The 144,179-nt window shown below is 32.7% G+C and overlaps 1 protein-coding gene across 5 annotated transcripts; it reads left to right on the top strand.

Moving 5' to 3' along the window:
- Positions 1 to 3,316: 3,316 nt before the first annotated feature.
- LOC143239610 (uncharacterized) lies at positions 3,317 to 116,927 on the top strand. Of its 5 annotated transcripts, none has more exons than XM_076480879.1 (24): positions 3,317 to 3,471; positions 12,679 to 13,436; positions 52,898 to 53,471; positions 55,080 to 55,275; positions 58,552 to 58,605; positions 70,420 to 70,518; positions 71,401 to 71,546; positions 71,829 to 71,889; positions 72,401 to 72,499; positions 73,308 to 73,415; positions 74,354 to 74,488; positions 75,113 to 75,170; positions 77,921 to 78,004; positions 80,271 to 80,427; positions 81,491 to 81,656; positions 82,131 to 82,412; positions 85,189 to 85,433; positions 86,128 to 86,248; positions 87,256 to 87,308; positions 99,189 to 99,306; positions 100,047 to 100,194; positions 103,170 to 103,219; positions 107,109 to 107,221; positions 114,430 to 116,927. In XM_076480879.1, exons 2-24 carry the CDS (start codon positions 13,283 to 13,285, stop codon positions 114,647 to 114,649), a joined length of 3,441 nt encoding a protein of 1,146 aa, XP_076336994.1. In that variant the 5' UTR covers positions 3,317 to 3,471; positions 12,679 to 13,282; the 3' UTR covers positions 114,650 to 116,927. The 5 variants fall into 5 exon arrangements, with proteins under 5 accessions (XP_076336994.1, XP_076336995.1, XP_076336998.1 ...); XM_076480880.1 differs by having other exon boundaries at positions 52,901 to 53,471; XM_076480883.1 differs by lacking the exons at positions 3,317 to 3,471; positions 12,679 to 13,436 and adding an exon at positions 42,506 to 42,904 and having other exon boundaries at positions 52,901 to 53,471.
- Positions 116,928 to 144,179: the final 27,252 nt, after the last annotated feature.

A 144,179-nucleotide genomic window follows, 5' to 3' on the forward strand; every position in this document is an offset into this window, starting at 1 on the left:
TGAAATTATGGAATGAATTACATTTCTATAATAACAGGAGAAAATATAATTATAACAAGATTTTAATTTAAATAGGAATGTTGAACTAAAAATTAAACTAATTTTATTTATTTTTTAATGTTTTTAATATACTTAATTTATGCATGGAGTGAATTATGTGTTTGTACAAGAGTAACCTTTGAAGTCACGAAATCGGTTTAAGAAACGGATAACGAAAGAGCAAAAAAAAACGTGATACTCTAGTGTTTTGGTATATAATACAGGGTACGCTTTTGCTTGCTGTGTTATCGTACTTTCTACACCATGAATGTGTGTTTTCTTACGACAAAGTCGCATCATGCTATCTGCTGAGTCCACTAACGGGAACTGAACCACTGATTTTAGCGTTGTAAATCTCTAACTTATCGTTTTACCAACGAGGAACACAAGAGGAATGTAGCGTAGTTTGTAACTTGTAAGCTAAATTTGTAGATAAGTGTACGAGTTTATTATGTGACTAGTATTAACTTTAATTTTTAAATTTCGAATTAAGTGTTAGGAAATCAGATAATAAAATTCAACATGATTAAAAACATTAGCAAAAACTAACCAAGACTCAGTTACTAGGTGTGGGCAGCACTGCAGTAGTATAAGATGATAATGGTAAAGCCACCCAATACAGCAAATTTAACGGTTGCGCTGAAATAAACGTGATTTGATTACATGTTGCAGACATTTAGAAGTAATAAGGACAAGCTACAAATACTCCATTGATTTGTAAGTACAGCTTGTATTTACAATAAAATAAACCCGTAGTTGTAACTACATCACAATTTACCGTCCTATAAAATGCTCACTTGTCACTCAGTCCTCGACACGCCTTCTTATGGTATAGTGTGTATATTTTAATATATATTGTTATTAATTTAATAATTGTCATACAGGATATGTTAATACTTCTGTTTCATTAATTAAAAACACCTATTTTCTCATACTTACTATATTGTGAGTTCACAGTTTATTATATATCATAACTACTTATCTTCTATATTACAAGGTTCATCGAATATTCCATTTCATTTGTAAATTGTAATTCATTTAAATTGAATATATTAATTATTATTGTACATATAAGTTGTTCACACATATTCTTGAATTGATGAACCATAAATTTTAAGCATTTTGAGGAGTAGATGTATCACATTTTAATTTATAGACTATATTAATTTTAGTTACATACACTGACTTCTTTGTTGGGACCCCAAAATGTGTATATAGGATACTCCATTTAATTAAATATTCAGATTTTTTTTTTGTGCCGGGTAGTTGCTCCAGACCTGCAAATGTTAATATTTTGTGAGATCATGGTAGTTTGCAAAATAAATGATTAAATGAGACAGTGGTTTTGGTAATTGTTCAGAAACACCTGTGAGCAGAAGCAATTAGAAGGAATGTGTCTGTCACAAAAAAAAGTTATGACTACCAACTTCTAGTGACAGCTGAGAGAAAATACAATTATGTGGGCTTGTAAGATATCATAAATGTCATGCTTTGTCCAGCTGATCAACTTTTTCAGCCATTTCCAAAGGGATCAAGCAAAGGACATTTGGAAAGAACATACACATGTATGTATATAAATGGAAACAGCACTTCTAAAACAAGATGCAACTGTTAACAAAACTTTGATACAGTCTGCTGTGTTTTTATCTGTGGTATAGAAAAATCAACTAGAATTCTCAGCTCTATTCAGCCTTTAAAGTAGTTGCTACTTTGTATAAAACTAGTGAGACCTCTATTAGAGCACTTCATGTAGTTATAGTCCTGCTACAAAAGAATGGATATCAACATACTGAAAAGAGTTCACACATGAAATATTTTTACTGGCATTTATTTCATGAAATTTTTAAGCAACAAAAAGAGGTTTAAATCTTCAGCCTTATTTTCTGTGTTGCTTTAGTTTATTGCTTTGGCAAGAGTGAACTTAATGGGTTTGAATGGGCTTCTGTGGCCTTCATTTGTTTTAAGTTATACAATAAATATGTTTAAGTGTTTAATATATTAAGATTACATTTGAGTTATTTAATGAACTTAATAAATACATAAGAGACACTCATTTTATATATGTTTTATTATCAACTGTAAGGGTCTTTTCAGCATAGTTTTGCTTGGTAATGAATTTCTGTATTGAGACGTGACACACAAGACCTTTGGGAAATTTCGAAAACACCTTGAATACTAACAGGTTGCTCTCTATATGGTGAAGATGTGTGACCATTTATATAGGAAAGATACAGTTAACCCTTACATTACCAACTTGCTTTGATGTAATTTACCATCAAAAGGGTGCAAGTATAACATATTATTGAGTAATTTTAAAGTGTTATAAGTGTTAAAATTTCTAAAAATATACATCCTAAAATAATAAACATAATCCTTCTTTGAAAGTTGTATAAATGTATCTACATTTAGTATCTAGATTTTATTTTTGACTAACAATTACGTGAACATAAAGTTTATTTGATTAATGTATGCTAATTAATATTAATTCAAATAGTTTAGGTCAGAAGAAAAATTTTGGCAGCTCAGTTGACCCAATCTTCTGTTGTTTGTTTTTACTAAAACAAGAAAGAAAGGAAGATCTCTGTGAAGTGAACCATATTGACTGCATATATTGTGCTGATGTAGTAAATGTGGACTTTAATACAGTATTAATTAGAAATACTCTGTGATTACAAACAAATAATCATTGTTTAATGATTATTATTAATAAGCATTCATTAAATACAGTTACGTAGTTAATTCGTTGTTTTGTGTATGTGGTGAGAACTGCTACCTGAATTAGACATTTCTTTCATGTGAAGCTTATTTTGTAAACGGGTCAAACAAGATCGTTATTGTTGAAGTGGTATCTTCAAACATAGTTAAGCTATTCGGCTGAAAATGGAAGACCATGCTTGTTAGTAGCTAACTACCAAAATTTCCAAGCAAAAAGTAGGATAAGTAACGTGTCACTAATTCTCATTAATTCTGAAAGATGTCAGAACTTGGTTCAGTTGCTGAGTTTTTTTCTTTTTGAAGGAATGCTGAATTAGGCGTATCTTAAGATATAGTGATTTTGCTGTTTATGAACTTCATGTAAGTTGTACGGAAAGGAAGCTGATGTTATAAGACTGCAGCGTATTTCTTCGAGTTTGGTCAACAGTTTACGTTTTTACCGTCTAGAAGTGTACACATACACATGGTATACGTATAATACAGGTTTGAACTGTATTTTTATGCAGAACATGTTTTATGATCTCTTTCAAGGTGAACATCTTTCACTCCTGTATATAAAATGACTTCATGGGCTAGCTGGAGATGTTATATACGTTCTTCAAATGTCTTCTTCATTCTTACGCATACAACGTTCAGTTTCAAAGCGTTTCTGAAACTAGTATTCATCCAATTTGTCATTTCAGTTGATTAAAAACGAGTTCAAGACCCTTTTCACTAGTAAGTTATAACTTTCAGTGTTTGTAGAATTGTAGTTTTTTTCACTGATTGAGTGTAAGATACTGAAATGCTAAAAATGTGTAAGCACTAGCAAGCAACGTTTTTTCATTCTTGTAAAATAGCTTTTAAAAAAAAGATTCTTACGACTTATATTTAATTAAATCGACATTTACTTTGGAAAAGGAAATAAAAATTCTCTTTTAAATATTTGTTGTGCAGTCACTATTGTTATTGTGTGCACGATTCTAAATCTATACATATTTAACGATTTGACACTTTAAAAAAAATATATCCTGAGTTATAGACATGGATTATGAATGTTAGGTCTAGACTCTAGAGCATAACAATAACATAACAGGATTGTATAGTAGCATAGACATAACTTGTATAGGTTATGGTCATTTTTCACACTTACAAAAATATTCAACCATTGAGTAAGACTCATTTAATATATAAATATATCTAGGTAATATGTCATAAATTTTGTTTTTTGTGATTTTCTTTTTCTAATTATAAATAAGTTCAAAAACGTACTACTTGTTAGCATGCCTTGACCCCTGACTGTTAATCAGAGCATCTATGGTTTATGATCCGTAGCTTCGAAAAACGTGCTTCACACTTGGGAGGTCGTAGGTGCGCTATAAGAGTGACGGTCAAATCTTAGTATTCATTTAGCGTAGTAGGTACATAACTCAAATCATAGACCATTGGATTCACCGTCTATCAAACTGACGCAAGGCCCAAGTTTAGAAGGATTTTGAAATTGCTAATGGTTTTAAGAAAAGTACTAACTAGTGTTGTTTAAGTTAGAAACTACTTGCTATGATACCATCGACTTCTTATAACTTGAGATTTTTATATAAATAAATCTAAATAAAATTGAAATTGTGTTTATACTGTTGCAGTATTGCATCACGCGAATCGTAGAAAATAAACAAATTACATTAAAGAACGGCCCGGCATGGCTAGATGATTAAGGCGCTTCTCTCATAATCTGAGAGTTCAGAGTTCAAATCCCCGTCACACCAAACGTGTCTGCCCTTTCGGCCGAGGAGGGCGTTATAATGTGACGGTCAATCCCACTATTCGTTAGCAAAAGAGTAGCCTAAGAGTTGGCGGTGGGTGATGATGACTAGCTGCATCTCTCTAGTCTTACACTGCTAAATTAGGGACGGCTAGCGCAGATAACCCTCGTGTAGCTTTGCGCGAAGTTCACAAAACAAACATCAAAGGATTAATCTACATTGTAAACAAATTAGTATGAGTGGATCGTTATCCTTCAGTTATTGTTGTTTTAGGATAAATAAGGGAAACGCTAAAGAAAGTAATTAGTAATTACTTTGCAGTATACAACCTAAATATATTATATATTTACCGTAAAAACTGAACAAATTGAATTTAAATATTTCTAGCAGACGCGTCAGAAAATTTTGTCCGTTTTGTTTTCTGCTGGAATAAAGTATAATTAGTTGAAAAATGGTGAAATGAACATGTTTGCCTAATTTCTTTAAATAGTAACTTAACTCTTGAGTCAGTAAATTATTGTTGAGCAGCAGACCAGAGAACCTAAAAGTATTGCCCACCCAACGTTTTATAGTGAGTTTCAATATCTTTCAGAAATATTTATTAAGAATCAGCATAACCCCATCTAGACATTCTTGTGGGAATTAAAACATCCAAGATGGCTGCCGCAATATACAAGTGGCCATATCTTAGCTTGTATATCAGGTAGAATTATAATTTTAGTTTCAACTACTAGGTTTCTTTGTGGTCAAATAATTCACAGCTCACTTAACCCAACATCTAAAAGATTGTTTTTAGTTCAAGATGGCTTCCGTCAATGCAGAACTGGCTGTAACTTGTCTCTAATATCGACTGTTATAATGATTCTGGTGACTATGGCTAGGTTTAAGGAGTCAAGGGATACGACTTTCACTTTGCTTGAGTGACAGATCTAAGCACTATTACTTAATTAGTCCAGAATTCTAGAGGATGGATTTTACTAGCGTATAAACAGTAATGGCCCGACACGGCCAAGCGTGTTAAGGCTTGCGACTCGTAATCTGAGGGTCGCGGGTTCGCATCCCCTTCGCGCCAAACCTGCTCGCCCTTTCAGCCGTGGGGGCGTTATAATGTGACGGTCAATCCCATTATTCGTTGATAAAAGAGTATCCCAAGAGTTGGCGGTGGGTGGTAATGACTAGCTGCCTTCCCTTTGATCTTACACTGCTAAATTAGGGACGACTAGCGCAGATAGCCCTCGAGTAGCTTTGCGCGAAATTAAAAACAAACAATAAACAGTAATATTGTAACTTATAGAAAACGTATCAAAGCATTGATCAGATAAAAGACTGTATCCTTCTTAAAAGACCATTGATTGCTATTACATTAAGTTAGAAATTAAAAGGATGACTGACTGCTTCTTCAGGTATAGCATGCTTGATAAATAATTGATCTCGACCTTAATCGCTGTATCAGACGACAAGTCCGGATTCTGGTCCTTATTTTCAAGTGAAACCCCACTCTCAAAGCGAAACCTTCCAAAGAACTGAAAACATTTCGTTTCCAAGAATGTTGTATTTATTGTAGAGAAACATGTCATAGATCGAGATCCTTAATATCCTAGTCATTGACGTAAAACTGAAAGCTACGGTCCTGAGGAGAACATATTTAACAAGCCTATTTTGCCAATTCTTTCCAGGGTCCCACTAGTCATTTTACAATTACTTTTTAGGAAGAGTGTATATTTAGCCGTTGTACCCCAACCAATAAGTAGCCCTTTAAAAAGAAAATATAGCACAACTCGTCGGTTTGTGGTATGGATCTTACTCGAAGACTATCATGACCCACTGGTGGGTCATGTGGGGTCAACGTGTTAAAGATAATCAGGAAGATGAATGATCAAGTGCTACTATAGGCTTTTGCCAGAGATTTGTATGATGCTGATGTATTGTGTCACGAGGACTGTAAAAGCTACTTCTGTGCAAACAGCAGTTAAGGGAGGTTCCGCATTTAATATTGTAGTGGATGTCATGAAACATGATATTTATCTGAACCTCAATAAAGGCTTACAGTTTCTACCAGATATTTTTATGGAACCTTTCTTTCCCGTTGTAGTTTTATGTAAATGTCATCAGAATACTCTACCAAGACTCATTGGTATTATCATCAACAGGATTTGTCATCCTGTATCGTAGCACAGGATGTCGAAAATCTTGATCCTTCTCACAAGTTTCTTTATAGTAGCTTTCCCCTCTTTCCACAGTGACACGGCGGGATGTCAGCGGACTCACCCTTGGTGGGCAGAGCACAGATAGCCCATTGTGTAGCCTTATGCTTAATTCCTAACAAACAAAAATTCTCCACACTAAATACGACGTCATTCGAAACGAAATGAATAGTTCATTTGAATTCATGCAGAAACCAGACTTTGTCGTTTCAAATAGCGATTGATGTGTGAAACGAAGTGTTTGAGGGGACAGTTTCAATGGTACTTGATAGCCATACTGCTTCATCTGAGCTATTTTGAACTTCAAGATGTAAATCATTAGATCGAAGTTTACTACGACTGTATAACTTTGCACGTGTGAATTTAATCAGCAGAAACCACATGATTATTTTGAAATCCATACTTTAAGAAAAAGTCAACCATCATCGTAACTCAATGTTGCAGTACTCAATGATTCTTTGAAATGGTAGTCACGTTGTCCTTGAGGGTCAACAATGAAAATGAAAAATATTTCAGAATATTTCATATCAACCACAATATTTCTATTTATACACTAGTAAAAATCATGTGGTTAATTACTCTGGCATTATGTCAAATTTTAAAGGTAAAACTATCTTGCAGCTACTTATTCTGATGTTTTGTCTACTCATCCAGATAAAGCGAGCGTGTGAATATTTATTATTGTGTTGTATAGCTGTGATTTCAAAGTGAAGTTAACATGCATTTACTCTTCTGGATTGCCTGATCTTCGTAAGGGCAGGGTTGGGGCTAGCATATGGTTACGTATTCTGGTGTTACGTCGGTAATTCAGTATAGTGATGAAGTTCAACTTAACCGTTGGCAATAACAATTAAACATATTCAAAACGTATCTCAGACATATGTATATATAATTAATATTACTAAATAATAAAGTTGTTATCAAATCGAGAGATCTATCTGTTCAACCGTGAGAACTAATTACCCGAACGTTTCAAAGGACTTTTAACTTGTACAAAATCACGTGAACAAGCACGTAACAGTTCTATGAGTTGGCCCAATGCCAACTGATACCTAATCATGTAATTGTGATGTAATCTGTATCACGTGATGGAGTTACCTGATTATAAATTCTGAAAAAATGAAGTATTTTTCTGCCTTTTATGGAACCTACAGTGCCACACACCTATTCTATATATTAACTCTATTGATGGATCTATAATTCACAAGGTAAATGTTAAGTTACATAAGTAAATCTGTGGGATTACTATACTGATTACAACAGCACTATGGGTTGTTTTTCTAACACCAACTAGGCTTATGTATAGTGACATGTATGCTCCATAAATATTTATAATAATTTAGCCCTATAAGGTACTGTGTCAGCTAAGAGTTGTTTATGTTCTTATATGGTGTTGTTTATTTTACATCCATGTGCACGCACATTGTGTTAATATTTTAAACAATCTCGCATTCTATTCAGTTGAGGCCAAGACTCGTACAGTTTTAGGTATTAGTAGCTATGAGAATAGCTGAAAGATGTCGCTGTTATTCAAAGAAGCTTAATGCGCCTGCCTTAGAAAGCTGTAATAAAAAGTACTCGTGAATTCATATAAATATATATGGGGTTACAAGGAGTGGTAGACTACACCAAAACCTTGAAATTATTCAATGAATCATTAGTGAAATGTCTCTTTCCAGATTACTCAACGATAATTTAAAACAAAGACTAAATTATCTTATAATAATTTGTAATATAAATATTCTCCTCATTTATGAAACCAATTTTAGTCAGAAATATGGTGATTTGTTCTCGGATTTAAAACTCGCTGTTAATGGTGGCCCACATGGCCAGGTGGGTTAAGGCGTTCGACTCGTAATTCGAGGATCGCGGGTTCGAATCCCCGTCGCATCAAACATGTTCGCTCTTTCAGCCGTGGGGACGTTATAATATGACGGTCAATCCCAGTATTCGTTGGTAAAAGAGTAGCTCAAGAGTTGGCGGTGGGTGATGATGACTAGCTCCTTTCTCTCTAGTCTTACACTACTTAATTAGAGACGACTAGCGTAGATAGCCCTCGAGAAGCTTTGCGCGAAATTAAAAAAACAAACAAAAACTGTTAATATATTAACAGTCTCTTTATCAAATTGATATTTTCCAAACCAAAACCAGCAATCTATATGTGAAGGTATATGCGTCAAAGTTATTATGAGATAATGGTGTTTATTACGACTTTACTTATTTTCTATTTTTGCGTTCAGTAACAAAATATGTTTATCTCAGATCGATAAATTCACCTGAAAAAAATTACTGATATGAGCTTTTGTTGTTGTTAGGGCAAATTGGGCAGAGTTCATCGAGTACTGTTTTTGTTATTATCTTAACAGAAAGTGTATCGAAAGAAACCCGTCTATCTTACAAACTGAAAAGCGTTTCATTGATATACCTTGTTATTGACAGGTATGAATGAGTGGTTACAACTGATACTTGTACTTGCAGTGGTAGAAGTGTTTGGAGTTGATAACACTATGTAACACAAATTTTGTTCCTGGATTACTTTGTGTTATTTCTTAATTGCTTGTGTTGTATAAGTACAGAAAATGGCCATTATTCCCTTCAAGCTTTGCTTTTGTGACCTAGATAATGAAATTTAGAAATTAACCTATTTTCTATCTAAAAACGGGCAAATTTGCACATTTTCATTTACATAAGGTCTGAATAAAACAACATGAATCAAGATTTACATGAATTTATACTAAAGTTATACAAAAATGAACAAAAATATTTAGAAGTGAATAGTTTTTCGAGATTTGTGACTGTAATGTAAATCACTTTCACGTATCAGCCCCCAAATACAGTCTCCCATCATGTTTTCGTTATAAGCTTCTTGGTAGCGGCATTCAATGTCCAGTATATCTCAGTGGAAGCGCTCGCCTTGCTCCTCTGAGTATGCTCCCATGTTCTCCTTGAATTTATCGAGATGAGCGTCAAGGATATGGACTTTCAAATCACCCCATTTTGTCGTAGTTCTTCACCAGAGCCTCAACCAGTTCCACATAATTTTCGGCCTTGTGATTGCCCAAGAAGCCCCGAACCACTGCGACAGAGCTGCTCCAAGTTTTTTTTCCTTCCTACTGAGCTTCTTGGGGAATTTTGTACACTCCAGGGTCTTCTTTATTTGTGGTCCAACGAAGAAACCAACTTTGACCTTTGTCTCAGACAGCTTAGGGAAGAAGTCTCGAAGAAACTTGGGAGCTGCAGACTCTTTATCAGGAGTTGTGACAAATTGTGTCATAAGACCCAGTTTTATATGCAGTGGTGGGAACAACACTTTCTGGAGGTCCACTAGTGGCTCACACTTGACATTGTGCCTCCCCGCAAATAACTTGGTCAGTTGTGGCCAGTGCTTCCTGTTGTAGTGCGCTGCGGTGTTCCTGCTGTCCCAAAGGCAAAGATAACAGGGAAACTTAGTAAAGCCTCCTTGGATAGGTCTATGTGTTTACTTAGGCAGCTAGAACTAAACTGAAGTGGTGAGTAGTGAGCCCCTGTATATATATTACTATGGAAAGTTCTAGAAAATTCTAAAAGGTTGTTAAATTCTCGTAAGTTCTACAACATTCTAGAAAGTTCTTTGAAATTATTGTAAGTTCAAGAAATTCTCTATCAGCTACTCAGCATTGAATCTACCTGGAATGTTCTGGAAAATGGGTAAATTTGAAAATTTCATTACCCAGGTCACAAAAGCAAAGTTTGAAGAGAAAAATAGGTCTTTTCCATTTCCTTTAGGCATAAGCAATAGGGAAATAACACTTTCTGCCCAGGAACAAGAAAAAGTAAAAATTATGTGGCATAGTGTTATTAGACAAAAAACGTCAGACGCTTATAAGTGAATCGCTTTCATTCTCACTTCTCTTGTTCTGTATTTGAATTAGTTAGGTTTTGAATAATATATGCTATATACTTATTAAAAGCTTCCAGAATTTAAAGTGTTCGTTTCCTTGGTTGAATGTATCTTGGTATTGTGGGGGCGTTTGGTATATGGTTACTTATTCTCGTGTTTTGGATGCACTTCAAGGCAGAGTTAGCAAGAGATTACTCATTCTGGTGTCGTTTCTGTGCTTGAATGTGGAACTAAAATATGGTTACCTATTTTGGCATTGAGGCTGCGATTCAAGGTTTGGTTTGTTTTGAATTTCGCGCAAAGCTACACAAGGGTTATCTGCGCTGGCCGTTCCTAATTTAGCAGTGTAAGACTAGAGGGAAGGCATCATCACCCACTATCAATCCTGGACTACCCTTTTACCAACAAATAGTTCGATTCACCGTAACATTTTAACGCCTCCATGGCTGAAAGGGCGAGCATGTTTAGTGTAACGAGGATTCGACCCCGCGACCCTCGGATTGCGAGTCGAGTGCCTAAACCACCTGGCCATGCCGGGCCTACGATCCAAATTGGAACAGGCATATGGTCAGCATTTGTAAATTACAGGTAGCCATGTTTGAAAGCTAAGCTCTGTTTAAACTGAAAACACACTAAATATCCACGAGATTTTAAAGTAAACTCTTTGAACTAACTAATTGTAGTATTCTTGGATGAATGGTTGGATGTAGTATTATATACATTATTAACGTCCTCCATTGGTACACCAGTAAGTCTACGGATTTACAACGCTGAAATCAGAGGTTTGATTCCTCTCGGTGGAGTTAGCAGATAGCCTGATGTGGTTTTACTATAAGAAAAAAAAAAAACGCACACGTATTATTAACGAAGTTTTGTTTTCCTCGCGTCACTTTTAGCATCCATGTAATTTTGTGTCGAAATGACGATAAGAACGTTGGCATGGTAACCGTCTTTCTTTACCACTCAAATTTATCCGAAGGATAGCTAGTGTTTGGTGAGTTTTTCTTTCTTAAAGTTACGTGTTCTTTTGAGGTTAAAATAGTTTTTCTTATTGCACACGAGGCAGGACTTATTCACATTCTCGTCAATTGTAGATCTTAGTCAATTTAAGGACTAGATTAAAATGTTTTTTTAGTGCAGAACGAGACAATCTACTCGTTTTTGCACGTGATCTCAGAAGTGACTATTCATACCTATGATGAAACGTGATAATATTCGTATTGGTTACTTCGAATTTGGTCTTTTCTTTCGTCCAATTTATATTAACGCCCAAAAACTTCTATCAATATTTTGTATTTAGACGTTGGTGATATGGAAATGTATTTATATAACAGGCGTTTGCAAGTTTGTTTAGTTGACTGTGCTTAATCTCGTCGTTTATAGGTGTGGAGATTTTAATACTCTCGTCATAAGTGATCTTTGAACGCTGTTAGGTATTTGAAAAAGAAAAAAGTGTGTGGGTTTTCTTATAGCAAAGCCACATCGGGCTATCTGCTGAGCCCACCGAGGGGATTCGAACCCCTAATTGTAGCGTTGTAAATCCATAGACTTACCGCTGTACTAGCGAGGGGCGAAAAATAAAAAAGAAAAAGAAAAAAAGAAAAATCCTTAAATACTAAGAAATAAGAGATAAATACGATTAAATACTTCAGTAGTCTATAAAAAACAAACTTGTAAGGACTAAACAAAGACAGACGTGTACTGAAGTGGCTTTAGCTTTTAGATTCTATTCTAAGGTACTCTTAAAGTTTTTTTATTTTTATTTTATTTCCCTATCCATTTGCTCTTATTATTTATAAAAAAAATTTAGATTTTTAGTAACTCGTCCAGGAGCATTTAATACAAGCATGCTGTGCAACACAACAAGCATTAATTTTGTTTTAAGGTTAAAAACTTTTCAAATCATCAGTAATAATAATAAAAAACTTCATATAAAAAAATAAAATATCCACATACGACGAGCTCAACAGATTGATAACTGTTTTTATATAAATAGGCATTAAAATATGATTAAATATAATTATTATTATCTTATGTAACATATGCACTATTTTATCAGCCTTGTTTTATGTTTATTTATTTATATGAATGTTTACAGAAACAGGTACAATAGCAATGGAAAAACAGCAGACATCTACAAACTGAAATGGAAACCGTGTTTCTGCAGGGGATTTATAGTTAAGAGCAAGACGAAAAGTTTTATTCCAAAAACACCAACAAGATACCAAGTAGAAGTGGCTGTGACAAGCTGGTACATGACGTGAGCTAAAGTTTGGCATTGCTTCTGCTGCACCAACCCGATCTGAAGGATCATCGTCCTGATATCCTGAACAGAAACTTGATACCCTACTTCAGGATGTACATTCCATTCCCTATGGCTAGAACTGTCGGTGTTTCAACAAAGTTATCGATATATTAGCAAGACGTTAGGGCTTATTACCGATTTGAAGATCTATTTAAGCGCCTCCTCTGTAGAGTGATATTTAATGGTGTTTTCATTGATTTTTTATATTGCTGACAACTGCAGTGCGATATACGAAAACGTCGGCAACGTCACACGTGGATTGTATGATGTTTGTGACTGTTAGCTGTGTATTCTAGTATTTGTTTTTTAATATTTACATTTAGTGATTACCTGTACGGAAAAATACTAAGGTGTGTGTTTTTTTTTTAATTTTCGTATATCATGAACTTTGGTGGCCATGATTAGCCAAAAAACATCTGGAATTAAAGTACCCAGTAAGATAGGTAAACCCAGTTCTTTTCTTAGCAGACCAGTGATGGCAGCTGGACCGACAAAAGCGCCCTCGAACAACTCTCAACGCTACACCACTATAACAACTGAATTACAAATAGGTAAGATATTTTTAATTTACAGTAGATTTTTAGAATACTTTTCTTATATTATGGATACTGTTTGAATAAGCATCATTCGACCGTAATTTCGTTTCTTTTTCATTGACTTTATTCTTTACTCGCGGTGTGTTATTATATATTTGAATACTACCAAACGTGACCGAAAGATGTCGCAACTAGTCGGACTAACAACAGTATGTTGTTACAAAGCGTGAAAATTGTGAGACCTTGCGTTATGTGGATCAGGGATGTGGGAAGGATATTCATCTAGTAAATGAAGAATATTCTATGTATTATATATGTATAACCACATTATATACTCTGTAAACAAATGTTACATTAAGTGAAGTGCATGACACTGCACTGTATTCTGTAAGCTAATGAAAGAAAGGTGTAATAGTTTAGCATTTTAGTCATTAAACGTGAATAATACATATAAAGTATGAAGATTATACTCGAATAAATAAATATGAACTTGATATTTTTACTTAAAATAATGTAACTGTTAAAAAATCACTTAAAATTTGTTTATAAAATGAGCAGAAAATTAAATAACGCTTTCGAAAATATGGTAGTTGCTCATCTGCCATATAAAGGGCAATAATCAAATATCCTTATCATTTTAATATAAACTCCTCACAAAAAATTTAATATATTGGAATTTGTTCAAATTTTTAAGATATCAGTTTTTTGTAAATAGCATGCTTATTTCAGTAGATTGCACTAATCCTATCTTAAGATCTGCAAATCGGCGCACTAATGATTCGTTATGTGATAGGCCTTTGTAAGAAATTATTCAAATTCTGTAAAGTAAAAGGCTGGTTCTGATTGATTAGGAAGCATATTTAGCTAATGATGTTATTATGGGGTTTTTATTGATGTTGACGTTTCCAAAGATTGAGCAAGCTGTGAAGAAACCAGTTAACTGAAACAGAAGTTTTCAAAGCTGTTATACTATTACAAGAGGGCCACACCCAGACTGAGGTGGCACAGGTCATTGGTATTTCACAATATATAGTGTCAGTAGACTGTGGCACAGATAATAGGCCAAGGAAGGATATACCAGGAAGCGATTTCAGGTTGCAGAAGGGCTACAGGTAAAGTACACCCACTGATATCTGCAGAATGTAGTCCTTACAAACTACAACAGCAGCGATAAGATTCTCGGAAATGTACTTTACCAATCCAAGCAAGTTCTGTGTATCTTCAAGTGATCGACGTGTGAAGGTCTAAAGACGTAAGGGAAAGCGATATTCGGTCTGTAACATTGACCCCCCCCTTCATGATGTCTTTGAGATTGGCTCAATCATGGTATGGGGTATCATCTGTATGCAAGGGCGTACAAACATCTTTGTGATGGATGGAGGAACCCTAATAGCAAAACGGTAGGTGGATGGGATCCTCCTATTCATAGTTCTTTCTTTGGCTGTTGTTGTCAGAGATGAGTTCGTGCATCAGCAGAGTAACAACTGTCCTCACACTGCCAGGATCGAGCAGACGTTTTTTCTTCAAGATAAAGGAATAGAGGAACTTTACTAGCCTGCTAAGTCACCGGACCTAAATCTGATTGAACAGACTTGTTAGGAAAAGCAATTAGAGGCAGACAACTTGCTTTTACGACTATTCAGGAGCCCAGAGTTGCCCTCAACCAGGAGTAAACTGTGATGTCCCAGCAAGTCATCCAAAATATCTTCAATTGTATGGAAAAAGGTACAGAGAAGTCATAAACAATAGAGGACCTAAGAGCTACTAAAGTCTCGTTTGCTAAATTTATTTATCCTAACAAGTTGTTTTTCCTTTGATATTTGTACAACTAAACATCGGGAATTTTGATTTTTGTTGTTTGTAAATGAATTTTTCAATTGGTATTTTTACCTTTGCTGATTGTAATAAACAAGTTTCGTCAATATTTAACGCCTTCTTGTGTTTTTTTCTTTAAATTTTGAAGAAAATAACTCCAAAACATCATTATCTTTTAATTTTCTTGAGTTGTGTATTTTAAATTGTAAAGATTGATTTGGTTTATTTTTAATTTCGCACAAAGCTACATATGGGCTATCTGCTCTAGCCGTCCCTAATTTAGCAGTGTAAGACAAGAGGGAAGGCAACTAGTCATCACCATCCACCGCCAACTTTTGGGCTACTCTTTTACCAACAAATAGCGGGATTGACCATCACATATAACGCCCCCATGGCTGAAATGGCAAGCATGTTTTGTGTAACGGGGTTTCGAACCTACGACCCTCGGATTACAAGTCGAATGCCTTTACCACCTAGCCATGCCGGGCCTAAATTGTAAAGAACAGTCAAAATAAGTTAGCTGCTATTGCATTGTACTACACATAAGGTATGGAAATTCAACTTTGTTTTTAAGGTGCCCATTTGAGAGATAAGTACAAACGAGAAAGTATATATAAATGGTTGAACAATAATTAAACGTTTAATGGAAAATTTATCATTCCCTCTTTCTTCTTGATTGTCAGTTTTCCCCAAATTAACAAAACTGGCATTCTATATTACAGATGTTATAACCATTACTTATAAATGTTTCATAAAGAATAATGGTCACAAAGGATTCTTTTCAAATGTTAGTTTGCTAATCAAAAATTAATCATTTTGCATTTACCTACAATTCTTAAAATTATAGGATTTTAAAGACTTTGTTCTTTTCGAAAATCCGACACAGTTTTCTGAAGTAATGTGGAAAACCGTCTGGTAGCTTTTTTCAGTAAAATAGCCTTAAATCGTTTAATTTCCCCTAAGGAGATCCGAAGGCTGCTTGTTATAACCGTTCACATCACTTTACAGTCTACTGACTGATTGACAGACAGACAGCACAATCATAGCTTAACACAGCTTAACTTTGCGATTTGTACTGTCTTTACGTCAGTTAGACGTGCGCATGTCATGAATCATAACATGATCTTGGAACTTGAAAAGCGAGAAATAAAAACTATTGTTACTATTAATTATGATTTTATTTACTCTTGAAACAGATCACTTTCGAAGACCATGAACAAGTGCATCTAGTAACACATTTTTTACTAACATCAATTATGAAATTCATTTAAAGGATCCTTCCTTTCAATGTGACAGGAATGATTACTGAAAATAATAAGAAAAAGTTTAGTGTTCGTAACTTTATAAATACTAAAAATGTATCTAAATAGTTTATCATAGACATTTTCAAAAACCTTGACCTTTCTCCTTACAAGCAAGAGTGATAAGATTATCTGGTTCATTATAAATATTTTTAAGTCCAAATATTTAACAGAAACCCTAAAATTCCATCTGAATAACTAAATCAGTTACAAAAAAAACTTCCAGAAATAACATATAATTTCTTAAAGTCGAACCAAATTTATCATTCACTAAAGGACACGTTTTTAATTCACTAATAAGTAAAACGATAGCAAAACCTATCGTAGAAACCTGAAAATGTTTAGAACTTTTAACACACCACTTTTGTGGTTTGACTTATTTCTCTGGGTCAGAGATTGCATTCTATTGGAGAAGCGTAATATAAATATGAGTGACAATTTATTCTTACAAAAGGTATTTCAGAGTATAGGATCGGAATGGTGTTCTTAAGAAAACACAGTCGATATTTTGTGCAGTTATATGCTATACGATACGTTAGTGACAGAACAATAAACTTAAAACGCATTTGACGCATCTATATCGTGTAACAAGCAACTCCTTATAAGCGCGTCTTCATTAGCAAAATGGTGATCTTCGTTTCACATAGCTCGAAGCGGCGATTCCCTCCGCACGAGCGCTTATAATGTTACGGTCAATCACACTATTCGTTGGTAAAAGAGTAGCTCAAGAGTTGGCGGTGGGTGGTGATGACTAGCTGCCTTCCCTCTAGTCTTACACTGCTAAATTAGGGACGGCTAGCACAGATAGCCCTCGAGTAGCTTTGTGCGAAATTCAAAAAACAAACAAACAAACAATAAAGACCAGTACGATATTATTAAACGACGTGACACTGACACATATTTCGCGCACGCATGGTACCAGTGATATACTAGATATTTGTCTGTGTTCCTGCAATATGAATCGAAAATTCGTTAACTTCCTAGTAGGAAAAGATATCAACAGCAATCCTATTTGGAGCACCTGCAGTCTCCTTCCCCCGTCGTAATAACAAATCAATATAGAGAGAGAAATTCAATTGTGAGAAAGAAAACTGGCTCGAATACCAATCAATCTTAAATAACAAACTACCAAAAGAAATAGTAAAAACAGCCGCGAAATCATCAGACATAGATGTCTATTGTCAAACGATTTCAAAGAGCCTTATCACAGCAGCAAAACAAACAATACAGACACAACCAAAAACACCACATATATGGAAACCACACACTCAAATTGTTAATATGATAAAAGAATGACAAAAACTTTCAGACAATACATACACAACAGAAACCCCACTCTAAAAACCCAAGTAAATACCCTAAGGAATAAAATAAGAAACGAAATCAAAGAACTAAAACATGATAGCTTGGACCACTTCTGCTTCCAACTAAACGATAAAACAGATTCACAACAGTTTTGGACACACCTGAAGCAATTTACAAATACAGGAAACCTAAATAATAATTACTCACCTCTTGAAACGCAAAATACTACAGCATACACTAACTCAGACAAAGCAGAAATATTCAAAGAATAACTCAAAAACATTTTTAAGACACACCATGAACCAGGCATGAATGCACACTTTTCCAACGAAGTCAATAATTTTATCAAACAAAACTATGTACACTCCCAAATCCCCAGCAGACAATTTCCATTCATCGTCAAAACCAGATCGCACACCAAATCACACGATTAATCACAGTTACAGAACTAATAAAAGCAATAATCTCCGCAAAAAAAAGAAAAGCCCCAGAACCAGATGGAATACAAATCATATTACTCGGGGACTGTATGAACACTTAACAGCACTATTTAACCTCTCTTTAAACTCTGCACCTGTACTAATGTTCCAAAACGAAGGAATACTAGCAAATAAACCAAACAATTACTACCCTATCAGTCTGACAAACTGCATAGTGAAATTCCTGGAAAAAATAACTAGCAATAGACTATCAAATTATCTAGAATCTACCTCTAAATTACCAGAAACCCAAAATGGGTTTTGTAAATGTAGACAAACATTTGACCACCCTGATTAGGCTAACAGAATCAATTATTGATAACTTTCAACAAAAAACAATGCACCGTTGTATGTTTTCTCAACTTCGAAAAAGCATTCCACACAGTATGGCACAATGGTCCAACACGTATGTATGAAATGGACCTACCGCAAGGAATTATTAGCTGATTATCTAACTTTCTGGACAATAGAAAATGTCAAATAAATTTTAGGGGGAGCTATTCTGAATCATTTACTCCAAAGGTGGGCGTTCCCCAAAGAAGGGTGGTTAGCCCTATTCTTATCATCATGTATGTAAGCAATATGCCCTTAAAAGACCCAAATTATATATTTTTCTTCCAATTTGCGGACGATGTTGTGGTTTGGAAGAGTGTCCCACACCCCCACACCATCTGTAACAGCAACACACCTACAGCTTCACGTTAACAACGTAATAGAATAGTGGCAAAAATACACGTTCCTAAAAACCAACTAGTAGTATTCACAATACGTAAAAATCACCCACCAAGACGATAAATATAAATGGAACTCTTTTCCAAACCGAATCCTCTATAAAATTTTTAGGCCTAACCTACGATTCACAATTAACATGAGTGTAACATGTAAATAACTTATTAACAAAACTTTGTCAACGAATAAATTTTGCAAGAACTCTAACAGGCAAACATCACAGTATCACACCACACAGCATAATCAAAATATACCATACATACATACGACCGATAATTGAATATTCATGCCCCTTGTGCATCAATATAGCTCCGAAGCACCTAATAAAATGACAAGCAATATAAAAATCATTTTTAATAGTAGCCCAAAAAGTACCACGCAGCACATCGTCCAAATTCTTGCAAAATTATACCAGCATAAAAACTATCGCCGACAGACTTTTGCACAACTCCCTAAATGTCTACAATAAAAATAGGCATAAACATGATTTATTATGTGAACTAGACCGTTATTACATACATGATGTAAATAGACCTAAACACCTTTCAAAGAAATAAATAGTTAATCAGCCACCTATAATACTAGAACAAATTCCACAGTAGTTTTACACTGAGTTAACAACAGTGTTGGAGTCTTTAAGTTACTGTACTTAATTTGTGTCTAAAAGTCGTGAAAGTGTGATATACTATGGAACTGTTCGTGGACTGTAAGACTGTATAACCGACCACAGGAGAACTTCTATCTACACACGAATGTATCTATAAATAAAACATGAACATTGTCATGAGAAGAGTCGGGTAAGTGCGGTTTACTCTGGCCTTCACGTAGCATTTATCAAATGCATTCAACAGGAGCTGTGCACTAATTTACAAGAGGAAGGAGGAGGTCAATGAACCTGACCCTCTCGGGTCTTTAGACCTAAATCCCGATAAAAGATAAGAAGAAAGCAGTTTTTAACATCTACCTTAATTAGAAGCTAGGTACTAAATGACAGACAAGTATACAAATCTACAACATCAAGAAGACTCAACGAGAATGAAATATTTAGTTGTGTAGCAGTTGAAAAACATTTACTTCGATCTTCAAATATTGTCAAGATACTTAAATTTGTTAAAAAATACACAAACTGGAGTGTTGATGATTGGAAAAAGGTGTTATGAAGGATGATTCCCAGCTTTAAATATTTAGTTCAAAGCGTAGGTTGTATGTCTGGTGGAAGAAAGATAAAAAAAAATACTTATCTCAATGCATAGCACCTACACTGAGGTATGGGAAAGGCAGTGTGATGGTTTAAGAGCCTATTTCTGCTGAGGTAACAGGAGATATTTGCAAAATAGGTGGAATTTTGGATCAGTGCAAATACCATCAGATACTGATCCGTCACAGTAAACCCCTTGGTTTGCATATTATTAGTCAAAGACTCTACTATTAAGAAGATAATGAATGACCCCAAATGCTCATCCAACCTATGCAGAAAATACTTAGCTGAGAAAACCTGCTGGAGTCATTCAAATGATACAATAGCCCCGACAGAGTCTCGATCTCAACTCAGTTAAGCAAATCTGAGATTTGATAGATCAAAAACTTGACAAATTAAAAGTTACTTCCAAAGAAACTTGATGGGAGTGTATTAGAGATATTTGGAGTAAAATTCCAGAGGGAAGTTTGATTAAATATGTTGGAACAGTGCCTGAAACAATGTCTGTAATTATTAATACAAAAGGTAGACATTAAATATTAACTGTTTACTGAACTCAAACACTTCCACTGACTTTCTGTTGTACTAAACATGAAGATTAATAAAATTTTAAAGTTTGTATGTGTCAAAAACTTGTAGTTTAGGGTCAAACGTTTCAAATCGAAATTCCTTCCATGATTTTGCGGATTTTTGGACGTTGTGGTCATTTTATCATAGCAGATCAATATCATTGTTAAACCTAATAAGACGAAAATTGTTATAAATAAGAAGCTATTATAACAGTAAATTTTACAAATGGCTGAAAAATTAACTTAAGTTTGTTTTTATTTCTATATTCTGTAAATCTGTCGTATAAAAGTTTTCGTACTAAACCGTATTCATGTACTTAGTTTTAGGTAACATATTCTAACTCAGTCGAGAAGTATGTGTGACATTATATACGGTACTTTTGTTATCAACTTATTACGATGAGAAATAATTATATTATATAACATTAACATAAAGATCACCCAACTAGTTTCTGATTTCACAATAATATAAACATAACATATTAAAATATGATATACTTTATTGTTGATATCATGGTGTATATGTATAAGCTGTTAACAGTTTATGACCGTTTTCTATAATCCATATGTAAATAACTTAATAAACGTCAGATATATTAAGTATAAAGTTGCAGTGAGGATACTGATTGATTGCTGCTTGGTTCTATAGTTGTATTGTTAAACTTTCGTTATTCAGAATATCTGAAGACTTTTATTTGCAGCTTTAAATGCTGTTGCATATCTAATGAGCCTTAAGTTATCACGTTGTCACTATATCATAGTATTGAGAATGTAGCTGCGAGTTTAACTTTTAAAAAAGAACAACAAATAACACTTCACACCAAATTCAATATGAATTCTTTTTTAACTCAAACACAAAATACTCAAATTTCAAACACATTCTTATGAACAGTTGTTGGAAGGAAGGACGTTGGAATTTTCCACCTAACAGTAGCTTATGAAATGTATAGGTTAAACTGATAAGTCAGATACTTCTTATTTTGAATTTCTCATTAGAGGGAGAGCGGCCAGTAAACAGCACCGACAACCATATTAGCCCTGTTAGACACATAAAGAAACTGACTGTCATTTTTATAACTTGTCTTATGTAAGCAGTAAGTTGCAGACAAATCTACTGAACAAAGGAAAACCTGATATGTAATACAAGAAAATGCACTAACAATTTATTCCAGCTTTGTACATAAAACTTCTTTTGTACGTGAATTTTGTCCACTCATGCTCGATCGCAGATGCGAACAAGTCCTGGGCCAATATCCGATTAGTTAACAAAAAAGACAACTTTCTCTTCCTGGGTATCACGTGCTATCTTTTCTGCAAGGAACTCGGTTATTTGCCAATTAGTGAACAAGGTCCTAGACAAGTGCTAGAAAGAAGCAAAGTTGAGATGTACTTATATTAACAACTTTCCATGTCCAAATCAAACCATAATAAAAACAATAATTAAAAAATACGTACTACCTGAAGAAGTAGAAAATATATAGTACCATCCTGCACTTCTGAATCTTTTGCCATTTTAGCAGTATCCAGGAGGTGTTTTTTCTTTTGCTTGCATTTGATGTTTTGGTTTTTTTCATATTTTGAAAACACTAATAATTTATAAAGTTTAACGTATTTTTAACAACTAATAAAGTGTGATTTTCTAAAGGTTTAAAATAAAAACATAGCCAGACAGAACATCTTTATAAGTTTGGATGGATCTACTTAGTTTGAAGTGTATTAACAAAAAGATAGATACAACAAATAGAACAACTCAAAATAAAACCTTGTGAGTATAAACTTTTTAGCTTTTTTATATAGTGATGTATATTGTTCATTTATGTAGCTTATAGTTCATTATCGTATTTGAACTATATTACAATATAAGTACTTTTTCAACAAGAAAATACCTTAATGTAATTATTATGGGAAAAACATAGATTCTCTCAACGTATTTTATATTTTGCAATGTCAAATGTTTGAAAGCTTAATCATAAGTGTACTCAACTTTGAGTGATGAGTGTACGCAGTCTTTATTTTATGTATAAGTGTACTCAACTTATTTTTGTTTGTTGTTGTTTTTTTGATGTTTTACCATGCTTGAAGGATTTACAAAAGTCCCCTGTCATGAAATTATGGTCTAAGAAATTATATTTAAATCTTCACAAAGACAGTCGTATAACCTTTGTTTCAACTCTTGTTTAACCAGTTCATAAATAGTTTAGACCTTTCTAGTTCTCAGAAATATAATCATAATATTGAGAGTTAAAAATAAATGTTAAAATTTATCTGAACTTAAACATTAGGCCTACTGGCTTTTGCTTCTTCCATCTTCCACCTTTATGTAAGACAAGCATGAATATTAAGCACTGTGAAAGAAATATGCTTGTCTAACCTAAACGATTTTGAGTTGAGTACTACTAGATGACAAATCCCAAGGTTTGCACAAACGGATGCTGACCCCTCATGTGAAGACTAATTGTCTAGCAGGAAGTAGAAGATAATTCCTTCGTTGATGTTACCAGTGATACTATGGTAGTACGCTGTCCTCGTGATTCTCTATATTTTGCTTTTCCTAGCTACACCTTATGATACTGTTTTCCAGCAGTCTCACTTCCTTTGAATGTCAGTGATCACTTTCCATAGTTTCCACTTTCACGTATTAGTGCAGAGGAGGTCAGTATCCTGATAGTAGAGTCGTGTTGTATTTGTGATACCTTGAGCTTTACCCTTGCATGGCCTGGTACTATATATGTTGATGTTCTTATCATGCGGTTACTTTGCTTTCTGTCAACTATCTTGGAATCAGTCTCTGTACATTTTATGCAATATTGTCTGAGAGCCAGTTTTAAATATTTGAAATTTGTTGGTTTCAGCAATCCAGAGAAGAGCTTCATCTTTCATCTTCATCCTGGTGCTGAATGTGGAAAACTTGAATGCTCCACATGCTGTTGCTTTGTGAGGTGGTGAATGTTTAGCAGCTCTTATACTATTTTTACTGGTTATTAGAACAGGTGAATATTTACCACAGTACTGATAGGTTTTCCTACTTCGCCTTCCACACAGCTTCTAAATTTTCTGTCTAGATGAATTTCTATAGATCCCAGTAAAACCATGTACTTATTCCACATCGCTGTTGACAAATTATTAGATTATATTAATGCTAGATATATAACACATGTCGACCAGGACCTCATCCTGTTGTAACTTTTATACAGATATCCATTTGTCTGATGTCTGTGGGGTCATCGTGGAGCTGGATTATTCCAATTGAAATGAGTGGTGACTTGATGACGGAATGTGTGGTTTTTACACTACAAAACCCTAGTGATTAATTTTTTTTTTATACATGAAATTCGTATTCTGCCATATTGCAACAGTTTGTGAAGTGTAATAGAGCTTTAATGGTGGTCAATGAAATGTCCTTCGTGAAAAGCTTGAAGAAGGTGTTTTGTATCGTTTCGGTTTTATCTAACTGTGTAGCATTCATCAGCAGTGCATAATCCTGAATAGAAGAGATAATACTTTGGTAGAACATGAGCAAGTAAGGTTTTTCAGCTCCATTTTCCCCTGTAACTTTTAATGTATTTATGCCTTTAGTAACTCTGGTTATCACAGTGTTAATGTAACGAGATGCCTATCAAAGGTTACTCCCAGGAACGTCATTGTCGTTACGATGTTGTATTTTTGTAAAATATTATTTGTGAGGCGCTGCAGATGTATCGCCTGACCAATGATGTATAACTAACGGTATTTCGCACTCGCACCCTCTGTAATGGTTTTGGGGATTTTATATATAAAAAAAAAAGTCTTAAGTTTGAATTTCGCGCAAAGATACACAAGGGCTATTTGCGCTAGCCATTACTAATTTTGTAGTGTAAAACTAGAGGGAAGGCAGCTAGTCATCACCACCCACTGCCAACACTTTTGCCAACGACTAGTGGAATTGATCGTAACATTATAACGCCCCCACGGCTGAAAGGGCGAGCACGTATGGTATGACGGGGATTCGAACTTGCCATCCTTAGGTTACGAGTCGAGTGCCTTAATCACCTGGCTATGCCGGATCGTTTCTGTTAAGAGGAAGAGAAGTGTTTTTGAAAAGTTTGGTTTAGTTTACTTTGAGTGACCATTTTAGAGAGAGATTTTCTATAAAAGAGTTTTTGAACCTAGACATTAATCGTATATTTTTATTTAAAGTTATTGTTAGTTTTTTGTTTTCGACTTTAAAGAGTTGGTAAGTTTACAATTTAATCTTGACTTCTGTAAACTTTGTGTTTCTTGAGAATTGTTGAAAAAACGTTCTTGAAAATACCGACACGTTTTGGTGCTATTAACATTGGAACAGTGAACTTTTGTAAATGTATATCTATCATGATTTTTCAACTTTGAATTTACAACCGGAAGCTGATTTTCGACATACTACGTTTGAAGTGATGACGTTGAATTAGAGACAGTTCCTACGTAGATCTATCAATATAGTGTTATTTTTTTGTATTACACATTTTTGTAAATTATCGTATATAAGTTAATATTTAATTTTTGTGTGTTTTTATGTTATAATATGTAATATATCTATAAAACTACAAAATTGCAGATTTGTCACTTTTATACATACGATAATACGGGATCGTAACAGTGTTTCTTCCAGAGGGATAACAATGGCCATAAAGGATGGTGATTATTTGTTCCTATCAGCATGTTGTTGAGTGTGCAGAAAATGGCTGTAACTTTGGCAGGACTTATTACTATTCCTGTGTAATTTCATCATTTTCTCACCCTGATAAGAGATGGTTGCATCTTGCTTTTGATTTCTGCTTTGCAACAGTTTCTACTATATGCCAAAATGTTGTCAGTAAAAGTTAGCATGCGTGGTCTGATTGACTATCAAGGTAGGCTAGATCCATAGTTTAGATGTTAAAGACGACTGGTAAGAGTGGTTAGCATTAAGACAAGTAAATGTTAATGGTGATCCAGTCTGATTACCAGCTTCAATGTTTCATAATGCCTCTTCTTAGTTAGTATAGCTGAGACTCATTTTTTATATATTACACTGATGCTTATCCTGAGCATTATGTCAGGAAGAATGGGCAGCTACAATTTCTGTAAGTATCTTTCAGATCTGAAGCTAGTGGTAAGGTGTTTTGACCAGCTTCAAAGCCTTTCCATGTATCAGATGTGAATTCAGCACCACTGATCTAGGTTTCTCTTCCACTATGATAATAACCTAATGATAATAGTAGTTGTGGTTCAGTCTGATAGGCACGACTTATAGCTACATCCTTCTCTGAGATCTTGCTAGTGACGTTTAGTAGTATGATAATTGAATAGCATATAAGATGAGAGTGGTCCCTCATGGGTATAAACAAAGATTTGATAAAGACATCAGCCATATTTCAACGATACTACCTATTGTCCAGCTACGTTGATTCTCAACAGTAAGTTGGGTATAATTTTTTTATGTAATTTTCTTGAAGATTGGTATTCTTACATTTATAGTTGGAGATATATCTTTAGGTGTGTTTAAAGCTCATTATAGCTCATCCAAACTAAAATAGCTTTCATATCTAGATATATTTGTAACTTGTATAAGTATTGTCACCATGGTCACATTCATAATGTGGCGTAGTCTTCATTAGTGAGGTTCCATAAGCATTGTAAGTGACTAAAATGGATGTTTGTGGTTTATTGTGAGTGTTATAAGTTTTTAGAAGTTTCATAATGAGTTATTTGTAATGATCGACCTAGCTGCAGCGTTTATTTATTCTATTTCATGCCATAGGCTTTCGAAGCTCATCACCTATAAAGAGCTATTCTGTGTAATGATGCCTTCTCTGTGTGGCCTGGGTCATGCTTTTTCTGCAATAACACAACTTTGACTTATTACATGCTTTCCAGACTATATTGGTATCATAATTCCACCAGTTCAGGGTTTTACACTTTACCCATTTGTGGAAGCTTGAGGATACGGGTGGTCCCAGAAAGCTGAATTTCTAAATTGTTTTATATCACTTTGCTTTCCAGTCTTCACACGCGCCTCACAAAAGAAGTGACCAATGCAGACATTATATCTCCTATGCCAGGTAAGAATGACTTTCAAGATGGGGCTAGCAGAGCAGAAGCCAGTTCTGTAGAGGGATCTTTGTCAGCTTGATGTGCAACATTTCTTGTTGGTTCACCCAACTTAACAGTATTGGGTTGGTGATGATATTGTGAAGAAAGTAGAATATGAAATGTTGCTATTAGTGGTTTCACCTGCATCTCAGGTGGGGTCATTAGGTGTCTATCATTAAAGTCTCCAGGCAGCGACCTTTCATCTTTGTCATGATGTGTTATTTATTACCTTTCATATTGTTGGTTTGCATTATTGTGAGTAACTTCAATGAGTTTGGTTTGGTTTGACATGGTAAATGTTCCACTGAGAGTTGTCATTTGGTTCATAGTGGGTGCTGCTGTCATTAAAACTGCACTGGCGATTCCATCCTTTGGGTTATGAATTTAAAGTCAGTAAGAATGAACTCCTCATGGTCTTAGGGATCAGTCTCTTTTAAGGAGTATGATTTTATAAATTTCAAAGGACAGCTTACAGCATTGGCTTAGTTATGATCATGTCTGAATTAGAGTAAGCTAGCAACATAAACAATTCTCACAATTAAGCAACAACAATAGATTAGATAAACTTAAATCTATATTATGAAATTTCGCACTGAAAGAAATTCCAAAGCCAATGACATTTTAAGCTAGATGATATACACAGAAAATTAAAGATACACTTCAGACAGCGAGGAATTGGACGGTTTAATTTGTTTAAAACAATAAATGCCTGATATTTAGGGAACGAAAATGTGACTTTCTTTGTTTGACCCAATTTCCAATATTCAACACTGTCAACGCTTGACATTCGTATCTTACAATATACAGTCAGGACGAGGAACTTTTGATAACTCTTACAGTCCGCCGGTGGGATAGTGATTACTTTACGGACTTACAGCGCTAACATCTAGGATTCAGTTCCTCGCAGCAGACACAACAATTATTCCAATGCAGCTTTGTTCTAAATCATGCTTTACGTTAAGAAACAGCAATAAAACCATATTGCAATAAGGTTTGATTGTTTTTTAATATTGCGTAAAGGCACAAGAGGTCTATCTGCGCTAGCCGTACCTGGTTTGGTTTGTTTAGAATTTTGTCCAAAGCTACACGAGGGCTATCTGCGCTACTGTCCCTAATTTAGTAGAGTAAGACTAGAGGGAAGGCAGCTAGTTATCAGCACCCGCTGCCAACTCTTGGGCTACTCTTTTACCAACGAATAGTGGGATTTACCGTAACATTATAATCAACCCACGGCTGAAAGGACGAGCGTGTTTGGTGTGACAGGAATTCGAACCCGCGACCTTCGGATTGCGAGTCGAGCGCCCTAACCACTTGGTCATGTCGGAACTCTGTAAAGAGGTAATGAAATAAGAATCGGATGAAGAGTGTGTATTGTGGTCTCAATGTGTTCAAGTGTTTATGTGAAGACAGTTTCCAGGAGAAGTGAGTTCGAATAAACTTTATTAGAAATTTGAAACATGGAGACGAATCGTGCTGTATTTTATTTTGTTTTCCTTTTATTTAACCGATGCACCTTTCAACACAAGAAAGCCCGCATGGCTATGTGGTTAAGACACTTAACTCGTAACATGAGGGTCGCGGGTTCGACTCCCCGTCACACCAAATATGCTCACCCTTTCAGCCGTGGGGGTATTATAATGTTCGGTCAATCCCACTATTCGTTGATAGCGCCAAGAGTTGGCGGTGGGTGGTGATTACTAGCTGTCTTCCCTCTAGTCTTACAGCGCAAAATTAGGGACGAACAGCATAGATAACCCTCGTGTATCTTTGCGCGAAATTCAAAAACAAACAGTTTAACACAAGGTTAAGTTTCTTTGAGAAATAAGGCGAAATACTTGCACAACTAAAATACGTGAAAACAACGTTGCCTTTCAACTGATTTACAGCGCGTTGTTGTTAAAATTCAGCGACTGTTTCACTCTGTTTATTTCTTGTACCTTCCAGTTCGTATATTGCGCAATTTGTGTTGAAAGTTTTGAGATATAGGTCGTTCGAAAACTTTCTGTAATGCGTCAGAGTTCTCATCCTGGCTGTGGTTGCTGGGACGTACGTTATGTACGCGGTGCATATCCTGTGGATGATTTGCTGTCAGGCGCCGTCTCTTTTTAAGGACATCACGTCATCTAGACTCGAACTCGAAATTATTTTTACTGAGTATAGAGAGCTCCAAGTCTAACGTAATTAAACGGCCACGAAATTTTCAACATAATTTACACGACCGCAAAAACAGTGCTTGACTGCAAAACCACTTCAAAAACAAAGTTTAAGTTCCTTAGACTTAGAAAAGTTAAATCCAAGTCAATGTTACCAGAATTATAACTTTGAGTTATGGTCTGACTTGAGTTTGGTTTTTACAGCTTGCCGAATGGTGCCTCGTGGCCAGACAGCGTGGCTAATTGCGTGTCAAAATACTTTTAGTATAATAGTGTGTTTGTAGCTGTGTTTCATAAAGAAAAAGTCAATGGTGGCACAGCAGTACATTAACTGACTTAGTACGCAAGGATCCGGGTTTCGATACCCGTAGTAAACGGAGGACTGATAGCCCAATATTTTGCTTCAAACAAATATATAAAAAAATCAACATGTTAAGTTGCTGTTGATGGTGTAATTGCAATAAACGCGTGTAACCTCCGGTTCAACGTTACTGTTTTTACCTTAAATAAGGGTTGCACAATTTTGAATTTTAGTGCATAATTATTGTATGGCTATTTGTACGCATAATCATTGCATGATTAGCAATTTTATGGTGAATAATTTCAAATTGTTGGCCACATAATTTTATTATTAGTTGCATAAAAATCGGGTCTTTGAATATAAGAAAATAGTGACATACATCTGTATATGTGGCCCATGCTAATTTCCTTTTTCCTGACGTAGCCGGGTGGTTAGGGCTCTCAACGCGCAATCTGAAAGGTCATGGGTTCGAGTCCCATCTCTGAGCATACTCGCCCTTTCAGCCGTGAGAGCGTCATAATATTATGATCAACCCTACTATTCGTTGATAAAGAGTATCCCAAAGTTGGTGATTGGTAGTGTTGACTATCACTTAAACATTAGCGACGGTTAGCACAGATAGCCCTCGAATAGATTTACACGAAATTCAAAGCAAATAGAAACCCTCCCCTCACATATTTATACCTTATACAAAAATGTATAATGAAAAAAAAATATGTTGTATAAAAGATAATTTATGCACCGTGAAAATTGTCCATTATGTAGCTTTGAGCTTAAAAATAATAAAACTGACATGACATATGTTTTAGTAATGTTATTTGTCGCAAATACGTGTCCTTGGCCTAACATATGTCTAGATGAATGTTGTATTATTAATTCATAGTTCATCTTGCAACTTTAGTGTCATGTTACTGTTTTCATATGTACCTTGTTTGTTCGTGTAGCACAAAGCTACACTATAGGTTAACTGCGCTCTGTCTATCAAGGTGAATCGAGCCCTAGATTTTAGATTTGTAAATTTAGTAAACTTACCGCTGACCCGCTGAGGACCTCTTATATGCAGACAGGAACATTGTACATCACGCTCACTATCGTATGTAAACTAAGTATGAGGATTGAACCCCCAGGTTTTAATTTTTTCGTTTGATCTTTTAGAGGTATACATGTTTATTTTTAGTTTTGTTAGCTTCTAATAACAAAATGTTTCTAAAGCTACTTTCACATGTTGACATAAGATCTTACATCTGAATAATTTATTTCCGGTTTTACTGATATTCCATCTGTGTAGTAAGTAACTAATGCGACATCTATTAAAATATTAACCTTCAGTTTGGAAGAAGTTTCAGTGCATCAGTTTATGCTCTGTGAAATGTAACGTCAATATAAATAAATGTACATAGTAAATAAGGCCCAGACATAAACACGATATATAGAGAACCTAACACAGCCAAAAATAATATCTTCTTTGCATCTAATTTGACAGATGAACTAAAGAAACTCAAAACAACAGCTTATTAACAGAGAAGATATTTGCAATACTACCAGTAAAATTCAGGAAATTGTTACATGATGGAGGAATGAATTTTTAAACAATCAAGAAAGAAAAAAAAAAATTTTTAGTATACTAAAACAAGGAACGCATTTCTTCTTGGAGAGTTGCCAGCGTTCTCAAAATAAATCTCGTTTAAATAACTGCAGTAGAAATACACGTAAATCAACTATCATAAAACGTTGTATAATTAGAAGATCTATCGTACTGCCCCTAGTGGCACAGAAAAATGTCTGCAGACTTTGGGTGCTAGAAACCGAGTTTCGATACTCGTGGAGGACAGAGCACAAGTAGCTCATTGTGTAGCTGTGTGTTAAATCACAAACAAATGTATCGAAACTTAAATTTTTAGCGCGAAATTAAAAAAGAAACAGCACAGTCATTAATTATTGTTTTATCGTAATTTAAAGTTATTCCCGTTTATCAAGTATTCTGTTGATTTGTTATATTTTTTATGACGAGAAACCCACTTGAAATAAAAATGTATCTCAGATCGGCTTGTATAGGTATTAACAATTTTATTGATAAGGAGAGAATGTTTTAATACATTATATTTTACTATACAGCTGGTTTACTAAATATATGTTCACAATAAGCGAATATTTAGAAACTCAGACTAGACTTATAAACACAGAATTACCAAGTTATTGAATAGTACTCTGATATGTAAAATAAAACGTGGCCTCTAGTGCTCAGTGTGTTCGAACCGTGAACATGAAGGTCCATGAATGTGCTGTAAAACTCAGGTCAAATCCTTCTATTCGATCAGAATTGAGAAATCTAGTTTTTATGAATAGTTTTGTCTGCAAGTTCAAAGTTAGGGACTATCACGTGCAGATGGCCTTGTGTAGCATTGCGTAAATATTCCAAAACCCACCCAGACAAGTGGAACAAGCTATACATCCGAGTTTGACCACAGCACGTTTCAGATGTAAATCAGACGAGATGTCTCGTGTGTGATATGGAAGTCGTACTTTATTCACGAGGAAAGATTATTCTCTCAAGAAAAGAAATCGCTGCACTCTGCCGTAATAACTTCAGTTTCACGCTTTAAACATACTACGGCCCGGCATCGCCAGGTGGGTTAAGGCGTTCAACTCCTCATCTGAGGGTCGCGGGTTCGAATCCCCGTCACACCAAACATACCCGCCCTTTGAGTCGTGGGGGACTTTATAATGTGACGGTATTCGTTGGCAAAAGAGTAGCCCAAGAGTTGGCGGTGGGTGGTGATGACTAGCTGCCTTCCCTCTAGAATTACACTGCTAAATTATGGACGGCTAGTGCAGATAGCCCTCGTATAACTTTGCGTGAAATTCAAAAATAAAAACATACTTTTACGCAATATTTGGTGAAAATATTGTTTGTTTGTTTTTGAGCTTTTAAAAAATGACTTAGCAGCAGTTGTTTTTTAGGTAGCCCTTTAACTCAATTGGCAGAGCATTTGTTCATGCGTGACAAGTCTCGGGTTCAAATCCTGTTCGAGAGAGACGAAAGTTAGATTACCATAAAATACAGCACCTGCAGGAAACAATGTGAGGGCTTATCTCAGTTAAAAAGATAAACACTGATTCTGCTGACTTCGAAGACTTAATAATAGATATAACAGCAGTCATTTAATTAAAGAGTTTACCACGTACAATCTTATTAGTAGGATGTTACAGACGATAACTGAAACAAGTCAGGCTAAAATGTCAAATAAAAGAATGAAAAATGGACCGTCAACGGACCATAAAACTATTTAATCACGTAGTCTAAACTAAACTGTGGCAACTCTTTAACATACTTAGCATGTTTACTGAGTACCCTACATATATCATTTTTGTCTATTATGGTTTTGTGCATCACACGCACATATATTTCGAGAAATTTTAAGGAGGTTTTATTATAGCACTATAAGTTTTGAACACTCAGAAAAAAAGGATGACAATTTATTAATGTAATAAGTACTGTTGGATATATAAATAGTTTCTCTTGAGGAACTTCACGTGTTCTGACAGTCATCACCGCTGTTGACAGAACATGGATTCGTTGTCACGATGATGGAGACAAGACAATAAACAGTTGTGCGAGAAGAACTGAAAGTGTTGTTCCTGTCTTGTTATTTTTAATATCCAATAAAGACAGTTTGTTTCATCACTGCTTCTCGTTTCCGCCGTAGTAAATAAACTGGCTGTCCGGATGTCTTTGTAAGTTAAGCTATGTTGTTTTGTTATCTTAATTACACGATCAACTGTTCAATTAATGTAACGCAGCAGCTGAGAACGTATATTCTCCGACTTCTAAATAAATATCTTAGATATCGTATGTATCGTACGTAGTACACATACACAGGAACGTTGGAAAGTACAACATATTGGAGGGGTATGAGCAGTTTGATAATCAATAAAAAATGTTTTAAAATGTTATTCGTCAATTTCACACAATAAATAAATGCTGCACGGTACACACAGAAACATGTAAAATAAAAAATAGCTTGTTTGTTGTGCACTACAAAATCATAAGTCACTCAGATAAATTGATTCAAAATAATGAGTAACTATTCAACACATGCACAAAATGTTACTAGTGATCACAATTTGACAAACGTCAAACTGCAGGGTTCTTTTTTCGGCTGGCAAAGCCAACCAACTGTCTAGAAAAAGTATTGTTTGTATTTTAATTTCGCACAAAGCTACACAAGGGCTATCTGCGCTAGCTGCCCATAATTTGGCAGTGTAAGACTAGGGTAAAGGCAGCTAGTCATCACCACCCACCGCCAACTCTTGGGCTACTCTTTTACCAATGAATAGTGGGATTGAGCGTAAAAATTATAACACCCCCACAGTTGAAAGGGCGAGCATGTCTGGTGTGACGAGAATTCGTACCTGCGACTCTCAGATTGCGAGTCGAGCGCCCTAACCACCTGGCCACGCCGATCCCAAGGAAAATAATAAGTAAACTAATTGTTGTTAATAGCATATTGGGAGGGGGCACAAAAATATGGGCCCCACTTTAGTTATCGGGAGCACGTGCCCCCACAATTTTCGGCACCAAGCGCGAATACAAACATTTGGTGCATTCGATGCTCCACTATGATTACAAAAATGTCATCTGCTTAGGAATACTGTTCATGACTACATTACCTACTTTAATACTTTATTATCTGATGTATAGGTTTTTTTCTTAAATACCGTATTTTATGCCTTGGTTAGGTTTGTTTTGAATTTCACGCAAAGCTACAAGAGGACTAGCCGTCTCCCTAATTTAGCAGTGTAAGACTAGAGGGAAGACAGTTAATCATCACCACCCATTGTATTGACCGGATTGATCGTTGCATTATAACGCTTCCACGGCTGAAAGTGCGAGCATGTTTGGTATGACGAGGATTCGAACCCGCGACCCTCAGATTACGAATCGAGTGCCTTAACCACCTGGCCATGCCGGGCCGGTTTTACGCCTTGTAAGACGCACTTTGTTTCTTTAAAATACCTTGAAAAATCCCCAAGAGTCTTTCAAGACAAAAGTGATGGGTTAAGACAAGAGGTTAGCTGAGGATCTTCTCAAAATGGCCCCTCATACAGATCATAATCTCATAACTTACCAAGTACAAGTATTTTCAGTAGCATAAAACATTCAATTTAACTAATATTGTCGATATACTGTGAATAATATGATGTATTTACTCTGTAGGTTGAAAAACGTCAAGGCTGCATCAAGGTGTTAGTTGCCGAGTGAAAATATATTTTTCTTAAAATTGTCTTTTCAAAATTTAGGGTGCGTATTTCATGATATAGTGCCTTACAAGGCTAAAAATACGGTACTACTTAATTCTATTGTTTTACAGTGCGTACCCATGTAAATTGAAATAACATTGGCTTTAGTGTGTAACAGCGTTCACGTGCGTTATACGATACACTGTTCCATAATAGAGTGGTTCTGATAAGCAACACATGCTCGAATGGTATGTCTTTACCTATACTTCCTAAGTAGGATTAAAAATTCCGTGACAGTTTTAGAAAGGAACGACGATGCCGTAAGACAAAAACCTCGTTTAATATGTTTAAAAATATCATGCACGCTGCTGTATGTCGGACTTTTTTTTTTCCGGTTAAAGCAAAAAACAGAATGTAAGCGCAGACATTCGCAAACTAACACAAATATTAATCTCTATCGTATATACTGAAAGAACAACAAACGGCTAACGCGGTAAAGTGTTCGTTTTGCCTAAAGCACATGTTTTCCCTTCCGATGTTGCTGTTAAACGTAAGATTACACAATGAACTACCTGATTTTGAGCCATATGAACTTTTTAGCTCACTGCTTTGTCACATTTCGGATTTGAGTTGTTCAGGAAAAATACGCATCGCCAAGGTACAAGATTGAAGGTTCGTCTGGACTGAATAAAACACACGATATATGTATGATATATATATGTACATAACTTGTTCAAATGATACTTCTATATGTTAATATTTACTTTTACTTCTATTTATACCTACCCACTCTCTCCAGTGGCTCAGCTGTAAGTCTAAGGGCTAAAAACCGTATTTCAATACTCATGGTAAGTACAAAATAAATAGCCCATTTATTATAAAAACTGTAAAAAACCAAGTCTTGGACCATGAATAGTTTGGTTTCGTTTTAAGAGTATTTTTCATAGAAAGAAAATAATTAACTTAAATTAATTATTAGCAAAATTGGAATTATTTCTTACACATGTATATATTTCGAAAACAACAAGCCTCCTCTATTTTGTATTTTCATAAAACTGGTTTAAAATGTTGACAATATGACTATATGAACAGTTGCATTCGTTGACACGCACATTGGCCTCCTTTTAAACTGTAACCGAACTGGCTGTCGCGCAATCTGAACACAGCTTTGTGAGTGTCTCATCATTGCAAAACAAAACAGGCTCCATATTTTGGAGCCATGAGTGAACTACAAAAATGACAATCAAATCCCACTATACAGAAGTAGACCAATTGTCATAATGGGTGCTGTTGATATGCTACTTTATATGTAATTAAAAATTAGGGCCGGCTATTCGCAGATAGACTTGTACGAAAATTTTAATACACACAATTTTGGGGGTGATCTTTCACGAATATAATACAACTTTCTCAAGAGTTTTACCAAACCAGTAAAAGTACATGAGTTTATGTGCTTAGAAAATCATCTTTAATATATAAACTAGGAAACAGACGGTGACATTAAACAAAAAAAAAAATCAACAAATAGTACTAAAAGCACGAGCCAACTAATTGGGAGAAGAAATGTTTCAAAAATTATTTTTGTGAGGCTGTTGGGAAACCACAGCTCATGAATATGTGTTTTGTTTTTAATTCTGCATCTGTTAATCGTTACTAATCAATAAATAGTTTATAACCGTGAAGTGTCCACGAGTACCTCCAGAAGAATAAAAAGACGTTAACAAAGGTTGACAGATTTTTCTCTGCTAGTCCGAGCAGTAAGAGAGTGATGAGATTCCTCGTTCGTGAATATCTAACCACGGGTATTGGAATCATTGGTATGTATTATTAACCGTAGGTTTACATTGGTATGTATTATTAACCGTAGGTTTACATTGGTATGTATTATTAACCGTAGGTTTACATTGGTATGCATTATTAACCGTAGGTTTACATTGGTATGTATTATTAACCACAGGTTTCTGTTGGTATGTATTATCAACTATAGGTTTACATTGGTATGTATTATTAATTATATATTTATATTGGTATGTATTATTAACCATAGGTTTCTGTTGGTATTATTAACCATAGATTTACATTGGTATGTATTATTAATCATAGGTTTTCATACTTCAACAGAATATGGTTTTATAAAATATCCTTTATTATCAAACGTACATGTAACTTCAGAAAGCGTTATCACTTTTACAAGAAAACCAATGAAGCTGAACCTGGATTTTTTTTCTCCGGTTGAGTTCTTCTTGGTCGAACAGAGGTTTCCTAATTGTATTCTGATATTTCAATGTATGCCAGCAAATGTTTGTCTACTTAGAATTATATTTAATCACAAACAATACTCAAAAAGTATAGTGAAGGCAACAAACCATTTACCGCTGTCAGTACATATATATGTATATACTGACAACTTACGTACACCTATAACATTAAGTTCATCTACTGAACTCTCTCACCTGTACTGTTTAAATATGAATTTAAACAAATGCAATATCCGGTTTCAAGAATGGATTTTGTGTGTATGTGTTTACTTTTTATTATTCAAATTTTAATTTTGTCAAATGTCAAAATTCTCTATAGAATAAATAAAGGTGCCAGACTGTAGATTCGATTTTTTATTGTTCTGTCTCGTCGCAGCTGCAAAAATAGCCTTCTGCACTTTGGGGCCGTGAATGCGATAAAACAGTAACAACTGATTTCCACTATTTGTTTAATGTAGCTTACGACCTGGCGATGAGTAATGTTGACTAACCGCCTTTCCTCAAGTCTCTCACTACAAAATCAGGGACGGCTGACGGAGGTACCCTTCAATACATTTGTACGAAATTGAACGACAAATCAAAGATGTGTTAGCATCTCCAGCAAAAGAGAAGATGACATTAATTTCCGTCAAACTATCTACTTAGAACAAAATTAAAATTCAATCTGGTTATAAGAATAGCTAATTGTTTCATCGGTATTACAATCATGTTGTTAATGGATGTAAACGCAGTAATACCGCCCGGTGGTTAGTTAGGGCGCTCGGCTCGAAATTCGAGGGTCACGAGTTCGAATCCCCGTCACACCAAACATGCTCGCTCTTTCAGCCATGGGGGCGTTATAATGTATCAATCAATCCCACTATTCCTTGGTAAAAGAGTAACTCAAGAGTTGGCGATGGGTGGTGATAACTAGGTGCCTTCCCTGTAGTCTTTCACTGTTAAATCATGAATGTATATCATGCAGCTTTGCGGGAAATGTTTTGAATAATTTGCACATCGTGTCAATATAAATGTTCACATAATCTGAGATAACGGAAAAACAACATTTCATGCTTGTTCATAGCATAATGAACAGTAAAATTGAGTTACTCTCGGAATAAATTGTATATATTTTGAAAAAATTCATTTATAAACAGCATGCGAAAAAACACAAAACTAACAGCATATAGTGCATGTGAAGATCCATCAACAGGGGGCGAAGTAATGGTAAATTACGCCGATAAAAACTGCAAGACGCAAAGCTGAGAATTTGTATTTATCTCTCTATAAATCCAATGAACATCCATACCAAATGTGGTGAGAATCCATCCACATTCTGTAAAGTAGTTACAAGGATATAAAACAGACAGAACTATTATATTTATATAGATACCAAATACCTGCTTAAATATAGAACTTCTTCACATTATATCATATTCTTACGTTTTACATCACGCTCATTTCCTTCGCTAATAATTTTTATTCCGGGTTGATAAAATACATTGATCACTGTAATTTAAGAGTACACTTGCTGTGAGCGGTGGCCCGCTGAGTTTTAAGCTTTACACGATTCACTTGTCCGCAGTAGGAGTAAAACAGAAGATAATAGTTTATTAGTGTATTTTTTGTGCTATCGTTTTAAAACAGAGCGTGTTTTCTAGTTAGCTCCTTGAACTGTGTAACCGAATTTCATGGATCATGGCTAGTTGCTGCAAAACGTTGCTGTGGTACAACAGTATTGGTCAGATTCTATTATTTGATCAGACAAAAGCAATTTAGGGCTAGCAATGGGTGCTGTTGGCTATAAGTTCCTTCTGTTTAGTTCAGTGGCTTTTAAACTTTTCTTTTAGACAGCGATCCATTTTCCTCTTGTATGTGGTACGTAATGCCCACATTCTGGACATGCGTGTACCAGTAATAAGAAACTGTCTAATATGTCATTATCACGAAATATTAAAAATTGTATTACACTACAATTTGGATCGCACAGGTTACATTATAACGCTCCCACGGCTGAAAGAGCGAGCACGTTTGATATGACGGGGATTCGAACCCGCGACTCTAAGATAATTTAGTAAGCTGCACTGGCTTCTGCGTTTCTGTTTTTAATAATTGTGTCATAACGTTCATTTGAGCTTGTTCACTATGTTTTAAGTTAACATATTGTTAAGGGTGAAGCTTCACAAAGAAGTGTTTTTCCTGTGCCCGCCACTGGGATCGAACCCAGAATTTTAGGTGACGTTCCGTGTGAGGGAGGTGGTCTGAAGATTACAAACATATAACTGTGAGAACGTATATTCTCCGTTTGGAATTCTAGTTGTTCTCTTTCAGCTTATAGACCTACTGCACTCTATACGATGTTTAGTGGAAACACATTATCATAAAGTGAAATGTGTGTAGAAGTATTGTAATGTTGGCAGATGATGAGATAGATTAAATGTAAATTGTAACTAGAGCAGAAATTGGAATTTGTGGGCTACGTTTCAGGAAATAAATCACAGATTAGCCTTGGAAGTTTATAGCAGTATGTAACAGACAACGTGTGAACAAGTGTAGGCTTCGAACATCATTTAATCCAAATGTTTTCTTGTGAAGCACCAGCACGTATGTACAGTGAATGTCAACTCTGTTTTACAAAACGTTTTGGAAAAGAATAAAAGGGGTAGAAGGTGGTAAGCTTCTCGAAGCCTTCAGCTCAATACACTCAATGGTGAAAGTAAACGTGCCCAAGGAAGACTAATCCTCTATTTTCCATTAAAGAAAATAACCAAAGAAAGCTTCCCACCCTCCCCAGCTATGCTGAACAATGAGTCAAGAGGAGCTAAAATAAGATTATAGGATAATTCATAGTTTGTGGAAAACTACAGTGAGAAGCTGGGCTTTATTGGACGAGATTGAAATTGCAGCTAACTGTCCACAGTTAGCTGGAACTGAGGGCATACGACTTTGATTGTCGTCTAAATTAATTGTAACTTTTTGTTCTCTAAGGTACGGTGTATACTTAATAAAACTTTGCACTGGATATTTGACCTCTTTAAAGTTTTCTGACAGAAATGATCTAGTATGGTAGGCACTGTACTTCACGCTTTTCAACCACTGAATACACTAATTTAGAGTCGGATTTTGTGTATTTTTGCGTGGATATTTATATCGACAGTAAATGATTTAATTAACAACCAACAAATAACGTTATACTGCGTTGTTATTGAACAAATCTGCATTTTACCTTGGTCACACTGACCTTTTTAATTTGCTTCCAGTTAAACGCCTACGAATCAACCCACGGCTTTGTGCACACGCATGTTGGCTTATCGCGCTGTAGAAAACTCGTGACTTCTATCTGATATGAGTAGATTTCGTGAATTTGCAGTAATTTATTAAATATTATCACCAAATAAATGCAACTGTCGCAGTTGAAATAACTATTGGTTTTATCCTTCCATATCTGGTTGAGAATGTATGTGAAATAAGGTATACTCAGGTAATCTTCCCTTTATTTCCAAGCAGGTGTTCTGTATGTGGATAAAATCATAAACATCTACATCCCGTGTACTCAGGTTAAAGGTTACGGATCGCATTGTTAGATCACTTTGTTACAGTCTTGTTATCCTCACATTTCCTTTTCCTTTCTTATGTCCGTCAAAAAAGGGGCTACTCACTCCATTCGTTTTCTAATGACCTCGAGTACTGTAATTCCCTAATCTTTCAACGAGTAACTGAAAGCCAGCCGTTTTATAACCTCTTATTAATTCAAGCAAAAATTCCTTGCAATTAAGTTCATAACACACATATACCATAGAAACTTGTACAGTGTAGGACTGTGTGTGCACCCATTCTCTAGGATATAGCAACCCCAAGTCAGGGTGTGAAACGTATATGTGTAGAACTTGGTATATGTTGAAAGATTCTCTTCCTTGTATATACTATATGAAATAGTTGCGTAGATATTCAGTGGATTATGGAATACCAAGCTAGGTCCTTTCTGTCTGACTTATTAGTGAGATATAACACCATTCTTGTTGTCCCTAATCTTTGCAAATGTACTTGGAAAGTTTCTTCTACCTTAGCATCCAGTGATAAGTTGCAAGTCCACAAAACGGAAGTGCGTAAACGAAATATTCATATGGATGAAAAGTGTTTTATTTGTTTACTTGAAGCTATGGGTACTTATTGACTTTCTAGCTTTAACAAAACGATCAACAGAGTCAGGTGGTCTGCTCTGAGGTTCTGTGATTCTCGTGAACATCTCTCAGCTTTTGTTTAATGAGTGACGTCATGTCGTAAGCTTCAGCTGAAAGGTCATCATTGTCAAGTGGTTTATGATTATACGATCCCTGTGAACAGCTTTAAACCTCTGGTCGGCTTATAATGTCACACAACTAAAGATGTTAGCAAAGGACGACTGCATTATTAACACATACACTGGATGCTGTTAGTTTTGTGTTCTTTTCGTGTGCTGTTTATAAATGATTTTTATTCAGAATATATAAGATGTATTTCGAGAGCAGCTCAATTTTACTGTTTATTATAGCATGAAATGTTTTTCGTTAACCCAGGTTTTATGAATATTTATATTGACACGGTATGCAAATTATTAAAAAGATCTAGGGTTTCATTTTCCTGCAAAGCTGCACGAAGGCTATCTGTGTTATACATCCCTAATTTAGCAGTGAAAGACTAGAGGGAAAGCAGCTGGTCATCGCCACCCACCGCCAACGCTTGGACTACTCTTTTATACTAGGATTGATTGTAATATTATAACGCTCCTACGGCTAAAAGGGCGAGCATATAAGGACGAGGATCCGAACCCGCGACCCACCGCTTGTGAGTCGAACGCTTTAACCACCTTGCATGCCGGGTCAAGTATTGAAGAAAAATACTTTCAAGTTTAGACTTCATATCAAGAAAGTGTACACAAGATTCAAATAGTGAATATTATACATGTTGATTTAATAATTTGTAAATAACTTGTAATGAAATCAAGCTAGCATGGTGTTTTAGGGGGATCAATACGCAATCTTTGGATCGTGGGTTCGAATCCTGTTCTCAAACAAGCTCATTCTTTCAATTTTGAAACCGTTACAACGTCCCAGTCGATCCCACTATTTGATTACAGTAGTCCAAGAGTGACAGTGATTGGTGTTGAATACCTGTTCCCCTCGTAGTTATCAGTTCTAAATTACTTTGTTTTTGTAGTTAAGCGCAAAGTTGCACAACGGGATGTACCCATCACGAGTATCGAAACTCGGTTTTTAGCGTTGTAACTCATAAATATATACAGCTGGGCCACTGGAGGGCTCTAAACTAAAGACGGATAGCGCAAGTAGCACTCGGGTAGACTTACGCGAAATTCAACAAACAAATAGAACAAGTTAACTACAGAACTAATAACTTACTTTCTATACCAGTTTGATTGAGAATGTTTAATGTCATAAATCACATGAAAACAAAAACCTAAAGATGTGTAGTGTGTTGACTGATTATCGTGGGGTGTTTTTAGGTTTCTGGGTGTAGGATGTGATTATCATATGACGCAGGTGTTATGCGTACAGGTAAACGATGGGTGGATTGAAGTCCACCAGATATTTATGGTGACGTCACATGGCGTTTTCACCATATAAGGAATTCCGAGCCTCTTAAATACTTAGTCATTGGAAGATAAAAGTGATTCCCTTGGAAACCACAATATAGGTTTCAGTTTTTCTTCTAGTTTATACGTACGTTTTGTGGAGCACACTTTCACTGTTGACGCTACGTAAGTAGTGTCGTCACGGCTCCAGCTGTTGTTGTTCACTGGCGAGTCTTGCTCTGGGCCAGTACTCTCAAATACGCCAACTTGATCTATTCGGGGAAAAGTTGAACTCTTATTACAGCTGGTTGCGTTGTACCATCTCACATCCGTACCTTTGACTGCAATCCCAAGATAGTTTTTTGAGCTAGATAAATAAGTTTGAAAATAATCCCCCGAGTGACCTCTGACCCGAATTTCAACTCTTTAACAGTTAGTGCAATGCCGACATCCACGTCTGATTCGTCGGTGAGGAGTTTACCATCAAAATCCCAAGGTTTGAAAGGAAATCGTATTTCTTTCTGGGTGATACTTTCATTGTATTGTCTAATTTCTGAGTTACATAGAATAGTTTATATTATTTTGTACGTCTCATTGTAGAAAATGAATGACAGCACGCATTTATATCATTATCGGCGTGCAAGTAAAAAACACAAAACCAGAAACGAAAACATTTGTTTCATTAAATGTGTGATAGCTCTTTCTGGAACTTTGTGCTTAATAGTAAACATCAGCATCAAATGTACAGTTGTGTCAGTTTTGACTTTTAGTACATAGTGACGCAAAAAGTTACAATATTGCTTCATAATTACTGATTAAAACGGCTGAAAGTTGTCAAACATTATAATCCAGTAGGCCTAATATTTGTGATAAATATTACGTAGAGCGCAGATTTTTTAAAATACTTTTCTTTAGATCTGAAATGTTTTTGTTAAACACTTCAAGTTGAAATTCGAAATGGATAAATTGAAAAGAATGTTAGAAAAACGTCTATAATTGATGAGTGTGTGTTTTTTATCACAAGTAATAGGAATACTGTTTTATATTGGGGTATGAACTGTTATATCACATTATAGGGTTGTAAGCTATATTTCCAATGTTTTGATTTAGATGTCTGCTCGAAAAAGTTAACGATAATATTTAGAGAGTTAGATTATTGAAAGTTATGAATCGAGAAGTAATCAGTGAATGAGAGATTGATTCAGTTTGTTTAATGTCAGGAATGCTATTCTGTGTTGCAAGTGAGAGCTATCGCGTGTTTTTTTCTCCCCAATAACCAATCGATTAGCCACGGAATTCAATAAGTCTGTTAATAAGTTACGCCTATTTTTCGTTTTGAATTTATGTTGAAAAGTTTATGTATTTGAAGCTAGGCCTAAAACAAGCGAAAGTAAATGCAACAAACATTTATTAATGAAATAAATTAATTCATTATCATAATGGTAATGTTTTGACTTGGCCCAGGATTTATACACTTCTATATTTATAATATAAACTTTATTACCTATTTCAAGTTAATTTGCATACTTAGATTTATGAGGGTTTTTTAATTTGTGGATACTTCACCGAGTGTTTGTTTTCTTTCTTTTTGTAACTTCGAAGGAATATCGAATTTTCGAACAATATTCAGCGCTTTTGTTTTTTTATTTCCTTGTAACAAAGGTTAATTTTCCTTTATTATGTTGGAGACCGTGCAGTTCAGGTAACATTAATTATCATAAGAGGAAAAAGAAAAAAAATATGTAGCCTTATAATATGCATTTAATATTTAGATAAGAATATTCTTGCTTTAAACTAGTTTGTTTGTTTTGGAATTTCGCACAAAGCTACTCGAGGGCTATCTGTGCTAGCCGTCCCTAATTTTGCAGTGTAAGACTAGAGGGAAGGCAGCTAGTCATCACCACCCACCGCCAACTCTTGGGCTACTCTTTTACCAACGAATAGTGGGATTGACCGTCACATTATACACCCCCACGGCTGGGAGGGCGAGCATGTTTAGCGCGACGCGGGCGCAAACCCGGGACCCTCGGATTACGAGTCGCACGCCTTACGCGCTTGGCCATGCCAGGCCTGCTTTAAACTAATCACAATGTTTTTATTATCGTAAATAATATAAAGTACCTACGTTTTGGTTTTTGTATCCAAAAAATGTCGCACGGTATTAACATCTACGAAAGTATGTGAAGAATTAGAGCCATTAATGCTATGGATGGCGAATCGGCGAGATTACCCCAGGCAATAGGTCAACCTATTTTAACTTCTATATTAAACTGTCTAAGCAGGAGTGCAGGACTAATTCTGAGTAAATGTGTAGGAAAGAAAACGAGAATGTAAAATAATACGTTAACCGCACTACATATTGACATATCCACAGTCGACGAGGCCTTTCGCAGTTCATCAGATTATTTTGGATACGATAGATACAGTAACGATCGAGGCGCTACCTATATCATAAACTGCTAGAACAACAACTGCTGTTGTGCCAAATAGATTTGGTAAGCGAGTTGTATTTATTATTCATAATATTTGAGAAATTCACAAATGGAACTTACGGTAAAAATTATAACAGTATTATTTAAAGGTCATTAGAAAATACCAATATGAATGGGCAATCGGTAGAATTGTACGCGTTTGCAAAACAATATATATATATATTATTAAATTAATAATATTTTTAATGACACACTTTGTGTTATTCTGTTAAGCAGATATTAAAGATGAACGTTAGTAGATAAGTAGGCGATAAAGGTGGGATTTTGTCTGTTGCGTCGTGTAGACTTGTTCAGATTTCGTCAAGGCTGTGTATGTCGTAAAGTTGTGTAGGTATGTTGTTAAACCAGTATAAAGTACTTGAGGGGGGGGGGGATAAATATCCCAACGGAAAAACACTTCATACAACTGAATGTTTAATATCAACACATTAATAAATGATTGTTTGGTGTGTTGTTAGCAAGGATAAAATGGCATTTAATTAACAAAAGAAGTGTAGATGGAAATATTAATCTCACGTGAAGTGGCGAAAACATTCTGTCGAAAATTTTACGAATCATGAACATTTGTATTTAGAGTCATTCTTGTACATTACGGTTTGAAATATTTAACTCTAATCTCTGCGATCCTAATATTTATTAGATATCAATTTTAAAGATCACACATTAAAGTAATTACAAAAAATGGGGTTACCACATCCTGAAATATTTGCTTAAGCTTACAAATATGCAAAATTTTAGATAAATCTCATAATATCTTATGTTAACAAATATAAATATAAGTACTTCGATATTTATTAAATTTGATATATGTTTAAATTATTGAAGAAGGTTTTGATTTCATAAGTTGTAAGTATCAAAAAAAATTATTATTAGAAACAGGCCCGGCATGGCCAAACGTGTTAAGGCGTGCGACTCGTAATCTGAGGGTCGCGGGTTCGCATCCCCGTCGCGCCAAACATGCTCGCCCTTTCAGCCGTGCGGGCGTTATAATGTTACGGTCAATCCCACTATTCGTGGGTAAAAGAGTAACCCAAGAGTTGGCGGTGGGTGGTGATGACTAGCTGCCTTCCTCTAGTCTTACACTACTAAATTAGGGATGGCTAGCACAGATAGCCCTCAAGTAGCTTTGTGCGAAATTCAAAAACAAACAAACAAACAAAAGATATTCCAATATAAAAATTAACCGTGTATGTTTTCTTTGTATTTTTTTTAATAGTTAAGTTAGTTAAGCAAAGAATGTATAATTAATGTAAACATATATAAATTAGCATTTTGTGTGCGTGGAATAAGCACGTTTTAGGGAAAGAATGAAAATACATCGTTGTTAAAGCGTCAGTACATAATTATATGTAACCTTTGTTTGTTTGGGAATTTCGCACAAAGCTATTCGAGGGCTATCTGTGCTAGCCGTCCCTAATTTAGAAGTGTAAGACTAGAGGGAAGGCAGCTAGTCATCACCACCCACTGCCAACTCTTGGGCTACTCTTTTACCAACGAATAGTGGGATTGACCGTCACATTATACACCCCCACGGCTGGGAGGGCGAGCATGTTTAGCGCGACGCGGGCGCAAACCCGGGACCCTCGGATTACGAGTCGCACGCCTTACGCGCTTGGCCATGCCAGGCCTATATGTAACCATACTGTTTAAAGTTTTTTTTTTCATAAAAAACAGCCTAAATGGATTCTCAGTTCCTTTCGAAAAATTGGTTTATTTTATGTATATTGAGAACGAACATTGTAAAGTGGTTAGTTATTTCCTAGTAATACCTTACACGAAATTGTTTCTGTCATAAGCGTGTATCAATTGTGGACTTTCACAATAAAACTAATTTTGGGTCTTGTTGTTTGTTTATCTGACACTTTGTCCTTTTGTTGCACAAGGCACTAATTTAAATGTTCAGGCGTTAACTGTTTATGTTAGGTGTACTTAATTTCGGCTGAATCCATTTAGATGTGTCAACACGCGTGTGTGGAAACAGTGTTGGTGGTATGTTTTGTTTTTATTCTGGATGTGGTTATTAAACGTCTCACTCGTATTAAGTATTCGCTTCTTTTTTCCTTATTTTGAATAGAATAAAAACAAATGTTATTCATTTAGATGTCATTTTTGACATTAAAAATACACAGTGCAATAACTTTAGTAAAATGATATCGTTGGATAGAATAAAAATGTGATTAGTTAGTCTGACTTCTTCAGGCTGTCTCGAGCTACACGGCATGCCTTCCTTCAGTCACCTCCCACAAACTTAACCGCTTGTCATGATTTCGTTGGACAAGGTTTCTTGACTGTCATACTTCTTTTAATGTTTGTTTTGTTTTGAATCTCGCGCAAAGCTTCACAAGAACTATCTGCGTTAGCCGTCCCTAATTTAGCAATGTAAGACTAAAGGGAAGGCAGCTAGTCATCACCAACCACCGCCAACGTTTGGGGTTACTTTATTACCAACGAATAGTGGGTTTGATCGTCACATTATAACGCCTACATGGCTGAAAGGACGAGCATATTTGTTGTGACAGGTATTCGAACCCGCGATCCTCCGATTACGAGTCGATTGCCTTAACCACCTGGGCATGCCGGGGCGATTTAATATTTGTCAAAACCTTGTTATTATAATAACTTTTTACCCATCTACTAATATTTTAAATGTTCAACTTGATAAGCAACTTAAATGATGCAGTGGAAACAAGTTATTATTCGCGTTAATTTTAAACGCATGAAGATACTAGTACAGAAAAAAAAAGACAGTTGTTAAACTGTAGTTAAAATGCGATAAAAAAACTTGCGTAAATTCCCTGCTACGGAGGTAAACCTTTTCCAGTTATGGCCCTTGTCAGAGGATGGTAAACTCAAACTTAATCACTTAAAATCTAGGTAATAATGTTTAATACACAGATATATATGTATTTAAAACATTGATCACATACTCTTTCAAAACAATGACTTCTTAACACCTTTTGTAAAACTTATGTCTGATCTATTATCATGCCACCCAGTAAGTCAACCTATACTTGTGGATTTACAATACTAAAATCGGGGGTTCGATTCATTGTGGTAGATAGAACATATATAGTCCATTGTGTAACTTGGCACTAAACACTAAAAACAAAAAAGTTAAATGGAAGAAGAACTGTATTTAAGGTATCGCTACCGCAGTCGTCCCTTGTTCTGAAATACTAATAAGAGGAAATGCAGTTAATAAACAGTATCCTATCACCCACGCTAAACGTGCAACTTTAAGATTACACCGTAACGTGCAAGAAATATCGTGTGGCATCGCACGGATTCGAACACGGGTTGTCAACTCTGAAATTAGTTTTGGCCCGAGGCCGCGCCCATTGAGCAAACATTTTATCAATATTTAAACCCAGTTTTACAGAGTAAATTAAGGAACTTATAATAATAAGTACCGTAAAAATAATATAAGCACAATTACTTTTATACAGTTGTTACATAACTATTAACTAAAATCAGGGGTTCGATTCCCCTCAGTTGACTCAGCAGATAGCCCGATGTGGCTTTGCTATAAGAAAACACACACACTCATTGCTTACGAAAGTAGAATCAACGGAATTGACTGCTTTTGCCATGGCTATTCCGACGAATCGTTAATACAGGTTGTTAAAACGGACAGCTGCAAGATGCAGGAAAATATTGTTAATTTGAGGACTTTGGGTAAAATGGTCTTTTTTCTCTTTTTTTTTTTTTCAAGCACTGATCATTGCAAGTGTAAGATGCTGAGAATGGGAGGGCATTCACAATTTAAATAATTATTCAATCACTTTCACAGCTCAGCAGTAAACTCGAGGGCTTACAAAATTTAATTCGGATTTCGATCTCTACAGTGAGCAGAGCGTAGACAACCCTCAACAAAAACTTTCCCATGGTTTGCACCCATGGCTTTAAACTCTGGTCTGTCCAAAGCTCATTGTATTGATAACGACTTTCTAGGAAAACTTAAGACATCGTTCATTTACAATATTTATATCTTTGCTGTTTGAAACTGTTCACAAACGTATGCGTAGATTTTTTGAGAAGTCCTTCAATTCGTTGTTGTGTTACCATATTGTCAGTTGACGTGAAAATATTAAAGTCTGACTCCGAGTCTGTGTCTTTATGGCTTTTTAGTAATGGTGATCAGAATAACTTAAAAAACAAAACTAAAAACGACGTATATATTAATTAGCTGACAACGACGCGTAGATTTCAGACAGTTTTTGTTTATTTAAATAAAACTGTTCCAGACTTCCAAATATTCATACCCTTCACGTATTTTAGTGACTAAATGCTAATTTTGGGCGAACCTAACCGCAACTAGCAGAATGAGATTTGAGAAAACAGCCGTGGTTTGTGCCTGAGCACTGATATGTAGAGCTTGTCTATATGTACACTCCCACGAACGCCAACAAGGGTTACGCATCGTTATCTCTTCTGGTGAGACTTAACTCCAAGGACTGCAAACCTCAACATCTGCGTTCTAACTGTTGGCCTAGTTTGTTTGTTGTTTTAAACTACGGCATAGCGCCTCATAGAACTACTATGAATTTGTTTGTTTGTTTATGTGTTTATGTTTTTGTTTTTCGCACAAAGCTACTCGAGGGCTATCTGTGCTAGCCGTCCCTAATTTAGCAGTGTAAGACTTGGGAAGGTAGCTAGTCATCACCACCCACCGCCAACTCTTGGGCTACTCTTTTACCAACGAATAGTGGGATTGAACGTAACATTATAACGCCCCTACGGCTGAAAGGGCGAGCATGTTTGGTGCGACAGGGCTTCGAACCCGCGACCTTCAGATTACGAGTCGAGTGCCTTAACCACCTGGCCATGCCGGACCCATATAGGGAGAAGAATAATTAGTGATAATATCTGTCAATATCAATGGATCTTCTCAAGTTATAGAGATTATAAAACTAAAACTTGAAAATCATCTTGGCTTATGTCGTAGTCTAATGGGTAGAAATCTACAGAGGTAGAACATTTTCCTTCAGTGTTGGAAGGCAGAAGTATTGATTTATCGTACGTGTTGGTGCTGTTTGGTATTGGGATCGTCGGTGTGTCAGTCTGATTTAGGCTTGTTTAGAATTTCGCGCAAAGCTCCACGAAGGCTACCTGCGCTAGCCGTCCATAATTTAGCAGTGTAAGACTAGAGAGAAGGCAGCTAGTCGGCACTACCTACCTCCAACTCTTGGGCTACTCTTTTACCAACGAATAGTGTGATTGATTGTAACATTATAAAGCTCCCACGGCTGAAAGGGCGAGCATGTTTGGTATGACAGTGATTCGAATACGCAATCCTCAGATTACGAGTCGAGAGCAAACCACCTGACCATGTCGGGCATGTGTCATTCTGAATAGCTAGCTTTCTTACATTGTTTCAACTGGAACTGTGTTTTTTAGTTATTTCGCTTGTGGGGTTTCTGTTATCGTTTCCATTCTGGTTCTATTTGAGTTTCGTTGGTCTAGCCTATTTTACAGTTAGTTATTTCAACTTATTTCTATCCCCAAGTGGGCCTAACGCCGCCTGAAGGGGTCACCTGTTTTATCCGTTCACAACAATCCACAGTAGTGTGTTGTCTGTCAGTCTGTAGACATCACTAAAATCGAATCACATAAGGGACGCTTAACGTTGCAATTTGTACTGTTAGTAAAGCGTGTACATGCTATGAATTACTTGAATAATTATGCACTCTGTAGGCTACAACACAGCATGACACATAAACTACAAAAACAAGAAATAAAAAATATTTGTTGCGCTTAATTTGGGTTTTATTTAGTCTTGAAACAAAACATTGTCAAGGACCCTGCAGAAGCACGTCTAGTTTTTTAACTTTTTTGAGGTAGAAGCTTGTACACTTTTAAAAAGACTTAAACTAGTATAATTATAATACTGCATTTTAGGTAAAAAGCTTACGCCATCTTTTAGCTAGGAGATCATACATAAGTCGACCATAAACGCATGCCAACGAGAGTAGATAAGCTACGAGTTAATTACCGCGGTATCCTCTGAAGTTTGAACCACCAACCGAAGAGGGTGTGTATGTTTTCCAAAGTTGATTGGTGACCTGCAAACACATCTGAATTTTTTACCAACGAAAATTTGCATGTAGACACTTTAAAATATATCTTTTGCACGGTTAGGGAAGAAATGTTACTTCGAATGATATGATGAAAGTGAGTTATTTCTCATGCGGCATGAGAAGTAGGGTGTATATTCAGCATTTAATAGTATACTCATCTAACCATCATTAAAATTTATATTTAGGTTCTAAACGTTTTACAAGCAAATCGCACAAGTGATCTTTAATATGCACACGTTTGTTTTGTTTTTTCCACTTCGCACAAAGCTACGCAAGGGCTATCCGTGCCAGTCGCCCCTAATTTAGCACTGTAAGACTAGAGGAAAGGCAGTTAGTCATCAGCACCCACTGCCAACTCGTGGACTACTATTTTACCAACGAATAATTGGATTGATCGTAGTATTATAACACCCCACAGCTGAGAGGACGAGCATGCTTAGTGTAACAAGAATTCGAACCAACGACCCACAAATTATAAGTCGAACGCCATAAACAACTGTTCATGCCAGGTGTATATGCACAAGCTGTTTAGTTATAACAGAACAAAAATAATGTATCAAGAAACTTGTTTTTTAGTGTTGACGTGGATATTTTTGGCCTTAAAACAAGATGGTTAAAGAGACTGGAGTTTATAATGGATCCTGGACATTGTCTCACCTCCATGATCACTAACTCTCACTTTAAAACAAACTAACTCTTGATGTTACATCCATTTTCATAAATACAGACTTTTGAAAAAAAAATTTACATTACTTTGATAAAACATAAGATGCATACTTTGTGAAAAGTTATAACAATAAGACTTGAATGCAGTAATCAAATGAAGTCGACTGCTAAAATTTATCTAATTTTTATAAATGTTCAAGAGGTATTCTGAATAACGTTTCTGGTCTGGCATGGCCAAGTGGGTTAAGGCACTCAACTCCTAATCTGAGGGTCTTGTGTTTGAATCCCCATCACACCAAACATGCTTGCTCTTCCACCTATGGGGCATAATAATGTGACAGTCAATTTCATTATTCATTGGTAAAAAGAGTAGCCAAAGAGTTGGTGGTGGGTTTTAATGACTAGCTACCTTCCCTAGCATAGATAGCCCTCAAGTAGCTTTGTGCAAAATTCAAAAACAAACGATGTTTCAATTACCCTAATTTTTCATTAATTAATTGAATTGTCATATTTTGTTTTGTGTTCAGACAGAATTGTTTTTTTCGTATGTCTTTTATATTTTCCAGTCATTTTCTGAAAATATTTATTTTCCTGTATTCAACTGAAAAATGTGTTTGATAATTGTTTTATTGAAATAGAACCACTTCTTTCTAGTGAGACGCCAATTTTATGCAACGGAGTGCCAACTTTTTTGCAACAATGTATAATTTCTCATTTTGAAAAGTAAAAGCTATAATTACTAAATTACCTACCTAATTAGATTCTCACTTTGAAACAAACAAACTTTCAAGATGTTTTAAAAAAAGTAATAAAAATAAATGTAAAGGTAAACTATATAAAAAATATTTGGGTGAGACATTGTCGATATCCCTTTTAATAATTGGTTGATTTGTGTAGCCATATAGTGTATTCAGTCAACCAATAAAATAAGTCAGTTGACTACTGCATAAGATAGTAGATTGATTGTGTATGATTACCTAATGCTTAGAGAAAAATAATAAAATTAAATCTTCCAAAATTATGTTTCCCAAAAAAATTTTGGTTGGACAACGTCTAATTTAACACTGCAGCCATATAAAGATGATGGAAAATTGCAAAGTAAATAAAACATACTTTTTTTTTTTTTTAGATTTTGGAAAAATTTCAAATTGGTATTATATTTATAACTTTTCTTTGATAATCTTTATGATCTACTGTTGCTGTGTAGGTATTTTGAAATGAATTGATTGATTTGTGTTTAAAACTTTTATTCAGAAGATGCTATTGATAGCCAGGCTCAGAGTAGTGAAAATTACAGAATTGGAGACAAAGTGTGGGTGAATGGCACAAAACGTGGTTGCATCCAGTTTCTTGGAGGGACCAAATTTGCACCAGGGCAATGGGCTGGAGTTGTTTTAGATGAACCTTTTGGAAAAAATGATGGTTCTGTTGGAGGAGTTCGTTATTTTCAGTGTGAGTCCAACAAAGGTGTTTTTGCCCGTCCTCACAAACTTTCACGAGTTCCCATCAGTTCTACCAACATTCCTACTAATGGAACTTTGCAAACAAGCTCAGACAAGACCTCAGAAGGAAAGATGACAAGTTCAATGACAAGACTACTACCAGTAAATGCAAAAGAAGGGATGACACCTCGTGGCATCACCAGTACTGCTACTTCTGATGAAAGTCTATTTAAAGTTGGAGATCGGGTTTTGGTTAATGCTACTGATGGTGTTAAGACAGGGACCTTGTGTTATCTTGGAAACACTGAGTTTGCACCAGGGCAGTGGGCAGGAATTGACCTGGATGAACCTCAAGGAAAAAATGATGGCTCAGTTGCTGGAAAAAGGTGATTAGATAAACAGATTACTGAGAAAACATTCATATGTAGCCATTAGTGTAACTGTTCATTTTAACTACTATTTTAAATATCCATCTTTGTGAAACAAATATAATTGTATGGAATATTTCATAAGCATATTTGACATTATTTATAAAAAATGTATTTAATAATTATGTTTTTCTATAAATAATGTCAGATATACTTTTCTTAAGTCCTAGGAGAAAACAGTAAATACTAATAAATACATTTATGTTTGTTAGGTGAAAATTATTTATATATTTATAACTTTGCACATTTTATTTTTTGTATTACAGATAAGAAGTGTTAGATTACCAGATTTAGTCTTAGTAACTTCATACAAATTGGAATTGTAACCATTTAATGATATATGGTAAGCATTCACACATTATGTATGTGCAAGATTTTAAGCATATGTGAATTGCTTCTAATTCCTTGTTGCTATATTTTAATAACCTAGTTTTTAGGTGCTGTAAAACAAGAGGGCTTAACAGTAAAGGGCTTATAACTCTTGTTTTTTCTTAGCCAAAATAGAAAGAGCTGGCCTACTTTTAGTACCTATCTGTAATAAGTTGAATTTATTAAGTGCAGAATCTAATTATGTAAACATCTAAAATGCAAATTAAAATAAGACATTAGTTGTACACCTCATATAGTTACTAGATCTCTAGATTTGTTCTGCTTTAGGCTAGAAAATTTAAAACTGTTTTTTTCAGGTTAATGTTTCTTCTGTACTTTATATTTTAGTGTGGACTAATACGTATGAGACTTATAAGCACGTAACACAAATGTGTATTTGTAACATCACAATGACAGAACATAGATCTGTAACATACTTGAGTAAGAAAATATGAATTAAGTAATCCAGATTTGAACATAACTATAATATAATATAAAATACTCTGGATAAACTTGCCAACATCAGCCAGGTTTAGTTTTCCCTTTAGAACAAGTGAATATTTCACTTGTACAGAAAATAAGTAAACTAATTCTGTTTGGTTTTTTTTTTTTAATTTTTCACAAAGCTACACGAGGGCTATCTGTGCTAGCCGTCCCTAATTTAGTAGTGTAAGACAAGAGGGAAGGCAGCTAGTCATCACCACCCACCGCCAACTCTTGGGCTACTCTTTTACCAACGAATAGTGGGATTGACTGTCACATTGTAACGCCCCCACGGCTGAAAGGGCGAGCATGTTTGGCGCAACTGGGATGCAAACTCGCAACCCTCAGGTTACGAGTCGCATGCCTTAACACGCTTGGCCATGCCGAGCCAGGCTAATTCTTTTCATCTAGTTTTTTTTTTTTTAATTTTACAACATATTCATAGCTCTAAACTTAAATGGGTTTTTTTTTTACTCAGAATACACCCAAGTATAATAATATTTGAATGAAGCTTACACTGACTTTTAATTTGATGAAATTAATGGCTATTATTTATTGTTACAGCACATTTAACTTAAGAATGTTGAAGTAATTGGTCCCAATCGACAGTTTGTAAAACATCATTTACTGACTGTGTAAAACCAATTCCATCTTATACTGATATTAGCTTCTAGGCTGTGCTTTTTACTCAGGCGTTTTTCTTTTCTTCCAAAGATACTTTGAATGTAAGATGAAACATGGATTGTTTGCACCTGTCCACAAAGTGGCCAAAGCAGGGAAGAGCTCCAGCACAGCTCGAGTCACTCGTCTTTCTTCAGGTCCTGCTCTACCACCCCACCATCGATCAGGAAGTCATGAGTCTATCAACAGTTCCACTAGTTCTACTTCTAGTGCTGCACGTGGTGGCAAGGTAAGGACTAGAGTGACATCACTCACTACTCCCCAGGTACTAACCCAGTATTAATGTACTCACATTCACCTTTCCCTTCATGGTTTAGATTCATGTTGATTTTCTGTTCATACTCATAATGTCAAAGCCAAAGCTTACTATCTGATCTAAGAAATGTTACAACTTAAAACATGACAAGGTAATACTAATTTGTATCTTTTCCACATACAAAATTATCAATATTTATATTTAGTAACCTGAATTGAACTTGTTAACTACTATTGTTATTCAATTTGTCTTCACTTTTCTTCAAATTAACATAAGTTATTTATTGTAGTCTGGCATTTTCCCTGTGTATTTGTTTTATAATTTGACTAATATTATTAACACTGATGAACTACAGTCTGTACAAAATAAAGAAACTTAATAAAGTGACCTCTAAGACTAATTGCAACAGAACTCTGTTAGAATTTTCTGTTTAATGAGTATACAAAATGTTTTATATTAAAACAAACTTCATGCCATTGTACAGTGTAGTTGAGTCACATGACTGATGTAATTTGCTTGCAATAAATATGAATATTTGACGTTAGTTTTCTCTTAGCAAATTAAACAAGTTGCTGTAATGCAATGTCAGCTAATGTTAGATCAACATACATTGCAAACATGGCATTTAAACAAAAGGGGTTTCATGTTGAAACAATTAGAGTAGATCCAGAGCTTCAATGCATAACACATTTAAACTTTTGAGCATTATAACAAGATGTGAAAGGAGCTGAAATGAAAGTTTAATTTTCTGTAATTTAAAACATCTGAAGCTATTATTAATTAATTTACATAAAAATTTAAAACTCTTAGCTTGGTACATATTTTAAGGTTACAGTTCAGTATATTTGTTAGTAATACAAGTAAGATATGATCTGATTTACTAATGCATTTTAAACTGAAAGCACATCAGTAGCTACAAATTTATTATTACAATACCCACCAGTAGTGGCTCGGCAGTAAGTCTGAGTGCTTATAGCACTACAAATAGGGTTTTGATGTTTATAGTGGACACACTACAGATGGCCCTCCATGTAGCTTGGTGCTTAATACAGAATGAAATGCAAAAAAAAAAAAAAAAAACTAATGGCATCTTACTTTAGTATGATTTTGAGAGGAAAAATTACAACCTGGTTAGTTTTTGTTGTATCCAAATTGCATCATGAATTAACAAGTTTTATTTCACCTAAAGAGTTTTAATGAGACAGTACTTTCTGTCAGCCTCAACATCCAACTTATATTTCAAGTAACTTTTTAGCTTCTTTATTCCTTTTCTATAATCTGAAAACTTTTTGTTAGGTTTAGCTCAGTGCAAAATTCTAATATTTCACCCTGTTTTTATCTTTTTTTCATACAAATCTAGAAGTACATCATAAGTCTTGGCCAATGAAAAACATGCAGAGAGTACTTTGTGACTAAATAATGAAGAGATGCCTAAAACACATGGAAAATTTCCAGTTGTGCATTGTAGTACAGCATTTACAATCAGCAAGAAAATGTTTTGTTTTTCCAAGTTGTTAGATATGCTAATAACTGTCTATTATGTTTCCTTACATAATATTTTGTTCAAAGACACATTTTATTGTAGATAGAACTTTTAATTATGCAAGCATTACCCCCAAAATATGTTCTTCAGGTTAACTGCTGAGGTGATAAGTGTTTGGACAGAAGGGTAGTCCTTATTTTCAGGTTTAAACTTTTAAAGCCTTTTTAAGTTTGTTTTAATGTACCTTAAAATATTCATTGTTAAATGTCATTCATTTTTGACCATATTTAGAAGTTCCTCATTGAGGATTAAATTTTAGACTACAATAACCTGGTACTGTACACATTATGTGATATAAAAAAACGTGTTTGTTATGTATTGTGAGTTATTTGTGTAAACCAAATTATTATTAATATTTTATTATATATACAATGGTTTAATTATATGATGTTGTATCTTTTTGGTGTGGTTAGTAACTTTTGCACTGTTATTGTTTCCTTTTTTGTTGCTAAGAAAGCATCTCCTGTATTCCTACATAACTTGAAGTAGTAATTGTTTTTGTTCTTTGATATGATGGGATTATACTCCTCAATGAAGGTCACACTCCCTTCAGCATTATTACATTCAAGTACTGAAAAATCCAGATGGAATTTTGAGGTACCTAAAGAAATCTTTTGTTCTTTGTGATGCAGTGTCCTCCGACTTCCAATTCAGCTCGATGCACTTTGACATTTAATCCATGCCTTCCTTCTGTGTGCTTCAGTTTTTCATTTTTGAATTTTTCTTTAGCTTTGCACATTTTTTTTAAAAAGCTTCTTTGCTTTGGTAATAGCATAATGTTCTGCCTGGACAACTTGGAATTTGAGCTTCATTCCATAAACCTGCAGCTTCCTTGGTCACAACCTTTGAACATCCACAAACTATCTTTTTTAATGTTTTGTGATGGCAGGAGAATATATGTATAACTTGCTTCCTGTTTATTCAATTTCTTCATGAAACAAGCAGCCAAAATGCAGTCTTACTTCTTGTTGCAGTACTGAGTTGCCCTGTATGCTAATACAGTGTACACTAAAATTATAGAGAAGGATCTTCTTGAGTGCTTATACATGTATATCCTTAAAGAAATTCTAAAACCTACTGTTATGTCATACAGAATATTCCTGATGTAAAAAGTGGCAGCTTGAATTATTTATATACTGTATGTTTTTGAACTTTCTGAATATTGTGGAATACTTCAAGATATGTAACAATATGCCAGAATGTGCTACTAAGATATTCCCTAATAATATGCTAAAACATTCCAGAATAATATAGAACCATCCAGAATTATTTAGAATATTCTAAAATATTCAGATATAGCGTGAGATATATAAACACAAAGTAAAATGTCAATTACCCTGAGCAACTTCTAAATGTTATTCAATATGAATAAAATTTGTTGTGAATTACTTATTTATATATTGGAACAAAGTTAGAGGGTGAGTGTAATGAATATCAAAACTTCAGCTATATAGACGAACACGTTGGATGGTGATTAAAAATCACATTAGAAAATGTCTCCTTCATGAACTAAATCTTTTACCTTATCTACCTGCAACTCAAGGATAGTTTTAATAGAATGATATATATATATATATATATGGTTCAGTCTATAAACATCTTATAAAAATTTATATAACTTGTACTTGGTATATGATAGTTTTTATATTTTTTGGTATTTGTATAGGCATGGGTTTCTAAGTTAAGCTTTACTTTACTTCTTACAGAAATCCTCACGACTCTCTGCGGAAAATGTCACAGCTTCAAATAGTACCCTTAAGGTAAGCTGCTTATTGATTTCTAACTTAGTAGTTGCTTTGTTAATTTAACACTTACCCTACCAGATCAGTAAAAATTACTTACCTGGTGTAATAAAGCCACTGGAGGTTTGGAAGGAGAAGCTTTTTCATCATGTTAAACTATTTAATCAAATAGAAATACAAAATTATTCATTTAAGGGAAATGACAGTGCTTGTAACCTTTGCTAACTAATGCTTTATTCATATTGAAAACATTTTAAAACATGTACAACAAATTTTATAGTTCATCTTGTATGTTATTACTTCACTTTTTTCTCAGAAGAATAATGAAAATATATACAAACTAAACAGCACTTAGGCATTAACTGAGAAAGGTGAAAAACATTACTGAGAGAAGGTATTTTACTTTATTAGTTCAATGAAAGTAATCATAAAGTGTGATGTAAAGTTAGATCAGCCATGATCTCAATATAAACAAAAAATGAATCTTCTCATTTTAAGTAAATATCACAGTAAATATAAATAACAAAATTAGTTCGTTTTTAGATATTAAGCTTCAGATATGTCATTTGAAGAAACTTTTAATAATAGAAATTATTCAACTCCAAGACAAAGAGCTGGTTCCTGTTGTGAAGAATGACATAAATTATAGTTTTAAGTTAACTTGAACTACGTTTAAACAGAAGTAAAAGTGAGGATTACAATGGTAATACGTACATAAAATTATATTGATTTGTCCTAAACATATCATAATATTTTATAAACTTTCAAAGAGCAATGTTAAATAAATGTCCATCTTGATTACACCTGTCTAAATCTATAGTTTAAAAATATCTTACAAGTTTATCTCCTTAATAAAGCCCACCTGAAGTTCACAGACAAGATTACCAGGCAGAAGTTTTTATGTTAATCTTACTTTTGATAGGAACATCTATCTCACACTCACTTTACATTCTTTGTTTTCCTTGTTGACCTTGAAACTGTGTTCATTGGCTCAGATACAGTAAGGTCATCAATTCAAATATAAACAAACTTCTACTAAATATAAGAAATTAGATCTTGAAGAAGTAATTTAAAATCTTTGCAATTAAAAGGAAAATATGTTAAAAATTAAGTTATTCTAAATAAGACTCAGATTGGCCTAACTAAAGTAAATGTTTGTTAGTGCAACATCATGTTCATGTTATATTATACACATGATTACCATGCAAGGGTTTTGCCAGGGATGGCACTTTAAAATATTACCTAGGGAAGCAAAATATACAAAACCATCGTTTTTTATGACTAAAACCTAAATTTTAATCTCTGTTTTGGAAAGCTCTTTACTAATAACTTTGTCAAATAAGGCATCATGGTAAAACATTTACTGTTAACTTTGCAAAACAAATTAAGGTGTTTATGTTCACTTTCTTGTTCAATGCATAAGGAAACCTGATCAGTAATAATGCCATTGTTGCATATTATTATTACCAACCATATGTGAAAGATTCATTGTTAAATGATATTCAAAATGCATTGTTCATCATCTTTGAAAAAGAAAATAGAATCCTAATCAATAAAAACCCAATATGTTTAATAAAGGAAGGTTTGTGTTCTGAAAGCAGTCTCTTATTTATAATTCTAGCAATTATAATTGTATCTGTATTTTTCTGAAAGAGGTTTTCATGATAAATATATAAAAAAGAAATATAACAATACAAAAAAATTAACATAAAATCCCAACTTGAATGGGATTTAAACATGATGCATCCACATGATAGTTGAGTGCTATAAACAATTGTAATCAAATTTTAACAATTGTAACATCAGTGATATTTTAATCCCATACTTTATGCCAGAGTGCATTTTTGATACTCACTGCTGTTTTTAAGATTATATAAAGAAATAACATTCTGAAAAAACAAAAGTCAACATTTAATTTACCATAAATTAGTTGCTCATCTTAAGGTATATTTGTGGATGTCAAAATTGATAGAATGCACAAAAAACATTTTTAGTGCTTCTTGTACTGGGGCATGTGTATGGATGAGTAAAATCATTTAATAACTAACACATAGAATCTACCATGGATAGAGCCATATGATAAAAGGTTTAATGACTCAAATATTAACTTAAACATCACTCTCTCAGAAGTTCCATCTTGGACAGGAAAACCCTTCTGATGGCAAGCAAATAAAATCCAAAAGGATCCCACTTGGTTGTTAATGATATGCATTGATAATGATTGTTCAAACTCACATGTATTTGTATATAGTTTGTTAATTTTTTCTCCAAATGAAAAATTAGTATTAACATATTTATAAGCTTCCTCTATAACACAAAATTTGTTATGAATCAGAATCATCATGGAGCCAAAATTTTTATGGGAGCTCAAAAATCAAAACTTTGTGCTAGGTGTATAGGTTATTATTTAGTTCATTAATGTTATTCTGCTGAATTACTGTTAAACGTTTATTGTTATGTCAGTGTGAAGTAAGAACTGGATTCATCATCTCTGATGTCATACTCTGAATAATCTTTATTGGTGATAATTAAATAAATAAATAGCAATTCAGTTTTTGATAGCAACTCTCTAATACCTTATATCTGATGATTCATCAGTCACTACAATTACTGTTATATAATGGTAAATGCTGAATAATTTTTCTTTTGCAAATTAAGTATAAATGAGTGTTTTATGAATGTGTTCCTCAAAATTTATTATATTTTAGGAACAATATATCTGAAAGGAATATTCTTTTCCTGTTATTACACAAAAGCTAGATTTTTATTTTATGTTCAAATCTGCTTATTCATAAAGCCTTATTGATTGAAGTCACTGAACCATGTGAAAAACTGGTTCTCCAAGAAATATTTCCACATGGCCAAATATATCTGACCCTTCAATTTATAAATTGTGATGGCAAAGCATTTGATAATGAAGATTTAATGCTATCTGTTGGGATGAAAATATATTTAAGCTGTTTTTGAAGCATTGGTGTTTATTATGTAATATGACACTATCCAATATTTAATCTATAATTGTATTTATATTTTAAATAATCAAAGAGCTTGTAAATGTAATGTAGTGCCATCTGCTGGGATAAAATATATTTAAGTTGTTTTTGATACTTACTGGTACTAGTGTTTATTGTGTAATATGACAATATTTCGTACTTAATCTGTAACTGTATTTGTATTTTTCTGAAAGAGGTTGTCATGATAAATATATAAAAAAGAAATATAACAATACAAAAAATTTAACATAAAATCCCAACTTGAATGGGATTTAAACATGATGTATCCACATGATAGTTGAGTGCTATAAACACTGTGACACCCAGTTTTTGTAATCAAATTTTAACAAATGGTTCAACAACCTCATGGTATTCTAATTCTTCATAATATTTTAATATCTTTCTCTAAACATTATGAATTAATAATTTAAAAATTTACAAAAATCCCACTGAGTTGGGATTACATATTGAGAGTTGTACTTTAGACAAACCACTGAATCAAGATGAAATTACCAACAGATATATGGTCATTATCTACAAAGGAAATGTTCTAAACAGAAAGTGGCTTGTATAACTCAACAATAACAAATTGAAGATAAGTGATGATAATGGGTCTCTTGTCTGCTAACATGTTTTCTCATGTAAAACCTGTACAGTACATAGGTGTAATTTTGTATTTCAAACACAAACAAAAACACTTACTTGGAAGTACCATAGAAAGCCTCAAAATTTCAATTTTTTTTCATTTTAAGACTTGCATTTAGCTTACTGAAGGTATAAACTTGTTTTAACAAAAACACACAACAAGCACAAACTTAATACATAAAATACAGTTCTTGTACAAAAAATTTAAATAAAATTAATCAAATGAGACATCAGTGTTTTTTACTTGGATAGTAACTTATTTGTAAACTTTAAAAAATATAAGTTAAACTTTCAAAATACATTTTTTGGTGGAATTAATTCTACTGTCTTCAGGAGTGTAAACTATGAAGTGCACATGAAGTTTTTTATAAACCTATATATGTATATAACATTTTTAAACACAGATTTGATATATAATTGTATAAAATATTTAAGTGCCATAACATTATGTGAATAGCTGGAAGTAACAAACCATATAAAAAATTTAACCTCTAATAAGCATTTTTATTACAAACACATTTAAAGTATATCTACTATCAATAATTCTTTAGGTTTAAAAGTATTAGGAATTACAGGAAATAAAATAGTTGCAGTATACCATTAATAAATTGATTAGATCAGTGATTACACTTTCAAATAAGTACATATATAAGTAGTTATGAAAAGAAATTAAATGCTGTGGAATGTACAGGTTATTCTATTACACGTATTTATGCTGAGGTCATAAGTTGCTGATAACACAACAGTCGCAAGCTTCATGAAAAAAAAACCTATTCTTGAAATGTAATTTAAGTTTCAATATGAATACTGCAGTTGACTTCAAACATACAGACTTTTAATTATTTTCGTTTAATAAAACTGTGAATTAAACAACAGAAATCCAAGTAGCACATTATCTTTAAAGTTCATTTTGCTTGAATTGCAAAATCCAGTAAAAATATTAGATACTTAAAAATACTGATCTGTAGATTTATAGGTGATAAAGCAACATAAACATGTTTATTCCATTCCTGTTTCTTTATTGTCAGAGAGTATTAATATAAATAAAATTCTATCCTTTGTTGCATGCAGGAGTAGCTTTTAAAATATCATGTACCAAGTCATGTTTATGAATATTATACATCTATTTGTAAGATTATTTTCTGTATGTTAGACAAATAGATTAGTCTGTTATGTAGATTTAAAAGAAAGAAAGCTTTTTGTAGATTAAACACTTGAATGTAATCAGCTGTGTATACATTTTTCTTTCTGAATTAAATCTGAAAATCTCCATTTTTACAAAGAAATCAGTTTGCATTATTCTCTTAATCTTTAATATAATTGTGTGAAAATTTGTTTTATTGCAATTTAGTGATGGCCAGTACAAATAAAGAAAGAAATAACCATCAGAGCAGTGAATAGAAATACATTCTAATTTTAGCACAACAGATCTGTGATTTTTTTTTATGTGGTGATTTTGTTTCTAAAGCAAGAAACAATTTATTTTATTGACTAAAAGGTTACTCTGGTAACATATACACATGTTGGTTGTTAAATCAATCATCTGGTAACTTTCAATCATTTGCATGTTTTCAGGGTGGTTCTATTTACCAGGTTCTGAAAATCACCTATGTGCTAAACCTCATCTGGTGTAGGCTGTTTATGCCCTCTCTAAAGAAGTAGATGATGAGAGAAAAAAACACAGATATTGGAACCAGATCATTTAGTTAGAAACTGTAGTAGTTACAAACAAACTTTGAAACTCAATATTAACTGAAATTAAACAAAGTAGTAAAGATATATTACTTTTACTAGTTTTAATTAGTGACTGGTGTTTATTTTTATTAGTTATTTTTTAAACAAGACAATTAGCACTAATATAGAAAAGCACTTAAATAACTGAAAGTATTTTTATATACAAACATAATATTATCGAGTGACATGTGAATAATTTGGCTTCATAGAAACATAACATGCAAGAAAGACCACCTTGAATAACAATTTTTCTTATAATTGCCATTTTCAGAGATGGGATGTAACTGACCCATTAACACTTTTTTTTCATGTTAGGCTTAATCACTACTACTTTTTGCACATAAATGTTTCTTGAATCCTAGCTGTTCTTGTAGTAAATAGCATAAATATTAAATGTGTATTTATTTACCTTTTAAAGTGTGGTTCTGTGGAATAAAAATGGCTTTTTGTGAGATATGAAACTCTTAATGTCAGAAAGCATGATCACTGTATTCTGTGACAATACTTTAACAAACAAACAATGAAACTAGAAGTGCTTGAATGTAATTCATAACAACAAGTTTTGTAATTCTTCATCTATAACTATACAAATCTAGAAAGTGATCAACAATGTATTATTTCACAAATCTACAAACATTCCTTTGTTCCTTATGATAAAAAGAAAATATTTGCAAAAACAAATATATTTTATGTCAGTTATGAAAACTTGCAAACCTCTATATGGCATCAAACATAAATGCTCAGCGAGTATTTTTAGTCTATTTAAATGAATTAGAGAGTTCGAACAGAATGCTTTCTACAAACTATATAAGATTAATTATTTTGGTTTAGTTTTACTAAAGAATAGCTTGCCTCATTTTAATGTAATAGCCCACTATGAATGGAGCATTATATCTTGCTTACAGAACAGATAAATATAAAATTAAGTGCACAAATCATCAATGATTTTATGAATAAATATAATAGTTCTTAAAACTACAAGATTACCTTTGACCAAAAGATTTATCTCCAAAAATATAAAAATTAAAAAGGATATATATATGAGAAATAAGCTCAAAAAGAACAATATTTATTTATTCATAAATGATATGCTCTTATTTGTCAATTATTCTCTAGTTATAATTGGTTTTCCTAAGTGCACATTTGAAAATACCAAGTTTGCAAGATGAAACCAACTTTGCTCATATTTGATTCACATCATGAATTGTTTTGTCATATTATATTATTAAATGTCTTTTAATGATGTACTAGAAGAGATATGTTGGCAAAACACTCTAGGAGATCACAAAATTAGATATGTAAATATAACAAAAAATAATTGTTAATAGAAGCATGCTTGAAAACATATAGTTTAAAATTTCAAAATTCGAAACATACAAATTTAAGATTTGAATTTTTTTTGTGCCTATCACAAATAAATCTGGAATTCAAATAATCATTTATAATAACAAAACTTTAGAGGTATGCATATATAACTTTAGAAGATCCTCAAATATTCCAAACATGATGGAATATCCATTTCTTTATTACGTTTTATAAATTGATAAATCTTTAGCTGCTGTGAAAGTTATAAATTTAATAAATGGAGGAACTATCAGATAAACTGAAATCATATAAACATTTCTTATCTTTCTTGTTTGAAGACTACCTGATTAATTATTTAGATCCTGTAATGTTCTGTCATCACTCTTTTCCTCTCTCTTTAAATTAAGCTAAATTTGGAGTAGGTATCTTTCAATAAATGTGGTTTAAAGTTGCATTGTTGTGTTTAAGAATACTGTGAGTAGTAAGACTGTAAAGATAAAGTATAACAATTGTTTTTCTTCTTGTTTTTGTGGCACTTGTTAGAAATTAACATTTCAACATGTTTAGAAGCCTATGAAAATTACTTATTTTTCAAAACTTTAGTTTTTATGTTATGTTTGACATTAATTCAAGTCAAAATAAGTCTGTCATTTCAGATTTGATGTAGATTTGATCAAACTTACACCCTTATTAACTGTAAAGTATGATTTTCGTGTAATAATATACAGTGTTTAAACCAAGTATTCTCTCATTACATCTTACTTGAGTGTGGCAGATTTCTTTTCCATTCATTTATTAAAGCTCTTATCATTCTGTTTAGTTTGATAATCGTGCATGATTCACCTTTCTTCATGTAAACAGAAATATAAGTGTCAAACATTGTTCATAAATATTGAACTGATTAAAAAAAAAATAAGCCTTCATCAGTATGTCAATAAATGTGGATACATTTATTCATCAGTTCTTCTGTGACATTAATAGCATTGTATTCGTTCACTTCTCTGGCAGAAATTTATTTCAAATATATTCAATTTATATTGTATCTGCATGATTGGCATTAGCTGTTGTATATGTCATTAAGTAACTTGTTTGTGTGTATCATTATATGAATTATGACTTATCACTTCGTTGGAGCAGAATGCCCCTGGCTTCTCATTAGTATGACTCACAGTGGTTTTTATCAGTACTGTAATGCATAGAAGACTTTCTGCTCATTCTCTCATCATTTCTGTGGCATATACATCATGAAATAAAACTATATTATTTTCAGATGGAAAACTTAAAAAATGCACAGATCAGATTATTCATAGGAAAAATAAGATTAAAAAAAATTCATGTAAAATTATTACTGATCTGACCAGTTGTTACAGGAAGAATGATCATTTGCTTATCTATTATCAGATCTTATAAGCTAATGCATCATTACATCATTAATGGTAATCATCATGTATTGTAAAAAATAGCATGAACAAATATCTAACATGAATAGTTATGTAACTCCTAGTAAAAATATAAATATCCATCTAGCACATCAGTACTAAATAATGCATGAATTGTTATACTTGACACCAAGTAAAATCATAAACATTTATCTACCATGTTATTAATACATAAGTAACTACCCAACACATAGTGAAAACACGAAAGCTTAACTAACATATCATTAATGACTACCTGACTTTGTTGGAGATGGGGGGGCTAAGTCAGTCTGTCAGTCCAATATAGTTGTTAACAATTGTGTATATACAGTCACTGTGATGTTATAAATATTCAAATAGTTACTTGACAAATAGTAAAGTTATGAATATTTATCTGACACATCATTAATACATGAATGTTTACTTGACACAAAGAAACAAATATTTGTATATTTAGCCCATAGCTATATTTGTAATTTAAATCAGTACTAATATTTAGTAACAATAATGTAATTATAAATTTTCTAACCAATAAATATGAAACAAGTTATAACATTTTCATTAATCTTTGTGATATGATGTCAAATGGTGGTTAGGATATCACTGCTAATCCATTATCTGAATGGTTCTTACATACAATACAGTTTTACTAGCAAATAACTTTCACATCACATACAACCTGGCTGGTGGTTAGATATACTACTCTGTTGTTGTTTGTTGAGTATATATTTGCTTTTCCTGTATTATTGAGATATCTCTCTTGTAGTTATTATTTATTATATGATCTATCCTTTATATAGCTATTGTATGATTTGTCTCTCTTTAGCTGTTTATACTATGACTTATCTTTCTATTTCTTAGTTACAAACCAAAAATGATAGTGAAAAGTTAAATTAGAATGTTCTTGTTCACTCTCACAGTAGACTAAAACATTATTTAGGATAGTTCTGGAATAGTTATATAAACTGCAATAATTATTATATAATAATATTAATATAAATACTCTTCATACAAATTTCTTACAGTCAATAGATCCAATACACAGTCATTTTAATGTGGTGACCCATTTAAAGACTTGACAGTGGATTTGACAAAACGAATCATATGTATTAATAACACTAGCATGCTTGTATTTATATAATTCTTACTATGTATTTCACTTTAGAGTGTGAATATGTCTGTTGAAGCACAAAATATGAATAATAAAGTATTTTAAAGTTATCTCTGTGTTGACAAGTATTGTTTTTCAACTTCTGCAGTTTTAACTAGAATGAGTTACACATAATAGTAATCACCCTTGTGGGTCAGAGGTAAATTTATAAACATGCAATGCAAAAATCCTGGGTTTGATCCCCCACGGTGGATACAACAGATAACCCAATGTGGTGTTACTCTAAAACAAAACAAGCATAATGATAATACTTTACATAATGCATGTATCCTGACTGAAAATAGTTTTAATAACTGTCAGTGTCTAACAAAATAACCCCTTCACTCAGATCATTCAAATATATATATATATATGGATAATATTTGGTTTTCTAATAGTTAAATACGAAAATTGTTCACTTCTTTGTATCATTACTATTGACATATAACATATAAATTTAAAAAATAAGTACTTTGATTTGAAGGAAGACAATTACATAAAACATCTTGTACAGACAAGTACTCATTTGCTGGTCTTTTTCATGAATTTATCTAAAAAAAATGTCTAATCAACAATTGCAGGAAAAAATGGCTTGTTATCAGATGTAGATGTATATATTTTTATATACTAGGAGGTGATTGTGAAGGAAAATTGTCATTGAATTGGAATGTCATTTATGGGTCATTCCATGCCAACTCACCCAGAAAAAAGAACTTTTCCCAATTCATGTCAAAGATTTTTTCTTGAAAAACATTTAAGCAAAAACTTCATTTTGATTTATTCAGCCATGCAAAATTCTAAAGATGTACTGCATGGCTAAATAAATCAAAATGAAGTTTTTGCTTAAATTTTTCCAAGGAAATCTATAACATGAACTAGGAAGTCCTAGGTGAGTTGGCATGGAATAACCCTTATTATTATTATATTGTTTTTAATAATGTGAAGGAAAAATAGAATATTGGAGAAACCTAATTATTTTTACTTTGCATACTTAAAATTTGTAAGCTTTTCTGACTTGGGATACTGACCCAAATTGTAGAAATATACACATTTACAATAAATATATACAGATATGGAGTACATCTCACAGCATTCAAACTTGGACATTAAATAAACCTTCTTTTTTAAAGTGTTTAACTCAGTCTTAAACATGGTATAAACCTTTATTTCTGAAAATATTTTTCCTTATTATATAGAAGATTAAATAATAAATACTTTGTTAATTTGCTTTTTATTTTGTAAACAAGTTTTCAGCTGATACAAAAAGGTTGGAACATGCAAATGTCCTTAAAAATTAAAAAATAATGAATGTGACATATTCTTGTGGAAACATTTTTCTGTATAATACACTCTGGTGTGTTCCATTGAAACTCTGTAGTGTATCACAACACAATTAAAACAGAGGTTATTTCTCTTGAAATCCCTTGGTGGATAAGCAATAACTTTATGGACTCACTATGCTAAATTTAGGGTTCATTTTTCTGCAATGAACAGAGCATGAGTAGCTCAGTGAGTATCTTTGCACTAAGACAAACACATTTCTTTGTAGCAGAAAAAGAAATAAAGCAGCAGATCAGTGATACAGCATGTCACTGTTACCAGCAAGACATGAGACAGAAAAATGCAACATGTCTACATGTCTGTATTATATTAGTCTTACTTAAATGGATGGATTATTTAGAAATCTTTTAATTTTTCATGTCCTAAAGCTGGTAAACTTGTAACTAATATGATAATAGATCTCTTAAGTGGCTATATTAAATGTTAGCCTTGTTAGGTTGTTAGGAGCAATAAGGTATACACCTACAGTCAGTGTTTAAGTGGGTTAATCTTGTGTACTGTACTCACCATGTATCTTTAACTTTCTTTTTGTGTTTAAAGTACTCTGAACTTGTAAACAATCAGACTCTTTATAGATTTATAACTTCCAAATTAGTTGTTAAAAATAATTAAATTTCTTGTACAAAACTGTTCTTGTAGTTGTAGCTCATTGTATGTTATTAAGTTTGTTACTTTCTATTTAAAAAAATTTAATGTGTAAGCTGAATTTGGATCTGGCTTGATTAGCATTGGATTGTTAATATGAGCATGTAGGAAAGGTGGCCAGTTTGTCTTGTAGATGTTATTATCATCAAGACAATTAATTGTTACAATTGCTTCCATACCAAAACCCTTGCTATTCCAGAAAAAAGCTGTAAGAAAGATGTTATGCAACATTCTCTATTTTGCAATGTTATTTCACACAAGATATTTAGGATTGAACAGAATTAATTAATAATAAGTATTATGACTAAAATCTATTCTGAAAGTTCTAATAAAACTTTAAAATAATAAACTATGTGCTGTAACTCAAATAACTTGAATAATTAAACTGTTCAAGCCTACTTATCTAAAAAAAATTTAATATTGTAGAGTGTATTTTAAACTTTGTTACTGTTGTTTGTGTTTAACCTTGTATGTTAACTTTATTCATATGACTGTAAAATGTACATTACATGGCCTTTCATAAATATAGTTAAAACTTGCATCACCTAACTTCTTTCTTTATTCTTCAAAATAATTTCATGTCTTATTTTATTGTTTTAAGGAGGCTTTAAAAGAAAAGGAAGAACAGATTGAGAAGCTGCTTCAGGAACGGGATCTGGAAAGAGCAGAGGTAGCTCGTGCTGCTGGTCAAGTAGATGAGGTAATGATGATTCTTCAGAAATTCTTTAAACCAGAATGTTACATTTTTTATTTACTTGTATGGCTTGGCATTGTCTGGTGGTTTGTGTGCTTGACTTGCAATTTGTGAATAATGGGTTTAAATTCCATCCCCTATACATGACCCCCCTTCCAGCTTTGGAGGAGTTATAACATGATAGTCAGTCCCACTATCTGATGAGAGTAGCCTGAGAATTGGCAGTGGTTGGCATTGACTAGCTGCCTATCTTATAGTCTATCACTTCTAAATTAGGGACAGCTGGCATTGTTAGCTTTGCACAAAATAAACAAGTTACTTTAATACACCTTGTATAACTTTGGGCTATAAAAATAGTAATTCAGTTCCTAAACATATCCCAGATTGTATATTATTGCTTATGTTATGCTCATAGTAAAATAACAGACTTTCAAAATTATCTAAGTCTGCATTTTTTAATTATGTTATCAGTGCATTTTATAAAATTTGGCAGACTTTGGTATTATTTATTACTTACTGGTATTTTTATCTAAGTATTTGTTGCAAATTTTTAAAGAACAACATTAATTGTTAAAAGGTTGAAATTATATCTCCACATAGCAATTCTGTGTATACAAAATGTTTTCTGTTATTGGTATTTTAAGATTACTTAGTTGTTTATATAATGTTCAGATGTTCTTGGTTCTTTTACTAGAAATGAAACAATTAACTTTTACTTGCATATCACTATAGGCTTATATACTTCCATATAAATGTATATTTGTTTGCTTGACTAAGCCATCATATTTTTATTTCAAATGATAGAAAATAAGCTTAAAAATTTAAACTTCCCAGATTTATTACAAAGTTCTATCTGTATTTTGATGTGCTTCACGTGTTTCATTACAGACAGAACAGAAGTTGGCAGTTTTACAAAAAGAACACCAAGCATACACAGAAGAAACAGAAGCTACTCTGATCCAGCTACGGGAACTTGTTGAAAAAACTGAATTAGAAAAAAAGAAAACATTAAGTCAGTTGGAAGATGAGCGAAGGTGGGTGGAAAATCCTCATGCATAGAAATGTGCTGAGGACAACATGGTTGTACATCTCTCATGATAATAAATATAATTATTTTAAAACTTCACATGTGACATATAATGGCTATGCAGTGGATAGAGTTTGTTTTAAACAATATTTTTTACAAAAGGTTCTTCAGAGTTGTACTTTCTTCCATGGCAAAGAAATACATGAAATATAAGATGCTGAAAATGACTTTCAGTGTGTCTTGCAGTATTTTGCTTTGAAATGCTAACCAATCACTGTGGTTTTTCCAGAAAAGTTGAAGATTTACAGTTCAGGATAGAGGAAGAAGCCATAAACAAGGTTGATCTTGAAGTAAGTCGACTTGGTAATTTGTTCACTTATGCTCTTAAAATGAATTATATACCCGATGCAAGTCATAAAAAAATGAAACGAAAAATATGTCAGCAGATTATATACTAAAAATATTTCATTGTTCAAAATATTGCTGTAAAATTAACAAATTATATCTACCTAAAACAAGGAAACAAAGCATGTCTTGAATATAACAGATAGATAGATGCATCTCATAGATATGGATTGTGTGAGTTCTTTTTTATCTTTTATTAGCAATATTTACAAGTGATGTATCTTACTTTTGAAATAGATATGTTTGTGATGAGTGTAATTTAACAAATATACATGAATGTATCTAAGTCATACCATTATCAGCTTTATAAATGTGATGTGATTAATAATATACCTGTTATTATTCAGTTTATACTATAGTCAGTGAAAGGTAACAAAATTATTCAAGTTTGTTTGAAGGAATAGGTAGATTATTTATTGAGAATTGACACTTTTACAATGACAACAACTTCTGTAGACACAATCAGAACAGGAACGAGAGAAGATCCAACAACTGGAGAGACTTTTGGAGGAAGAACGTCAACGATCTAAAACTTCAGATTCTAACATTAGTCAGGTATGTGTTAAAACTGTTACTAGCTGTTCTATTTTAAAACTGTCAGTTTTTGTTGATTTACTTTTCTATAAAAACTCTCGAGTCTTGTTTTTTATACAAAATACAGACAACAAGAATTGCATTAAAATTAAATATTGAATAACAGTTTACCCAATGTTGACTTTTCATTTCCGAATGTTTATTACTGTATTTTTCACTGATTTATTTTATGTATAATGAACAAGCAATTACTTAACATACATGTACACACATTATACAAAAGTTTGAAATTACTTATACAGAAATCACTACAAAAAATAAGCTATATAAAAGTTCAATAAAGATACAGTTTATTTGTATGTTTATTATTGGCTTATCAGGATTTTGGTTTGTTTTTTTATACTCATTCATACAGGTATTTAAAAATATGTTCATCTTTGTGCCAAGTGGAAAAATGTGGCAAATCATGAGTCAGTCAACTTTCAAAAAAAATTTCCTTTTCTTGTATCTCAGTAACTTGTGATTTTCTGTTTTATAAGAAAAACATAAAAAATTGGTACAAATCCATATACATATTAGATTGGAAATTTGTATTTCAATATCTATTAAAGGTTTTTGATAGGATTAAAATAAATTGTCTTTTAAGAATAAAACTACCCATTAATAAAAATTTTAAATCAAATAAAACTACATGCTTACAAAACAAAATAATCAGAAGCAATTATTATAAGAATATTTTAAAATTACTTTCCTAATTAATTAGTTGCCAAAAGCTTGGAGATTATGAAACCATAGATTTAAGCATGTACTGTTGCATTTTTGTCTTTAGGAGAGAACTGAAACCGAAGAGGTGAAACATTATAAGAAAGAAGTAGAAAAACTTAAACAGGCCTTATCAAAATCAGATGAAAAAATCAAACTCTTAGAAAGAAAAAAAGTGAGTTTATCTTCATATAAATTAAAAAGACTAAAAATACACCACTAAATCGTTCAATATGTTTTTTTGGGTAATAATGCTTTTAAAATATTTGAAAAATTTAGAAAATGTTACCAAACAGTTTTATTTATATATAAATTAAAAAATAACGTAATAATTACTACTAAGTAGTCTCTTCATATGGTAAGTCCAGTTTTATCGAAGTTAATTAGTAATGTTTCACTATTAATTTATATGGCTTAAAGATTTATGTAATCTGTACAATTACTGACTGCTAAAAAGTATAATTGTTCATTAATGCAAGCATGAATTTAAACTGACACATTCACCTCATTGAACCAGCACTTATTTATGCACAGAATTAATTTTTACTTGGCCTAGATAAATGTGGTGCTAGTGTATCTAATATCACTGTGACTCATTCAAATATTACATAACATACACACAATGATAAAACAGGATACAGTTTATGACTTGTATAATTGCAACCTGGATTGAAAGCCATCTGGTGTTAGACCTTAAGTACATGGTATTTCTACACATGCACACATAATTTTTAAGAAAGATATGAAGCAGAGTAGCCAGATTGCAGAAAGAGCAGTTGATATGAACATGTGCCAAAGCAGTTAATAGAAAACAATCAACTTTGTGAGGGAAGAATCTGATTTGCAGATTGTTTTTCCTTTATCAACTATAATTTATTTTTCTTATTTTAAAGCAGAATTTCTGCTTCTTCTTCAAAGGTGGTGCAAATCACTACAATTTTAAAAAGTGAATATGTCAGTTGATAAAACATAAAAAAGAATTGTGAAAAAGTAATTTGCCACATGCATGTAAGATTTTGTAATTGTTATTTAGTTTTCCTTAGTATATAGCTAAACGTTTGTTAAAAAAACTTAGAATTGTCAGTTTTTGTTATAATTTTTTTACCTTACAAGGAATCTGAGGCTAATGTTACTAGTGAGTTGCGGGATGATATAATCAGGAAAGATGAAACCATTCTACAACTAGAAGCATCTCTTGAAAGCCGCAAGAGAGAAGTAACCAACTTACAGAAAAGGTTGGAAGAAATGGTGAGAAATCTAGCTTTTACCAGTGACACTGTCTTTGTTGAATGTTTCATTTTATTTTAATTAAGATCAATTGTGATTTAAGTAAGGGGAAACTGATGTGCTGTATAAGTAGTTACAAAAATTATTATAACTTTTAACCAACAAAAATAGTGATTTCAGATGTGGTAAAAAAACATGTTTGTTCTTAATTTTGAGATATTCCTTGTATAGAACAGTAAGAGGTAATATGGAATTTTTGAATGTCAATCAGCAGTATTATATGTCACTTACAGTTAAGGAATTGTAGAAATCAGCTTCAATAAGTTTAAATAGCATCCTGAAACTTTTTGGAATCAAATGAACTATCACCTGAATTTTACGTTTTGTTTAAATATTTCATAGTTATTGTTGCATTTCATAATTAATTGTAATTTATTAGCGATACTTAAATATATATGTAGTTGTTCATAGCTAAATATAATTTACAAAAACAACTTTCAGTTAGATCAATACTATAAATTATTAACAGTAGCCCATTACCAAGTTTTAAAGATGCATCAGAAATATCACATTTTAACCATGGATAAAAAATATGAACTTTTAACAATGGATCAAAGAGATAAGTAAAAGTGAATAAATTGTTAGGGTGAAGACTTAGAACATGGCAAGCAAAGACAGAATAAACAGCTACAAGTAATTGATGGTAAGTTTTAGTTTTCATTTTTAAATTTACAATGAAACATTCTTCATATATTTACACATTGTTTATGCTTTGTAAGAACAAGTTTTGATTTTTTGTATATCATTGTACCTCATGATTATTATGATTTAATAAACAGTATTTTCTTTGCACACCTAATAAAATAACTTGAAAAACTACATTATTTGCCACATTTGTTTTCCCATTTTAAATTTGATGTAATAGGGAAAAAAAAGTATTATTTATGTAAGAGGATTCCAGAATTCAAATTTCAAACATTTATGTGGCAATGTCTGGACTAATGAAAAATATTTAGTTATTTATATATATAAGTTAAATTATTCCAGTTCTCAGTTGAATAAAACTTTTGAATGATAAAATAGTGTTATGAAAAAGTAACATATTCATAAATGATTTTATCTTGGATTTGCATATTTAGGGTCAAGATTCAAATGTAGCCTTGTGGAACATTTTTCTACTAAATCTTATGATGCTGCTAAAAGGAGTATCAACTTTGAACATGCTTTTAAAATTGCAATAGCTTCAGTCTGGGAACTTTATTAGGTACTATAACCAATAAGGAATGGGGAAACTTTTGCCCAGATAATAATCATGGTGTGATGTGACATAGAATCCACAAGGTGTCAAGAATGTTCTCTCATCCAGTCATTAATACTGTATGCACTTTATAGAATAAGTTAGGCAAAAGATTGTGATGCTGAGCGTGTCTTTCATATTTATCCATAGATGCTCAAATAGATTGAGATCTGGGGATTTTGGCAACTGTGGTAGATGTCTGAAATCTCTATCATGTACCTCACTCAACTGATACACATATAATTTGGGTATGGTTGATGAAGCATTATTGTCTTGAAAGTATGTCTCCAGCAGAGTGCACATGAAGTTTTGTTGAATACATTTGATCAGAAATGATGCTGAGGCAAACTGTGACATTCACTTTGTTTTCCAAAGAGAGACATAGGGTATGCCAGCAAAACATGTCCCAAACCTTTATTTCACCATTATAGCAGAGATACCAACTATTTCAAATGACTGAGCGTAGTGATTGTAGACAGAGCCCTTTCACAGTTGTAGTCCTTTTAGATTTGCCAGAAACAAGACAATCTGGTGAACAAGGCCTCTTTTTTTCCATCTTGTGAACAATCGCATTGGTGTTTCTATGTCGCTTAGAAAACGAGAAATACCCATCTACGCGAGCGCTGATTGGCTGACAAGCACTAGTGACGTAACTATGGATTATCCCAAGTACCCAATATGGAGAAGCATCGCACTCAAACTATTGGTAGACGTTGGAGATACAAATATTTTTTATTATTTCAAGCACAAACATGATTATCGCAAGTAGCCATTTGGACTATGTCTTTTATTTATTATCAAAATTTATTTGTATCTCACTAGAAATTTTCTTTTCACCCCTTTCAAGCCCTGGGGGAACAATTTATCACTTTATTGTATAGGCCTATATAAAATATAATAATTTGGGAGTTGCAACAAGTCGTAATAACTGTCTGTATGAGAGTATAGTCGTAATGTATACACCAAAATCGTAATGGTTGGCATTTCTGCTATAGGCCTTGACAGTTGGAAATACACAATAGGTGTGAGTTATTCTTGTAGTTTTTCCCAAATCTGTAAAGGAAAAGTGCAAAGTGTGATTTATTGGACTGCATTACCTTTTACCTATCTTTATTAGTACAATATTTCTTTATGCCACTGAAGACATTTTTGTTGTTATTAACTGAGATCAGTGGTCTCTTACTGTTATAGTCCATTTGTTGCAATGTTTTTCACAAGGTACATCCAAGGTATTGATTGTTATGCACTGAATGTCTGTCAGTTTATCTGTTGTATGGTGACTGTTGGACTTTATCATTCTCTCTAACTGTCTTTCTTTTCTTCCTCTCACTGTGTTTGTGGCCAAAATTCCCCCTCACAGCAGACATTCTTCACCTTTTCGTCGTTACTGATCAGCGAGCAGCCTACTCATGCATCTTCCTTGGCCACTGTGGCACCTGCTAGATATAAACTCACTATTATGCCTCTTTGGAATGCTGCAATATCTTTGCCTTTCCCTACATATGTTAGACTGATTTCAAATGTGCTTTTCTCAATCATATAGTATTGTATGGATCATGCAACACATCATATGATCAGTGTGACTTGCATTTACTTCTAAGATCAGACATCTTATTTTGCTATTACAAAACAAAATTCTTCCTTAAAAATAAAAATACATCAGCAATAAAACCTTACTTTTATGTTCTAAAATTTATATTTCTCTCAGAATTACATCAGTAAGAAAATATCTTATTTTATTAATCCAGAAAGAGAAATGTCTTTCAAAATAATTAACAATGAGCACCTCATTTTACTGTTCCAAAATTAAAATGGATCTCAAAAATATGTAGAAATACTTTACTTTACTAGTCCAGAACAAAAATGCATTAGTAATAAAATCTCACTTTGTTGTTCCACAGAGGATATATCTGTTAAAAACACTTCACTAATGAAACATCTTACTTTGCTATTCCAAAACAGAAGTTTATTGTGTAGGGTTTTGTGCCTCCTTTTTAATTTTTCTTGTTCATTTTTGTCATAAGTTATTTCGGATTATTATTTTATTTACATCTTGCCTGTAAATGTATTTATTGTTTCTTCCACTATTTTATTTTCTTATGAAACCTTTGTGTTTGTGTTTTTTTTTGCTTGTTGTTGTGCCTGTGCTTATGCAGAGTTGAATGTGAAATTGACTCGTACTGAAGCCACATGTGACCATCTGGGTGAGGAACTTCACACAGTGAAAACACATCTAGCAGGTATGTACATGAGTGCATGTCTTTAGACTTACAACAGATTTTTGCTCTCTGTATAAAGTTATGATGTGTTCACATGGGAAAGATCATAGTCATTGTCTGAATATGTTTCATTTCATCTAAATATTGAAGTGAGAAGATTTATGAGCACACCAGAATAGATGAAAATGTGTAATACATGATCATCCATTCCCTCTCTTTATAATCTTAGTAAATTTCAATAAAATAAATTTTAACTTCAATGTCTAAATGCATAGAAATTAACAAATGTCTTCTCAAATTCTACAAAACATTCATAATTTGTTTAATTTTATTTGTTACTGATTTTAAAACCTCTGTTTAAACAAAAATAAATATGATTGCATTAAGTAATTTATCTTGCACTGACAGAAGGCTTAGGTAATTGAGCCGAAAGCTCAAGCAGTAATTTCAAAAAACATGGTGATAGCTGAAATAAATTACTATCTACATATATGAGTACTCACAATAATAAAAGCCTAAAAAGAAATATGTATTAATTAATTTTATCTTTCAAGTTGCTGCTAAATAAGACAAATGATCAGATGGTTGATTTTTAAATTTTCTAAAACTAATCAATATAGATGGAATTTCTCTTTCTGTTGTGATTTTAACACAATGTATGTATGCAGAGTAAGTCACCAAAAGTTATTGCTTGAAAAGAAGTTGCACATGTTTGATTGAAGCATGTAATTTTTACAGTTAGAGTTTACTTTATGTTTATATCTCTCTAAATGACAAGTGTTTGCACAATATGCTTCAAGTGCAGTCTTCATTGTGTAGTATGTTGTACTATCTTTGAGTCAAGCTAGATATGAATTTTTTTTTATTATTTTCTGCATAAATCAGCCTATCCATTCCACTAGTTGATTGTTGTTTTATGAAATGCTGTGTATGTTTAAGTGTGCAAATGTTACACAGTTCAACTTGTTCTGTCTTGTTTTGATCTCATAAACATGTTCAAGATAAGAAAACTTAATTCTCAACTACATATTTCTTTACCTTTTTTATGTCTATCATTAATCAGTCCTGCAACCAATAATTTAATAAAACAAACCACATACTGGTCATACTTAAGGCAAGAAAAACATATTAAAAGATATTCAGTGAGTATTTTAGTCATAAAATACATTGTTATCATGCATTTCTTTGGAATGAATAATCATACCAGATACTTCAATCTATATTGTAAAATGGTATTTAGTTCAGTTTTGTAGAGTGGGTAATTTTTTCATGTGAAATATTTTGAAACAGATTTAGCTATATTTTATACAAAATACAACATAAAATACAACTTGTGTTACCCCAGGTGATGTACAGAATAATGAGTTGTGCATGTAGTTTGTTTCTTGTAATTACATGTTATAATGTATTTTACACAAATTACAATAACACAAAATACAACTTATATGACTCCAGGTGTTTTGTGAAAGAATGGGTTGTACATATAATTTTTTCTCATAATTACCCATTACAGTGTATGTTACACAAATTACAACATAAAACACAACTGACATAACCTGAGGTGATTATGGAAAAATGGATTTACATGTTGTTTTGTTTTTCATAATTACTCATTATAATATATTTTATATAAATTACAACAACATAAAATACAACTGGTATGATCTGAGATGAATTGTGAAAGAACTGGTTGTAGATGTATCTTTTTCATGTAATTACATAAAACTTTTAGAATGAGATAAACAAAAGTACAACAGTAAACACCCTTTACTTCTACTTTTAAAAACTCATGACACACTGACAGACACAGAATATCAGAAGAAGCTTTGGTCTTGTGTAATGTTTGCTTGGAGGCAAGTAACCACTATATCAGTGTATCATTGGACCAGTCAAATACAGGACATATCTGCTCACTAGTGAAAGTTTAGTAGAGGTTTAAATACATATGTTTGTATTTAACTCAGTTGAGCTATGAACATATTTCACATTAGACGTCAGTTTTATTTTAGTCTTGTTTTTTGCAACTAAAATTAAGAATTTTTAGAGCTGGCAATATCCCAAATGCCCAAAAACAGCATTTCTGTGTGAACAGACAGAACAAATTAACTAACATTACTCATTAAAAGGTAATGAAAAGTGAGAACATACACATCTGATTAATTACAAACAAGTGAAGAATATTAAATTGCTTATTGCACCTGCATGCTAATTTTATTACATTTATATTTTATCTAACTAATGAAGTAGAATAAGATTTGTAAATCAAGCCTAATTCAATATGAAATAGATACTGAACGGAAACTGCATGCCAGTGAAGAACGAACACTGGAACTCTCTCGACAGAAAGCAAAACTTGAAGCCCAGGTTTCAGACCTGATGCAATCTTCAGGAGACAATTCAGACCAGTTAAGTCAGATGAACCAGGAAATCAGAGAGAAAGAAAAGTTAGTGCAAAACCTTAGAAAAAAAATATTACATGTCCTTGTATATCATTGCTAGTGTAAAACCTCTTTACATCTGAAAGACATATTAATTTCAACATTATTGTGTCATTGACGATGCATCATTTAATAGAAAAAAAAATCCTTTTTTTGTTTTGTTTATCTATAAAATCCTACAAGTTTCTTTAAATCTGCCAAGTTTGAATATTGTGTGTCTCTCACCCTATCTATTTTGTTTATTTCAGAAATCTAAAATTTGGCTTACAAATTAAAACATAAGAAAAAAAAAAGTCAGATATTTTACTTTCAAAGTATATGAAAAATTCATTTATAGATAATAGACCTGAAATTTGCTCAATTGTACAGTAAGTATAAAAAAAAAAAAGGGCCAAGATAATAAATGATATTTATGTATGTTAACCTGGATCAACAGAATATTATAACATTGGAACAATTACTGGTAGTTATAGCTTGATCAACAAACTGAGAAACCACTTCTAAAAATCTCTCTACCCTGATGATTACATTATGTAACACAAAATTTGTTCCTTGATTACTTTGTGTTATTTCTTAATTGCTTATGTTGTAAAAGTACAGAAAATGGCCATTATTCCCTTCAAACTTTGCTTTTGTAACCTGGATAATGAAATTTAGAAATAAACCTATTTCCAACATAAAAACAGGCAAATTTGCACATTTTCATTTACATAAGGTCTGAATAAATCAACATATGAATCAAGATTTACATGTATTTATACTAAAGTTACACAAAAATGAACAAAAATGTTTAGAAGTGAGTAGTTTTTTTTAAGATTTATGATTGTAATGTAAATCACTTTCATGTATTGGCCCCCAAATATAGTCTCCCATCATATTTTCGTTATACGCTCTCAGGTCACAAAAGCAAAGTTTGAAGAGAAAAATAGGTCTTTTCCATTTACTTTAGGCATAAGCAATTGGGAAATAACACTTTCTGCCCAGGAACAAGAAAAAACGAAAATTTTGTTACACAGCATTATATATGAAAAACAAAATCCTATATTTTAGCATTTGTTGATTTCTGCAGACAAGTAGAAGAATTGCAGTTCCAACTGAGAAGCCGTACTCAAGAAATAGAGAAACTGAAAGATACTGTTACTTCTCTTCATGACCAGAATAAGCTGGAGTTTGAGAAGATTAAGAATAAGCACAAGGAAGAAGTCCAAGAGCTGGAAGCAAAGTTGCAAGTTCAGGTAAAAAGTAGGAAAACACATAACTATTATTAAAAATATCCACTCATGTTGCACACTGTCTTAGGTAACATCAACTGAATGTGGTTCTGTCATAAAGCAAACTCTGGACATTATTGCTAAACTACTTGTATGTCTGTGACTATCAAGATAAACACAACAAAAACTTTGAAGCTAGATAATCTTTCAAATAATTACCATGAAACTAGTGATAAGTATAAGTTAGTTTGTCATCACAAACTAATATTTTATGTTCACCCAGAAAAACAATTTTACATGGAGTTTCTCTTTCTGCAGCTTGTTCATTTTTCATTATACATGTATTGAGATTCCTTCCATTCTTTCATTTCAAAATGAACATATCCACTACTTACCAGTTTATCTGAAAAACGTTTCCCAAGATGTGGGCTTTAAAGTCTGTCATAAAGACCTTCATTAAACATTAAAAGCAAATTTGTATTGAATGTTTTATATCAGCTAGAAGAGCTGCAAAAAACACAAGAAAAGATGTCCAGTCTGTACAATACATTATCTCAACAAGAACAGCTAGCCATCGAAAATGAAACAAAAGCAAAAACGTTTCAGCAGAAGCTTAATAAGACTGAGTCTGAGCTCACCCGCACTCAAGCTCAATTAAAAGAATTGCAACTCTCCTTGGAAAGCCTGCAAACACAGATGTCCAACTCTACCAAGAATATGGAAGAAAAAGTTCAACAACTACAAAAAGAGTTAGAAAAAATAACACAGGAAAAACAGAAGGTAAATATTTCTCCTTTTACTTCTAAGAGGTCATGTATATATGTTAAGCCTTCTCTTATTAATCCAGTCACTGTCATCAAGCCCAAGTGATGATATTAGATTTATTAATTTGGTTGACAATTATATAATCTTTGCAAAATACTACAATAGAATTATATACTTAAACACATATGTCTGTCTCAAGAAAGTGTTGTGAAGTATCAGATATGGTTAATTAGTGTAAATAATGTAGCTGAAAGATTTGTGTATGTGATACTTTTTTTGTAATTGTTATTCCAGTTAGCCTTGAATTTGAAGATTCATTTTAAACCATTGTTGCTTGTGTATGTGTGTGTGGGGATGCTTATAAGTGCTACACCATTGGACCAATTTTCACCAAACATGGTGTATATCCAGGAAGTGGTATAAGGGGGTCTTGATTTAGATATAGCCCCTCTACTTCTGTGTCTTCTCCTGCATTGAATGGGTTCATCAACTAGAGTAATACTTCTAGTAATTAAGATTTGTTCCACTTCATTGTCAGAAACGTTGATATCAGAGGTAGATATAACAGAGGAGGCATAGGGATGCATTCCAAGACTACAAAGAAGACAAAGGTGCAATAGGAAAATATCATTAAATACATATAAAAAATAAGGTTAAAATGTGTTTCAAAGTATCGTATATTCATGAAAAAGGAATACATGTTAAAACACTCACCACTAACTTCTCTTAGAGCTAACACTATGCTTTCAGCACTTTTGATATCCATTTTCATTTCTTAAAAGGTGGATTTATACAACATTTGTTTGCCAAGTAAAGCTACTAGCACTAAATGATCACTTGGATGGCATAACGGAAGTAATAATATCACTTTATTACTGCAAAAAACACAATTATGTTATCAACATAAGCAGCTCGAGCAATGGCAGGCAGGATACAGAAGACTCGCAAAGCTTACTGCTGATTTTGTCAGGCAAAGGAGACTTATTGAGATTTTTGCTGGTAATATAAATTACCCCTAACTTACAGGGTGCATGTAACTTTTGATATTTTACCCATTTGAATGCTTCATATGATTTCTAAAGATTTTTCTATTTTCAAAATTAAGGGGGCTAAAGGAGCCCTCCATGGCTGACTTTGTTATAAAGGAGCTTCATTCCCAAATAATTTGTTAACCAAAGTTTTATTGTACAATGGTCCTAATTTGTGAAACACTTGTCCATTTCCTTCTAGACAGAAAACTATAGACATAGTGTGGTTAAAAAAAGAAAAAGCTTCTGTATGAAAAAAAATGTGTTTCTGACCGAGGAAACAATAAACCTATACTAGGAATAAAAAAAATATCATATGAAATTAGAAAAGTAAAAGGTAATCTCAGTAATAACAGTTAAGGAGCTTACATAGTTTCTTTGTCATTCCAACAAAGAGAACTTATTTTTTATTAAGATACATATAACGTTATTTTATTTTTTTACTTGTTGTAAACTCCAACTGAACATATAATTGATAGAGATTGCAAGCAAGTCACAGAAGTTTCTCTAAACCTTAAGAAAACCTCAAAACTTATTCATGGGTGTTATCATGACAAGCATGTATACTTACACTGTGTACAATACTTTCTAAATGATCTTAATGTGACACTGGAAGTTGTTTCATGCATTTCAAAAAGATTCATGATTGATTAAGTTATTTATCCATATTTTGTTCACAATCTGACTTTCAAATTGGCCTGAATTATTTACTGGTTTACTTTGGTCTTGAAATATTCTAAATATGTTTTAGGGGTCACTCTATATAATCTTTAAGAATTTCAAAAAGAAAACAAATATTGTGCAGAAAAAATGTTGTTTTTTGTAGAAAATCCCTATGTTTATGTAGGCTGTCTCATATTTCTTGGCCTAATATTGCCAGGTGGCTTGGGAGCTGGACTTGAAATCTGTGAGTTGCTGGTTCAAATCACCATCCCACCAAACATGCTCACCTTTTTTTAGTGATGGTAAATCCCACTATTTGTTAGTAAAAGAGTAGCTAAATTAGGGACAGCTAGCACAGAGAGCCCTCATGTAGCTTTGCAAGAAATTCATAATAAACATATCTTTCATTTTCAAAATAATTCATTAGCAAATGAAACCACCTTTTATTGTTTCCCCATTAATTTCTTAGTGTTAGTTAATAATGTATAAAACATTATTTTATGTGATGTTAAACATAACATTGCAGATGGCTTAAAAAAAATTGAAAGACATATATATATATCAGAAACATTTTTAAAAAATTTAATTTTCACTTGGTTATAAATTCACCATTAATCCATAAAATTGCATAAAACTTTGTATATCACACATATACTGCAAAAGTTTATTTATTAAATTAACATAGAATTAATGGCTGATTAGCTAAAACATAACTTGGTAGATCAGTAAAACGTGCAGGACAATGTGTCATAACATGAAGTAAACAATTTTAAGCAAAGGCTTAGACAGAGAACACTGCATTTGCCTGAAGAGATGAGAATGATAATTTAAACTGCTAGTGCAGGCTTTCATTAAGATATGAAGAAGGCAAGCATTAATTAATGAAAAAAAATCTTCCTCAACTGAACTGGCACATGCAAACCATAGATGTTTTAGGTCAAGTAAAGCATTTCTTAAAAAACAAAAATTCACTAGCCAGTATACTTGGACATTTTACAGTGTTTCTTTTTATACTGATGTTTTGATGTTGAACTTTATAAACTGAATTTTATAAACTGTAAGTTTAGGTGTAGTTTGTTTGTATTTATTCATTATTTTAGATATCTAACCAGTACCAAACAACAAAAGAAGCCTGTGTTAAACTGGAAAAAACACGAGAACAACTAACAAAGGAGAAGCAGGAACACCAGGCTGCAGTTTCTGATCGAGATGTGCAAGTAGCACAACTAAAGGCAGAGGTAGATAGGCTTCAGACAGAATTTGCCAAGCATAGAGAGGAACTACTACAAAAGTTAAAAGTGACTGAACAAGAATCTCAAGCCATGCAGGACCTTCACAATCAGTTGTAAGTTGTCATTTATCATATTATATATATAAGCTACTACTCCATCAGTTACATTAATTGTGAAAAGGCAATCCAATCAGCAACATAAAACAATAATGAAATTATTACAAATCTAAAATGTTCTTAATAAGATTACAAGATCAACAATTATTTTTCCATTACCAGCTCTTCTTGCCCTCATCTTTCTCCTAGGAGTTTATGATAATAATAAGGACTGGTAATGGAAAATCAGTGTTTGATTTTTAGTCTCTCTATGAATATTTGACCTGTATATGCATATACTGGATCTTCCTGTTACTTTTTGTTTAATCATATTTATGGTAAGACAATAATGTATTGTTATCTGTACTGATACTTGTATATTAAGGTTTTTTTTTCAAAATCAACTTGTGGTTCTGTAATCAAGTGCTGTATTTAACTAAGTATAAATTATGCTATCATGGTAGCCTTATTCAAAATAATCATACAAACTATCAATAATTATTAACATCATTCATATCATAGTAGATACATGTAGAACACAAGTAATTAATATAAAAACAGTACATTGTACATAGATGATGTAGTCTTTTACACATTAAACTAATTATTTATAATTCTCATACATTATTATGTCATACTTCTTCAAAAGTTTTTAATTTTGTTGATTTGTCATATTTTACTACACAATGTGCATTTATGTTTATTTTGTCAGTAATCTGCAGCAAGATGCTCTGAGTGAACTACAGAATAAATTAGTTCATGTGGAAGTGGAAAGAGACCAGCTTTATAAAGAAGTCATCATGTTGCGTGCAACACGAGAAGAAAGGGATGAGGTAAGTAAAAAAGAAAAGTTGAAAATGCTTCATCATTTTTCACTGGCAGAAAAAAAAACTGTCAACAGTATTTTTCAAATAAGCAAACACCAACTGTACAGATTGCAATAATTTTATAATTATGAAACTACTGAAAAATATAATTAGAAATTATTAATAAACAGGAAGGAAACACGTTTAACACATACTGATAACAGACCTAAATACATACTGGAAAATTTTCTGTAATGAAATGTAATAAAATAAAATCTAATTAGAGAAAGTTGATATAGGAGGGTTCATAATTGCATTTCACACAAATATGTATTAAGACCTAACCTCTTCTGAGATTGGAACAATTTTGTTTATGATGAGTCAGGAATCAGTTATCTATACAAACAGAGTAGCATAAGTGAACTTAGTTTTGAGTTAGAGTAACACTGTACAACTTAGCACTATTTTTAAAACTCGTGCTAAAACAGCTGCCTCTCAATGGAAGTATTTATATATTTCTAATTATATACTGTTGTTTTTTTATCTGTATGCTTGTCATCTATTTTAAATAGTAGTAACACATGGCTTGTTTTCAATGTAAGATTTATATGTCACTGATAATAACATGACTAACAATACAATATATTTGTACACACACACACTGTACACAAGTTTGGAGTAATAAAAAAAGTATTTCTTAAAAAACTTATTATACTGTTATGAAAGCTTGAGAAAAGTAGCCATACAATGAAATCAGGGGTAAATTTGATGCTAATATCAAGCCAGAATAACAGGCCAGTTACTGATTAATAGTTAAACAATTTTTTTTTCTTTTTCTCTGGCTAATCACATTAAAAGTTGTCTTGAAAGAGATAAAAATAAGGAAATAATTATATAATGATATAATTAAAGAAGAAAAACAATCAAAGCCAACACCCAATAGAGTTGTATATATTCTGTGAAATTGTTGTTTGAAAATGTTATAAATCTAAAGTTATTAAAGTAAGTTTCTGTTCTTTAAATGATTTTTTCAGTTAGAGAACAGGACCACATCTCTTCAACAACAATTAGAAGATTTAAAACAAAGGTAAGGAATGAAGGCTAGTTCCAGTTCCACCATACTCATGTACTCTTTTATTGTGTGTGTGTGTGAAGTATTGTAAGTTGTCATATGTAACATTGATTCATAAAATGTTAATTTAGCCAAAAATATTATTAATTTTCTGTTGTTTTTCAATAGTTATAGTTTGTTGTTGGCAATATATCTTCATATACCTTGATCTTATATTTGTTTTTTAAAATCAGAAGAAACAATAACTTTCATAATAGATTTTACTTTTACTGTGGAAGTTTCTCCAGCTATAGGAAGAGACCCATAATTTATTTGTCTATCACATTCTGTTTAACTGTTATAAAGTAGAAAAAAAATTACAGTTATTCTTTTTGTGTGTGACAACAGACAAATGTCAGATCAAAAGATAGTATTTGAACTGTTTGTTCAGCCATCTTAGCTCAGTTTGTGAAGTAAATTATAACTATTTAACCAGTATATTCTAACTAAATGTAGGTAGAATTTTCTTTTATCACTGCTAGACAGATAACCCAACATGTGAGATACATATTATAACAGATAAGTATATACTGATTAAGGTTTTTGTAAGAACATGCTTATTAGTAGGTAACTTTTTTGTTGAAAAGTAGTTCTATATGGTAAATAGACAGTGTAACAAATGTTTTTAAACTGTTAGCTATGTGCATAGTGAATAGTGTAATGTGCCAGAGAACAACTTTGGATGTTAACAATCTAGAAATTCAGAAAATAATAAAAAGTATTTCGTAAGCACATTTAGATCATATTAGACATTGGTTTGTATCTCTACTGTAGAGTATTATGAGAATAAGCATCTGTGAGGTAGGTCTTATTAATATATCTATTATATACAATGTACACATGGTCAAGGTGTGTTTGTGATCTCTTCTAAACTAAATGTACATTCAAAATCTTTATAAGTAATGGTGTTTCAGGAGTAACTTAAAAGTAATAGTTAAAATTAACTAAACTGAATTACACATAATGTATTATTAATGAATAACTGGTGGTTTTAAAAACGTTAACACAATAATAATTCTAAATATGGTACAAGAAGAAAACAAAAAAGTCAACAAATAGTTACACATATTTTACAAAACACTTTAAGGCTATGCACACACCTTTTTATCATGATTACAGTTAGTGTTAAAATTTGTTTTTAGTAGAATTAACCTACATTCTTATGACATATTAGTACTTGTATTTAAAATTAATCTTGTATGTTGTTTTATGCCAAACTTTATTATATTTCATTTATACAAGAAGGTAATTAAAATATTATTAGCTGAATCATAAAGTTAGAGAGTTGGATTTCTGATTTGTATTTCTATGTAAATGTAACTATGAGAAATGTGTTTGTTTTCTGAGTTATGTATACTTATATAATTATTTTGATCTGTATTTAAATGTGATAGGAAATACCAGTATTATTTTCAACTTGACCTTACTAGTATAAAAGAATGATGAACAGTTTTATTAATTGTGCTTCAATTATAAATAATTTTGGCATTGTTTGAAATAAAACAGCAGTAGGTTGATATGCAAGATTAATTAAATCAATGATCTTTGGTGATGTTAGATCACATGTATTATCTATATCAGTACTGAAACCTGATTTAACCTTTAATTGGTTTTTAAGTGTTGTATTGGACAAGATATACAATATGTTTATTGTCTTTAGTCTGTTTGTGTATAACTTTACTCTAGGCTGCTGCTTTACATTAACATAATTAATTGGTCTCCTTTCTGTTTCTTATTAGTATTTTCATCTTCCTAGCATGATAAAGTAACTAGACTTACCCTTCACCAGTATTGATAATATTTGTTTGTAGTTAAGCACAAAGCTGCACAATGATCTGTCTGTACTCTTTTCACCATGGATATTGAAATCCAGTTTTTAGCATTGTAAGTCCACAGAGATACTACTGTGCTACTGGAGGTTACATTTTCATGCCTGTACACAGAATGTTTGAAGAGGTTTTCTAATTTATTTAATAGAAAAACAAATATTGTATGAGCACAATCAGCATGCAAGGTATACTAATGATATGGGGGTCTGGGGGCATGCACCCCCAGACAATTTGTAAAAAATAAGTGCTACAAGATTAAATCTGGAAACAACTTTGTATGAAATATAACTTAAACAACTGCATGACTATTTACATAAAATCCACCAGCATCCATTGAAAAGTCAACAAATTATTATTTTCTTGTAACACTGCATGGAGAGCTAAAATTAAATTAACATAATTTTTTACATCACAAAAATAGAGAGTTTGTCCAACCTCCCTCTTATTTTACTATCTAGTAATGCTTGTCTGTCCTACAACAAATAATAAACTCACACTATATTTGCTCATTGTGCTGTAAAAAATTTCAATATCTTGGAAATTATTAAATTATTGTGCTTTGTATAGTCTGAAAATTTGTATTTCCACAATAATAATAATTTTTTAGTCTATGTTTTATTTATTATTTTTAAAGTTTTATTGTTGTTGTTTGATTTAATTAATAAAAGGTTCACTCTCTTTTTATATTAAATTTAACCATACAGAAAACATTTAAACTGGTAAAGATCAAATTTACTTCAGTAAGTATTCCAACAGCATATATAAAAATTGTGGAAGTGACTTTTATCAAACATTTATCAGTTTCTTCCACTAACTGTAGCCACTAATTAATAATTATCAAAAAAGTTCAGATGTATTTAAACAAATAAAGTGATATTTTCTATTTGTATAATGTTATTTGGGATAATCTTTTACTAGTAGTACATTGTATCTATATATATAACTATTTTTATTCCTTTAATGCTGCTCTATTCAACCAAACTTCGCTTATGGTAAGAAAAAAATAATGTTAATCATATACTTACTAACTGGTGGTGTTTGGTTGGTTTGATTTTATTGATTTTTGGTGAGTCAGTTTAAAATTTTGTACGTAACTGACTTTTGTTTTAACGTCTTTTTTGGGAAATAAATCCAAACTTGTTCTCTCTTCTGGTGTGTTTTGCTTTCTGTCTCTTTCACTTATATTTTTTTGTTTATTTTACTTACTGACACTGTGGGTAATGGATGCTCAAATCATATCTACTGACCACTTTCTTTTGAGGTTACTATTAATCACCACTTATTTTTTATAACATTTAGTACAGAAAAAAAGGTTCATGAAAGATCATTATAAAATTACATGTACACACTGTAATTTGTTTCCTCTCTTTATGTTTTGTTAACTTTTTAAAATGCTATCTATATTTTTCCAACATGTCTTAGAAAAGTGTGAAATTTTCAAAACATGCCACACAAGACCACTACTGTGGAACTGTATATTATATTTTGTATTGCCAACTTAAGTTTTCAAATACAATATTTTGGTTATTTCATCTTTAATCTTGAGTTGACTTCATATTTAAAAATATTTCTTCATATCTCTTACAAAACAATTTAAATTATATTCATTAATGGAAACATTAACAGTATAAATAATGGATCATTTATTTATTTAATATAATAGGAGTTTTTCAGCTTAAGTAAACAAACTTTACACCTCATGCTAAAACCTTTTTTTTAAATATGAAAAGTAGCCTGTATAATACAGTTTCCTTTAACTAGTAGTGGAGACATTATCCCCACATCTTCTTATATACTTGTGCTCAAATAATTGTATATACACTTGTAAATTGATTTGCACTGTAACTGCTCATAACAAATCATAATGAAATATATGTCATAAAATTCTATAGTATTGGTATAGAATTACATGAGTGACACTATCATAAATCTGGTTAAAATATTATCTAAATTCAGGCATATAGTACTTTAGTAAATTCACCCAACGTCAAAAACGTTTTGGAGCAATAATGTGTTTATCATTCTTTGTTTAAAGAGGTTATAGTGCAAAGCTTTCAAAATATATGTGATAAGTAGCAAATAAAATATTAAACATAACATTAAGGTCAGTATTTTATATTAGGTTAGGTCAGGTTAATATCCTTGGAAAAGTCATGTTAAGGATTAGTGTTTTAATTAAACATGACTATGGTGACAAAATCATAACAATCAGTAACATCTTGTGTTGAAGAGTTTTTATTTATTGTATCAGAATAGTTGTATTCTAACAAACACATAACCTGTAGTAATAATAGTTAGCCATATCGTAACTAATATCTGGCAATATTGAAGTATACTTGGTTTATCATCTTGTTAAAATGAGCTGTGTTTTAAATAGATTTAACCTGTTATACTTCAGTTGTGTCGTGACTAAAATGTAGTACAGAAGTATCATTAGAATATCTTGTCAATATAGGTAATGTTTTAAATAAAGATAACTTGAAACAAATCATGATAGTCAGGTGCATCTTACTAATAGTCTAGTCAGCTAACACACGTACAGTTACGACAGAGAGTGTTCGTACCCTCACGTCATGAGTAGTTTTTTCCTCATAACTTAAAAAGTATCACGATTAGGATAATGAAAATATAGTGTATTATAAATATCATACCAACACACATCTACTTAAATTTTTATGTAAATTGAACAACAAATAAACTGTTTATAAACAAATAACCAAACATAGGAGGGGTAGAAACTGTTCGTGCATCCACTTTAATGGTCAGTTGTGTAGCCTATCAGGTGAATTACTTCGCGCAGTCTCTCTTCATAGCCCTCCATGATTGTTTGACAGTCCTCGACTGGTATTTTCTTCCATTCTTCTTTATAGAAGGCCTCCAACTCTTGCAAGTTTTTTGGATGACGCTGATGAACCCTGGTCTTCAACTCATGCCAAACGTTTTCAACTGGGTTGAGATCGGGTGACTGCGATGGCCACTCCAGAATGCTTATATGGTTCCTCTGCAACCAGGATTGCACATATTTCGATGTGTGCTTAGGGTCATTGTCTTGCTGGAAGATCCAACGACACCCAAGCCGCAAGTTCCGAGCATCATTCTTGATATAAGTGTCTAATATATCAACATACTCTTCTTTTTTCATGATTCCGTTGACACAGTGAAGACTGTCTACACCAAAAGAGCTGAAGGAACCCCATAGCATGATTGAGCCACCTCCATGTTTAACTGTAGGGATGATGTTTTTTGGAAGATTTTGTTCCCCCTTCTTACGGAAAATATTGAGAACATCATTGTGGCCGAAAAGCTCGATTTTAGTCTCGTCTGACAAAATAATACTCTTCCAATAGGTAAAGGGTTTATCTACATGCTTTCTTGCATACCTCAATCGTGCTTCTAAATGAACAGGCTTTAAATATGGAGTTCTACGAGGACAGCATGCTTTGAACCCAGAAGAGCGTAACATGTTAGTAACTGTAGAGGTGCTTACTTCAACCCCAGTTTCCATTACCAGTTTCTGTATGTCATTACGTGTTAAACGAGGGTTACTACTAACTTGTCTGAGAACCTTCCTCTTGGTTCTCTCTGGAATTTTGATGGGGCGTCCGGAACGAGGGAGGTTAGCAGTTGATCCTGTAAACTTAAACTTGGCAATTATACTTTGAACAGTAGATTTCGGCACATTACATTGTGTAGCAATACTGGAAAGAGACACATGAGACTTATGTTTTACAATAATTCAGTTTTTTGAATCACTGGACAATTGTTTCCTGTTCACCATGATGACCAAGCAGATAATGACTGAGACGACACTAAATTGCCAGAAGTAAATTTTTTGCTGGCTATATTCCAATAATTATGAACCCAGTGTTTAGTTCTGGAATGGTATAATGTAGTTTATTCACCAAACTAAACAAAATCATTACAGGAATATCAGTTTTTCACACGTTCTAAAATGTATGAACACTTTCTGCTCCTCCTATTTTTGATTATTTATTTATAAACAGTTTATCTGTCGTTTAATGTACATAAAAATTTATGTAGATGTGTGTTAGTATAATATTTATAATATATTATACGCCTATTAGCCTAATTGTGATACTTTTTAAGTTATGAGCAAAAAACTACTTCGGATGCAGGGGTACAAACACTTTCTATCATAACTGTATATATATATATATATATATGTGTGTGTGTGTGTGTGTGTGTTAGCTTTAGTATATTAGTACTAATCTTATTAATATTAATCTTTATTCTGTCACCCTCACCCTAAACATTCCCCCATGGTCAAGAGAATAGTAAAGTTTCATGCATAGCATGTATGGCTGGCTTTTTATAATAAATCACAAGTGTTTTTTCTCTCTTTTGTAAAGTAAATATTAGGTATGCTTTCAATAATCTTGTTTTTTACTTCAGAAGAGATAACTGGAAAAACAAACAAGGATAATACTCATATGTCAAAAGTCTTCTTTGGAAAATATGTATAACCTGACTGACAAATTTTTTATCAGCATCAAAATATAATGAACTAAAATGAATTAAGCAAATAATTTTAAACTGTGTGGAATTAAATTATATTAGCTTTTTACCTTTCTTCTTTTGATATCAATACGAGATAAATTATATATTTTTTTTCTATTTTCCCTTAGAATAATGTTTTTTTAATTTAGTGATAAGCAGTTGAGGTTCACACTACAAATCTCTGGAAACTTGAAAATTCTCATACAGTCCGAAAACAGATAATACACATATTGTCTCAAATGTTTTTTGATACTTCAAAAAAAACTCTTTATCCAAATTTTCAGAAAATTTAACTCTTTTGTGACACTGTTTTTAACTATTCCTTTTCATGTTTAATAGGTTGTTTATTTAAATAACAGGTAATAATCAAAATATGAAGTTATCACATAAATTTATGTTTGCAACTGGAACTAACTAAAATTACAACAGAAGACATGTGATAAACACAATAAAATGCCCTAGAAAAGTTTGAAAATTGCAATAACTATTTAATACCTTCATTGATAAATCTTTAGTATTTCTAATATAACAAATTCATTCTCCTAGAATTATGTTAAAACTAACTAGATATATTTCTGAGTATTTCTAGAATATTTTCCTCAATATAATTAAATTACTTGATTTGTAAACACCAGTATTATATTTTAAAGGTATTTTTTTCATTTTCAAAAATAAAAAGTTAAGCATCCTCAGAAATGAATCAATAGTCTAGTTTATGTTATTCAAGATTTAGTTTAATTGGAAGCCACATGAAATCTATAATATTTACTATGATTATACATATTCTTAATAGCTATATATTTGAGGTATAAAATTACTAACAAAAAGATCATTTGTTCAGTGTTTCCCAACATGGACTAAAATTTGTTTTAATTTGTATATAATAAACACAACCATTTGTATTTTATAAAATTCCTACAAAATTATTCTTTTTCACATACTGTGTTCTTGATTATGTCCATACATCAAGGTTTTTACAATACAAACTAAGCACATGATAATGCAGTAATATCAATAATGCACATGTGGTCTTTGGCATCTTTACAGACCCCAACCATGTTAGGTTTTGCTAAGATTTCTTAAGTATACTACTGAACAGGCTAAAAGTCCAAATGTGATCAAGAAGTGAAAAAGAAAGTATTATCGAAGCTAAAATATTTGATATATAAAGGGGAGATAAGTATGACAAGTTGTTTTTTGTCTTGTTGGCAGTTCAAAACTAGAGACATTGACAGATAGCCTTAGTGCCATAGCTGTAAAACAGAACAAACAAAAATGGCAGTTAAGAATATTTTATACTTAAGAACATAAAGAGCTAACATACATTAAATGTACCTCAAACTGTTTGATTTAGTCATTTTATTTATCTTGAAACAATCAGCAACATAGTGTCAAACTAAAAAAAGAATATTAGTATTGGAATGAGATAAGATTCTATATTTGTGTCATTCTTACACTGAACAGTTTACATATGTTTTTTAAATGCATCTATAAACTGTAAATTAAAAATGATTTTGACAAGCTTGAACAATATAATTAATACACTTATGTGAGCTTGTGTAATGGTTAGATATTGCAGAACAAATAAAAATTTATTCTTGTTTCTATAGTAGGTAGATCTAGAGAACTAAAAATGTTTTCTTTTTTTGAAGGGGGCTCTGACTGAAGTCTAAGGTTGTGTATATTTCCCATTGTATATTGACTGTCATATGCTCACCAAATCTAGAAATCCTAAAAAAGCAGAGAATTTACTTATGACAAAAAATAGTGGTAAAGAGTAAACATAGCTTATATTTTAAGAGCGAGAAATTTTCATAACACATAATAAAGAGTAAAATTATTAAGTAAGATGGAAAATGAATACTTTTACTTTGAAAAGATTTATATCGTTTTTGTTATATCAGGTTGTTTGAAATTATAATGGCAGTTTTTAAATGTTAACTTTAATAAGAAATTAAATATTTCAAAAACAACTTTATTAATTAAAATAGAAACCTAGTGAATCCATACACTTTTGCACAAGAAACAAGATGATTTATGCCAGGACGATAAAACTCTGAATCATTTGTCCTGTAAAACGTTTGTCCAAGTGCTTTAAAAAGTGATAGTTGGTGGGCAAAAGGTCAGGGAGTAAGGAGGATGAGGTAATGTTTCATAGTCCAATTCACTAAGCTTCTAGAGCATCATTTGAACAATGTGTGACCAAGCATTATCATGAAGCAAGGTTGGTGCTCTTCAGTTAACTAATGCTGGCATTTTTTTTATGCAACTCTCCATGCAATACTTCCAATTCTTGACAGTAATCCTTCACAGTGATATTTTGGCCCTGGATGAGCAAATTGTAATGGATAATATCAACTGCAGATCACCATAGTGACCATAATTGTCTGTTGTTAAAATTTTGGCTATAGGAAGTGTTTTGGAGCCTCGTTATGGTTGAACCATTTCACAGATCGCTTTCTGTTGTCGTAAAGTGTCCATTATTTGTCGCAGGTGACAATTCAATCAAGAAATGGTTTATTTCTGTTGTGCAAATCAGCATAGAGCACAGTACAAAATGGCAATTTTTCTGATTTTCACTGAGTCAGTGTGGAACCCATTTGTAGAGCTTTCTCACTTTTTCAATTTGCTTGAGATGGTCCAAAATTGTGAAAATGCCAACACCCAATTCTTATGCCATTTCTTTATGAGTTTGGCACAGGTTTCTTTCCATTAATGCTGTCAATTGATTGTTTTCAACACCAGAAGGATATTTTCTGCTTTCCCTATCTTCAAGACCCCCATCTCCATTCTGAAATGTTTTGAACAAATTGTAAGATGTGTGCGATGCATTACAACCAAATTTGAATTCATGCAAAAAAACGGTGCACAACTTTTTCTTCTATCATTAATTGTAAGGGTCTGAAATATTGGAAATAAAGTTTTAAAAAATAATGAAATCATTAAAAAATAGAAGAAAGCTTTGGTTTTTCAATAGTATATATGAAGTAATAAAAAATACAGGTTTCTTATCTGTATAAATGACTAAAATTTTAATGTAAAACTCTGCCATTATTTTTTGAATAACCTAATATATAAGCATCCACCTAGAAAATGCTTGTAAAGGGTAATTCAGATCAACAGCATGTGATATTCATCTGAACTAGATGCTGTGATATTTTCTTTAGTTCTTCTTATACTATGGAACAATAAGTACAACAATGTTCATTTTTTACTAGATTTAAGTTATTTTGAAGTATAATATATTACAACAGCCTTTACCATATACTTTCTTTAGTTAGGATTTGAAAGGAACTACATACAAACAAAATGGAAGAGATAAATGTGATGTCTGCACAGATTGAGCATTAATTTACCTCAGAATAATTTGTTTTGTTAAAATACGAATATATTAATTGTTAGACTGTAACTTTCTTTTGAGAAGTAAATTACTTTGGTGACTATTAAGAAAAATGTAACAGGTTACAAGAGTATTAATGATTAACTTGTTTGACAGGATTGTCTTTGGTTTTATCTCCAATTCAATTAATCCAAACCTATGTAATTTATATTGAATCAGCAGCTACAACATGGGATTATAAAATGTATCCTAGGTTTTGGAGGTGACTATAGAAGTAGGGCCCACATTGCAGTGGGGATACACCATCTATCAGTCTTAACCTCCAATTTGCTAGTCTCACATAAGTCTCAGTATTCATAATCATTCCTTCCAGACTTAGGAGACATTAGCTATCTTTAAACAAAGATCATAATCCATCTATAATTCTAAGGAACTGTGAAAACTAATTTTTACACCTGTATTACTTGGAAACCACATTAAATACAGTAGACCCTTGAATAACACACACATCAAAATAATGAGAACTGCACCACTAAAGACAGACAATTTCAGTTTCTTTCTTTTTTATGTTATTTGTAACCAAAATAAGTTTTACAATAATAGGCACTTTGATATTACAGATTAAGGAGAGTGTCTTAGTTTCATTCTCTGTACAAACACTCAGTAAAGTGGTTAGTAATTTTTGTGTGCTTATACAGTATACTGCTAAATACTAAACATCTCAGAAGGATGGTCAGTATTCAAACACTTACAGTATTTATTGATTTGGCTCTGAATCATATACTGTAATAAATGTTTTCATATATTCAAAATGGATTTGTATCACTCTGAGTAATTCTCATTCTACACACTGTAGATACATAAACCAATAAATTCCACACTGTATTCTCAAAGCAGGAGTCATGTCAGCTTATTTCTGTGCATGTGCCTTTCTGCTTTCAAAAATATCACATAACAGTGTCACATCAACAGTTTAATGACACAAGCAGTGATTTGTTGCTTTATTTTCTGCTTTAGTTGTTGACAATAAAATAAAAGTGAAATGTTTAGTAATTCAAACTCTGAAGAGAAGTACTTTGAAATTTTGTGATGACAAAAAAAGCACAGTTAATCCACCACTTGAAATCATGGCAACATGCAATTCACAAACACCCATGTCCTGTTTATACCAAACAAAATGTGGGGTGAAGGGGTCTTAAAATTCAGAAATTTAGTACACTAAATATACAATCCAGCTTTGTATGGCTCACTTTTTATATTAGGGGCATGCATTTTTAGGCATTGGAAGGGTGCCCTTAATGTCGAGGTTCTACTTCTTGATGATGAGAAACTCACTTGAAATAAAAATGTATCTCAATGTTCTACTGTACATTATACTTTTACTTGAGAAGCAAGTTCTTATTATTTGTATTTTAACCTAATAAACTGACTCTAAATGACTTTATAGCAATGATCAACATATAAGATTTAAAAGATACTTGATGTCATTTTACGAATGTAAAGCTCCACAATGAGCTATTTCCACTCTGTCTACTATGGGGAATCAAACCCTGTAGTTTAGTGTTATATGTTCATAAATTTACAGTTTACCTATTAGAGTATAGTTTTGAAAAAACCTGTTGTGACTGTTTTGTGTTTTGGCTTCCACCAACTATTATAGGTTGCATGACATAATCACAATATATATTACATTCTATAACAGTCACAGTTTGTCTAACCATTCTGATATCATTTATAAAAATCTAATATTTTTATCTGGAATATGAAATATTTTCACTAAAAGTTTTATGTTAGGTTTCTGTGCTGTATTCATATAGTATTAACACAAACATATTTGAGGTGTCATGATGTCAAATATTTGTATATTTTCTTCTTTGGGTATAAGAGTGGTGATGAGTTTATAAATTTGGTACAATATTTACACCAGGTAAATGAGTAATGCTGATTGGTTTAAGAATTGTCTGAGCCATTATATTTAGAGAGTGTCATTCAGGAGAACAAACAGTAGGCCACATTGTTAGTTATGATACTAACATGTCACAGATTTTTTTTTTATGACAACATTATATCAGTATACCCACTATGATGAATTTTGTTTATGTTAATCAGTTTTATGTGTAAATTATGTACACTGTATTCAATTATAAATGTATTTTTTCTTAATTTTAGGGAATCCCAACTTGTGAATGATTTTGACAGTGAGCGAGTGTCCCTAAAGATAATGTTGGATTCTGCTCAGTCTCAATTGGAACAGAAAGAAAAAGAAGTATTGAAAAAAGATGATGAGGTATTTGTTAAACTTATACATAATTTTCTATTGGAATGGAAGTGGATGTCTTACAGTGATTGAATAGAGATACATAATATGCAAGTGTTTATTTTATAGTTACAATGTAATCATTTATCCATTTTCACTTTTAAAGTTCACAAATATAGATGACTTATCCCAACTTAACAAAAAAGTTTAGCCAATTTACACAAAATATTATCAAATGTTTACTCACCTTCTTCCTAGATTAAAATTAATACTGCTGTATTTTAGAATTTGAATATACATATCTCCCACTCTGATAAGTTGACAGTCATGTTGTTCAAGCACAACCATATCAGTTATTGAAAAATTATATCACTATTTTGTATGAATAAGGGGGAGATGTGTCGCATACTTTCATGTGTTCCTGGATGAAACTATTTACAGTCATAAATTAGTTATAACTCTACCTGATCTAATAATATATAATTTGTATTTCCTTAAAACATTTTCATTTTTCAAACCCAAGTGTTTTAATATGGCAGTTTTTACTTATACCTCTCAGTAAATTTTTTCACCCTGTTGATATATCTGTATTTAGTCAAATACTTTGTTTTTTCCTTCACATTAATTATCATAATTAAAGTATGAAAATGTCTATAAATATTCAAAAATAGCTTTATCTTATATTTGCTTTTAATGCATTTTTCTGTTTTACTCTTGTTCATTTAATAGGTGTTTACTAATTCTTATACAAAAAATGTTTTCTTCTCTAGTTAGCGTCATTACGGTCAGATGATAATAAACTTCAGAATTACAAAATCCAACTTCAAAATGTTGAACAAGAAAAGAAACAACTAGGAAACAAAATTGTGGAGCTTCAAGTAGCATTAGCTAGATCTCAGACAAATGCTAATGTTGAAGGTCAGGAGTGCAGCTCTGTTATACCTTAAATAGTTATTTGTATTTTGGCAATACACTGGTAAAGCAAGTACCCTAATTTCCAAAAAAATAATACAAATACTTTTACTACAGCCAACATTTTGCCAGTTCTTGTACTACTAGCCATGACTGACCTGTAACGGCAAAACACTGGTTGAAATAAAGTTGTTTTATTATTATTATGTGAAGATTAAAGGGTTTTTAATAACTTTGTTGCCAATATGTCTAAATCCTTCAATTATGCATTATAAAATCTGAAAAACAACAAAATATTTATATCAGTTTGTAAATATGATGTATTTCCACCAAAATGATTAAATGTATCATTAATCATGTATAGTCATTTTGTTTCTTTTCCTTTATGACATTGCAAATATACTTTGTAGTATGTACTTGAGGCTGCTTTTAATTACTAAGGTTTGCTTTTTTTTTCTTATCATAACAGAAGTTAATAAATTTTGATACAATATCTTACCACCTCTGACAAATAGCTTTTCTTGATTTATACTGACCTTTATATACATAAATATTTGCTCACCACTACCCTTGATATTCCCATATACCTTGAATGCATGTTGACATGAGACATCTGTATGCTATCGTGTAGGACAGCAACAAAACTCTTATTGCCACTAGTGCCCCTCTCTTCTCTGCATTATGTAATCATTTCATCATTGACAATTATACCTCTAGGATATTTTTGTTCCTGATTTCCTAGTGATTGTTTTCAATGAATAACTCAGTCAATATTCTTGCTGAAATTTCTAATATTATATAAAGCTTTTTTGTTCTATTTTTTTTTCAATTTTCTCTTTGGAAGCTGGCCCGGCATGGCCTAGCGCGTATGGCGTACGACTCGTAATCCGAGGTTAGCGCCCACGTCACGCCAAACATGCTCGCCCTCCCAGCCATGGGGGCGTTATAATGTGACAGTCAATCCCACTATTCATTGGGTAAAGAGTAGCCCAAGAGTTGCCAGTGGGTGGTGATGACTAGCTGCCTTCTCTCTGGTCTTACACTACTAAATTAGGGACGGCTAGCACAGATAGCCCTCGAGTAGCTTTGTGCAAAATTCAAAAACAAACAAACAAACAAAAAATCTTTGGAAGCTTTACTTCTCCTTTTTCCCCAATAAAATCCACTCATCAGGATTTCACAATTCCACATTGCAATTACCACTATTGCTGATCTTCAGTGGCATTAGGGCAAGCTTTATTGGCTTAGGAAGTAATAGCCATAGTTTGATGGGAGTTGGCCATCTTTATTGTTGTTGCCTTTTGATTGTCATCTCCTATCATCTACTTGTATATCTGAACATAATGATGAGGATTTGGGCAGCATATTTTCTTCTCCTGTCTATTCCTCACAGTTGCCCAAATCTCCTATCCCTTTGTCTGTGTAAGCAGTCAGGTATATTATATGTTTCTCCTATGTTGGCAGGTGGATGTCATGGGTTGGATGTATTTGCTACTGATGTCTACTGCACTTTTTTCGCTGTTCGTATGTCTTCTCAAAACTTTGGCTGCTCAGGATGATAATTCTGCCTTCACAACCACCCTCCTTCTTTCCCTGTCTCACCTTTATGACTGTTACAACTCTGCTCACTTACGGTGTCCAGTCAGGACTTTCCACTGTTATATGGCTTGCACTACTTTCTTCCGTGGTTCCCATTTCCATTTGTTTATTGCTTGGAATCCTTCCCAGTTCTGTGACCTCTAGGTCTGGCATGGCCAGAAGGTTAGAGTACTCAACTTTCAATCTGAGAGTCACAGGCTTGAATCTCCATGCAACCAAACATGCTCACCCTATCAGCTATGAGGTATTATAATGTGATGATTAATCCCAATATTCTTTGATAAAAAAAAAAGAATCCCAAGATTTGGCAGTGGGTGGTGGTGACTAGCTGCCTTACACCCACTTTTTCACTGCTATATTAGAGATGGCTAGTGTAGATAGCTCTTGTGTAGCTTTGCATGAAATTCAAAACAAGCAAAACTAAGTTAGAAAATGATGCTTTTCTAAACCTTTACAGAAAAAATTGCAAGACTATTCAAGAGAGAAGGCCCACTTGTGAATGCACTTCAATGCAGATATTTGTAATTCAACTGCACTTAAAGTTTGTGAAAGTGAAAATCCTCAATGAAAAGTACCCTTTGCACAAGTATTCAACCAGTTGGCTGCATGGTACCTTTAAAACTATAACGACAAGAGAAATTGAACACACTAATGGTTAAAGATAGTTTCCTTTGCCAAAGTTTATTAATTATTCAGTTCCTACTTGACAATACAAAAGAACAAAATATTGAAAAATTACTTCTAGCAAACACAAAAAAGCAAAGTTCAAATTCAGCTGTTTGAAAAAGAAAAGTCATCACTTTGAAAAATTTCCTCAAACTCGCAGTATAAAATCACTCATGTAATGTCTCACAAGAGCTAATGACTCGATCAATGAAATGAAAGGAATGAAGTATTTGAAGTTCATTAAGATGAGAAAAAACATCTGTACCAATATAATGTGGCATTAGAGCTGTTTGTGAGAGGAGGTAAATTATCATATCAGAAGCTAACATTTTTCTACACTAAAAATGTATTTCTAATAGACACTTAACCTCATCTCACATTTCCTACCTGACCTCCTCACTCATGGTGTAGGTTTTGTTTGTACTGCCAAATTTCAAAGTGATTACAGGCTGCTCAGAGAAGGTGCTAATAATGATAGTTGTGTCACAATCCTACTTGTGGAGGGCTGCTGCATGATCATTAGTGTGATAGCATGCAGGTGTCTAATGTGAATACATGTGAGGATAGGTAGGGAGTCTCAAAACTAGTGGAAAGTGTAAATTTGAGGTAATTGAGTGGAAGTATTTATTTGAAGTACATTTTCTCTGTAGGAAAATATTTGCTTTTATGATAGTTAATGATATAAGGTTTTTTTTGACAATTTTTGTTCTTCCCAGATCCAAAATACAATAGAATTACAGAAGAAAAAGAAGCACTAGATGTACAGGTATAGCAAATTTTTGATAACATGTTTGTTACTTATATCACTTAACATGCATTCCTATCTAAAAGTATATTTTTACAAGTGTCTGTTACCTAGAAAAAAACCTTTATAAGCTACAAAAATTTATGTTTTTGCTTGCCAAGTTTGATAGCACATTTTTTATTTTTTATGTGTTATATTTATTGATCAAGAGCTGATGGTAATTGGATCTTTTTTTTACTGTGTATTTGATATAACAAAGTAGAATGACACATTGTGAAACACAACTTGTTGATGTATAGTTGGAATAATGGATAAAAATCACATCTCATCCACAGACTTTCTAAATATTTATAACAGATCAAAATCATACTATCTCTTCCAACACATATGCTAACCATATAGTTGGTTTAACTAGAGGTCTTCAGATACACACTTCTATCTTTATCTGTACATGTCAAATATTATACAAGAACACTTCAGTTATCTTCACTGAATTAAGAGCTTATTACCGTACCTGCATAATGTCTTTAAATGTAACTAATATTGGACATACATGGTGTTCATACTTTCTAGTGATCTATAAAATGTAGCATTAATTTAAGATGCAGCATTCTAAAACTATACATTTTAATTCAGTGCAACTCATATATTAATTAACAGTTCTTAAACATTTAGACCTTGAGGTGAAGTCACTTATTTTTAATACCAATCTTTCATTGAATCTCAGTGTAACAGTAGAAAGTCACTACTAAATTATTACATTCTAAGGAACTAATGTTTTCTGAAAAAGTTTGAGATTAACTTGCAAGACTTCCAGAAAATGGGGGATAACTACCACATAATTAAGTTGTATTTTACCATTTTTTAAAGCTTTGCTAGCTTATATTTTTTAATAAAATGTTCTTATCTTGATATGAGAATTTCTACTTCACTGATTCACTTCTATTTTAAACAATTTTCTGTTATTTTTACCTCCTAGTCAGGTATCTTTATTATGCTGTGAAGTAAGAACTTTACTCAAGCTCAGTATTTGTATCTCATCTTATTTATCCATTATAAGATTAGTTTGTAATTATATTCTCCATTTCATCTTAAAAGTTACAAATTGGTTCAGCCTCCTACAATTTTCTTTTTGGATCCCATTACAAGAGGTAAGGGAGAAACTTATTATATCCCCTAAAATATTGTTTTATTATTAGAACCTACTGAAGATAAGATTATTGTAATTTTTGTATGCATAGGGTATCTTTGTAAGATATAAAATAAAAACAAATGTTATGTATTGTTATAAACTGTGCTTTAAATATTTAGGTTTTTCTATTGTTGGTTACAGAAAGGTCTATAACTGATATAATGTGATGAGCATGTGTTGTCTTTAATTTTCTCAAAACTTGCAAAAGAATAATTACAATATTTATCCACTGAAAGACTGCTGGGTAGAAAATCTGTCAGTCATAGAATATTAATTAGAGATCTAGTCAATATGTGATTAGTTAGGTGGTGAACCTGTTACCATGTTATTAACCAATTACTAAATGTGTTAGTCAGCTACTTTTGTATTGTGTCATAGATGCAGAAAGAAATTTAATAAATGAATGTTAAGTTTTAAATGCGAGTTAGACCTAAAATAAATATAACCCACAAAGCTTGTACATTAAACTTGAACAATTGAGGAACTTGTCACAAATAAGTGGATCAAACTCTTCATTATCTTTACTAAATAATCAAAAGAGCACATGTAGTGTTAGAAATCATAACAAAAAAAAACTTATGTTGTATAACTTATAGTATGTAAAAAGGATATAAATCATTGACCCTTCTATAACCATATTTTCCTTTGTATAACTTATTATTTTTTCCGAAAGAATTTTATGTGCAACTTATATATAGTATGACTTATTTATGACTTTTTTATGGTGCAATGATTGTCCACATTAACTTCTGTAGTCATCACTAGTAGATCCTTGATGCCTTTAGTGAAGTGGACCATCATGCTGTCTATGGCCAATAGTACATGATTTTATTGGAAGAAGTCAACTCGTCTTCTGATAAAATGGTCACAGATCCATACTTTCATCATCTGGCTGTCCATCCACTCTTCCATGTTGACTTTGACTACAATACCTTTTGGAAATATGTCTTTTGGCACAGTTTTCCTCTTGAAGATTACAACAGACAATAACTTGATGCCAGCAGTAGTGATGGCAAAAGTAGAGTAAAACTAGCTTTTTCATGATGTGTAGTCCTAATGTTGACAGTTTATGTTCCTTTATTCTCTGGTGTTCTGTTCACTAGGATGTTGTATGTTAACAGTACTTCATCCATATTAATAATATGGTCAGGACTAATGTTGAAGGTTGAAACTTTGCAGTATTTTCCTAATGATGTGAGCTTTTCTTCATGACCTACTGGTAAAGATTAATATTTTGTTATGCCAGCTTGAACTGTCAGGTCCTTCCTTTTTTACAAAGCAAAGACACCAGGATGATCCTCCACTGAATTCAGCAATCTCTATTTCCTTTGCTATGGCAGTGACCATTAACCTTATTTGAATGATGCTTACTTCACAGTTTGTTGAATACTGTTCCACAAAGCTATGTAACAGTAGCAGAGGTGCAACCTGTAATGAGATGTGACTCATATATGTCCAAACACTATACTACTCCTAAAAATCAGCCTTGCAACTAACATAAGGGTGCAATTTATAATAAGAGAATACAGTACCTTCATGACAACTGTGTCTAGGAAGCTGACTAGTAATGTTTACTTTTGATTTTAGTTTGATATTTATATTTTTTTGATAACTAAAAACGTTTTATCCTTTTACATGTAGTTTCAAGATCAGAAGATTTAATCCTTCACTAAGCAACCTTTTTTTTCTCTATCAGGTGAAGCATTAGCAACCCAAGATTTCTCTCTTAATGTCATTGTCTATATGACTATGATATACTACCTATAGTGTTTGGATCACTTGGGCTCCATATTAGTGAATATGATGCATGCTTAACAAAAATTCATAATAAAAAGTTATTCTGGAAACTCAGTTGATTATTTCAAATAAATATATAAGTATAGGCTCCATTTTCTTAAGCCTAATTTTCAGCTTGGTAGTGATTGAAAAAAAAACACATATAATCTAGTAAATGTTGAAGTCAGTATCAATTGCATTTTATAAATGCTGTTAATTAAGAGAGGCAAATACCAATCACAAGTTGGAAAGTTCATGAAATAGGAGATTAATGTATAGCAATTTACAAACAAGTTTATCACCTTTTATTGTTTATTGTTTTAACACAAAGAGCATATTACAAAATAACATATTAATGCATTTCATTTATGTAAATTTCTTAATAACCTTGTAAGGTAAACACATTGTAAAAGTTTTAAACTTGATAGAAACATTACGCATGACTTAACATAAAAATCACATTATTATTATTCTGTAGCATATTAACAAACAATACTTATCTTTCACATGAGAGGTATAATGTTGAAGATATATTTAATACTACCTGTATCTTACACCTTTTAAACACTGAAGAAGAATCAAACCATCACAGGCTTATTAAAAGCAGTTTTCATTACTAGCATTATTCAGACAGTAAAGATTTTCCAAAAGAAATATCCAAAAGTTTATCATTTAAAATATTACATTCAAGCACATCTTAACAATAATCAATATATTTCAAAATATCAATATTTGTTTTATCACATTCTACATTGATATATTCCTGTGTAAAACTTAAAAACGTTTTTCCTTTTTTAAGTCTTTGAATGCATTATTATGCAAGTTTTTGTCAACACTTTTACAGATATTTTTTGTTTAAATCAAAGAACATATTTGTATTTTTTACGTCAAACGTTCTAAGTGTGTTTGAATTAATTATAATAATATTTTTGTTTCTTTCAGATTGAATTTTTGAATTCTGTAATTGTGGATATGCAGAGAAAGAATGATGAGCTAAAGTCAAGAATTGAGATTTTGGAGACTGGTGAAACCTTTGATGGTGAAGATTTGAATTTGTAAGTATCAAACACAAACATTTCTTTCTTATTACACTCTTGATATAGAAAGCATGTGCTGTAACAGCCATTCCCTTACCTTTAAATTGTACTAAATAATAAATATAAGGTTTCTTTATGTGATCAATTCAACATATGACAGTTAAGATCTCAAACAATTAGCCTAATCTATTACACCTTGGAGCTACATGTTGTTGAGGTGTTAGTTTTCACATCTTGATTGGCTATAAATCTTTAAGAATGTTTGTTGAAATTTAGCTTCAGTTAGATCTTGGAATTGCCTGAAGTTTTAATTTACGCTTTCTGGACAGTCACATATCTTAAGACTGGTAAAGTGTAGTAATCGTGCTTACAATGTTATGAATACAGAAATTTAAAATTTTCATACTTATAAGGTTGAAAGGATGAATACTAGAATGGTATCTGGGATGGAGGTGGTTGTCGTTTGAGGAAACGTTGAAATGTCACAAATTATTCACTCTTAATAATAATAAAAAAGTCAGAAAGGATCTTATTGAGGTGTTTAAGAATGACAAGGAATTGATAAGTGTTATGCATCATCTTTTCCTCATATTTAACAGTGAGAATAATAGGATTAGGGGAAACAAATACTCTAATAGAGTAGTTGGCCTCTGGATGTTGTAAAAGTAGTAAATTTAAATGAGTTTAAAAGAAAGATTGATAAGATATAAATAATAAGGGCTGGCTTCAAGTTTTTCTTTTAATTAGTTGATTTAATATTCTTTGTTTTGTTTAGAAGATGAGACAGACAAGATGGGCTGTAGGTGCCTTATTGTTCCAGAACATTACATTATATAGAAATTCATTGTTTTGATTTTCTTTACTAATTTCTAGTTGATGTGCTTTATTTTTTCATTACTTATGCAAAGCTACATATGGTCTATCTGTGCTACTGCTTCTAACTGAACTCACAGCCTATAGGGAAGGTAGCTTGTCAGTGGCATGCAACTTCAATTTTTGGGATGCTCTGATCAAATAGTGTGAAATTTTACTACCACTCTTATAATGCATTCATGGCCTCAAAGTACAGGATAGGACTTTGTGGTCATGGGACACAAGCCATGGACCCCTCAGATTTACAGTCTTATACACTAACCATTGGGCCACAAGGTAATTCTGATTCATTAATGACAAATTATTCATACTGTAATATTTTAACAGTTCACTTTCAGACTACTTTCAGTGAGATTAGCTATAAATTAAATAGAGATGATAAAGGAAAATCCCCTTTCTTGACTATTTGATGTTGGTCCATTTTTATTTCAAATTTACTTGGGATTATAGCTCTGTTCATATGAAGTGTAAAGAATGATCTTTTTACATAAGGTTTACAAGCTTTTATATACATTCCAATAATCAATGAAGCAGTTTTAAAAATGTTTGTACCATTATATTAATCAGAAAGGATTCATTCAGTAATTATAGAAAATGAAATCAGCAATCAGTTCTACCATAATTATATATAATAAATATTAGAAACTCTTGTATTTTAATATGGACAGCTGCCTGCAAAATACCTTAAGTTAATCACTAATTATGTGTACTATACTCACATCTGGAAGCAACAGTATCCTACTCTATAGTGACATGCAGAAGTGGGCTAAAGTCCCTACCTTTCACCTTTTATGCCTCAAAAGTACCCTTTTTCTTGGAATTCCCTGTTTATATTTTGATTTTAAAAGTGTTTATAAGATCAAGTGTATAGGGATAAAATAAGTTTGCTTCTCATGGGTTTCTATCCTATGTGTACTACAGGCAACCCATAGACTCCATAATCTTGCCCCCAAAAAATATCTTGCTTTACAATGGCACACACAGCCATAAAATTGACAGTTCCTTACTTTGGGCATATAGTTAAATTTAAGAGTAGGTTGATAGAGGTACTGATGAACAATAAAACTGAATTGGATACACGTACACCCCATACTTGGTATTGCTGGTGCACAAAAATAAAGGTAATAAATAGGAAATAAACAAGTACAACAACAACAAAAAAAAAGTTAAATTTTGTAAAGCTGGCTATAACAATATAGAAAGTTTTAATGCTACAAAAGAACAAACACTGGGTTATTTAAAACTTACAAATTTTATTCTCACTTTGGTTCAAACTAACAATTACTGTGATTTGCCAAAGTAGGATACATGTTTTTGAATTTTAAGTAAATCTGTTTTTGTGGTTTTGACTTTCTTGTTTCACTACCTTTTTACAGCATTAAAATTTTCTATATTACTGTAGCTAGCTGGGGTCTGTATATAATGATCTATAATTGTTTTTTATAAAATTCAGAAATTGTTATTAAATTTACATATATGTGTGTGTGTACTGTTTAATTTACTTTTATTTTCTGATGTAGTTACTTTGTTTTTTTATTGTGGATTGCTTTGTGGATTTAAAGTTTCTTTTCCCTCATTGTTGTCTTTGATGTTTTTAGTCACCCCTTTTATCATTTTTACTTCTTTGAGCATTGTAGTTTTTAAACTGTGCAGCAAACTGACAAAAAAAATTTACTGAAAATGTCATAACAAATTAACTTAACCAGTATTTTAATACAATGCTTTCTAACTTGAGTTCTGTTCCTTCCTACTGACCTACTAGCCATGCATTCTGTATTTAAATGTTTCCTTTTTGACTACATGGGTAAACTTTTCTCTCTGAAACAGTATACATGTATATTTTTTAAGTGATAAATTTAAAGTATAGGTAAAAGATTTAAAATACTAAGTCTAATTGACCTCTTTTCACAACTTCATGCTTGACTTTGCATTTCTCAATTAAGTTTCAAATTTCTTTTACCCCTTAGCCATTTTACCAGTTCTTAAAGACATTCCACATCTTATGTTAAAATTTTCCTTACCTATGAATGTATTTCCAATGAATACTTTTTCACAAAATTTAGCTATTGTCCTCAACTCTTTTGCACATCTGTCAGAAAGTTGCATGCCACAAACCATAAGAATACTCCCACCTAATAAACTGGCACCACTATAAGATGTTGTCATGAAGCAAAAGCCCTCCACTAATAGGAGGCATTAACTCCCCCTACACATTTACACTAGTGAATCATCATTATTCGATGAGGCAAGTAGGAAAAGGTGAATGGAAGATTTGGTGGGAATGTGGGTCTGAAAAATACATTTTCAGGATAAAGGAAATATTAACTTCTGAAATGAATGCTCAACTTTTCACGCAGTTTAGCTAGAATCTGACTTAAGATGGTAGAGGAACCAGTACAAAGGTTAAAAAGATAAGCATTTTCCAGAAAGCATTTTTAGAAAGCCTGAGGGGTGTGACAGGGACTCTATAAAGGCACACCCACAGGAGACTGTATCTTGTCTCATTAGACCATACTTTGTGTACTCACATTTTCTACCATCAGACTCAATAGGTCAAAAACAGCTGTGAGAAAAGGGCACTTTTGATAAGTACCAATACTCACTCCCTCTACTATCAGTCTCTATGGGCCCTGCATCCAATGCCAACTGTGGGAAAAGTGCACTGTATATATATGTTTCAATATGATACTTGTATATACCTGTATTCAACTTCCAGTCTCTATTGGCCCCCTTCCAGCTGTACAAATAGGGAATGTGAGAGATATATCACTGGTATTTATGGTGTGTTCACCTCATCTCTTAGCAACAGACTCGACAGGCCCCAAACCAGCTGCAAAAGAGGACACCATGTTGTGTTGTTATAATTAGGATACTTTTATATACCTCTGCTTGGGCACCATGCCAAATGCAGGAGTAGAATGTGTTTGTGATGTAATAGTAATGGTAATGGAGTGTTCATATTGACTTTAGTGTACAGAAACTGGCTGCAGGAAGAGGACTTGTGAGATATAGATATTACATGGATTGGTATTGTGAGTTGTATGATTAGTTCCTACATAGTTCTCATGTATTATAGATATATATATATATATATGAGGGGTGGCTACACTGCCAGTGTCATCATAACCACACTTCTCACTGTAATGAGACCCATTGTTCTAGCTCCAGCAGTTAGGTTCCAGTCTGGGAGGATCCTTAATGGTGCACTACCCCAGCAGCTAGGAATTGGTAAGTAGCAAGGATTTTCCATTCTCCATTCAACAAAACAAAAAGAATTTATGTAGGCGTTCTCCAATAATTCACTCATAACCAACTTCATCACTTGAGTCTGGTTATTTGTTGGTACTAAGATCTTATAAGACATTCACTTTCTTGTGACATATCCTTCGCACCTACTAGCATGTTGTAGTTTGTTGGCACATCTCAATGTTTGTCACAGCATGCTATGACCACTAGTGGCACTGCAGATCCATTGAGCTTACCATCAATCACGTATTGTTTAATCATGGTTTTTTGCACCTTTTTTTGTGATGATTCTGCTGATTGTTCTTTCCATTTTGTTTCTTCTGGCAGCAGCATCCATGATGACAATTTGTCTCTTGTCAAGACTGTCTCTGTAGGTAGCTCCAGCTGCTTTATGTTGAAATTTATGTGGCTGATTGTGAGTGACAGATTTGCAATTTGCCCCATTTGATAAAATGCATAGCATCTATTCTCCTTTTTGTTTATTAAACTGTTGTCATCTTTAACCCTTTCACTATGGACTTAGTATAATATACACAAGTTCATCTACACCTTTGCATTATAACCTTTGATGCAGCATATGCATCTTCACAAAATTTAGTAGATTTTTACTAAAGATTACAAGTATTTTGTATACAAACAATCAGGTTTTTTAATGAAATGTTTTTACTAAAAATTTGTTTGTGAAAATAGAGTCTGTTTTGTTACTAGTCTGAATGCAAAGTGATTTCATGTTATGATTAAAATAACTACTCTTTGTCCCAAAATTCTCAAGTATTGTTTGCATAATCTCTAAAATTTCCTAAATACATTTCAAATGTTTGTTTTCAGTAAGACTTGATATTTTATGTTGTTTTCTAAATGCTAATTATGTGGGATCTAACACTTAACTAACCTCATAACCATCACAAAAAAATTAGGAAATAAAGATAAATTCTGCTTTTTTCATGCTATAATGACTACATTTTATAACACCAAAATACAAATGTTTAGTCTAACTAAAGTCTCATAACACTATATATTTACATATACATATATTTATTTTTTTTATTATATTGACCATACAGTCATGCCTACCTAATGTTACATAACTTCCATTGACATGGGGCATGTGCATTCAGGTTAAGTGTCCAGTAATACAGAACTGACCTTCAGTCTTCTCTTTCTTGGTCATGTTTCAGTGGAGTAGTATTTTGTAATATACAGTCACATTTCAGTTATTATACATTACATATGTATATAGATTATTGCTATTTAGAAATAAGTTAGTAAACTTGTTTTTCTTAAAATATAAAACAATATATCAAAAAGTAAAGCAAACAATTATCTCTTCTCACTCTGACCTTTGTACTTGGTTGTTGCTGGACACAGGTTGCCAAACCTTTTAAAATTTCCCTCTTGTAGGATTTCAAGCATAAAAAACAATTCTCTCTTCTAGTTTTGAACTTTGTACTCACTGCTTGCCATAATTTCTAAGCCTCATTAAATTTTACAGATGAAGAATGTAGAACAAAAATAATATTATTTAGGTTTTATATATGCATTTTCAAATAACCAAAAATCATAAATTATTATATAAATACAATAGAATTCCACTGTTACTTTTAGGCTTAGCAACTAAGCAATATTTATTGGGTCTAAAAAAAATATGATTTTTTTAGCCGAATAATGTTTGTATCTTACCATTTGAAATCTACCATGAACAGAAAGGGCTACCTGCATATATATAAATACTTTGCAGTGGCTAGAGAACCACATGGGGAACATTTTGAACTTTTGATTGGTCATTCACATACCATAAATAGAAATAGGTGTACATAAGCAAGTCTTTCCAAAAATGGAAAGAGGTAGGCAGGATCACTGTGTTTGATTCTATAAATCTCAGCAAACAGAAAAGACAAGAGGTTCTTATTTTATTTTCTAATTTTTCAGTATTGGTAATTTTATTTCATAATCTGTAAGAAACTATAGATATTTCATTTGAACATTGTAAATATGCAATCTGAACCAATGTTGCATTAACATACCATGTGACACAAAAAATCAATTTTTACTTTTAAATTAAAAAAATTAACTAATGTATAATGCTAAAATTTAAATTATAATCTATATTTTGATATCAAATGTACTGACATACATTCATAAAATAGTAGTTCAATAACATTTAGAATTTAAGTCTACAAATGTGATAATATGGCCTTTGACCCATGACTATAGAAGAGCCATTTCAGTAGGGTAAAATATTTTTGTCAAAAGTCCAAATAAGTTAGTTCAGTTACTTTAAAACCTAAACAACAAGATGAATTATTCTTCTATACTTTGTTATTACAATGCAATCTTTAATTATTTCACTTCGAAAATCACCACTATACACCCTTTACAGTTAAACTTACAAACACAGTCTAGATCTATTTGGCTATGTCTCACACTAATTGTATCTTACCTTCACTAACATACTTATTTGTTCTGAGGCCTAGAACTTTCAATTACGAGATTTTATGATGTAACAATACTCACTTAAAGTAACAAAAAAAATTCATAGGGTTTGAGTGATGTAACATCAATTCACAACTGAATTATGCAACAAATGATTCATAAACAGTATTTAAACAAACTTGCCATAACTACTGCTTCTAAAAATTACTTACTTTAACTTTCACATAATATAAATATTACTCTGGTATTAAACTTAAAATGAACAGTTATGTATTATTTACAAAACAAAACTTTGTTAACAGTTTGACAATCAGAGTTAAATTAAATAGATGTGTTGTTAAGCTGGGAAAATAAAAAGTTAACCAAATACATTAAATCAGAGAAAATCAGAAATACAGGTTTGTTATAACTCAAAACATTAATCACTCTGACAACTTCTACATTTTCAGATTTCACAATACTGTGGCTCCATTTTTTTGTAGTTTCTGCAACATTAAATACAGATAATTTCTTAGTTTATTCTTTTACTTATACAACTTGTTAGAAATGGCTTATATATTACAGATACTGTTGAAGTATATTAAAGAGATTATTTCATTAATATTCTTGATTCTGATTGTATTAAAGGTTTTAAGCCTGAGTTCATTTTTCTTGTTGCATTTATTATGAACTAGAAATGGAATCAAAACAGCCATTCCTCCACGACTCTTCTGTGACATCTGCGATATGTTTGACGTCCATGACACAGAAGACTGTCCACAGCAGGCTCCAGCAGTGGAAAAACTTTTGCACACTAAACATCATGGCCAAAGGGCCCAAGAGCGGCCATATTGTAACAGCTGTGGAATGTTTGGACATTGGGCAACAGAATGTGATGATAATGACACTTTTTAGTTCAGAAATAGTGATAAGAATTTTTTTGTCTCTCTTCAGCTTCTCTTCTTTTGGATATATATATATATATATATATATATATATATATATATATATAAATATGTGTATTTGTATATATCTAAATTACTTCTGTTTAACAGATGTAAAACAAATCTCAAAGATAAACCACCAGCACTTCAAATTAATAACATAATAAATACCTGCACTTCATAGAGATTTAGTTCAACACATGGAAAGCAGTTTTTATGAAGAGGAAAACTACATTGCCATATATAATAGATTCAATATTCCCTTCACTCTTAAGATAGTCAGAATTTTTATGTAAAATATAAATCAAAAACTGAAGAAGAAAAAATATATTAACTTACCAAAATTAGACAAAACTTTTTGTCTATTATTGATAATTATTTCTTACTTCCAACTTTTATTTTTAATATTTCATTATTTCCTGGTACTCAACAGTTTAATTTAATTATTATAAATAATGGTAAAGTGTGTATTAAATTAAGAATAGACCAAGGGAAAACAGTAGTCTTTTAGAAATTAGACAAATTATTCCTTGAATAATAAACATGAAACACACACACACTTTCTGTGTTGTGATTATGATTGCTCATAAACCATTTTTTGGTGTAGTATGCTGAATGTTCAGTATAGTTTGTACTTAAAGTTTGTGTTAATATAATACTGGTATAAATGACAAAACTAACAGGGCTTTGTGGTAGTGTGCTGTGCTTGACTCATAATCTGTAGGTCACAGAATTGAAACCTGTTGCCAAACATATTCATCCTTTAATCATAAAGGTGATATAATGCAATGGTCAATCCCATCTTCTGACATAACTGTAGTTGCTTATATTGATTAGTTTTCCCTTTAGTCTATCACCTCAAAACCAGGCATAGCTGATGCAGGTACCGCTGAAGTAGTTTTCCATGAAATTAAACAAAGAAACAAAAGAACCCATCAGAAACGTGTGAGATTAGATCCTAATTCTTAAAAGGCATATTAGGTAAGAATTTATGAATCTCTCTCACATAAATGACATAATCACGATTTTTTTATGTGCACGGAACATTTCTTTTGTTTATGAAAGAATTTCAGATGCTGTAGCACATACCTATTATAAAAACACATAAAATATCACTGCATGTTATTCTTGACAGAGCAGTTTTTGGCTGTGTACTTGGTATTTTCTTACATACAACTCAAGACGTTATAAACATGCTGGTTGAGATTTGATTATTAGCTTACAAGGTTTCATAACTGCTGTTTAAATAAAATAATTTGAAAAGTATTGCAATGAATAAGTACTTAATTAATCTGCAAAGGACAGAACAAAATATGTGTAATGTAATCAATTATACAACTTGGAAAAGAAACATCCAGTTTGGCTGCAGTTAGGCTACTTTAAACAACCAAAATTTAAAAAAAGTATTTATCTTTCATATAGGACTTTTGAAACTATACACACTGTAACAAATAGTCCTTGTCTTTCATAAATGTGGTCAAACTTCTGTTTCTGTATTATAAGTACAAAAATTAATTTTTTCCATCACATTCATCTTCCTATTAGCATGGTAACTATTTCTAATATTTTAATTTTTTATCATTTATATTTTTATCTAAAAAGAATAAATAGTACTTCATTAATGCATATGTTATGAAAAATAAGATTGACTTAGAATATATATATGTGTGTGTGTGTGTGTGTGATATGTACAATGATAATCAATATGAAACATGTTTACTTAACAGAAATCTTAACATTTGAAATAACACTTCTGAAACAGATTTATTCTCAATATTATTATTTACCAAAATAAAATCTTTATTTTTTGAAAAAAATAAGTGGTTATAGATACTTGGCATGAGTTTGCACAAACTTGGCTATAGTTATTGAATAAAAATGATGAAAGTAACATAAGGTTGTAGCTCTCAAGATGTTTTCCAAAATTCTTTGTAGTTCAAGATGTTGTGTAAAAGTGAGTGAGCTTAATGACATAAAGAAACAGTGTTAAACAGGTGTAATTCAACATTGCTAACTGATAATATTTTTTAAGAACTATATATCATATTTTTCTTTGTAATGCTAATTATGTTTTCTTTATAGTACTAACACTGTAAAATATTTCTAAAAGGATACTGGTCTTAATTACAATTTACTGTGCTAGCAATAAAGGAATAATATTAATTATTTTAAGAAATGAAATATGTGGTAAAGTCTATTGTAAAGGTTTATGAATCTTGAATAAAATTATAATCATCTTATCATCAGCATATGCCATGTTGAATAAGTTTATAGTTATATTATTCAAGCTATTTGTAAAGTGGTGAAAAAACAACTCATTATTTTATGAAATACTGGTCTTATAGTAATTAAGTGCTTTACACAATAATATTATTAAAAGGTTAATAATAATAAATTTGCACTAGTAATATTTACATTATCAGAGTTAACTGCCTTTTAACATACCACATCTAGGTTCTTGCATTCTATTGCCACAAGATCAGTTAGTATTGACCTCTTTGAACGTGTCACAAAAGATTAACAAAGCAGGTCAGTGACATCACAAAAACCACAAGGAGAATCACGGGGCAATAGACCCATCTTCAAAGTTTTGCCATTACAGTCAAGAGAATAGACAGAATTGATAGATTTAATATTTGTAAGGTTAGTTTAAACTACACTGCAGACTTGTAGGTATATATACTCCATAACAGTAAATTGTGGTTGACCCTGATCACACTGTCTTGTGTCGACAAAACCATGTCGGTCTGTTTGATGACCCAAATGGAAATTGCCGTGTCCAGTGTCCAAGAAGCTGCCATCGTAGTGACTTTTTATATTTAGCTATAAGGTAGATATCTAGAGATTTTAAGTAAAGCTGTTGACAAACCTGATGACTTTTAGAATTAAATATTAGTTTAATATGTATTGTGAACTTGTGAAATGAATAAACACATGCTAAAGGAATTAAGAAAGGATTATGTTTCTAATTCTCCAATGGGGAAGTTCTCCCTTGTCTCCCCTGCAGATGCTCATGTTCTCTAGCACCTGAAGCTGACTTGTGTAATAATCAGACTCCAAAAGAATGCATAAAAATATGAAAGAACATCTCACCACAATTTCCAAAATGCCTCAGATTAAGAATAGTTTGCTCAAATTTAGACCAACTTTAATTATACACCATAATTAAACTAATATGTACACATATATATATATATATATGCATACAGTGTGAGTATGAGAAGGGATTTTCTTCTCTATAAATCTATAAAGCAAAGTCTGTTTCAAAATATATTCATAAATTATACTATTGAAATTTTTGTCAGTTTTCAGTTCCCATGCATCTGTGTTATATTTGTCAAATACAGTCCTTTTTCTATATGAAAACTTTTACCTAGTTAACTAGTTCAGAGATGTACCCATTTTTCAGTAAAAACTGATTTCTCCAAAACACAGTTATTTTAATTAACTGATTTTTACTTTTAATTAGATACCTTTATGTAGCAAAAGATTTAATTATATTACCAAGTTTGAAAGTGATAATTTACAGCACAGTTTTTATTATTATTAGTTGAACTCAGCAAAATAGATTTTTTTTTTTTGTTTCAGAGCTAAGTCATAATGGGCTGTGTCCATTGAGGGGAATCAAACCATGGACTTTAGAATTGTATAACATTCCTTTTTCATTTCATTAGGATCATGGCCTAAATTTAAGAATACTACTGTATGCAAAAAAGATTCAAATCATGTCATGCTGCTGCTACTACTAAATATGCTCTGCACCTTTAACTGTGGGTTTTTTTAAAGCAATAATTAATCAGTCCCATTACTCTGTTTGTTGCCCCATATGAACCCACACCATCATCACTGATTTTTAAATGGAATTTAATGTGACAAACTACATTCATACCATCCACACCGTTAAACTGTAACAATCAAGAATTAACAAGCTTAGCAACATCGCCAAAGTTCATGTAAGCAAACACAGACACATATTCAGATTACAGGACCATAGAAGACAATTGTACACAAAAGCCATATTGTTACTGGTACAAGCACGAAATTACAGCTTAACAGACATATCAATTCAACACGGCAAGATATAAACAATGAATTAAGATCTATACTAAATATCTTGTGCATTCCGACTCTTATGTTATCAAAATCAAGACAATCTTTGAAAGTTTCCAAAAGATAAACAAATCAATGCCTCGTTCAACCAGCAGGTACATGGAGAGTTCCCAATTCAAATTCCAAAGCCTCCAATGTCTATTGTAAGAAATCCCATGTGGTTGTGACCATGCTAACCTCAGAGTGAATCTATTTATAGGTATTCTTAGGCGCTTGGTTGACAATGATGGCATAATTATAATGTAAGAAAGGCAATATAACAAAACACTCAAATATACAAATACATTCATTATCTCAAGGATAAATATCAATTTTCATATATTCAAGTACTGTGCATGAAAGAACTAATTTGGGTTTCCAGATCATTCCCCAATCTGGATCAAACTGGATTTGTTTGAAAGGGCATAAAACTCAGATATTGTTAGGATTTAGATTCAAAAAATGAAATTGAGCTAGGTGTAGCTACACTGTTAAAAAATGGGTTTAAACCTCTTAGTGGCAGGTGCTGTTGGCCATTAATGAGTTCAAGTAGTTGTGGAAACTGAGGATTTTGTTATTATGGATATCACTGATATTTGGTTGGATATAAACAATTTTGATGAGAGAAATGTTTTTGAAATACCAGGGTACAGATTATTTACTACTGATAGAATATTGAAAGAAAGGGGAGGAGTAGCTTCATATCCTGTTGAGTTGGACAGCTGAAAACAGCACCAAGTCTGGGTCATGTCAGTGGACATGAAGGGAAAAGCCTTGTAACTGGGATTTATTATAGACCACCAGCTCAGAATGTAGAAGTTAATGAGATCAGAATGGTGGCTGAAAAAGTTATTATGGGAGATTTTAAGTTCAGGGCTATTGAATGGAAAATTTTGAGTCTAACAGTGAGGAGTGCAGGTTTTTGAAAATTGTTCAGAATACTTTTATACACCAACTGATGATGGAACCTGCAAGATAAAAAGTTGTATTAGATTTAATATTAGGAACCAATGTGAATATGATAGAACTGTGGTTGGTGAGCATTTAAATGCGAGTGACCATTGCACTATGGGATTTTACTACATCTGGGATTGAAGAAGCACAGTGCCACTATTTTATATTTTAGGTAATCCAATTTTGATGGAATGAGACATGATTTGGCTTCTGTAGATCAGACTAAAGAGTTTTGAGAGAATCTTGAACAGTTGTGGAAAGAATTTCGTGAAATACTGACATGCATATAGAACATACATATTCCCTACAGAGAAAAAAAAAGGGCATTAGAGCAGAATAAGCCAGTAAATTTAGTAAAGTTTAAGAGATCATATTGGGAATAAACATAATAAATTCAAGAAATTTAAACTTAGTGGAAAAAATAAGGACTTAAAGGACTATAGAAAATCAAGAGAGTTAGTTAAAAAGGAAGTTAAAAGGGTAAATATGTATATGGAAGATGGTTAACTGAGAGAGTTAAACAATAAGGAATTATTTAGATATGTGATGGGTAAGTAAAATGTCTGGATGTGGATTGCATCTCTTAACAATGATAGTGAGAAACTGATCTTAGAAGATTATAAAATGTTAAACTTATCACATTACATGTTCTCTTCAGGGTTCACAAAAGAAAAGTCAAGTATTATGCCTCAATCAAAGCACTTAATGTATGGGAAAAGTATTGATGTAAAAGATATCATTTTAAGTTCTGAAATTGTAAAAGAAAAGTTAGGGATCCTAAGACATGATAAATCCACTGTACTAAACATCTTTTATCATAGAGTTTTAAAGGAACTTAAAGATTTTATTTGTGAACCACTAACATTTATTATAGGTTATTGAGTAATTGAAAAGTATAAGAAGATGAAAAGTTGAGTAATGTTGGTATGATATTTAAAGGAGGTGATGAATATTGACCACAAAATTATTGGCTAGTTAATCTTACATCAGTAATGGAATAATTTTTGAAGAGTGCATTTAAAGATGCACTTAAAAGTCACTTAAAGCAGTTTGATGAGGTGTCAAAGAACCAGCATGCCAAGTCTGGCAATAGTACAACCATACAGAAACGCCATCAGCTATGACTCCTGATGAACCTACAAATGAGGAGCAAGAGAAGAAGCAATTTAAGTACATAAAAATTTACCTACCATACCCTGTCATTGAAAGATAGCTTACATATTTTCATAACCCAGAGTACCATGGCAGATGGCAGTTTATCACCTGGCAGGGTCACTCATTTTAGTAAAGTCAAAGTGTATGAATCAGACAAAAAATAACTCTCACCAAACCTGAAGAAAAGATGGGTTCCATTGTGTTTAATATGGTCCTATAAAAACCAAAAATATTGTTATTAAACGAAATCAGACAGGACCAGGCTTAACAACTTTTGCCAAACACAGTTAAACTTGACTGAAGACATTATCTTTAAGTAATGCCCTTTACGACTAACCTAACAAAGATACAGTCTGACTTCACTTTACTAACTTAAGGTTTTATGACTCACCTTCTTTAATAAATTCTTCAGGAATCGTCCTTCCTGGCTAAGCTGTCAATCACTTAGTCTATATCTGTTTAATTGTCTATCACTTGCTTTTTTCACCTTCTCTCTATATCTGTAGTATTTAAACCATAATGTTACACATGGCTAGAAAAACTTCGAAACTTCGAGTAAGATGACGTTAACAATATTATTAAAGCATAGTACAACAATTAAATTGCATGCACAAAGTACAGGGTGGCCTGTAAGTCCCTACCCATCCATATATCTTATGTATCTGTGTGCTGTCCCTCATTCTCGCTGTATAATATTATGCGACGCCATGTTCTGTGAGACATTTTCCTCAACATGGGCTTACATAGGCCATATTTCTCTGAAAAAAAAGAAACAAATTTATAATACATGCGTAATTGAATATAACATAATAACATATGGATGGGTAGGGACTTACGAGCCACCCTGTACAACTCGTACAAAGTTATGTTATGAAACTTGTTACAACTATCATTTTGAAAATAATTGATTTTTAATCTACTGCTATGAAAACTAAATAATCATTAAATACAAAATCACTAAATAAATTAAATAATAACTGTCACACAAAACTGTCTTGTGAATCCAACAATTTACAACTGTCACATGAAACAAAGATACTTCCAAATTACTATAGCCTATTATTATTCAGCTGGAGAGAAAGTGAATTGTAGACGTAAATTTGGTTTTTTCAGGCAGACTCGTTTCTAATCTAAACGTATCAAAACTCTATAATGAAGTTCTAACGCCGCCACACTTCTTTACAGCTTATATTTTGCTGATCGTGTGTGCTTTTCTTCCCATTTCATCTAAACGCAATTGTTTATTTGGTTCCCTTTTTGAAATTAGTATTGCTACTCGTTCCATTTCAGAAATGTCAAACATTTACATTTTTACCAAAGTACAAAGTCAGACCCTTAAAATGACAGAACTACATATGAAAACCACTTGTTTTTCACATGGTCAATTCTATGTTGGTGGTCAAGAGTTGGAATATTAAAGGAATCTCTATATTTTGTCCCAGGAAGGAGGAAGAACTAACGCGGTCTATCAAGAAGCAATCAGAATATCAACAAACACTGAAGCATATAAATGGCATCACGTGATAATTATTCTTCAACAATATGTTTAAATCCGCGTGTTTCCAAAGCAATTACAGAGTATGATTGTAAAGAATAAAACACGTTGGTTTGAAATACAGTTTATATCACGCACCCTCTTGAATAAATGTTTGAAAGTTATTTCGAAATGCACCGTTGTTACCAATCAGTTACTCCCACCATCAATTTATATCTCAAGCAAAAGTGGGATGCCATTGAATTTGACAATCATCGAAATCGAATAAAGACAGGTATTTAAACATAAAACTTATATTCCACATTTAAATTATTATTAATACTGCATTGCAAATCATATTTATTGTAATAGGTATTTAATTTCTACACATTAGCTACTGATATTTATAGTGTGTTTTTTCGAATTTGAGTTAAGATACTATGGAATAATAATATTCATAAAATGCATTTCATTGACAAATTAACAATAAAAAAGTAGCTTTTATGATAAAACATATCTGAGTAAAAAATAATTAGGCTTAATAATTCAACTTAAAACTATTGTCCAGTTATAGTTGTAAATATAACGACATACTTTTACCACAAGGCCAAAAATTATTAATATTACAAGTATTTGTAATGATGTTAGTATTGTTTTATCCTTATTTAATTCATAAGATACTAGATTTTTGTATTATGTTTGACATCTTAATGATACGAAAACGGGCTAGAATTTTCGAATCATGAGATCTCATAAAAACCGTTACGGTAACACAGTAAAAACTACTTAATTGGCCTCAAACTTACAAAGCATTGCATTAGACGTACCTATTTCTGCAAGTTGTATAGTCAATTTTACTTTTTAAAATGTCACCAAATTTGTTGCGAAAATAATTTTCTTCACCGTGGACAATATTTTACAATTCGATTTTTATCCTCAACTACAAATACAAATATAAAACTTTTATGTTATAACACAATAAATACAATGCTAGAAGCTTGAAAATCACAGTAATTATTAAATATATAACAAAAGTAAATTAAAAATAATAAACGAAAAACGCTGTACTAACTGAAGAGATTCTAGGGAACATTATAGCTTGTTTTTAGGTTATAACAAACTAATTTAACTAATCAGAGGTTTGAATTTGCTCTTTATAACGCAGTCTTTAATTTTGATTTTGTTTACTTAACTTTATCAGTATTATATTTTCTCATATATATATGTAATAAAGGCCTTGACTAAAGTTTTAAAATGTCATATAATAATTTGAGCCTAAATTTAAATAATTTTTGATGTTTTTATTTTATACGGGTATGGCTAATGCTACTTTGTTAGTAACTAGCAGTTACTAAACTTAAATTTAAGAATAAACCTATGAAACTGTTCCAAAATTTAAAAGGCTACTACTTCACCAATATACCCAAGGAAATAGTAATAATAAGATAGTAACCCAATAAATCCAACGGGAAAATCGCCAAATTAAAAAAAAATTGCAACGGAAATACAGTCTGTTGTAAATCACTCTGAAATCTCTCCTGAACAACATATCGAAAATTGAATAATAAGGAAACTGTTAGTTTGCGTAAATTTAAAATTCCAGTTCATTATGTTTTTGTTTTTTTAGTATTTAGTGAACGTTAGAATAAGAAGATGCATTTTAGAATAAATAAACAGACATATAAATATTATCACTGAATGATTTAAGAACATGTTAACCAACTACAAAATACAAAATGGCTGCCGATTACCCTCACCAATATACATCTCTCACAATGAAATAAATATAGGTATCCGATTTGAGTGATCAAGGAATGTTTCTGTATGGCTTTGGTAAAGCTGAAACTATTTGTTCTGCCATTATAGAATTGCCAAATTTTAATGCACACAATCGCTGTTCTCTATGGCACCACATACTGATCTAAATGGTGCATACAGGGACACCCAGTCGCATATTATCTGACAAGCTGTTTGTGTAAAGTTTTGGCAAAGATAACCTGTTTATCTTGTGGTTTCTTCGGGATTTAATTTTTTTTGTACTGGGTACATTTCTGCTAAAGTTACCACTGGTGTTACGTCACTGTGGATATTCATAAAGCAAAATAATTGGAAAGCAATATTCTTACAACCATATGATGGATTAATTCTCTGGATTTCACATTCATGAAAAAATAAATTTTTACCTAGGACACAAGGTTTCTAAGTTCATGGTAAGCCAATTCAATTAAATACCTAGCTGCTTTTACAGTTTTCACCAACGGTTGCTGAAAAAGTCACAAACAACATTGGATAATTTTATATTTGCAACAGCTATGTAAATTATATTCAACGCGAGTTCAATAGCCACGTCGTTCTTTATTATGGTTACAGTGCAGGATTATCTACATATTTTCAGTGATAAAAAAATATTCTAGGTGCTCAAGTTAACTTAGTTAAAGTCATCTAGTAAAAAGGGAGAGAGAGAACGTTTCTTGGCAAATAATACAGAGAAACAGAAATGCCCCTTTCGTGCTCGATGGAAAGGGACTTAAAACCATATATGCAGAAGGCAATGCTAGCTCATCCATCACTCAGACAAAAGTAGATTCTGCTGCAAAATATACTATTAATGGCGTAGAAAAAGATGCGAATTTTGATGTGTTACTGCTTTTTCATATGGAACCCAACCCATTTTCCCCATTCTTCAGATAAGGATGAAGAAAGGAGACAAAATCGTTATTAGTTTGGAACATTAACTGACTGGAGAAATGCATAAGGTCAATAGATGTACCAATTGTTACTATTCATGGTCGCAATTCATGTATATTACATCACACTTATTGCATAGTGGGAAGAGAGTTACTCTCCGGAAGTTGAGTAGCCACTCCAATTTATAAAAACAGGCTGAATTGTTCTCCAGTGAAGCAACTAAGGATGAAATCATCCGTGCTAGTGAGAAGGCTCTCACTCGTTTGTATGGAAGCCATCCTGCTGATGAGGACTTAGAAACACTGCGTTACAGCCTTTTCTGTGAAAAGGTGTCCAAAACCATCACTAGTGTACAGGTGTACAATTTTTCCACTAAAGACATAACAGTGCCCGTGCTTACTACTAAGTTCAGCAGTATATGAGAAAAATCTGGCAACGTAAATGTAGAAGAATTGAGACAATATCGAGAACAGAATCGTCTTGAGCTATGAATGACAGATTTACCATCAGTTCCAGAGATTCTTTTTGGGTTCATCACATGTAACTGCAAAACATACTGCAATACTTGAAGGCGAACTTAGAAGAAGATGGGATAAAATAATCAGCTGCATATTGAAATGCGGGGTTATAAAAGTATGTTTGTTTTTTTGAATTTCGCGCAAAGGTACTCAGGGCTATCTGCGCTAGCTGTCCCTAATTTAGCAGTGTAAGACTAGAGAGAAGGCAGCTAGTCATCACCACCACCGCCAACTCTTGGGCTACTCTTTCACCAACAAATAGTGGGATTGACCGCACATTAAAACGCCCTCACGGCTAAAAGGGCGAGCATGTTTGGTGCGACGGGGATTCGAACCCACGACCCTCGGATTACGAATCGAACGCCTTAACCCACCTGGCCGGGCCGTTATAAAAGTAGTCTGAGAGTATTCACAGTGATATATGAGAGAGAGAGAGAGTGAGTTCTTGCAAGTTTGGTCAGTTTATCATTTAGTGATAAGATATTTTACTAATGAATTTATAATGAATTTTTCTTATAGCAAAGCCACATCGGGCTATCTGCTGAACCCACCGAGGGGAATCGAACCTCTGATTTTTGCGTTATAAATCTGGAGACTTACCGCTGTACTAGCGGGGGGCAAATTCAATGAAAGTTATTTGTATAAACTGAGTACGTAACGTACATTTATTCTCAGTAAAACTACCCTTTCGTTCTTAATATCCTTTGCTTTATGTTTCAGCAAAACCGGAAGTTGATTCAAAACCACCACGAACATTCATGCATCTTCACTTGAAACTTCGGAAACTTCAGGTAGGGGAAAAAATGTTCTGTTTTAATACAAAACACCCTGAAAATTATTAATTGAATACAAAATTCAAAAGCACTCCGTCTGTCAAGATTTGTTTAATAACATGCATCGTTTAGAAAATACATTTTATCAGTTTGACCCCATATTGAGTGGTTACTATTTAAGCATTCTCCAAGATAATTTTATCATTTTTAACATCCACAAGAATTGTGTTGAGAATGTGCTAATTAACTTTTTTGTTGTTGGTATTGAAGAACAGATATATATTTTATGTATGTGCGTGTATATTCGAAATATAGATATATGTATTTCCGTTTCCAATGCAAAAGAAAAGAGATTTTTCAGGTCTGTATTAAGGTTCTGAAAAGTTTACTTCAAAATTATAGTCAAGATTCAAATTCAATGTAAGATTCACGAATGAGCTATGATATATCCCTAGCCTAAAAATTAATTAATGGGTCTTCGCCTATCATTCGTATTTATTTTTTTTAATCTAATGTCCACCTTCTAGCTTTTCATGCTCTTAAAGTTTAACACTACATAGCGTCCGCCGATGAAACAGCAGTAAGTTTACACACTTACAACGTTGAATTACTAGGTTCGATTCTATGCAGTAAACACAATAAATAGCCTATTATGGTTTTTGTTCTAAAATAAAGAAATAAATATTACATAGTAATAACAGTTTTGAATAATGATTTTGTACTTAAAGGTGGATCGTTCCGCTGATCAGAAAGTCATTTGTATAGAAAACAAAGATCATTGACTTTGACTTTTTTTTGTTAAAATTTTACAAAAAAAATATTCAGTCAAATTGGGCACACTTAGATTATTTTTTTTATCTTTTCAAGAGATGTATGTATGTGCACTGAGTTATAAACTATAAAAAACTAAACTCACACAGATGGAGAATAGCTGTAATATTTTAAAGGTATTTTAAAAGTTCTTTGCACTACTTTCTCTTGATGGAAGACAATAGTTTTATGTCCTTTTTTAACTGCGTGATAATCAGAACTATATAATTTAGCTGAATAATTTTAATATCGAGATGTATCTATTTTTGTTTCAGAAAGAACAAGAACGATTATCCCTCATTCAGAGAGATAACCAAATGCTACAAGATAGAATAGCCTGTATTATGCGATCACGTGGGCGTTTGGACAATGAAAATCTCAACTATAGACAAAAAAGGTAAAGATTGGGGTATTTTAACATGCACCCTCCCCCCAAGTAACTCAACGATGAGTTTGAGGGCCTATAACGTTAAAACCAGATTTTGATACTCGTGGGGTATAGAACGTAGTTTGTTCATTTTATATTTTCATGATAAACAATGAAGAAAAAACCTTTCAAATTTTAAATTACTTTTAATATTTTTTATCGCTGATGTTTTTGTTTTTTTGTTACAGTTCAAACACAACGTATCGCCAGATGGAGATGATACGACTAGCTCATGAAAATCAGGCAATTATACAAAGACTGATGATGGTTGATCCTGAGTATAATCATTTACGTATGGAAGATGAATACAGGGTATGTCACTATTCTGAACTAATTCCCTGTCTTTCTGATTGGCAACCTACAATCTTTGGATGGAACCGTAGAATAAACAGGGTCCGACTTAAGACAGTATTTCAGTCTTCAACCTAGTGCTGTTTCTAGGCATTTTAATTTAATTAACATCTATATTTTATTTGTGTTGATACATAGTAATTCAGGATAAGATTAATGTTTTATTATCTTGAGCAATTGTTAATTGTAATTCATATCATAATTCAAATCATTACAAACCTATCGAGAATCATTCACCCCCTTTATAATACAGGGTGTTCGGAAAGTCACTGTGCTGTTTTGAAAGCAGCGATAACAGCATTCGTTCAGTCTATTTCAAGCCAACAACTGATAGTGGTGTTTAGAAACAAAATAAGAAGGATCCAAACCTGTATTGATGACAACGGGCTTCATTTTCAACATTGTTTATAATTGTCATTCATATTTACCTCCTGTATTCTATATCGAAACATGTCTCTTAATAAATATATAAGTGCACAGTGACTTTCTGAACACCCTGTAGTTTTACTTTCAGATTTTCCCTTTCTCTTGGTTTTTTTTATCTTTATTTATTTTATAAATCACTCCTATTTTTGTCTTCATATTTCTTTACTTCTTTCTTTCTCTAAGGGTTACAGGCTCGAATCCCCTCCCATCACACGTAAGGACGTTATAATGTGGCGGCAATTCCACTATTCGTTGATAAAAAAGTACCCCAAGAGTTAGTGATGGGTCGTGATGGCTAGCTACTTTCCCTCTAGTCTTTCGCTGCTAAATTAGGAACGGCTAGCGCAGATACCCTCCGTGTAGCTTTGCGCGAATTTCAAAACAAACCAAATCAATCTCTGTTCCGTTCTGCATAACTCACTCCAGTACTCTATCAACGTTTTAAAAACGTCTTTATATTCTGTCTTTAGTTAAGTAGATTTTCAAGTCAATTTTCGTGAATTTTATTTTTTGTTTTCCGCTCTTAATTTCCTGAGTATCAACTTCAATCCTGAACGTTTTTATTTGTAGTTTTATTCTAACTTGTTTTTTTCTTCATTGGAAATATTCTCATTCATTGTTTTATGAAATTTGGAAGGTGTTACTGGGAATCCTCTTGAATGGTATTATTCCGTCACTTATTTAATTTTTGTGCTCTGAAGCTTCTCTAAAACGCGAATTTCCTTTCTCTGGAGAAATCGTACAAAATATTGTCAATTGTTTTTAGTTTTCATATACCTTTTTCTGAAGATTGTTTTTCATTCCAGAGAGTCTGTTTTCTGTCTGAGTCTATTCCAATTAAGCCTGAACATATATTGTCCTTGAGCCTAATGACTTTTAGTCTTACATTCCCTTCATTCTTTTCTCTTTTTTACCTACGTTTGTTAAATATTATTGTGTTTGTTTTCTTATAGCAAAACCACATTGATGAGTCCACCGAGGGGAACCGAAACCCTGATTGTAGGGTGGTAAATCCGAAGACTTACCTTTGGTCCAGCGGGATACTTAAACATTCTTCTTAATTTCTCTAAAAAATTCTTGAAATTATTGACCCATTTTTGCAACTTAATTCTTAAAATTAATATCTTTACTCTTTGGAAAAATTATTTCAGCTAATTGGCACAGATAGCCTAGTTGTTTTGCACCACAAAACGCCAAACAATCAACCAACCAACCAACTGTCAGCTAATACACTAAAATACTTGAACCACTGCTTTTTCTCTTTTCCATTATTTTCCACCGGTTTTGTGGCTTCACGTGATTATTAAAATCATTCAATGCGAGGATTGCCAAACTGCTTTATTTTGCTATATTTATAAGATATCGCATATTGTTTGAACCATTCGATTTTCTTTCTCTGTTATGGTACGCTTTCAAGAATTAGTATCTGTTTACAATTAAAAAGAGGTCGTTAACTGAGTCAACTATGTAGAAGCATTAAATTCATTGATTCATACTCTTGGCACTATAATTAATATTACTCGTAAAATTTACAAAGAGATTGTTTGTTTGAAGTTAAGCATAAAGCTACACAATGGGCTATCTGTGCTCTGTCCACCACTGGTTTCGAAACCCGGTTCCTAGCGTTGTAGGTCCGTGGATATATTTGCTGTGCCACAGGGTAGGTGAGGTGCAAGAAGTAACTCAAGGATCTTCCGGCAGTAGTTGCTAGGTGCTGACCTTTCAAGCTCTCAGTCCAGCATTCTCCACCACACTTGAAATTCTTACTTTCTGATGTTGCTTCCAGACGGCGAAATACAGATTTTTCTGTATTTAAAAGCCATTTTAAAGTAGATTTTTTTTTCACAATCACACTTTGAAAAATGTACATACTCAAGTTTTCTCTTCACATTCATACCACCAAGAAAAAATAATACCTGCACCATTTGTTTTCAGTGATGAACAAAAATTGTACTGAAAATTTTGAAATTTTCTAAAAAGCTTCAAATGGCTAAAAAATCAAAAATAAAATAACTGGTGAACAAAATATGTACACCACTTTTAGAAGTAAATAATTATCAAGATAAACTAAAACATCCGCCATTTTTAATTTTGATAACTAATAATGAGAATTTATATTTTGCGCGTAATAAGCAAACTGTGAAACAGAAAAACACTAGGTAGTTTTGTTTATTTTTATTATTTATTAATTTGGTTCCAAACATACTGTTTTGTTTGATTACCAAAATCGAAATATTCAGAATAGTTTTCGCTCGAAGATCATCTTGTTTGATAGTCATGATAATTTTGAGATGTGAGCAACTAAAATTACTGGTGGAACAGCTTTTCAGTAGGAAATTACTCAGGCAGTAGTTCTCGTGCAGTATATTAAACGAAGATAAAAGTTAGTTGTTTTTTTGTTTATGGCTTAAAGTAAACAAAGCTAAAGGTAAAAGCTGTCTCTGCTAGGTTCAAGAGAAAGGAACAATACATAACGTTTTGTGAAAAATAAAAAGCACACATTGAGGGTCAGCTAATGTTTTTATTGTATTTCCTATTTTGTTAAGCCTGTGCCCCATCTGTCGAATGTTTATGTATAATATTCTGATAGTCACACTGTTTAAAATCCTGTAATGGTTATTCTAATGTTTAAAAATTAAATTTTGATATAGTAATACATACAGAAATTACTGACAACCACACATTTCTTGCACTTTTTAATTCTTGTAGGATAATATTTATAGATCTGTTTATAACTGTATGGCTATGCTTTTTATTTTCCTTGAAATATTTGATTTACTGACACTTTGCAAAAGTCCTGCATTGTGAGCAAACTGGTAAGTAACCACAGGTTGGTAACGTAAATCACGTATTGAGCATAAATCAATGTCCGATTAACATTGATAAATTTTCCGAACTAGTTTGGATCAAATGTTACGTAAAGACATTTACCTCTTCTTGTTCTCGTTAAAACAAAAACAAATAAGCATTTACATTCTCTAAACCTAGTATATGCGTTTATAGCATATTAACGAATTGAAAGCAATTCCATTTCTTTTGTGTGTGTGTGTGCTTCTAATCAGGGATAATTACTAGTTTTATATATTAAGTACGTATACAAATTTGGTTATTACTTTTACTTTAAAATAACTGAGAATAAACAAATAAAATACTTCTTGAACGAAAAATTCACTAATATATTTCGAACTTGCATATCATATAATATAATAGTTCAACCCAGAACCTGTTTACTTTATGTTTTTTTGAAGGAGGTAATGGGGCCAACAAAATACCAGCATGAGTTTACTATCCATTTATCACAAGACTTTAGTGAGGTACATGCTGGTGTCACTGAGCAATATGACCATGTTTAAAGATAAGTGAGTAAACACAGTCCTTCTTTGAAGAGCTTTCGGAAATTTCACTGCAGGGGACTAAGTGTGTCTACCTTCCAATAAGCTACCAACAAATGGCACGTGATTTTCGTGACGACATGTTTATTCTCCACCATCTGTTCATTCAAACCTTATTCGTAATGTCACGTGACTTTCTTTTAAAATGAAAATAAGCTAATTCTTGTAATAAATCCAACCTGTATGTCAATATCCCAGAACGTTTAGAAATATAAGAGCTGATAAAAAAAAAAAACCTATAACAGTTGACTGTTGGATTTTGTTTTCTTACCTATTTTAATTGAAGTCAGAGCTTTTGACTTCTTCGAGTCTTAATATGTTTGAAAGCTAAGGTCCCACTGCAACCCAGGGATAAGCTTCGTAGCTAATAACACTAAAATTCGAGGCTCGATCCATGTATTGAGCACAGCACAAATAGCCCATTTTTAACTTTGCACTTGAAAAAGCAACTGAAGGTTAGGCCTACACAAAATTTGGAAGTGAAGTTATTTTCACTGATAAAGCAGATTTTTATGTCTGTGCTTTATCAACAGGTTTATGATGAACATTTGAAATGGAATAAAGACAGTTATACGCATAATGTCGTTGATTCGTGATTTCTGTCGTCTGTTAGCAGAAAAAATTAATGTCATTACATGTCGTCCAAATGGCGCTGATATCGAGCATATAGCTCGGAACGCTGTGGTGAATACTCCAAAAATTCCCTCCAACTTTATCAATTCAAACAGAGATTGCCATGAAAAATTGCTGTTTAAAATATAAAATTTGAAATTTAATGTTCTATCAAAGTCTATACCTACGCATGAATAACAAAATCTAATAACAATATTCTTATCATTTCTCGTCAGAATTATCTCCGTTATAAAACGGGACTTTAAAACTTAAATTACAAATTAAGTATAACCGTAAAATATCTGTAAAAAGGTCTATTTTTTTAAATAATTTAGCAAATGATAATCGGGGTAACTTAAAATGAAACACGGGTCCGGTATGGCCAAGCGTGTTAAGGCGCTCGACTCGAAATCCGAGGGTCGCGGGTTCGAATCCCGGTCACACCAAACATGGTCGCCCTCCCAGCCATTGGTAAAAGAGTAGCCCAAGAGTTGGTGGTGGACAAGCTACCTTTCCTCTAGTCTTACACTGCTAAATTAGGGACGGCTAGCGCAGATAGCCATTGTGTAGCTTTGTGCGAAATTCAAAATTAAAAAAAGTCATTTAGAACATGGATCATTTATAAGATGTATTTAAAACCTTATACGCAAAATATTTGAAACTACTAAAATCAAATGTTTGGTATGTATATGCTTTAAATCATACAAAAATGTAGATTGTAAAATACAAAATAAAGTAGAATCAACAAATAAATATTTGTCTTGATACAAAGAAATGTGAACATACAATGCTTAGTTATATTCGATAATCATCTGTACGCATTTTTATTCTAGATCCATGCCAGGCATAGACAGAATATACAAAAATTCCCACACTGGGCTCAAAAAGAAACTCAAGTAGTTGGGCAGACTCGACATCTCGCAGGCAGAGGGCGTGGAAAATGTTTCCACGACCAGAAATCTTCCACTTCAAAAAAGGTTATTTAATATACTCTCTAAGTTTTTGAGTTGGTTGCTTGCAAATATCTTTGTGCAACTGCCTGTGTCATCAGACTAGGCCTATTTTATATTTCGATTAAATAATACTTTCAAATCAATCAAAGAATGGCTGTATAGTTTTATATAAATATATTTTAAGTTACCAGGCTAGAATCTACACAAAATAAATGCTCTGAGACATAAGTATTATTTGTGTTGTGATATACTTAGAGTTAAAACATAACTTGTTAATTCTAGAACACAGTATCATTAGAAGAACCATCATACGAAAGTCAGGAAAATACTTATTATAGTCAAGAAGGATATGGAAATCAAAGTGCCAATAGCTTATACAGAAACACGCGCATGTACAGCTACTCTACAGATCCCCAAGAACGCCCGCCATTCCGTCAATATCCCTCATACTTTCAGATTGTCGATATTCAAACCGGCAACCAGCACGTGGTGTCTGAAAAGCAACATTCAACTTCTGCACAGTTAGGCTACGACGGTGCAAGTTCTCACGAAAGAAGCCATTTTGACAAAAATTGCGCTGGTCAAATAAAGTCAGTCTCTCATTCTGATTCATTAAATCACTTTGAAAATATGAAAAGATACAACAGCTATGAGATACAAAATGCTCAATTTGATATCGAGAAACAGGAAAAGGAAGAATTTATTCACTATTATGCAGATAATTCTGATAAAGAAAAAACAAACGCAGCTGCCATTTCTCGTCCAAGCTCATCTTCATCGGTCAACCTACCGAGTTTGAAAGCTTTTAGTCAGCAGAAAAGCTCTGAGAGCATAGAGATAAACTATAACAAAGACACACGTGAAAGAAAGCGAGACGACAGTGAATTCACTCATTATTACAAACAAGAGCAACAACAAATTCTAGAACAGCTCCGAGAGAGCGACTATCGCCATGAAATGCAAATAAATTATGGAATGACACATAAGCAAGAAGCCGGAGATTTGGGGCCTATAGATAATTCCACCAGCTCAGTAGATGAATCTGGGAATGAAGGCGATTCGGAAACATCTCGAGAATCTTTAGACAATATTATTATAAGGACTGGTCCTTTACCAACTGGTACAACGCAAAGATCGGAGCCTTCTGAGACACGTGGAGGTCAGGTTTCGTCCAAAGCTTCATTTTTTATTTCAAGCAGTAATCAGATAAATGAAGAAAACCCGCAAGAGAATAATAGTCTGAACATCACTGACTCGAAAGAAGCTAGTATACTTACCAGATATCCTGACACTTCTGAAGAAAGAATTTTTCATGGAAACACACACTCGTATGATAACCTGATAACTGTTGATCATGACCAAAACACCCTTAATTCTGAGTTTCGAATACTGACAGTCGACGATCATCGAATAAACAAGTTAGAAGAGTATCAAATGCAATCCAAGAATGCATTATCAAAAGAGCTTTATAATGAAAAGGGGAAACCAAACAAAAATCGGATAGACCATTATCAAGAAGAATCGGTTCCGACTAATGTAGATACAGTACAAGAATTACATTCTCAAGAAGAATCGGTTCCGACTAATGTAGATACAGTACAAGAATTACATTCTCAAGAAGAATCGGTTCCGACTAATGTAGATACAGTACAAGAATTACATTCTCAAGAAGAATTGGTTCCGACTAATGTAGATACAGTACAAGAATTACATTCTCAAGAAGAATCGGTTCCGACTAATGTGGATACAGTACAAGAATTACGTTCTCAAGAAGAATTGGTTCCGACTAATGTAGATACAGTACAAGAATTACATTCTCAAGAAGAATTGGTTCCGACTAATGTAGGTACACTACAAGAATTACATTATCAAGAAGAATTGGTTCCGACTAATGTAGGTACACTACAAGAATTACATTCTCAAGAAGAATTGGTTCCGACTAATGTAGATACAGTACAAGAATTACATTCTCGAGTTATGTTCATCAAAAAAGATTATGCAGATGAAAAGAAAAAAACCCAGGGGAAGGTAAATGGCAACACTAAGAAGAAAGTGTCGGTACATAAAGACGAAAATACTAAAAGTAAAGCAACATTTCTGCCAGAAAAGCTGGAAGGTCATTTAATTCTTTCATCTGACACAGATAATAAGGCACAGTCTGTAAAGTTTTATAAAGAGATTATTCTTGAATATGAGCAACAGCTACTTTCAGAACACGAACAGGACTTTGATCTTAAAAGAAGATTGGAAGTAGAATATGGATCACAAAAAAATTACAAAATAAGAAATAAACCAATTGGTGGATCTCAAAAGATTCTAACCTGTTCACAAAGAAAAAGACCAACAGATATGAAACAGAAGTTTAAAGACTACAAATCAGTGGTGTTGGATGGCACAGATGAAAAAGAGTTGTTAAACAACCAAAAGGATCCAGTAAACAGAGAACTAAGAGAAGAACCTTCAGATGCCGTAACCAGTCATTTTGAACAACAAACGTTATCACTTCAAACATTACTGACGGCTAAGACAACTAAAGATAAAAATATAAGCTTTATTAAGTCAGCTGAGAAGTTTCAGGAAGAATTGAACAGTTATTCTGAATATAAATTCTTATCAGGCCAAAATCAAGATAATAATGATTCCGAAATATCATTAGCTGGAACTAGACATGAACCCCAAAAGAATTACGAAACAGAAAATAAATCAATAGTTCAAAATCAGGCAGAACCATCCAAAACAAATCTAGTAACCAACTTTTTACAAAAAGATACGGATCGATCCACAGCAGCAATAATCACACATCCTGAACAGCAGATGTTGGCAAAACAAAATCAAGACATTGAGATTAGAAGAACAGCTACAACTGAACATAATTTTGAATCTCGAGATATTCTACTCGTGGAAAATGATGCATGCAATAAAGAAGTTTCTCATACATTACAGCATAATGTAGGTTTTGCTTCAAGTCAAAATCAAAGTGATAACCATACTGAGATATTAACGTTGAATAATCTAACCGTTACAGAAGCTTCTCTCAGTCAAGAAGAACCCGATAAAAACCTTCACGAAAACATAGTAGTTTCAAATGTGCAAAGAATACCAATTCAACAAAATCTGGAATCAAAGGAAGAACTAGAGATAGCTGACAGGTTTCAGAAAGAACTTGTGGTTGATTCTGAAACGAAAATTCCATCCAACCTAAACAATATTTTTGAGAATGAAGGAATTTTGCTTTTAAATGACGAACCTTACATTCGAAATTCTTTATTGACAGGGGAGCAAACTGGCGAAGAAGGGCAGCCAGAAGTACATTACGTAGAATTACGTGTTGAACCTGTGGAAGCCTTTAGAGATAATCGATGTATTAAAAAAGAAACGTTGATAGATGATGATGTATTAGAAGACCATGATAAAAACGGTAGAGAGAAAAATAAAATTCAAGAAATCGTAACCGAATCTGAGATGAATCATGAAATACTCTCAACGAGTAAATTAGAGACTGAAAAGGAATCGATGTCAGTAGTGTTTGACAAAGAATCCATCAATCAGAACCTTAAAGTTATTAGTGGTAGTAATATTCTGTGGGATATTTCAAAGACTATAAACAAAAATATTGATGATGCAAGTAAAATTTCTGAGACATTTAACCAAGAAACAAAAGAGGAAGGAAATAAACTGATTACAGAATTGACAAAAACATTTTCTGAGTTTAAAGAAAAGTATAATCCTAATACAACGCAGGTAATAGAGAATCGTACAGAGAAACATGAGGAAGTTGTTCCTACAAAGAAATATAACAAACCTGAGGGAAAAGTTATAGAACAATCCAACAAAATGTTCAATGAAAATAGCGAAAATATACTGGACGAAAGGAATGACGATGGTGCAAACGTTTTACAGATGGATCACAATAATGAAGAAAAACTGAAGTCGCTTAGAGAGTCTAAATGTGTATCACAATACGAAAGTAACGTGCAGGAACAGAGAACAGAGTATTTTGCACAAAATTTAAATAACTTAATAAATGAGTCTGGCACGAAACATAAATTCTGTCAGGGGACATTTGAACGTATAACAGAATCAGAAGAGAAGGATAGTGATTTTTATAGAACCAGTGAAGATGATAGATTCGGTACCATTAATAATAAAATAGAAAGTTTGCATTTTAGTTCACAGAAGGGTGATAACATTGAATCTTTACAAACATATGCCCTTGTCGCACATCAGAGTGTTAGAGTGAATGTTACCACAACAGATCGTGAATGTAATGCTCCAAAATGTGAACTAGGAACAAAATATAGATCAATAAACCTTGAGCACCACTCAAATAAAAATGCATCCATCAACGAGGAGTATGCTTATACCAACTAGTGATGATTAACCCTAAAATCGTCCCTACAGTAGAAGTTATGCATTTAGTCATTGTTTAGGCTTAACAATGTTACTACATGAAATTTTATGATTATGCTTTATAGGCTTAATGTTTGTCATCATTATTTGAACTATTATTATGTAATTCCTCATCTAACAACCCATTTTTCAAAATCGTGTTGACACTGTGCTTAATGCGTCATTTTTGTTTAGGTTTAACTTACCTGCTTTTAATATTTTTTCCGTAAAACATGTAATAAAAACAGCATAGATTCTGTATAAGAAAAAAACTGAATAAAGTGTAATAAAAAGAAACAGTAATACTTCATGTTCTACTATGTTTTCAGAAAGTTAATATTTGTTTTCAGTGAACGTTGTGTGTAAGATAACTCGCAAAGTTTTGCTCTTTCAATATAAACTAGTCAGGAAAGTTTAGTGACGACGTTGGTTATGTAGACGTTTGTAGAAAACCTGTCCAAGGAAGAAGTCAGAAAATTGTATGGTACATTAAATCGTAAAAACTATATTACTTAAATATAAAATATATCATCTTATAAATTTCTGTGAGTTCACACATAAAAGTAATTAGAATAACTTAGTACAAGAACTTAAATTTACGAAACAAACTAAATACAAGTTCTATAAATGTACTGTAAGTAGTGGTATTCACCTTACACTAGACAAAGTGATAAGGTATTCTCGAAGAACAGTCGTTCTGGTAATATTAATCATGCTTAGAGTATGTGCGTTTTTCTTATAGCAAAGCCACCTCAGCCTATCTGCTGAGCCCACCGAGGAGAATCGAATCCCTGATTTTAGTGTTGTAAATCCATAGACTTACCGCTGTGCTAGTGGGGAGCTGACGTGTAGAATTATGTATTAAATGGGTATATCGTTTATCGATACTTTGTAATAACAGCTATAGTAATTTTCAACACATCTTTCTTTACTGGCCTCATAAAGTTTATAATGAGAAAAATATGCCCCCAGTGGCACAGCGGCATGTCTGTGGACTCACACCGCTAAAAACTGGGTTTCGATACCCGTGGTAGGCAGATCACAGAAGATAATCCATTGTGAAGCTTTGTGCTTACTCCAAACAAACCAAACCAAAAAAATTAAAATACAATATCAATACAATCTTAAATGTTCCATGTTGCTGGGCCTGGCATGGCCCAGCGCGTAAGGCGTGCGACTCGTAATCCGAGGGTCGCGGGTTCGCGCCCGCGTCGCGCTAAACATGCTCGCCCTCCCAGCAGTTGGGGGCGTATAATGTGACGGTCAATCCCACTATTCGTTGGTAAAATAGTAGCCCAAAAGTTGGCGGTGGGTGGTGATGACTAGCTGCCTTCCCTCTAGTCTTACACTGCTAAATTAGGGACGGCTAGCACAGATAGCCCTCGAGTAGCTTTGTGCGAAATTCCAAAAACAAATCCATGTTGCTAACCGCTGAGACCTTTTACTCAATACTAAGTCGTCTGCATTACAAAATACATACCATAGTTGAGATCAGGTTTTGTGGTTTGGTGAATAATTCAGTACAATATCCAAAAAGGCTTCTCCAAAACTACACGAAAGGCAGAAACGGTTCACATAAAATTATTTAACTATTCGATAATTTATTCGACGATCGATATCGGTTTGCGTAAAGAACATAACTATCAAAATCTAAGAGGGACCATTCTTGCAATGTTGTAATCATTATCAATAAACCTTATCTTTAGGAAATATTAGGAGAAAGCTATATTTTATTCTAGTAATTTTACATATCCTTTTAGTGTTAATTGACTTAGAATATAATTTTAGAACCAATTCTTTAACTATTATGAATGTGTTAATTTAATCCCAAACTGAAAAAGATTGGGTCAGTCTTTTGTGTTCATATTTTAAATGAGTGATTTTCAGATGAATTATGAAAAAAAATATCAAAAGGATCGGTACTGGGGCCACCAGATATAAAAGGGTTATGAAAAAATACCTTTACACTCCAGATAGATATAAATGAACTGTTAATTTTAACAAACACTTCGCCTTTACGGCTTCATCAGGGTTGTACATACAAAGGGGCGAAGAGTAAATCTCTTGTAACTGAAAAAGTAACACCTTTTAGAAGAGATATATGAGCCGTTATTAAGAAAACGGCCAGGCTTCTGTGAGATAGGTATAGCAAAAAGGGAATGACAGAATTTCTATAAGAATCTAACACAGTTTAAATAGTCATATAGCTTTGGTAAATTTGAGATAATTTTTCAAACCACAAAGAGGGATTCTGCAATGAGTCCAGATAATGTGAGATACTCCAAAATCAAAAGCATTTTTATAGAAGACAAAGCAGAACTAGCCTAAATAATCTATTTATTAAAGATGGAGAAGAAAATGGAAAAAGAATATCAGAGACTGCTCAGTGGCAGTATTGCCCAAATCCTTAAAAAACATCGCACATGGAAGAAGTATAGCCAGATAGCAATGTCAAATGGAGAAGGTGACCTCAGAACGTATTGCCCAAATCCTTAAAAACATCGCACATGGAAGAGGTATAGCCTAATAGCAATGTCAAATGGAGAAGGTGACCTCAGAACGTATTGCCCAAATCCTTAAAAACATCGCACATGGAAGAGGTATAGCCTAATAGCAATGTCAAATGGAGAAGGTGACCTCAGAAAGTATTGCCCAAATCCTTAAAAAACATCGCACATGAAAGAGGTATAGCCTGATAGCAATGTCAAATGGAGAAGGTGACCTCAGAAAGTATTGCCCAAATCCTTAAAAAACATCGCACATGAAAGAGGTATAGCCTGATAGCAATGTCAAATGGAGAAGGTGACCTCAGAAAGTATTGCCCAAATCCTTAAAAAACATCGCACATGGAAGAAGAATAGCCTGATAGCAATGTCAAATGGAGAAGGTGACCTCAGAAAGTATTGCCCAAATCCTTAAAACCATCGCACATGGAAGAGGTATAGCCTGATAACAATGTCAAATGGAAAAGGTGACCTCAGAAAGACTTGGGGAAGAAATATTTTGTTCTTTCAAAGTTGGAGCGACAAGACCAAAAGGTTTGCAACCTTAAATTTCGCGGCACTCATACATAGCATGCCTACTGGATTATTTGACCTTAATATTGACTACAATCAGTGGATACTGACTTCATTGCAACAAAACTAAAAGCTCTCGCAGTTCTAACATCATGGCAACAAAACTAAAAGCTGTAGCAGTTTTGACATTATGGCAACAAACGAAAGACTCTAGCAGATCTGAAGATTCATATAGGCTCTGTCAGTTGACATATTAGTAAATGTAGATACGACTTCTTTAGAATTACTTCTGGTTTATCACAAGAATATCTTCCGAGTGCTGTCTTTTCAGTATATACACAGTTGATATGGTCACTGTACTGAAATGTCCCAGAGCGACACCGTATACATATGTTGATGACATAAGTGTTAAAAGCAAAGTCTCAAACACGCCAATGAAAGTTGTAGAAGGTCTGCAAAAAAACAGAAAAGGTCTCTCTACCAGTAGAGTATGGACAACAAAATTTCAACCCAGTAGACTATAGATAAAATTTTCTTCTTATCAAATAAACCCTCTTGAATGTGGGATACCAAATCTTGTACACACACACACACACAATTCTTTTTTATCACTGACATATGCAGTTAAAAGTGTTCCACACAAGGAGTCGGTAACTTTTCTAGGTGTTGTGACGAGCTATGAATTTGTAACGTCTATGTATATTAATCATCCTCCTCAAATATGCTGCAGGCCACTTTACTCATTTATTTTTGTGTCTATCACCAAAAACGTAATTTAAATTATGTCGAGACCAATGTCAATGTTAATATATTTGGAAATATTGTGGAATAGTTTAATGAATTTAAAGTGAACGAAATAAAGTTAATCCATTTCAATTATGTAATAATCATTTTGAAATTAGGGACTAGAGCTGCTCCATCACGTTTTTTTCGGTTTGGGAATATGGTAAACATGACTATGTTGCAAAAACAAAAAGATGATAAAGTTCATTCAAACCAGAATGTGAAGTGTACAAAAATGCACTTCTATAGCTGACCACTAACAGTGAAGATTATGACAGTATTATACTCCTGATAGATTCCCTAGAGCTCATTATAAGACTGAAGACAGGGTTTGTCCAAACAAATACTGGTAAAGCCTTTGAGAGACTTGAAGGCTCAACTGATGATGTATTCCAGATCACAGTTGTGTATCATTTATTAAGGAAGTGATCGATCTAGCTGGTAAGATTCAACCCTTATGTGACTTTGTCAGATTTCCAAATGATATTGTCAGTAAAATAATACACAAGCTGAGGGGACAGGAAAAGGTGAAATAGATATCATTGTGGCTAACTGGAAGCAAAGGATGGAAGTGTGTAAGTGGAGTGACTACGAAAGTGTTTGTTTGTTTGTGTGTTTGTTTTCTTATAGCAAAGCCACATCGGGCTATCTGCTGCGCCCCCTGATATTAACATGATAAATCCGTAGAATTACCACTGGACTAGCGGGGGACTACGAAAGTGTGTAGAAAGAAAGGATAGGTGCACTTAAGTCAGTTTGAATTGGGTGTTATTATCAGAAGAATTTTAGGAGATTAATGAAGAAATGAAGGCCTGTACCAATAGTCTATATTTCAACCACTATATTGCAGCGCAAACGTGGCCCCCATTTTGAGACATAAACGTTTACCTGACCACCGACAACACTCAAAACAAGAAAGCAACCAAAGCATCGCAACAACGAATATACTCGCAGCCTGATTTTTAAAGGTTTAAGATTTAGAAGAGTAAGTGCATTATATTATTAGTCTACTATAATTTATATTATTGTTTATTTCCATCAGATGAAAGCACATTAGAGCAAGCCTGTTGTCCCTTTGTATGAAACTCGACCCTCAATAGTATTGTAGGAATTAGTTTCATTTAGTATTTGTTTGCTTTTGAGTTTCGCGCAAAACTACACGAGGAATATCTGCGCTAGCCGTCCCTAATTTAGCAGTGTAAGACTAGAGGGAAGGCAGCTAGTCATCACCACCCACCGCCAACTCTTGGGCTACTCTTTTATCAACGAATAGTGGGATTCACTGCCATATTGTAACGCCCCCACGGCTGAAAGGGCGGGCCTGTTTGGTGTGACGGGGATACGAGCTCGCGACGATTGGATTACGAGTCGAGTGTCTTAACCACCTGGCCATGCCAGGCCGAGTCTTTTAGTCACAAAAGCATAATTTTGAGAGTTTGAATCAATTATTCTGCCGAACTTTAGCCAATTTAATTGAAATTTGGCCCAAAGATACTTTTTCTACAGGTCATTTGAGATGGAGAATCAAAAGTTTAAATAAATCAATAATTTTAGGAATTTTGAACAATTACTTAGCGAAATCTCGACCAATTTACGTGAGATCAATTACAGTTTGTTTGATTTTTGTAGGTCCCAGTCAAACATACAAATAATTTTGGAATTTTTGTCTTTTGTTCATTTTTTTCAGCGAGAGAAATGTATTTTGGAGTTTTCATCAACTATTCATGTGTATGTCAACCAACTTACATGGAATTTGAAACGAAGATACCTACTTGCGGGTTTCAAGTAGTGATTTAGACAGTTTTCAATTTTCTGTGTTTTTCACGATTTTTCTTTTGTTCCAACTGGTCATGTCAGGTTTGCGCGGATGAAACATATTGTATTTACCCGTGAATGTTGACCTCTCTAATCTACCATGAGTACTAACAGTGGATGTCGTATACTCATAATCTTTACGGAAAGGTTTTTCTTCATAATCGTATCTGAGCTCTTATACCTGTCTCGAGTACTGCTTTATGAGCATTTGTCGCTTGTTAGTTTATCTGTGTTTTGGGTGACTCTTTCTGCTTGTGTATATATATAATCTATATAAATGCCAGTACGTGTTACACGAGGTCACGCTTTATTTCTCGAAAGAGAAAGAGGTGTAAGAGTCAAAATGCATTTATTCAGAAAGAATAATTCGATGAGTGCATTATAATTCGATGAGTGAAAAGGATTCGTGAAGTCTTATAAGTGTAGTAAATGCCGCTATAATTAACCTAAAAGTAAAGATATAGTGTGAGATTACCTTGCTTAGAATCAAGTGCATGAACTTTATCATGGAATTAAAAATATCGATTCAGTTTTGAACTTTAAAATGTGATATAACAGAAAATAGCTTAATTCAAAAACCAACTTAATATAAAAAAAAACTCTTTAATAAAGTTGAGAAATCAACAAATATTTGTCCAGTTTTGCTCATTTGTTTCATTTTATGCTTTTAGTACATAGACTATAAACAATAATAGGTTATACTTTTGTTGCTAAGGCACAGGACATTGTTGGAACGTAATGTTACCAATAATTATTCCATTCAGAGGCGTAGATCCTGGAGGATGGGGGATACTTCCTCCTTCATTTTAGGTGGGGTATGGTGCATACAGTCATCCCCCCCTACAGTTTGGTCTGTTGAATTGTTTTATTGCATC

Source organism: Tachypleus tridentatus, chromosome 13 (genome assembly GCF_004210375.1).
Source record: "Tachypleus tridentatus isolate NWPU-2018 chromosome 13, ASM421037v1, whole genome shotgun sequence".
Lineage (NCBI taxonomy): Eukaryota > Metazoa > Arthropoda > Merostomata > Xiphosura > Limulidae > Tachypleus > Tachypleus tridentatus.

What these genes read in the sequence shown, in the direction of transcription:
- LOC143239610 (XM_076480879.1), top strand. Translation starts at nt 13,283, where the DNA reads ATGATTAGCCAAAAAACATCTGGAATTAAAGTACCCAGTAAGATAGGT. An exon ending in GGCTCAGTTGCTGGAAAAAG is followed by an intron (nt 53,472 to 55,079) that starts GTGATTAGATAA and finishes TTTCTTCCAAAG; the next exon opens with ATACTTTGAATGTAAGATGA. An exon ending in CACGAGAAGAAAGGGATGAG is followed by an intron (nt 86,249 to 87,255) that starts GTAAGTAAAAAA and finishes TGATTTTTTCAG; the next exon opens with TTAGAGAACAGGACCACATC.